Here is a 120,337-nt window from a genome sequence, read left to right on the forward strand (position 1 = left end):
AGATGGTGACTGCAGCCATGAAATTAAAAGACGCTTACTCCTTGAAAGGAAAGTTATGACCAACCTAGATAGCATATTCAAAAGCAGAGACATTACTTTGCCAACAAAGGTCCGTCTAGTCAAGGCTATGGTTTTTCCAGTGGTCATGTATGGATGTGAGAATTGGACTGTGAAGAAGGCTGAGCGCCAAAGAATTGATGCTTTTGAACTGTGGTGTTGGAGAAGACTCTTGAGAGTCCCTTGGACTGCAAAGAGATCCAACAAATCCATTCTGAAGGAGATCAGCCCTCGGATTTCTTTGGAAGGAATGATGCTAAAGCTGAAACTCCAGTGTTTTGGCCACCTCATGCGAAGAGTTGACTCATTGGAAAAGACTCTGATGCTGGGAGGGATTGGGGGCAGGAGGAGAAGGGGACAACAGAGGATGAGATGGCTGGTTGGCATCACCGACTCAATGGACGTGAGTCTGAGTGAACTCTGGGAGATGGTGATGGACAGGGAGGCCTGGCGTGCTGCAATTCATGGGGTCGGGAAGGGTCGTACACTACTGAGCGCCTGAACTGAACTGATCTGCTAGGGCAGTAGAGGAGATGTACTGGAAGATGGAAGGTGGATTTTCAGAAGTGAGACTGTTCATGGTTTTATTTGTTCCTGTTATGTCAGAGCAGTGTGACCTTTGAGAATGGGCCATGTACTTCTCCTGGGAAGAATGGTGTCTTCTTGATGAGGCTTAGAAACACCTGTACCTTGATGTCATTCTGGAAAAACTTACACTTGTGTATATGTTGCATACAATCTGCACACCTACCTCTGTCCTCTGAGCTGGGCTCTGCCTTTCTCCTTTTCCCCAAGGGCGGTTCCATCCTTCTCACATCTGGACCATGGGCACCACTTTCTTAAAGAGCTGACTTATGTACTGGGGTTAGTATGGCTATGGAGTTGCATCCCTACTGAGAGGGTAACAGGCAGCCAGGGAGCTCCAAATGGAGGAAATAGGCTGCAAGTGTCAGACATTTTTTATCTCTTTTAAGCGGCAGGAGGAAGCAAACCAGTGTTATATATTTTCCACTTCTCTATACAAATTTGAAAAAAGGTTTCTTAAAATTCTGTGTTGCCAGAATGACACCTGGTTCCACCTGAACTTAACTTTTCTCAAACCTTGAGCTAAGCAATGCACTTTTCTTATGGAAATGTTTGTCTTAAGCTCTGTTAATGTACTGTGTATTTACCCTAGACTCTGTCTTCAAGTCGGTTCCCCAAAGGCTCTGAACCGACTTGACAAAGCATCATGCTATACTCATACGTTGTTCTCCTAACCTATGTTAGTGAAACTTATATATGTATGGAAATCTGCCTTTCTTCAAGATTCATACCCATCGTTCTGTGGCCCGGGATGACTCACCTGGTGCCTGCATTATCTCAAAACTCATGTTATGGGTGAGGGGCCTGGTGGCATTCTCTGAGTTTTGAGACATTTCCTTTCTTTAGTTAGCAGGCTGCTAGTAACTATATAGATTAGATCAGATCTGGAAACTACAACAGAAGGGTAAGACCCGCTCTGGACAGGGGAATCCTGAAGATCACATAGCCCTGGGATTTCTTTGGAAGGAATGATGCTAAAGCTGAAACTCCAGTACTTTGGCCACCTCATGCGAAGAGTTGACTCATTGGAAAAGACTCTGATGCTGGGAGGGATTGGGGGCAGGAGGAGAAGGGGACAACAGAGGATGAGATGGCTGGATAGCATCACTAACTCGATGGACGTGAGTCTGGGTGAACTCCGGGAGTTGGTGATGGACAGGGAGTCCTGGCGTGCTGCGATTCATGGGGTCGCGGAAGCGACTGAACTGAACTGAACTGAAGAGAAAACATACTCTAATCTAATCACCCCTGCCTCCGGACAGGTCATAAATTCTTTCTGTATCTATGGGAGTGTAACCGCAGGCTTATGGATTATTAACTGTTTGAACACCTAACACTTGATAACACTTGAATAATGGGGTTATTGTGATTGTATTTATCCTTCCTTTGTTTTATGTAAGTTTCAAGGAAACTGGGGTGGTGTATTTGGTGGTGTGATCTTCTTTTCCTTGTTCTTAAGGATGGTCTTAGTCTCTCGAGGGTCAGCAGGGTCCCTCTGTGCAGTCCTCTCAGGGTTTTTGGGTCTGCGTGGTATGTTCTCTTCACTCTCGTATGATGGATGCAAGGGACAATACCTGCAACTTTAACTGCAGTAGGGGTAGTTAGAATAACATAAGGGTCCTTTCACCAAGGGGCTAGCAAATCATGTTTCCAATCTTTGGCCCATTCTTGATCACCAAGCGTAAATTCATGAATCTCTTCCTCAAGGGGGAACGGCACCCTTTCTTGTACAAACTTAGTTACTCGATTTATTACCTTACTCAGTTCCATCTGCTGTGAAATCCTATTCCCCCTTCAGATCAGATCAGTCACTCAGTCGTGTCTGACTCTTCGCGACCCCATGAATCGCAGCACGCCAGGCCTCCCTGTCCATCACCAACTCCCGGAGTTCACTCAGACTCACGTCCATCGAGTCAGTGATGCCATCCAGCCATCTCATCCTCTGTCATCCCCTTCTCCTCCTGCCCCCAATCCCTCCCAGCATCAGAGTCTTTTCCAATGAGTCAACTCTTCGCATGAGGTGGCCAAAACACTGGAGTTTCAGCTTTAGCATCATTCCTTCCAAAGAACACCCAGGACTGATCTCCTTCAGAATGGACTGGTTGGATCTCCTTGCAGTCCAAGGGACTCTCAAGAGTCTTCTCCAACACCACAGTTCAAAAGCATCAATTCTTTGGCGCTCAGCCTTCTTCACAGTCCAACTCTCACATCCATACATGACCACAGGAAAAACCATAGCCTTGACTAGACGGACCTTTGTTGGCAAAGTAATGTCTCTGCTTTTGAATATGCTATCTAGGTTGGTCATAATTTTCCTTCCAAGGAGTAAGCGTCTTTTAATTTCATGGCTGCAGTCACCATCTGTAGTGATTTTGGAGCCCCCAAAAATAAAGTCTGACACTGTTTCCACTGTTTCCCCATCTATTTCCCATGAAGTGATGGGACCAGATGCCATGATCTTCGTTTTCTGAATGTTGAGCTTTAAGCCAACTTTTTCAGTCTCCTCTTTCACTTTCATCAAGAGGCTTTTGAGTTCCTCTTCACTTTCTGCCATAAGGGTGGTATCATCTGCATATCTGAGGTTATTGATATTTCTCTCAGCAATCTTGATTCCAGCTTGTGTTTCTTCCAGCCCAGCGTTTCTCATGATGTACTCCGCATATAACTTAAATGAACAGGGTGACAATATACAGCCTTGACATACTCCTTTTCCTATTTGGAACCAGTCTGTTGTTCCATGTCCAGTTCTAACTGTTGCTTCCTGACATGCGTACAAATTTCTCAAGAGGCAGGTCAGGTGGTCTGGTATTCCCATCTCTTGAAGAATTTTCCACAGTTTATTGTGATCCACACAGTCAAAGGCTTTGGCATAGTCAATAAAGCAGAAATAGATGTTTTTCTGGAACTCTCTCGCTTTTTCCATGATCCAGCGGATGTTGGCAATTTGATCTCTGGTTCCTCTGCCTTTTCTAAAACCAGCTTGAACATCGGGAAGTTCACGGTTCACATATTGCAGAAGCCTGGCTTGGAGAATTTTGAGCATTACTTTACTAGCGTGTGAGATGAGTGCAATTGTGCGGTAGTTTGAGCATTCTTTGGCATTGCCTTTCTTTGGGATTGGAATGAAAACTAACCTTTTCCAGTCCTGTGGCCACTGCTGAGTTTTCCAAATTTGCTGGCATATTGAGTGCAGCACTTTCACAGCATCATCTTTCAGGATTTGGAATAGCTCAACTGGAATTCTGTCACCTCCACTAGCTTTGTTCATAGTGATGCTTTTTAAGGCCCACTTGACTTCCCATTCCAGGATGTCTGGCTCTAGGTCAGTGATCACACCATCGTGATTATCTGGGTTAGGGGCGGCGGCTGGGAGGATCAACCCCATGTCCAAGGAGCCGTGGCTTCGGGCACGCAGGAGGGCCTAGAGGAGCTATCCCACGTTGAAGGTCAGGAAGGGCGGTGGTGAGGAGATACCCCTCTTCCAAGGTAAGGAGCAATGGCTGTGCTTTGCTGGAGTAGCCGTGAAGAGATACCCCACGCCCAAGGTAAGAGAAACCCAAGTAAGATGGTAGGTGTTGCAAGAGGGCATCAGAGGGCAAACACACTGAAGCCATACTCACAGAAAACTAGTCAATCTGATCACACTAGGACCACAGCCTTGCCTGACTCAATGAAACTAAGCCATGCCCATGGGGCAACCCAAGATGGGCGGGTCATGGTGGAGAGATCTAACAGAATGTGGTCCACTGGAGAATGGAATGGCAAACCACTTCAGTATTCTTGCCTTGAGAACCCCATGAACAGTGTGAACCCCATGAACAGTATTCCCCCTTACCTGAGGCAAATTTGTTGACACCTGTTTTATTATGGGAGAGGGCCTCCCATACACAATTTCCTACGGAGAAGAGCCATGGGACTGTGGGGTCATCCCACTGAGTCTGAGCAGAGCCGTCAGAAGCAAGTCCACCCAGGAGCAGTCAGTCTCTATGATCCACTTGGAGAGTCTCTTTAATGTCCGGTTGGTTCATTCTACCATCTCAGAACTCTGGGCCTATAGACAGTGTGCAGTTTCCATTTGATGTTCAAAATTTTGCTTACTTGTTGTATTAAATCAGCTACAAAAGCCGGGTCATTGTCTGAACCAATGCTGGTAGGAAGTTCAAATCTGGAAACTATTTCCCTAAGCAGGCACCAGGCTACTTCTGATGCTCTTTCAGTCCAGGTAGGAAAAGCTTCTACCCATCCTGAGAACGTACAGACCATGACCAGCAGGTAATGGTAGTGTCGGTGAGGTTTCATCTCAGTGAAGTCCACTCCAGGTGTTCAAAGGACAGCGTGCCTTTCAGCTGAATCCCCGGAGGTTTCTGTCTGAATACCCGAGAGGCAGCGTTAACCTGTGAGCGGGCAGCATGGCCTAGGCGGGTCGCTTGGTGTATTTGGCTTACCAGAGTGGGTGCCAGCTCCTCCAGTACCAATAATTTGCCACTTGGCAATTCCCACCATCCCTTTTCAGCCTTGATGGCCCCTTCCGCTTTGGCTAACCTGACAGCCATTGTCCTTGTTTTATCAGGTGAGTGCCATCAGTATACAGGACCCAACTAGGGTGTGGAACCTTGTGTCCTTTAAAACGAACCCCAGATACCTGACCTCCTCCTTGCAGATCTGGGCCTTCTTCTTCGACACCCGGGAACCTGCTTCCATCAGCAGCTGGGGCAGTGCTTTTGTCCCTTCCCAGCAGTTTCCCTTGGTCTCGGCGGCCAGCAGCAGATCATCCCCGTATTGTAGGAGCCAACATCCATATTCTTCTGGATGGAATGAGTTCAGGTCAGAAGCCAAGGCTTCCCCAAAGATGGCTGGGGAGTTCTTAAACCCTTGTGGGGGAGTCCAGATGAGCTGTTGCTTGGTGCCCCCAACTGGATCTTCGCATTCAAAGGCAAAGAAGGGCTGTGACACTGGGGCGAGGCGTACGTAGAAGAAGGCATCCTTGAGATCTAGGCGAGTATAAACTTTAGTCCTCGGCGGGAGGAGGCTAAGTAAGGTATAGGGGTTTGGAACAGTGGGGTGTAAAGTCACAGTAGCCTGGTTGACTAGTCTGAAATCCTGTACAGGCCTATAGTCCTGTCCTCCTTCCTTTTTGACTGGCAGGATCAGCATATTCCAAGACGACTGGCTCTAATAGAATGCCTGCTTGTTTCAATCTATTGATGTGGGGCAGTATGCTGGCCCAGGCCTCTATCTGTATCGGGTTCTGGCATTTTCTGACCAGGATGGTGTCTGGTTTGATTTCTACTATCACTGGGGCTTGATGTTTAGCCAGCCTGGAGGGAGGAGGTGGGGATTGTCTTCCGCCCAGACCTCAGGGAATAATTGAATTAGCTCGCTCTCATGCTCTTCTGGCCCACCAGTTCTTCCTTCAGAGGCTCATGCAACCTCCACTTATCTTGGGGTGATATTGAGAGAGAGAGAGCAAATAAGTCACAGTGTCCATCCGGAAGGTGGGCCTCTCCTCAGGGGAGAAAGTCACTTGTGCTCCTAGTTCGGAGAGCAAGTCTCTTCCCAACAGGGGTACTGGGCACTCAGGACTTGGTGCCCCATCTGACATTTTCTGGGCTGGCAAAAAGATTTAGTCATGTCTTCTCCCGATACCCAGTTACAGCGGTAGTCTTTTTGGACAGTGGTGCCACAGGTTTTGTTACTATCGACAGTTCTGCTTCTGTATCCACCATGGAGTCAATGTTTCGGTCCCCCACTTTTAAGGTTACCATGGGTTCTCGGGGACCTGATATCTCTGAGCCCCGGCAGCCCTATTTAATTTCCAAGTCAGCAAGCCCCACCACTGCGGGAGCTTCCTCTTCCTTCCTTGCCTTAGAGCATTCATTCTTCCAGTAGCCAAAAGCTTGGCACCAGGCACACTGGTTTGGCTGTAACGGGACCCGAGACCTCCGTTGGGACCGGTTGAAGGACTGTCCTGTCCCTGGGGCAGATGAGGTTTTCTGGAGAGCCCGAGATAGACTTTCCCAGAGCAGCAGCTAGCACTGCAAATCTCTTGTCTGTTCTCTTTCGTTCCCTCCGGCTCTCTGGCAGAGCGCAGTCTCTGCTTAATTCCAACGTCTCCCTCCCCTTCTTGTCAGTACTCACCAGGAGAGGCGGGTATAGCTTGGGCGGTTTGGCTGGAGCCGGATCCTGGAAGTGTTGGCCAGAGGCTTCTGTCACCGGGATCGGAGCCTGCCGAGGTGGCGGCTCTACGACCTCGGGGAGAGCTGGCGGAGGAGCAGCGGCTGCTGCAGGACTTCACCTGGCCCTGGATGGGGCATTAAGGCGGCCTCCGGTCCTGGTGGAGCACTGGAAGGCAGGCGCATCATTATCCAGTATGGGGAAGGGGTCAGGTCGTCCCCGTCCAAATCCTGTAGAATTTCCTTTTTTATTATCAAGTTTTGTGCCATTAATATTTTTCCCTTTCCCTTCTGGATACAGAACCTTGTCCAAGTAGGAGGGCCTTGAGCTAACCCGAGCCGTGAGTCAATATATGGATGTTGATCCAAGTGTCCTGGCTGTCCTGTGACTACTGTATAGGCTGCTTCCACTATTTGTAAGTTCATGGTGTTCTCTGGTGGCCGTCCTACTCCCACAGGGGGCCATTCAACCCCACAGAGTATGTGGAGGTGGTTAGGCTTCATCTTCACCTCATAGTCTCCTCCAAATCCCTTCTTTAAATTTTTAATCATGCGCTCCAATACAGTTGCCTTAGATTCACTTCCTCCCATCCTGCTTACCTTCACAGACCTTCTTCTACTTTTCCTTTTCGTTCTGTCTACGAAGTTCTCAGTACCCTATGCACTTCCGATATTTCCACTCAATGACACTTAAATTGCCATTCTGCCTCCTTCCTAATTGGGGTGAGAAGGGCCTTACCTGCCAGATCCCAGAAGGAGAAGGGGGATAGGCATGCCTTCACATGCCGGTCAGGACAGCCGAACCAGAATACCACCACGTGATCCAAGACTGTTTCTCCCTTAAAGTCCGTTCTGCCTTGGTGGGCTTGATCAGGTGCGGATGTAAACACAGATGGGTTAAATATCCCATGTCCCAGGCCATCTCTGGGAAAGTCAATTCATACTCACTTATTTATCCCCCTCCTTCTAGCCTAACAATTCCAAGGGGATCAAGAATTTCACAGCAGACGGGACACGTCCTGGGGGAGGGCAGAATACGAGCATACAAGGACCAGTTTCCTATCCTAAAAATCCCCTGGCGATCGCTGGTAATAATTTTCCCTGAGACAGCGTGGACGCAACTCCTAGATGACCTTCACAAATTTCCTTCCTAAACCTAGCACGCTCGTCGACCTATGTACCAAGCGATCGCTGCTTCCTGCCTATTCCAGGCCCCTGTGGGTCCGTGCCCCTTCTAGTCCCGCCCAGGGGGGTGATCAGGCCCCCTCTTCCACCCTGCCAGGTGGGTTCCTCCTCACCTGGGCGCTCAGTTCCCTTGATGCCATTCACTACCTGCCAAAGAGAAGAAACGGGGCGTTGAAAGGCTGAATTCTTCTAGAGGGGCGAGGGGCCTTCCCTCCTCTAGGAGATTCAAGCCACAAAGCCTCAGGGTGGCCTCAAATGAGACCTGTCTCCTCAAAGTGAGGAGTTTCCCAGCCCATGCACCAAATGTTGTAGCCACGCATTCCGGGAAAGAAACTCACTCAGAAGGACAATGCAGATAGTGGAGTGCAGTTTATTACACCGGTGGGTCCATAGCAGACTCTCCTCTTAGCCAAGGACCCCGACCAGCATTTGCAAAAGTCTTTTATACCCCATGTGTTCGTGTCTGAACCCACCACTCCAAATTCCTTGAGACTCACATAAACCAAGGAAAATACAATCCCAATAACCCCATGATTCACGTGCTATGTGCTCATGTGCTCAAACAGTCAAACAGTTAGCCAATAATCAATAAACCTGAGGTTACACTCTGACAGATACAGAAAAATTTATGGCCTGTCTGGAGGAAGGGGTGATTAGTGCATGTTTTCTCTTAGGCGATGAGTAACCTAGATACGATCTTCAAGGTTCCCCTGTCTGGAGGGGGTCTTATCCTTCTGTTGTTGTTTCCTTAGGCACTAAACACAGAGTTCAGAGCCCATTGGAAAGGTGGCCGAGCGTGATCAGCATGAACAGGCCTAAGATGGAGTCCAGGCCCTGTGAATTCCTTCTTCATTAGTAGTTTGCATCCTGTCTTGTTTTCATGTTTACAGTGAACAGAATTTTTTTATTTTGTCAGTCATATTAAAGAACCAACTTTTGGGAGGCTTTGTTGATTTTTCTCTGTTGATTTTTAAGTATTTTTTTTCTTCTTCCTGTGGATTTAGTTTTCTCCTATTGTGATTTCATAAGGTAGAAGCACAGCTAATTGATTTTAGGTCTTTTCTGATATCTGCATTCAGTGCTATAAATTGCTAGAATGCTAGATTTCTAATTTAAAAAATAGATATGCAACAAGTGACTAAGGTTTACTGTATAGCACAGGGAACTATAGTCAATAGCTTGTAATAACTTATAATGGAAAACAATTGCAAAATAATGTATGTATAGATCTATAACTGAATCATCTTGCTGCATGCTTGAAACATTGTAAGTCAACTGTACTTACAATGTTTTTGGGAATTCACTGCTGGTCCAGTGGTTAAATTATATATATATTAAGAAAAAAGAAGAAAAAAATAGATAAATTGCCTTATCAACACTGCTGTCACTGTATTCACATATTTTGAAGTGTTGAAATACTTAAAAATTTATCTCAAAGTTTCTTCTTTGGGGAATTCCTCTTTGACTCATGTTTTATTTGAAAGTATATTGTTTAATTCTCAGTATTTTGGGATTTTTTCCAGCTATCTTTGTGTTACTGATTTCTAGTGTTAATTCCTCTGTGCTCTGAGAAAAGACATTCCATGATTTCTGTTGTTTCAAAGTTGTTAAAGTTACGTTTTCTGGGTTAGGATGTGGTCTGTCTTGTGAATGTTATATATGGCAGCATGAGAAGACTATGTGTTGTTTTTGGATGGAGTAAACTAGTAGTCTATAGGTGTCCATATATCCAGTTATATCAAACACAACTGAGCAACTGAACTGAAATCCACTATCATGTAACACTGCGGCTTCCTGGGTGATTTGAATACCTTATAATTTTTAAAACTCCTAATTGCTTTCTCTCTTCCTTTTTATTATTTTTCTCAATTGTCCCTCTGCTTCCACAGAGGATTGGTTCCAGGAGACCCTGCCTATACTGAAATCATTGGATGCTAAAGTCCCATAGTCAGCTCTCTGATTCTGAAGTTTTTGCATTTATGATTCTTCCAAGTATAGATCCTATAGTCATCTGTATTTATTGAAAAATATCCATGTTAAAAAAACCCCATGTATGAGTGGATCCAAGCAGTTCTAACCCAGTTAGATCCAGAATTAACTGTACTGTATGATTATTCTAGGAGAAGGCAATGGCGCCCCACTCCAGTATTCTTGCCTGGAAAATCCCATGGATGGAGGAGCCTGGTGGGCTGCAGTCCATGGGATCGATAAGAGTCGGACACGACTGAGCGACTTCACTTTCACTTTTCACTTTCATGCACTGGAGAAGGAAATGGCAACCCACTCCAGTGTTCTTGCCTGGAGAATCCCAGGGACGGGGGAGCCTGGTGGGCTGCGGTCTATGGGGTCGCACAGAGTCGGACATGACTGAAGCGACTTAGCAGCAGTAGCAGCATGATTATTCTAACATGTTGAATATTTAAAATAATATCAACAACACCAAACTTAGATACAGACAAACAATTGATGCTTGCCAAAGAGGGGGAAGGTCCATTTATAAAATAAGTGAAGGGTGTGAGAAATCATAGATTTCTACTTATAAGATGAATGAATTTTTTAATGTAATGCACAGCATGATGACTCATTAACAAAACTGTATCTTATATTTAATTAATTAATTATTTATTTAGATGAGTTGCTTGTGGGATCTAGTTCCCTGACAAAGGATCGAATCCTCATCCTCTGTAGTGTAAGTGTAGAGTCCTAACCACTGGACTGCCAGGAAAGTCCAAAAACCATACTGTATATTCAGAAGTTTCTAAGAGAGTGGTTCTTAAAAGTTGTCATCATGGGAAAAAAGTTGTAACTCTGGTAACTAAAGTTAATTTGTTAGTTAGTGCAGTGTATATGCCATGCTTAGTCCCTCAGTTGTGTCCAACTCTTTGTGACCCGAAGGACAGTAGCCTGCCAGGCTCCTCTGTCCATGGAATTCTCCAGGCAAGAATACTGGAGTAGGTAGCCATTCCCTTCTCCAGTAGATCTTCCTGACATAGGGGTTGAACCCAGGTCTCTTGCATTGCAGGCAGATTCTTTACCATCTGAGCCACCAGGGAAGCCAAGATCAAATCATGTTATACAGTTTGAAGATACACAGTGTTCCATTGCAGTTATATGTCAGTGAAATTTTTTAATTCTCTGAGGCTCTTACTTTCTCCATGAAACCCAGATTTTTAAAACAAAGTATTTATTTTTATTTATTTTGGCTGCACAGGGTCTTAGTTGAAATATGTGGGATCTAGTTCCCTGACCAGGCAGGGATTGACCCCAGGCCCCCTGCATTGGGAACATGGAGTCTTAGCCATTGGACCACCAGGGAAGTCTGAAACCCAGATTTTTAATTGATGTCATTTTTCATCTGTCTAAAGGATTTCCTCTACTATATTCCCACCATTTTTCTGTGTCTAAGAAAGTATTTCACCATCACTCTTAAAGATTAATGTTACGGATATTAAACTCTAGATTGGGGATGTCCACCCTCCCCAAACCGCATCATAATCACCACACCCACTGTACTTTAAATATTTTAACTCCATACCATTCTTATTTGCCTGATTTCTGAGGAGAATTCAAATGTCATTGTTTTTGTTGCTTCTCTAAAAGCCATTTATTCCTGTGGCTTCCTTGAGGATTCTTTTTTATTTCCTGCATTTGAATGTGATATACTTACCTGTAGTTTTTTTTATTTCAATCTGTCTGGTGGTTTGTGAGCTTTGTGGATCTATGGGTTGGTATCTAACATTAATTGGATTAAAATTTCTTCATCATTATTGCCTCAATAATTTCTTCTATTCTTTTTTCTTTTTCTCTTTGACATGTTTCCATATGTGTATGTTAAACCTTTTGCAGTTTTCCCACAGGTCTTGAATGTTCTGGTGTTCTTCAGTTTATTTTCTATCATTTTTTTGTTTGCTTTTTAGTTTTGGAAGTTTCTACTAAGAGAAAATCAAGCTTAAACATCCTTTTCTCGGTTGTGTTCAGCCTATGAATAATATGTGCATCACAGTCATTCTTCATTTCAGTTACAGTGTACTTGACTGTAGCTTTGTTTTTTGGTTCCTCTGTTAGAATTCTCACTTCTCAACTTACATTGTCCTTCTGGTATGGTATGCTGTTTTCTTTATTCTTTAGCAGAGGTTAATTAGCTTATTCATAATTATTTCATATTCCCAATGTGATCATCTTAACCTCCATGTGATATCTGATTCTGGTTATGAATCTTTATCTCTTCAAACTCTGTTTTGTGGGACACTGCAGATATTCAGTAGGCTCAATAGTTGCAAAAGTGTTAGATAAATTAGACTCTGTTAGTACAATTATTCGGAGAAGGCAATGGCAACCCACTCCAGTACTCTTGCCTGGAAAATCCCATGGATGGAGGAGCCTGGTAGGCTGCAGTCCATGGGGTCGCTAGGAGTCGGATACGACTGAGCGACTTCACTTTCACTTTACTTTCATGCATTGGAGAAGGAAATGGCAACCCACTCCAGTGTTCTTGCCTGGAGAATCCCAGGGATGGGGGAGCCTGGTGGGCTGCGGTCTCTGGGGTCGCACAGAGTTGGACACGACTGAAGCGACTTAGCAGCAGCAGCAGCAGTACAATTATTAATACGTTTTGGTGGAGATAGATTCCTAAAATTCCTAAATTCTATCCACTGTCCATCCCTTTCCCTGGATCCACTGGATTTTTTTAGTGTAATATTTAAATGCCATATATTGTGTTACTGAGTTCCTCTGGGCCAGTGTTACCATTCACCCATCTTGACTGAGTTAGAAGTTGTATAGTTTGTGTCCTGTGTAGTCTTTCAGCTTGCAATGGAGAGTCCTTGGGGCTTCATGGTATGGACATCATTCTGGTCTCAACATAAAGTGCTCAGAGGTACCCTGGGGAAATAAACGGCAGCTGGGTGAGGGCTTGATATCAGGTCTGTGTTCATACCAGAAAGAATGTCTTTCTTCCTTTGGACAAGTGTCATGGTGCCATCGTCAGTGGCTACAAATCATTTCTCTCATCTTTGTCTATTCTTGACCTTTTGTCAATTTGTCATTTCTACTACTTCCCAGTTTTCCCAGTTTCACTGCAGCCTACGATTCTTGCAGGTGCTTCCTCAATTTGACTCCAAGCCTATTTCCGAACATACTCTTGGGCAGTGGTTCTTTCACGTGTCCGACATGGATTTGTGATGTCATCCTTCCCTCCAAAAAAGTCAACAAGGACTTCTTTACCACTTCTTTGTTTTCAGGTTCTTGGCATGGAGTTCAGGATAAGGAGACACATTTTGAACAGAGCGAATTGCAGAAGGAGTCTCACAGATGAGGACATCCAGCACAGGTTTGTCTCCTGAGAAGGTCCAGCTCTGTAAGATGTGCATTCTAGTCTTGAGAGACATTTTGCATTTGGCTGAAGAACAAGGAACAAACAGCAGGCAGGAAACTGCTGTATGTGTATGTGGGTCATGTGGGAAATAATTCTGTTTCACCGCCAACATTCAGCAGCACCAGAAGCAGCCTGTTGGGGAGAAATCCTGCCAATATGGTATGGGCAGACCCACATTTAAATATATATATTTATTTATTTATTTGGCTGTGCTGGGTCTTAGTTATGACACTTCGTATCTTTTAGTTGAAGCACATTTTACCAAAGCTGGGAGCTCAGTAGCCATAGGAAAATCCACACTGCAGAAAAGCCCTATCAGTTCAAGGAATATGATAAATCTTTTACCAGTGAGTACTCTTTCATTGAACATCAGAGAACTCATACTGGAGAAAGGCCTTATGAGTGTAAAGTATGTGGGAAATCATACACTTTTCTGCCTGGTTTTCATTATCATCAGGGTATTTACAGGGGAGAAAGGCTATATAAGCCTGGAGAACTTAGGACATCCTTTACCAAATCCACCACCTCAGTTCCCATAGGAAAATCCATCTTGGATAAATTTACGAGTGCAGTGAATGTGGGAAATGTCTTATTGGTAGTTCAAATCTTCATTGTCATCAGAGAGTTCACACTGGAGAAAGACCTTATGAATGCAGTGAATGCAGGAAATCTTTTATTAGTAAATCCAGTCTCTTTGTTCATCAGAGATTTCACATTGGAGAAAGAACCTTATGAATATCCCAAATATGGCTGGCTGTGACTTTGAAGGAGTTTAAGGCTGTTCAGTTCAGTTCAGTCACTCAGTCGTGTTCTGCTCTTTGTGACCCCATGAATTGCAGCACGCCAGGCCTCCCTGTCCATCACCAACTCCTGGAGTCCACCCAAACCCACGTCCATGGAGTCAGTGATGCCATCCAACCATCTCATCCTCTGTCATTCCCTTCTCCTCCTGCCCTCAATCTTTCCCAGCATCAAGGTCTTTTCCAATGAGTCAGCTCTTCGCATCAGGTGGCCAAAATATTGGAATTTCAGCTTCAACATCAGTCCTTCCAATGAACACCCAGGACTGATGTCCTTTAGGATGGACTGGTTGTTAGAAGATGCAAAGAATCTCTGCATCAAATGGACCCTTTCTAGAGAGGAAGCACAGAGACATAGTATCATCTGTTTGTGATCTCGGCGATCTTGGCACAATGGATATGGACCTGGGATTCAGTGTTGCCTGGTTCAGGATTTGAGGAGTCTGGTCATTTCAGTCCTCTGCTGCCTCTCCCCACCGCTAAGTTTGGGGACTAAAAGAACACCTCCATCTTAACGCTTCAGCACTCCCACTCCCCACCGCATAAGCCCTGCCTGTACCATAGCCAAACCAATGCTGTGAGGGACTTACACAAGTGCTCACTACTGCCAGACCTTCATGAGAGTGGTCCCTCTACACTGCATGTATACACTGACTTCTACCCCTCAGCGCAAGGACTCTGTCTCCTGTGTCCTGACCATGAATTACACACATCTTCCTGCCTTACCACCAGGGACTCCAGCTTCATTTCCACCCATGCATGTCACCCTCCTGCTTGGGAAGTTCCTCACAGGGACAGCAGCACTAAGCCAGGCATTCCAGACTGGGTCATTGGTATCACCCCAGACTTCTTCACCACCATATGCAATGTTTGGTTTCTAAGGTCCTTTCCATCTTCATATACAGACTTCAGCATATTCCTAGTTGTTGCTGAGTAGTCTCTCAGTCATGTCCAACTCTTTGTGACCCATGGACTGCAGCACACCAGGCTTCCCTGTCCTCCACCATCTCCTTGAGCTTGCTCAAACTCATGTCCATTAAGTCGGTGATGCCATCCAATCATCTTGTCCTCTGTCATCCCCTTCTCCTCCTGCCTTCAATCTTTCCCAGCATCAGAGTCTTTTCTAATGATTTGGCTCTTCACATAAGGTGGCCAGAGTATTAGAACTTAAGGTTCAGCATCAGTCCTTCCAATGAATATTCAGGACTGATTCTTTTAAGATTGACTGGTTTGATTAGCATGTCCCTATTACTCCATTATTTAGTTGACCCACTGATGGTTCTAGTTAATGTGAGGGACAATGAAGGAATAAGAGCATCCACTGTGGTTCCCACATGGACTGGTTCCCAGGTTCTTCCTCCTGTCCTCGTTACTGATCTTCTCACTGCTCCTCCCATCCCCACACCCTTCCATAAATGTAAGAATGCAAGTCACCAAATGATTGTTAAGCAACAAGTACTTGCCTGCCCATTTTGGGACCCACACTAGACCAAGCTATCTTTTTTCTTTATTTTTAATATTTACTTTTAATTGGAGGATAATCGCTTTACAATGTTTTGCTCGTTCTGCCATATAACAATGTGAATCATCCACAAGTATAAATATGTCCCCTCCCTCTTGAATCTGCATTCCATCCGCACACCCAGTTCCACCCCTCTAAATTGTCACAAAGCACTGGGTTGAGCCCCCAGTTCTATACAGAACTTTCCCAATAGCTATCTGTTTTATGTATGGTAGAGGATGTTTCAGTCCTATTCGCTCCATTTTTCATACCCTCTCCTTCCTCCAGTGTTTCCATAAATTTCTGTCTGTGTCTCTATTCCTGTATATACATTAATATATGACATTAATGTATATGTATATGCATTAAAGTATTTACATGTATACATTATATGCATTAATATATGACATTTTTTTCCTGACTTCACTCTGTACAATGGGCTCTAGGTTCATCCACCTCACTAGAACTGACTTGAATTGATTCCTTATTACGGCTGAGTAATATTCCATTGTATACGTGTACCACAACTTCTTTATCCATTCATCTGTCAGTGGACATATAGTTTGCATCCATGTCCTAGCTATTGTAAATAGTATGCAATGAACACAGGGGTCCATGTTTCTGTTTGAATTATGGTTTTCTCAGGCTCTATGGTGGGAATATACATGGATATCACCATTATGCAGAACAGAATGGAGATTTCTTAAAAAGCTAACAACTACCATATGACCCAGAAATCCAGCCTATCTTAAACTCTAAGACTGAATGCATGCTGACACCTCCAATGAAGACTGTAAGATAGCAGTATGAAATCATTATGATTTTAATTGCATTTCTCAGGATTTCTGATGTTGAGTGTTGCTGGTTTTTAATGTCTCTTTTCCTGTGTGTCTTGTTTGGGTATCTTTCTGTTCCTATCTTTTTGCCTACTTTTATTTTGTGGGATTTCCCCATTTTCCCTTTTTGTGACAAATAGGCGAGCAGGGAAACAACAAAGATATCCGTGATATTTCACTTATTCTTCAATAATGTGAGTGTTTCCTGCATGGAATTTGAATTTGGAATACTGAGAGAACATGTTCTCATGTTTTCCTCAATTTCTTTACTACGCATAATGCAATAATCAAATACATTATATACATTTAAGATAAATGTATACTATTAACATAAGCTACCTCAATCTTAAGTGCATTCATTCAGTTACAAAGTAAATCCTTTTTTATATTATAGCATTTGCCAATTTCCATGAGTGTAAATACTTCCATAGCCAATGTCAGACTGCAAACATAATGTCACTGAACATGGAGTTGGGAAGCATTGCCAGTAGTGCACCACTGTATACTTTCCCCTCTTACAGGTTCAGTAGCCAAAAATAACTTTTAAGAATGCTACCATAGTTGAATGACCATATGGTGACAGGTTTTGCATATTTTAAAACTCGTTTTATGGTTGTGCAGTAGACTTAAATTTTACGTATTTAATAAGTAAATGTCAATATTCTGATACTTTGTGTATACCCCTCAAACCAGTTTCTACCTGCCATTTTAATTCATCCTCAACATTAAAATTACTGATGTAAGAGCACATTCCACTTTTTACAATATGTAATTTTATTTATTTGTGATGGTGCTGGGTCTTCATTGTTGCACAGGCTTCTTCTAGTTGTGGAGAGTGAGGGGTACTCTCTGGTTGTGGTGCACGGGCATCTCATTGCAGTGTGCTAGAGCAGGGCTCTAGGGCACTAGGGCTTCAAGAGTTTTTGCATATGTGCTTAGTAGTTTTGGGTCCCAGGCTCTAGACCATAGGCTCAATAGCTGTGACCTGTGGTATTTCCTGGACCAAGGATTGAACCCTTGTCTCCTGCATTGGCAGGTGCAGTCTTTACCACTGAGCCACGAGGGAAGCCCACTACTTTTGTGATGACTGTTTTCAAATGTTTATATAAATGGCATGACTACTGCATCCTACCCCTTTGTGAGATCATTTATCATATCATGTATTTTGTGTGTGTGTTTTGGTAACATCATGGCATCTGGATTGTGAGCAGTTCAAGAAACAGAATGTCCCAGTCCTAGGTTCTATGTGGTGGACTGGTTGGAGGCACAGTGGGACAGACAGAAAAGTTGCAGGAGCCTGAACCCTGTTTAGTAGGAGTTTGCTTGCTCACTCCTGGCCCTTGAGCCTGGCAGAGTGAGGTCTGCTTTATCAGCTGCTGGTTTCCAGGGAGCAGGTTCACATACACCCCAGCCAAGGAGAAGACATGCTCTGGCTCCACTGACTCCATGCCCCAACGTGTTGCTGGATCTGGTGCAGTCAAGACCAGGGTAAGGACTCGATTTTTGGGTGCAAAGGGCAGAGCCCAGGTTGGGCTGCGGTGGCGATTGTTGGCAGTTACTCCATGGGTGCATGAGGAGCAGCCCACATTTCTGACAGCTGCTGAGCCACAGTTTACCCACCCCAGCATACCTACAGAGAAACCACCCTGGCCCTGCCTCCTCCCTGTGGAACTGTGCCAGGCAGGGCTGGAGTGGCAGAAACTGGAGACACTGATCAGCTGTGAGAGACAAAGGGGTCTAGTCTTAAAGTCAGGATAACATATTAATAATCGTTCAGCCTGAATAGCAAATACAGAGCCCAGAGACAAGGACGAAGACATCACAAGGTCCAGGAGAGACACATCACCGTGGTCAGACACAGCAGGCAGGATGTGGCGGTAGGCTTTTTTTTTTTTTTACTGGGGAGGATAGGGAGGTTACTTGCTTTAGAGGGAATTGAGGTGAGGCTGGCTCGTCAGTTGACAGGGAAACCAGGAAAAAAGCAGGCCACTTACAGTCTCTGAGCAACTCAATGTGAAGTAGTTACTATCTAATGACAAAAACAAGGACTATCTGGGGCTAGAGCAAGAAGGTAGGTATTGATATATGAGGCTTTATTATTAAGTGAAAGTTCAGGCAGGCGAGTAGGGTATAGGTGAATCAGACTGGTGGGGCAGGGGATGTACAAAGAGGAAGAATACAGCCATTTTGGGTGTCCTGATTATCCATCATTGTTTCTCACTTAGTTGCACACCATCACTGACTATGCAGGCACGACAGCCTTTTCTGGGGGACGAAAATAAGTGTTTTCTCTCTTGTTCAGCTGTAGCAGGCCTGCCCAGTATCAACTTTCAACATTCCCAGTCAGAATCCTGTAGTCTTTTTTTTCTTTTCCCTGACCATAATTTACAGATGACTTGAGCACTTCAGGTTGCATGCATTTCAAGAGCAATAAGATAATGTTTTCTTACTTCCAGTTACCAATGGCTGTCAGCTACATTATCCCTACACTTCAGAGATCAGTATCATTAAAGACTTAAATTCTCTGAAGCACCCTCCCCCTATTTCGTCATCGACTCCCCATCTCTTTAATGAGGACGGAGGCCCCCGACACGTGATTTCCCAGCGCTCCTCGCGGTGCTGCTTGGCTTTCCTCCTCGCACTTCCAGTGTGGCGCCATGCCTTGAGGCCTTGGCACTACATTACCCAGAAGAACTTGCGCCAAGGTGAGGTAGCTGCTAAGTCGCTTCAGTCGTGTCCGACGCTGCGCGACTCCATAGACGGCAGCTCACCAGGCTCCCCTGTCCCTGGCATTCTCCAGGCAAGAACACTGGAGTGGGTTGAGCCCTTGAAAATTCAGAAGATGCGCGTTTCCTGGATCCGGCAGTGTGACTTCCGGCGCGTTTATTTCGACGTTGTGTTTGTTGTTGAGACCGTGGGGCTGGTGAAAAGCTCACGAGTGAGGAGTTTGCTGGGCAGTGAGGGGCCTTAGGCGGAAGCGGAGTCTTCGTGCACACTGCACAGGGTCTGTGCTTAGTGTCACCTGCGGCGAGTTATCGTGCGGAAACCGACCTGGTCGCTCTACTTTGGAGGCTCCGCTCCGCCCACAGGCTCGGATGGCGGCGGCTTCGCTGCCGGTGCCACCTCAGGTAAACGCTCTGCCCTGCGCCCTTTCCCGTCCAAATATGAATGCCCCGTGCGAGAGCGCCTGCTCAGGCCGCTGTATCTCAGGGCCCTCTCCCACGACAGGCGGCCTTCGGGGTGGTGTCCTTATTTCCGAGGACCTGTGTAATGTGTGAGTGAGGCTTTGAGATGCAACTGAAGAAGGAATGTTGGGGAACCTGAGGTCCGTCCAGCTTCTGTGAGGAACAACGTTTGCGGGCAGGCTTCACCTGGAGTGGCAGATGAGAGGTTGTCATTTCCTGCTTGGACCTTCTGGAAGCGGTGAAGAGTTTTGAGCACAGGACGGACGTCATCTGAATTGGGGTTTTTAAAATTAGGCTTCGAAACTGTTTAGTGAAAGAAAAGTCTGTTGGTTTGTGATGATTAATTTGAGGCAGAGGGAATTTCTGGCTTTTCCTTGCTCACAACTCATAAAGAGGTAGTACTAAGGACGGAGTCACGAAGGAGACCTTAGCCAGCCACCGTGCCATTACCAGGGCTCTGGTCCCAGGCAGAAGTCCTGGGAAAGTTTGAGCCCCTGGAACATCACCCAGGTCACCTTCCTCCGTGGTCTGCCCGTTCCCACAGATTCCCAGGTCTGCAGAAGCACTTTTGGTAAATGGAGGTTGTCCCTGTCCCTCGATTATTCTCAAGCCCATACACGCATTCTTTGTATTTGACAAGGGTCTTAAGGCTCCTCACCTGCCATTCACCTAGACCCTTGGTTTGGGAACCCTGGAGAACCCCATGTTCAGGGTCCTGAATGCAGGCTGGGGTCTGTTGAGGTGGTTCCTATTTTCCATCATCAATGGAAGGAAGTGTGGAACTGGTCACTTTTAATGTGAGGCTGAACTGGTTTAGGTAAGTGCAGGGTTTTGTTTTTGTTTTTTTTCTCCTGGTGGGAATAAACAGTAGGGAAGAGCCGGATTTTGGCTTCAAAGGACTACCTGTGTTTTCCGGAGCCAATGGGAAGGTCAGATCAAAGGAGGGAGGTTTTTTTTTTTACTCCAGGTTTCAGGAGGCCCCATCTGACTGGGCAGTGGGGGAGATGTGCGAAGAAGTTGGATGGTGGTTTTCTGGGAGTGAGTTCGTTCACTGTTTTATTTCTCCCTATTGTACCAGGGCAGTGTGACCTTTGAGGATGTGGCCGTGTACTTCTCCTGGAATGAATGGTGTCTTCTTGATGAGGTTCAAATACGCCTGTACCTTGATGTCATGCTGGAGAACTTCGCACTTGTGTGCATGCTGGGTAAGGCCTACACACCCACCTCGCTCCTCTGAGCTAGGCTCTGCCTTTTTCCTTTTCCCCTGGGGTAGGTATGTCCTTCTCACATACGGACCATGGGCGCTACTTTCTCAAAATGCTGAGTTATGTCTGGGGTTAGTATAGCTAGGAAGAGTGCAACCTCAGCGCCAGAACACCTGTATCCCCAAATTTGCAGCTGAGGAATCAGGGTCAGTAGTCTTTTCGTTTTTTTGTTTTTATAATTTTATTAAAATATTCTGTTCAGTTCTCAACTTTATGTTAATTTTGCTGCACAGCATAGCTACTAAGTTTTTTTAATACACACACATACACACAGATATATATATATATATTCCTTATTCATTTCCCTTACAATTTATCACAGGTACTGAATATAGTTTCCTGTACTATGACATCAAGACCTTGTTTATCCATGCTATGTTTACTAGTTTGCGTCTGCCAATCCTATACTCCCAATCCTTCCCTCACTTACCTCCCTCCCACTTGGCAGACACAAGTTTGTTCTCTGTTCCTGAGTCTGTTTCTGTTTTCTGTATGTTTATATGTAGATATGTAGTGTCATATTTCAGATTCCATAAAGAAGTGAAATCAAATGGTATTTGTCTTTCTCTTTCTGACTTACATCATTTGCAAATATTTTATCCCAGTTTTTAGGTTGTCTTTTTTGGTTGCTTTTATTTTGTTTTTAGAATTTTTTTTTTTTTTTTTTTTAATTTTTTGATTGCATTGGGTCTTTGTTGCTGGGAGGATTTTCTCTACTTGTGGTGAGCAAGGTTTACAGGTTGGTTCAGTACTTGTGGCCTGAGAGTTTAGTTGCCCTGTGGCATGTGGAATCTTCCCTGACCAGGGATCTTACCTGTATCCCCTGCAGGTAGGTTGTTACCCACTGGACTGCCAGGGAATTCTTGATATGGATTCTGTTTATTGATTTTTGAATGTTACATTATCCTTGTGTACCTTGCAATAATCCCAGTTGATCATGGTATGTAATTTTTTTTTTTTACAGTTTTTGATTCAATTTACTGATATTTCATAGCATGTAGATCTTTTAGTTGAGGCATGTGAACTCTTAGATGCAGCATGTGATATCTAGTTCCCCGACCAGGGATGGAATCTGGGCCCCTTGCTTTGAGAGTTAGGAGTCTTAGCCAATGGACCACCAAGGATGTCCCTTCTCTTTCATTTTTTTCCCCTTTTCTTTCATTTTTGATATTATTAATTTGTGTACTGCCTCATTTTCACAGACTGACTAGAATCCTTTTTATATTATTGGCCATTTTAAATAACAAGGTTTTTTGGAGCTTTGTTGATTTTTCTATATAGTAGTTTCATAAGGTAAAAGCACAGATAATTGATTTTAGGTCTCCTTTTGCAATATGTTCATTCAATGCTATAAATTGCCTTATAAACACTGCTTTCACTTATTTTGAAAAGTGTTGTGTTTATTTGAAAATACTTAAAAAAGTTTTCTTCAGTTCAGTTCAGTCGCTCAGTCATGTCCGACTCTTTGCGACCCCATGAATCACAGCACGCCAGGCCTCTCTGTCCATCACCAACTCCAGGAGTTTACCCAGACTCATGTCCATTGAGTCGGTGATACCATCTCATCCTCTGTCGTCCCCTTCTCATCCTGCCTTCAGTCTTTCCCAGCATCAGGGTCTATTCAAATGAGTCAACTCTTCACATCAGGTGGCCAAAGTATTGGAGTTTCACCTTCAATATGAGTCCTTCCAATGAACACACAGGACTGATCTCCTTTAGGATGGACTGGTTGGATCTCCTTGCAGTCCAAGGGACTCTCAAGAGTCTTCTCCAACACCACAGTTCAAAAGCATTAATTCTTCAGTGCTCAGCTTTCTTTATAGTCCAACTCTCTCATCCATACATGACTACTGGAAAAACCATAGCCTTGACTAGACGGACCTTTGTTGGCAAAGTAATGTCTCTGCTTTTTAATATGCTGTCTAGGTTGATCATAACTTCCCTTCCAAGAAGTAAGCGTCTTTTAATTTCATGGCTACAGTCACCATCTGCAGTGATTTTGGAAAAATAAAGTCAGCCACTGTTGCCACTGTTTCCCCATCTGTTTGCCATGAAGTGATGGGACCAGGTGCCATGATCTTAGTTATCTGAATGTTGAGCTTTAAGCCAACTTTTTCACTCTCCTCTTTCACTCTCATCAAGAGGCTCTTTAGTTCTTCTTCGCTTTCTGCCATATGGGTGGTGTCATCTGCATATCTGAGATTATAGATATTTCTCCTGGAAATCTTGATTCCAGCTTGTGCTTCTTCCAGCCCAGCATTTCTCATGATGTACTCTGCATATAAGTTAAATAAGCAGGGTGACAATATACAGCCTTGACGTACTCCTTTTCCTGTTTGGAACCAGTCTGTTGTTCCATGTCCAGTTCTAACTAAAAGTTTTCTTAAGATTTCTTTTTGGGGACTTCTTCTTTGACCCATGTTTTATTTGAAATGTATAGTTTAATTCTCAAAATTTGGGGATTTTTTTTTTCAGCTATCTTTGTGTTACATATTTTTTCTTTTTGAAAGTCGCTCAGTCATGTCCAACTCTTTGCAGCCCCATGGACTACACAGTCCATGGAATTCTCCAGGCCAGAATACTGGAGTGGGTAGCCTTTCCCTTTTCCAGTGGATCTTCCCAACTGTGTTACTGATTTTTGTTATAATTCCGCTGCGCTCTGAGAAAAGACATTGTATGATTTCAGTTGTTTCAAATTTGTTAAGGTGTGTTTTCTGACCTAGGATGTGGTCTATCTTGTGAATGTTGTATGTCAGCATGAATAGACTACTGTGCTGATTTTGGATGGAGTATACTAGTAGTCTTTAGGTGTCCTTACATCCAGTTGATTGATGATGGCACTTTTCAGTTGAACAGCATCTTTACAGATTTTCTGTTTGCTGAATCTGGTCATTTCTGGTAGAGCAGTTTTGAATGAAGTCTCCAACTATTATAGTCTTCAGCTATTATATCTGTTTCTACTTGTAGGTCTGTTTTGCCTCACGTTTAAATATTCTGTTGTTAGGCACATAAATGTTAAGGATTATTTTGAAATTTGAAAAATTGACCCCTTTATCATTGTGTAATTCTCTTTATCCCTGATGACTTTGTTTATGTTAAGTCAGCTTTGATATTAATATAGTAACTTTTTTTTTTTTTTTAATCTTTTCCTCTTTTTTTTTTGGCTGTGAGACATGTAGGATCTTAGTTCCATGGCCAGGGATTGAATTTACACTCCCTGCATTGGCAGTGCACTGTCTTAACCACTTGGCTGTGAGAGCCACATCCAGTCCTTGTGTCCTGGGCATAGTGAGACCAGCTGCTTCATCAGTTTAATCCCAGTTCATGTCCTGAACACGATTCCATGGACTGCCTCTTTCATGTATCAGATGTACAGTTGTAATGATGTTATTCCCTCCAATAAAGTCAAACTGTTTGTTTTCAGGTTCTTGTCATGGAGTCCAGCATGCAGAGACATGTTCTGAACAGAATGTATTTGCAGAGGGAGCATCACAGATTAGTACTCTCAGGGCAGAATTGTCTCCTGAGAATACCCAGCCCTGTAAGATATGTGTCCCAGTCTTGAGAGACATTTTACATTTAGCTGAAGAGCAAGGAACAAATAGGGAGCAGAAAGAATACACGTGTGGGACATGTGGGAAACAATTCTATTTTACTGCCAATGTTCAGCAGCACACTGGAGTGAAATTCTGCCAGTGTCATATGGGAAGATCTGCATATTTGAAAAGCTGTACGATCCATGCAGCAAGGAATGTGTCTACCAACATGGAGATTGGGAATGACTTCCTGGCCAACATGGGAATTCAGAAACAAGCCACTAATACCAGGATGCCACGAAACAACAGTAAGGAGTATGATGCTGTTTTTCACAGTGGAAAAAGTCATCAGAGCTGGGGAGAAGACAAGATAGTCTCCAACCCCACAGACATACTTGTTCAGGATGAAGAAGCCCTCACTGGTGAAGGATTTTGTGAGTTCAGCAAATTTAGGGAAGCCTGCATCCAAAGAAATAGCCTTATTCAGCACGAGGAAGTTCGTGCCAGAGAAAGGTCTTATGAATGCAGCCATTCTGGAAAATTTTTTGCCCACAAATCTGGCTTCTTTGCAGGTCAGAGATTTAACTCTGGAGGAACACTATATGCCTGTCCTGAATGTGGAAAGTCATTTAGCCAAAGGAGGTACCTCAGAATCCATAGAAAAATCCACACTGGAGAAAAGCCTTATAAATGTAAGGAATGTGGTAAATCTTTCATCCAAAAGGGGCGGTTAATTGACCATCAGAGAGTTCACACTGGCGAACGGCCTTATGAGTGCAGTGAATGTGGAAAGTCTTTTGTTGCTCTCCGTGGCCTCCAGTATCATCAGAGAGTTCACAGTGGTGAGAGGCCCTATGGGTGCAGTGAATGTGGGAAATCTTTTATCGCTAAATCTGACCTCCATTATCATCAGCGAGTTCATTCTGGAGAAAGGCCTTATGAATGCAGTGAATGTGGGAAATGTTACATTGATAAGAGAGGTCTTCAGTATCATCAGAGAGTTCACAGTGGAGAAAGGCCCTATGAGTGCAGTGAATGTGGGAAATGTTTTATTTTTTCAAGTGGTCTCCGGTACCATCAGAGAGTTCACAGCGGAGAAAGGCCCTATCAGTGCAGTGAATGTGGGAAATCTTTTATTGTTAAGAGAGGCCTCCAGAATCATCAGAGTGTTCACAGTGGAGAAAGACCTTATGAGTGCATTGAATGTGGAAAATGTTTTATTGACAGGTCACGTCTTCATCGGCATCAGAGGGTTCACAGTGGAGAAAAGCCTTATGAGTGCAGAGAATGTGGGAAATGTTTTACTGATAGGTCAGGCCTTCATCGTCATCAGAGAGTTCACACTTCTGAAAGGGCTTAAATGTTGGTAATCCTTTAGCCAGAGACAGTTTCCACATATCCCTAGGAAAATCCACACTGGAGAAAAGTGTTTCGAGTGCAATGAATATAATAAATCTTTTTTCCAAAACTGGAACATAATTGTACATTACAGAGTTCATGGTGGAGAAAGGCCTTACGCCTGCACCAAATGTTGGAAATTCTTTAGCTGAAGGAAGTACCTCAGTACCCATAGCAAAATCCATAGTGGAGAAAAGCCTTATCAGTACAAGAAATATGATAAATCTTTTACCTGTAAGTACTGTTTCATTGGACATCAGAGAATTCATACTTTGCTGCTGCTGCTGCTGCTAAGTCGCTTCAGTCGTGTCCGACTCTGTGCGACCCCACAGACGGCAGCTCACCAGGCTCCTCTGTCCCTGGGATTCTCCAGGCAAGAATACTGGAGTGGGTTGCCGTTTACTTCTCCAATGCATGAAAGTGAAAAGTGAAAGTGAAGTCGCTCAGGCGTGCCCGACTCTTAGCGACCCCACGGACTGCAGCCTACCAGGCTTCTCCATCCATGGGATTTTCCAGGCAAGAGTAATGGAGTGGGGTGCCATTGCCTTCTCCATTCATACTTTAGAAAGGCCTTATTAGTGTAATGTATGTGGTGAGTCTTATATATTCTGTCTGGCTTCCATTATCATCAGGGCAGTCACAGAAGAGAAACACTGTATATGTGCAGTGAATATAGGACATCCTTTAACCAAGCCCACCAACTGAGTTCCTTTAGGAAAATCCACACTAGAGAAAACCCTTCGGAGTGCAAGGAATGTGGTCAGTCATTTTCCTGAAAGTGCCACTTGATTAGCCATCAAGTAGCTCACACTAGAGAAAGGGCTTTATGGGTATCACAATACGGCTGGCAGTGAAATTGAGGGATTTGAGGTAGTAAGAAGGTGGGACGTACCTATGCCGCAAACGGACACTTTCTAGAGGAAACTGAAGCACAGAGATGCTGTATCATGTTTGTGATCTCTTTGCAATGGATACGGATCTGGGATTTAATTCCAGGTTACCTGTTTCAAGATTTAGGGAGTCTGGTCATTTTACCCCCTCCTGCTCCCTCCAGGTTTGGATACTGAGATAACACCTTGTCCGTCCTAACATTTCTGCACCCCTCATCCCCTGCCTGATGAGCCCTGCTTATACCCTAGCCTCACGCTGATTATCTTTTTTCTGAAAACCAACATTGATGACTTTCCTGTAGATTGTTCCATTTAGCTACTCAACCAAACCAGTGCTGTGATTCAGTTTTTATTATTGCTATTTGAGAAAGAAGGGGCGTCCATCTCAGAGAGGTAGAGGGCTTTTCATAAGGGCTCTCTCGTGAGAGTGGTTCCTCTTCACTGCACATATACGCTGGCGGCTTTGCTGCTGCTCAGAGCAGGGACTCTCCTGTGTTCCGACCACACCTGATGCCTGCATCACCACCAGGGGTTCCAGCTTCATTTCCACCTATGCGCAGTTCTTGCAAACACTCTCCCCTTGGGAAGTTCTTCACAGGACAGCAGCACTAAGCCAGAGACTCCAGCCCCGCTCGCTGGGTCACTGCATTTTACACTGGCATCACCACTTCAGGCTGTGCCTGTTGTCCCATTATGCAGTTGACCCACTCATGTTCTAGGCAGTGTGAGGAACACTGAAGAACTAAGTATCCTCTGTGGTCCTCACATAGCCTGGTCTCCAACGTTCTTCCTCTCAACCTCTGCGTGTCCTGCCACTGCTCCTCCTACCCCCACTCACTTTGAAAAATGCAAGTTGCCCAGTAATGATTGTTAATCAGTAAGAACTTGCCCCCCCCCCCCATCATTAGGAAGCAGAGTTGACGAACATTTCTAAAAAATATTTTTGTTTAGAAACTTTCTTTACAGTATGTTGGTTTCTTTCATACAGTGACATGAATCAGCCATAAGTATACATATGTATCCTTCCTCTTGACCACTCCCCCACTCCATCCTACCTCTCTAGGTTGTCAGAGAGCACTGAGTTGAGCTCCCTGTGTTGCACAGCAACTTCTCACTAGCTATTTTACACGTGGTAGTTGTATATTTCAATGATACTCTGAATTCCTCTCACCCTCTCCTTCACCTGCTGTGTCAATAAATCTCTTCTCTGTGTCTGTATTTCTGTTCTCTCCCTGCAAATAAGTTAATCAGTACCGTGTTTCTAGATTCCATATGTGTGCATAAGTAAACTATAATTTGTTGTCCTTTTTTGACTTTGTATAATGGGCTTTTAAGTTCATCCACCTCACTAGAACTGACACATTGATTACTTTTTATGGCTGCCTAATACTCTATACCGCAACTTCTTTATCCATTCATCTGACAGTGGGTATCTTGGTTCCTTCCATGTCCTAGCTATTTTAATATTGCTGCAGTGAACATTGGAACACATATGTTTTTGAATTATGGTTTTCTCAGGGTATATGGTGAGAGTGGAAATTGATATAAACATTATGGAGAACAGTATGTAGATTTCTTAAAAACTAGGAATAAAGCTACCATATGACCCAAAATTTGAACCTATGTTAAAATCTAAGACTGGATACATGCTGATACCTCCAATGATGACCATGTAACAGCAGTGTGAAATCATGATTTTAATTGCATTTGTCAGGATTCTTGAGGTTGAGTGTTGTTTCTTAATATCTCTTTACCTATGTGTCTTGTTTGGTTCTTATCTTTTGTCTTCTTTTATTTCCCCATTTTCTCTTTTTTTGATAAATAGGAGAGCAGGTAAACAAGAAAGACATCTGTGAGAGTTCACCCACTAGCCAGTAATGTCAATGACATCTGCACAGAATTTGGAATACTGAAAGAATATGTTCTCAGGTTTTCCTCAATTTCTTTAGTATGCATGATGTAATGACCAGATACATTATACACATTTAAGATAAATCTGAATTTTTAACATATGCTACTTCAGTCTTAAGTGCAGACATTAAGTTACAAAGTAAGTTAAGGCCTATTTTATAATGTTTGCCGATTTCTGTGGGTGTAAATACTCCCATAAACAGTGTCAGATTGCCAGCATAATGTCACTTAACCTGGAGTTGGGAACCTTTGCCAGTAGCCCACCATTGTGTAACTCCCCCTTTACAAGTTCAGTATTTCTACATATAATTTTAAGAATTTTACATTACTTGAATGCTTATAAAATGATAGGTTTTGGATATGTGTTTTAAACATTTCATGGATGTATAGTTGACTTAAAATAAATTTTACTTATTTAAAATGTGCGTTTTGATACTTATGTACACCCCTTGAAGCAGTGTCCTCCTACCATTTTTAATTCATCCTCAGCATTAAAATTACTGATGCAAGAGCATATTCTACTTTTTAAAATATATAATTGTATTTACCTACTTATTTTTGACTGTGCTAGATATTTATTCCTGTGCAGTCTTTTCTCTAGTTGCGGAGAGTGGTGGTTTCTCTTGTTGCACACTATGGGCTCCAGGTCATGGGCTTTGGTCATTGTTCCCAGGCTCTAGAGCGCAGGCTCACTAGTAGTGGTGCATGGGCTTAGTTGCTCTGGGGGTATGTGGGATCTTTCTAGACCAGGGATCAATCGAATCTGCGTCTCTTGCATTGGCAGGTGGGTTCTTTACCACTGAGCCTTGAGTGCAGCCTACCACTTTTGTGAGACTATTTTCAAATGTTTATATAAATGGAATGACTATTGGGTCCTTCCCCAATGTTATATCATCTATCTTACCATGCGCATTTTTTTGTGTTTTTGTAGCATCATGTACTTCTGTGTTTTTCAAATTTATAATCCCAGGTATGTCATTGAATACATAACTTCTTAGAATGCATTTGTAAACTAAGAGAGCCCTTATGTAACGCCAGTAACATTATTGCACATGAAAATATTCTAAATATTGCTGCATGTTAGCCCAACAGGGGACACAGTGTGACAGAGTTTGAATGCTGACCACCCTTCATTGCGGCCTGGATCTACAAACTCATGTACCACAGCACAAAGGGAAATGAGAAATAAGACCTTATTGGGAAAATACAGTGGGAATTGCAGACCCAGGGCCAGAGAAACACACAAACACTCCAGAGAGATGTTGGGACAGGCATGTGAGATGGATGCCCAAAGTTCTGGGCTTGTTACAATATGGATGAAAGATTGAGTTCAATGTTAAAGTAAAGACAGTTGAGAATTTATAGCCAAGAAGAAATGTTAGGGGACAGTGGATGGAAAAACACTGGCATGAAACACCATAAGGGCTGTTCTTTGCAAGCCAACTTGAGACTCTTGCCATAGAAATCAAATAGTAAGCATAGGAAATAGGTGTTTGATTAGATATCAATATGGGAGTTATACTTGCTAAGTTGTCTTTATCTCTTGTTAGGCTTCATCAAGCCTGTTAAATATCAACTTTCTGCATTCCCATTCAGGGTATTGTAGACTTTTTTCTTAAATGACTTCAACACTTCAAGCTGCATGCATTTCAAGAGCAATAGGATAATGTATGTTTACTTCCAGTTACCAACGGATGTAAAATAGGGTTGGCTTCAAGAAGTCTGAGATTAAGTCTATAATACTTCAGTGATCAGTAGCATTAAAGACTTAAAATGCTCTGAAGCACCCTATTTCCGTTCCCTCATGGGGCCCCCATCCTCTTTAGAATTGTGGAACCACTCTCCTCCACCTCAGGTGATTTCTCTGCGATCCTCTTGGTGCCAGGGGGGTGGGGGGGTGGGGGCTTTTTTTCTTGGGGCTTCCAGAGTGGGGCGCAATTGCTCAAGGCGTTGGCACTACATTACCCAGAAGATTTTGCGCTGAGGCCTTCAGCCAATGAAAATCCAAAGGCGATGCATTTCCTAGAGGCGGAACATCCGGTAGTGGGACTTCCGGTGTTTCGGTGGCTGACATTTTGGTCGCTACTGAGACTGTGGAGCTAGGCAGAAACTCCGGAGTGTGTTGTTGGAGAGGGAGATGAGGGGCTGAGGCGTAGTTGGAAGCTTTGTTCGTACCACGCAGGGTTGCAGACGTCGCCGTAGGCCGAGAATAACCGTGCCGAGTCCGACTCGGTTGTTCGAGTGTTGTCGCTCCGCCCACAGGCTACGATGGCGGCGGCTGCGCTGTCGGCCCCACATCAGGTAAACGCTTCGTGCTCCGGCTTCTCCCCTGCCCATTTCCTTACTGAAATACTGATGCCCAGAGTTAGAAGCCTGCTCAGGTCGCTTTATTTCAGGCCCCTGGTTCAGAACATGCAGGCCTTCCGAGGTGGTGTCTTTATTTCTGAAGACAAGTGTAATGTGTGGGTGAGGCTTGGATGCAGCTGAAGCAGGATCGTTGGGGGAATCTGTAGTCCATACTGTTTCTGTGAGGAGCTAAGTTTGAGGCCAGGCTGCAGCTCGAGTACTAGATGAGAAGTTGTATTGTACCTTTCTTCTTAGGGCCTTGGGAGCCGACACGATCTAGTCGAGCTTTTAAAAGTTCTCCAAAGACTGTTGAGTGGAAGAAAAGTCTGTAGCGGGTGATGAGTACTTTGAGCAGAGGGAAGTTGCGGCTTTTTCACGGTAGCATCTGGTAAACACGGAGGAGAGGTTAGCCAGTCAGCTGAGGCTCCCTGGCCCTGGTACCAGGCAGTGGCCCTGGCATGTCCTGAGTCCCTGGAGCACCGCCCTGGTCACTCTCCTCCGTGGCCTTCGTGTTCCCGCAGATTCCCAGGGCTGCAGAAGCACTTTTAGTAAATGGAAGTTGTTCCAGTCCCTCACTTGTTATCACTCCCAGGCGCTAATTCTCTGTATTTGAGTAAGGTCTTGGGGGCTCTTTACCTGCCATCCTACCAGTTTTTTGGTTTGGGGACCTTGGGAACCCCATGCCTGGGTTATTGAGTGCAGGCCTGTTCTATGGAGGAAGTATGGCACATTACTCCTGGAACCCGTGTCAGTCCATGGAAGTGCTTTGAGGTGAAGCTGAGCTGGTTTAGGTAAGTGCAGGTCTCCTTATTTTCTGGTGGGAATAAGCAGCAGGGAAGAGCAGGATTTCAGCTTCAGATGACTGCCTGTGTATTCTGGGGGCAATGGAAAGTTCAGATCAGAGGAGGGAGATTTGCTTCCCGTTGTTTCTAGGGGGTTACATCTTACTGGGCTGGGAGATATGTGGCAAAATAGATGGTGGCTTTTCAGGAGTGAGACTGTTCATGGTTTTATTTGTTCGTGTTATACCAGGGCAGTGTGACCTTTGAGGATGTGGCCATGTACTTCTCCTGGGAGGAATGGTGTCTTCTTGATGAGGCTCAGATACAGCTGTACCTGGATGTCATGCTGGAGAACTTTGCGCTTGTATGCATGCTGGGTAAGGCCTGCACACCCACCTCTATCCTCTGAGCCAGGCTCTCTTTCTCCTTTCCCCCAAGAACAGTTCTTTACTCCTCACATCACCGCTTTCTGCAAGTGCTGAGTTATGTGCTGTGGTTAGTGTGTCTATGGAGAGTGCATCCCTACTCCTTAGTGCCGAACACCTGTAGTCCCAGATTACAGCTGAGGATTCAGGGTCAGTGGTCTTTTTGTTTTGTATTTAATTTTATTGAGTTATTGTTGATTTACAATTTTGATTCCTGTTGTACATTAGATTCTGCTAGTTATCCATTTTAAATACAGCGGTACATGTCAGTCACAAACTCTCTAACCATCCGTGCCCTTCTCCTTTCCCTTCTGGCAACAGCAAGTTCATTGTCTAAATCCTTGAGTCTGGTTCTGTTTCCTAAATAAGTGTGTATGTATCAGTTTCTTGGTTTTTTTTTAAATTTCATTTAAGCGATATTATATTTATCTTTCTTGCCTGAGGTCCTTTCTCAGTGACCTGGTTTAAAGAAGCCCTTCCCCAACACATACACACATTAGGCACTCTCTGGGATGTTATCCTGTTCCTAAAAGCACCTTTGAGGTGTCCTGGTTTGTTTGCTTACATGTTTATGATCTACCAAGAGTGCTTTTATACCTGCTTCACAGCTGTGTTCACAGCCTGGGAAAGAGTGCCTACTGTATAGAAGGTGCTCAGTGTAATCCGGCACATTAACTGGTTGAATCATTCCAGTAAAGAGAAATATGATGTTTCTTCCCACAGAATACTTTGTTTTGGTTGGTTTGAATCTATTCTAGTTTTCCTAAGTTTTTATTTTGTAATGGGTTATAGCCGATTAACAATGTTTGATAGTTTCAGGTGAACAGGGAAAGGACTGGGCCATCCACGTACAGGTATCTGTTATCCCCCAAACTTCCCTCCCATCCGGGCTGCCTCATAACATTGAGCAGAGGTCCATGTGCTGTATAGTAGGCCCTCGTTGGTTATTCATTTTAAATACAGGAGTGTGCACATGTCCACCCCAAATGCCCTAACTATCCCTTCTTCTAGTCCTTCCTCCTGGCAGCCATTCGCTGACTCTCTTTCTGTTTTGCAACTTCATTTGTGTCGTTTCTTTTAGATTCTCCATATAAGGTGTGTCATAACTATTTCTCCTTCTCTTTCTGACTTAACTTCTCTCAGTATTGACAATCTCTAGGTCCATCCATGTTGTTGCAAATGGCATTATTTCATTTGTTTTAGTGGCTGAGAACTATTCCATGGTATATAAGCACCACATCTTCTTCATCTATTCATCTGTCGACAGACATTTAGGTTGCCTCCATTTCTTGGCTATTGTAAACATTACTGCAAGGAATATTGGGGTGCATGTATCCCAAACTATGTTTTTCTCTGTAGACATGCCCAGGAATGGGATGGGTGGATCATAAGGTAACTCTTATTTCAAGGAGCCTCTGTAGTGTTTTCCATAGTGGCTGTACCAATTTACGTTCTCACCCACAGTGTAAGAGGTTTCCTTTTTCTCTGCGTCCTCTCCCAAATTTGTTATTTGTAGACTTTAAAAAAATTAGTTAATGAATTTACTTATTTTAATTTTGGCCACCCTGGGTCTTCGTTGCTTTGCTGGGTCTTTTCTCTAGTTGTGGAGAGAGGGGTCTCCTCTCTAACTGCGGTGTCTTCTCTTGTTGCGGACCATGGGCTGTAGCCCCGCAGGCGTCAGTAGTTGTGGCTTGTGGGCTCTAGAGCACAGAGCTAGTAGTTGTGGTGCACAGGCCTAGTTGCTCCGTGGCACGTGGGATTTTCCTGGATCATGGATTGAACCAGTATCCCTTGTATTGCAAGGTGGATTCTTAACCACTGGACTATAAGGAAAAACCATATTTGTGGACATTTACTGATGGCCATTCTGTCCGGTATGATGTGGTACCTCATTGTATAATAGTTTTGGTTTGCATTTCTTTGATGATTAGTGATGATGGGTACCTTTTCATGTGCCTATTGGCCATCTGAATTTTTTTTTCTTTGGAGAAATGTCTAAAAAACCCAACCCAGAAGAAAGGTCTTTTGGGTTGTTTTTTTTTTTTGTTATCAATTGTACTCCTCTTTATATATTTTGGAAATTAAGCCCTTGTTACTCACATTATTTGCAGTAGTTTGTCTTTTTGTTTTGTTTATGGTTTACTTTGCTGTGCAAAAGCTTTTGTTTGATTTTGTTGTTGATCACTCAGTTCAGTTCAGTTCAGTTCAGTCGCTCAGTTGTGTCCGACTCTTTGCGACCCCATGAATCGCAGCACGCCAGGCCTCCCTGTCCATCACCAACTCCCGGAGTTCACTCAGACTCACGTCCATCGAGTCAGTGATGCCATCCAGCCATCTCATCCTCTGTCGTCCCCTTCTCCTCCTGCCCCCAATCCCTCCCAGCATCAGAGTCTTTTCCAGTGAGTCAACTCTTCGCATGAGGTGACTGGAGTTTCAGCTTTAGCATCATTCCTTCCAAAGAAATCCCAGGGCTGATCTTCAGAATGGACTGGTTGGATCTCCTTGCAGTCCAAGGGACTCTCAAGAGTCTTCTCCAACAGCACAGTTCAGAAGCATCAATTCTTCAGCGCTCAGCCTTCTTCACAGTCTAACTCTCACATCCATACATGACCACAGGAAAAACCATAGCCTTGACTAGATGGACCTTTGTTGATCATTCAGTCGTGTCCAATTGTTTGCGACCCCATGAACTGCATGCTAGGCTTCCCTGTCCTTCACCATCTCCTGGAGTTTGCTTATGTCCAGTGACTTAATGGTACCATCCAACCATCTCATCCTCTGTTACTCTCTTCTCCTCCTGCCCTCATTCTTTCTCAGGATCAGGGTCTTTTCCAGTGAGTTGGCTTTTCGCATCAGGTGGTGAGCGCATTGGAGCTTCAGCTTCAGCATCAGTCCTTCCAATGAATATTCAGGGTTGATTCCTTTTAGGATTGACTAGTTTGATCTTTTTGCTGTCTACGGGACTCTCAAGAGTCTTCTCCAGTGCCACAGTTTGAAAGCATCAAGTCTTAAGTGCTAAGCCTTCCTTATGGTCCAAGTCTCACATCCATACATGACTGTGGGAACATCCATACATGACTGTGTTTGATCAGGTCCCTTTTGTTTTTGCTGATATTTCTCTTGCCTTGAGAAACTGTCAAGGTCAGTAGTCTTCCATCAGCCTGATTTATTTCTCCTTGTTTGCCGTCTTTTTGGCCAAGTGACTTTCCAAGTGAATGGTACCGAAGTTTTACTCCATTCCTATACCTGACATTTTTTTGTGTGTGCCTGACTCTGCAACAGTGTTGTCACTGACATGGTTACTACTGAAACAGACCATGAGATGTTTCTGCAAGATCTTTTTTCAAGGTTCCAATTTCTTTATATCCATGCCAGCATCTGTTATTTTCTGTTCTTTTGTTTTGGTCTCCCCAAGGGGCATGCAGGGTGTTATTCCCCTGAGAAGTGATAGCCAGGGATTGAATATCTGCCACCTGTATTGGCAGTATGCACTCTTTTTTTTTTTTTTTTTTAATATTAGGGAATTGGAGGTGTGAGTGCAAGGTTTTTCTATTTGTGTTTTGTTTTTTATTTATAGTATTTATTCATTTGGCTGCCCTGGGTCTTAGTTGTGGCACTTCAGGTCGTCGCTCTTCAGTCTTCGTTGCAGCATGTGGCATCTTTAGTTACAGCACGTGAACTCTTAGTTGTGGCGTGTGGGATCTAGTTCCCTGACCTGGGATGGAACCCGGGGCCTCTGCACTGGGAGCCTGGAGTTTCAGCAACTGGACCACCAGGGAAGTCCTTGTTGTTTTCTTTTTTTTTAATCATTGCCGTCCTAATGGATGTGAAATGGTATATTTTCCCATTCTGGTTACATTCCCTCATGGTGTGCTTATTGGTCATTTGTATATCTTTAAAAAATATCTACCCAAGTCCTTTTTTAATTTGTTAATCTGGTTGGCTTTTTAGTTGTTGTTGAATTACAAATTTATCCATAGATTGTGAATATCAGTCCTTTACAATTTATTTATTGGGTTGCGCTGGGTCTTCGTTGCTGTGCACAGGCTTCTCTTTAGGGTGGCTTCTCTTTTGTCACGTGAAAGAGGCTCTCTCAGTCTCCAGTGCACAGGCCTCAGTGGTTGCAGCACCAGGGCGCCAGAGTTGCCGTGGGGGCTCTTGGATGTGTGGGCTTCAGTAGTTGTGGCACACAGGCTTATTTACTTACGTGTGGAATCTTCCCAGACCAAGGCGCGAACCTGTGTCCCCTGCATCGGCAGGTGGATTCTTATCCACGGTGCTATCAGAGAAGTCTGATATTAATCCGTTTTTGTATTTGTGTTTTGGAAATGCTTTCTCCCAACCTATGGTTTCTTTTTTACTGTGTTTATAGTGTCCTTTGATGTACAAAACTTTATTTTTTTCTCTTTTCCGCACAGCTTTCTTGAGGTACTATTGACACATGATACTGTATAAGTTAAAGGTTTGCAACCACAATTGTTCCTTTTTATGAGGCCCAGTTTGTCTTGTTTGTTTTTCCTACGAATTCGTAATCTTATCTCCTAAGTTTAGATCTTTGGTATGCTTTGAGTGAATTTTTGTGTATGGTGTTAGATAAGGTTTATTTTCATTGTTGTACATGTGGGTATCCAGTTTTCCTAGCATTGTTTGTTGAGAAGACTGTCTTTATTGAATGGTAATGGTCCTCTTGTTAGTAAGTATTGGATTTTGTATTTGAGGGTTGATGTTTAGACTCATTAGTCTCTGTTTTATTCCGTTAGAATATATATCTGTTTTTATGTCAGTAGCATACTGTTTTGCTTTCTCTAGCTTTGTAAGAATTTCAGATTCATGTGTTGTGGTCCTTAAACTTTGTTCTTTTTAAATAAAATGTTTATTTGTTTAGCTGTGTATTTATTTTGGCTGCGTTGGGTCTTAGTTGCATCATGTGGGATTTTTGCCTCATGTGGAATCTTTTGTTGCAGCATATGGGCTCTTTACTTGTGGATCACAGGTTCAGTAGTTGTGGCTTTTGGGCTTAGTTGTTCCAGGGCATGTGAAATCTTAGTCCCCCAGATAGGAATCTAATCCAAGTCCCCTGCATTGCCAGGAGGATTCTTAACCATTGAACCCCCAGCATTAACATCTGGAAGTTCACAGTTCACGCACTGTTGAAGCCTGGCTTAGAGAATTTTGAGCATTACTTGCTAGCGTGTGAGATGAGTGCATTTGTGTGGTAGTTTGAGCATTCTTTGGCATTGCCTTTCTTCGGGATTGGAATGAAAACTGATCTTTTCCAGTCCTGTGGCCACTGCTGAGTTTTCTAAATTTGTTGGCATATTGAATGCAGCACTTTCGCAGCATCATCTTTTATGATTTGAAATAGGTCAGCTAGAATTCTGTCGCCTCCACTAGCTTTGTTCGTAGTGATGCTTCCTAAGGCCCACTTGACTTCACATTCCAGGATGTCTGGTTCTAGGTGAGTGATCACACCATCATGGTTATCTGGGTCATGAAAATCTTTTTTGTACAGTTCTGTGTTTTCTTGCCACTTCTGTTTAATATCTTCTGCTGCTTTTAGGTTTATACCATTTCTGTCCTTTATTGAGCCCATCTTTGCATGAAATATTCCCTTGGTATCTTTAATTTTCTTGAAGAGATCTCTAGTCTTTCCCATTCTGTTGTTTTCCTCTATTTCTTTGCATTGATCACTGAGGAAGGCTTTCTTATCTCTCTGTGCTGTTCTTTGGAATGCTGCATTCAAATGGTTTTGTCTTTCCTTTTCTCCTTTGCCTTTAGCATCTCTTCTTTTTTCAGCTCTTTGTAAGGCCTCCTCAGACAACCATTTTGCTTTTGTACATTTCTTTTTCTTGGAGATGGTCTTGATCACTGCCTCCTGTACAGTGTCACAAACCTCTATCCATAGTTCTTCAGGCACTCTGTCTATCAGATCCAATCCCTTGAATCTATTTGTTACTTCCACTATATAATCATAAGGGATTTGATTTAGGTCATACCTGAATGGTCTAGTGGTTCATTTCCAAGGCAGACCATTCAATATCACAGTAATCCAAGCTTATGCCCCAATCAGTAATGCTGAAGAAGCTGAATTTGAATGGTTCCATGAAGACCTACAAGATCTTCTAGAACTAACACCCAAAAAAGGTGTCCTTTTCATTATAGGGGACTGGAATGCAAAAGTAGGAAGTCAAGAGATATCTGGAGTAACAGGCAAATTTGGCTTTGGAGTACAAAATGAAGCAGGGCAAAGGCTAACAGAGGTTTGCCAAGAGAACGCACTGGTCATAGCAAACACCCTGTTCCAACAATACAAGAGACGACTCTACACGTGGGCATCACCAGATGGTCAGTACTGAAATCAGATTGATTATATTTTCTGCAGCCAAAGATGGAGAAGCTCTATACAGCCAGCAAAAACAAGACCAGGAGCTGACTGTGGCTCAGGTCATGAACTCCTTATTGCCAAATTCAGACTGAAATTGCAGAAAGTAGGGAAAACCACTAGACCATTCAAGTATAACCTAAATCAGTTTATTTATATTCTCTTAATAACTTCCTGGGTATTTGATTGGGATTACATTGAATTGATCTGGAGAAGGAAATGGAAACCCACTCCAGTACCCTTGCCTGGAAAATCCCATGGACGCAGAAGCCTGGTAGGCTACAGTCTGTGGGGTCACAAAGAGTCGGACACGACTGAGTGACTTCACTTTCGCTTTCACTTTCACATTGAATTGATAGGTGAAGGTGGGCATAACTGACATCTTGACAAAAGTGGAATGTGAAATATCTTTGACACTTTTGGAATGTGAAATATCTTTCCATTTATTTAGTTCTTTGATTTCTTCATCAGAGTTTTTATCATTTCCCTCATGTAGATTTGTACGTGTCTTTTAGATTATAACTATTTCTTCCTTTCTCTCTCCATTCTTTCAAGGGGTGTTAATGTACATGGTATTGTGTTTTGGGGGGACTTCTCAGGTGGTGCTAGTGGTAAAGAACCTGCCTGCCAGTGCAGGAGATGTTAGAGATTCTGGGATAATCCCCTGGAGAAGGAAATGGCAACCCACTCCAGTATTGCCTGGAGAATCCCATGGGCAGACGAGCCTGGCAGTTTATGGCCCATAGGGTAACAAAGAAGTCAGATACGACTGAAGTAACTTAGCACATTGTGTTTTTAATTTCAAACTTCACTTGTTTATTGTTGATGTATAGGAAAGTAATAATTGACTTTTGTATACTATTCTTGTATCCTGAAACCTTGCTGTAATTGCTTTTGAATTCCAGGATTTGTGTGTGTGTGTATTTTGTTTTTATATAGCTGGTTATGCCATCTGAGAATGAAGGCAGTATTATTCTTTCACTCCCTATCAGTATAACTTTTATATAACTCTGTTTTCTCATTGCATTAGTATGACTTACAAAGTCATACTTGAATTCTTCATCTTAGTAGGAAGGTTTTTAGTTTTTGTCTAGGAAATATGATGATACCAGTAGGGTTTTATTTTGATTGTGAAGTTAAAGAATTTTTCTATTTTTAGATAGCTAGGAGAGGGAGATTTTGATCATGAATGGGTATTGGATTTGGCCAGATCCTTTGTTTTTTTGTGTTTTTTTTTTTTGCATCCCTTGATGAGATCCTGTATTGGTGGGTGCTTTTGTTTGTTTTTTGGACATGCCACAGCTTGCAGTGTCTTAGTTCCCTGACTGGGGATTGAACCCCAGCTGAAGCAGTGACAGTGCTGAGTCCTAAGCACTAGACTACTAGGGAATTCCTGCATGTTCATATTTAAAGTGGGGTTTTTGGAGGGAATATGTACTTGACTCCTCTTTCTGAATTCACTCTTGATAATATCTTTTTTCATTGGTGTATTGAGACTATCAATGTTTAATATAGTCATATAGTTAAATAAATATCTAATGAAGTTGTTACCATTTTCTACCATTGCCTTTCTTCTTTTTCCTATGTTTGTTGTCCAGTCTTTTTCATTTGTTAATGGAGAATTTTGCATGATTGCATCTTCTCTTCTCTGTTAGCGTATCATGCGTACTTTTTTCCTTTCATTTTTCTTTAATGTAATTGCGCTGGAGTTTGCACTATGTATTTACATCTGATTGTAGTCCACTTTCATATGACCCTGTATGGCTCCCTTGGTAGTTTGAATGCTTTATAGTTTTAAAAAATTCCTAATTGCTTTCTCTGCTCCATTTGATAATTGTTCTCATTTGTTTTAATGTTATGTAAACATACATATATGGGTGTTTTAAGAAAATGCGTAATGGGGTACACAGTTGCTGTTGTTCTTTAGAATACATATGTATGGGAAGCAGCTATATGAAAAGATGCTCAGTATCATAAATGGTTGGGAAAATGCAAATCAGAAGCACAATGAGATACCACCTCATACATGTTACAATGTCTGTTATAAAAAGGACAAAAAAATAAATGTTGGTAAACTGGTAGAGAAAACGGACGCCTTGTGCACTGTTGGTAAAAGCGAAAGTGTTAGTCACTCAGTCAGGTCTGACTCTGCGACACCATGGACTGTAGCCCTCCAGGCTCCTCTACCCATGGAATCCTCCAGGCCCGACTGCTGGAGTGGGCAGCCTTTCCCTTCTCCAGGGGCTCTTCCCAACCCTGGAGTTAAACCCGGGTCTCCTGCGTTGCAGGCAGATTCTTTACTTTCTGTGGGTAGGAATGTACTTTATTGCAACCACTGTAGTAAAGATTATGGAGACTGATTACAGAATTAAAAAAGGAACTTACATATCATCCATCAAGTCCACCTTTGTGTATTTATGCAGAGGGAGTAAAATCATCGTTTCAAAAAGGTATCTGTGCCTTATGTCTATTGTAGCTTATTTATAATATTCAAGAGATGGAAACAACCTAAGTGTCCATTGATAGATGAGTGGATGACAAAAATGAAATATATATGGGATATTATTCAGTATTATATAACCATAAAAAAGATGCCTGTACTGCCATTTGCAGTAGCATAAATTGACCTGGAGAGCATTATGCTAAGTGAAATAAATCAGGGAAAGACAAATCCAGTTGTCCCACTGTGTCCACTGAGGATTGGATCCAGGATCCTCTAAGTATACTGAAGTCTAGAGGCCCATAGTCAGTCCTCTGATTCTGAAGTTTTCCCATTTGTGGATTCATCCAACTACACAGAGCATATAATTCTGTGTGTATTTATTGAAAAGTGTTCCTGTAAAAGTGGACCCAAGCATTCAGAACTCAGGTTGTTCCACATTTACCTGTACTGGATGGTTATGCTTACATGTTGAATCTTTAAAACAATAACACCAACACCAAACAGATACAGACAAAGGATTAGTGACTGCTAGACCAGAGCAAGGTGGGCAGATAAAATGAATGAAAAATGTCAGAAGTTACACACTTCTAATTATGAGGTGAGTAAGTCCTGGGGATGTAAGGCATAGCATAGTGACTCTAATTAACATGACTGTGTTGAATATTTAGAAAGTTCCCAAAGAGGGCATCCCTGGTGGTCTCCTGGTTAAGAATCCACCTGGCAATGCAGGAGACGGGGGTTTGATCCCTGGTACAGCATTGCTGCACACGTGCTGTGGAGCAGCTAAGCCCGTGCGCAGCAACTACTGAGTCTGCCTGTTGCAACTGCTGAAGCACTCCTGCCTTAGACCTTGTGCTCTGCCACAGAAGTAACTATTGCAGTAAGAAGCCCATCCAACACAACTAGAGACTAGCCCCTGCTTGCCGAAACGAGAGAAAGCCGGAGACCAGCAACAACCACCAAGTGATCATAAAAGGGTAAATAAGTAAAAAGAAATATCAAAAGAGTAGATCTTAAAAGTGCTCATCACAAGAAAAAAAAATCACAGTCAGATTTTCTGAGGCTTGGAGATCTGCTTCCTTACAGTGTCACAGGTTGAGGAGATGTGTTCCTGGTAAAAGCCATTGACAGAGGAGTGAATTGTAGAAGACGCCTTTCTCCGTGGGCCACATCCAGTCCTTCTGTCCTGCGCTTGGTGAGAGCAGCTGCTTCTCAGTTTTATCCCAACTCCATTTCCTGAACACAGTCCTGTAGAGTGATTCTTTCATGTGTCAGATATAGAATTGTGATGGTGTTCCCTTCCTCCAGTAAAGTCAACGTGAACTTCACTGTCACTTCTTTGTTTTCAGGTACTTGGCGTGGAGTTCAGGATGAGGAGACACCTTCTGAACAGAGTGAATCTGTAGAAGGAGTGTCAGATTAGGACTCCCAGGGCAGGTTTGTCTCCTGAGAAGGTCCAGCTTTGTAAGATGTGCATCCCAGTTTTGAGAGACATTTTGCACTTGGCTGAAGAGCAAGGAACAAATAGTGGGCAGAAAGCATACACATGTGGGTCATGTGGGAAACAGTTCTGTTTCACTGCAGACATTCAGCAGCACCAGAAGCAGCACATTGGAGAGAACCCCTTATGCTGTATCATGGAGAGACCCTCATTTTTGAAGAACTGTACAGTTCTTGCATCAGGGAATCTCTCTACCTTCATGGAACTTGGGAATGAATTCATGGCAAATATGGGAGCTCAGCCACAGGCCACTAATACCAGGAAGAAACTGAACAATAGTAAGGAATGTGAAGCTATTTTTCACAGTGGGAAAAGTCATCAGAGCTGGGGAGAAGGCAAGATAGCCTCCAGCCACGCAGACATACTTGTTCAGGATGGGCGAGTCCTCACTAGTGAAGGGTTTTGTAAGTTCAATACATGTGAGAAAGGCAGCACCCAAAGAAATACCCTCATTCATCATCAGAAAGTTCATGCTAGAGAAAGGCGTTATGAATGCAGCCATTGTGGAAAATTATTTAGCCATAAATCCCGTTTCCTTGCACATCAGAGATTTAACTGTGGAGGGATGCTTTATGACTGCAGTGAATGTGGAAAATCCTTTAGCCAAAGGAAATACCTCATTGCCCAGAGAAAAATCCACACTGGAGAAAAGCCTTATGAGTGCGAGGAATGTAATAAATCTTTTATCCAAAAGTGGAACTTAATGGAACATCAGAGAGTTCACACTGGAGAAAAGCCTTATCAGTGCAACCAACGTGGAAAATTTTTTGCCCGCAAATCCGATTTCCTTGCACATGAAAGACTTCACACTGGAGAAAACCCTTATGAGTGCAGCAAATGTGGCAAAGCTCTTACTACTAGCTCTGGTCTATTATCATCTGAGAGTTCACACTGGAGAAAGGCCTTATGAGTGCAGTGAATGTGGAAAGTCATTCACTACTTGGTCCATCCTTTCTAATCATCGGAGAGTTCACAGTGGAGAAAGACCTTTCGAGTGCAGTTCCTGTGGGAAATTCTTTAACTGGAATGAACAGCTAAGTGTGCATATGAATGTTCACACTGGAGAAAAGCCTTATGAGTGCAATAAATGTGGGAAGTCTTTTACAAGTAGATCGAACCTTTGTAATCACTGGCGAGTTCACAATGAAGTAAGGGATTTTGAAGGCAGTGAATGTGGGGAATTCTTTCGCCAAAAGGCACGTCTCAATGCCCATAAGTTTCATGCTGGAGAACAGGCTTATGAGTGTAATAAATGTGAGAAATCTTTAACTGCTAGGCTGAACCACCAGTGTCCCCAGAGAGTTGACACTGGAGAAAAGCCTTTTAATTGCAATGAATGTGGAAAATGTTTTACTAGTAGCTCGAGTCTTTTTCGTCATCAGAGAGTTCACAGTGGAGAAAGGCCTTATGAATGCAGTGAATGGGGGAAATCTTTTATTGCTAGGTTGAGCCTTCGTGATCATCAGAGAGTTCACATGGGAGAAAGGCCCTATAAGTGCAGTGAATGTGGAAAATGTTTTACTAGTAGTTTGAGCCTTCTTCGTCATCAGAGTTCACAGTGGAGAAAGGCCTTATGAGTGCAGTGAATGTGGGAAATCTTTTGTTGCTGTGAATGGCCTCTGGTATCATCAGAGAGTTCACAGTGGAGAACAACCTTATGAGTGCAGTGAATGTGGGAAATCTTTTACTGCTGGGTGGAGCCTTCATGATCATCAGAGAGTTCACACTGGAGAAAGGCCTTATAAGTGCAGTCAATGTGGGAAGCATTTTATTAGTTGCTCGAGCCTTCTTCGTCATCACAGAGTTCACACTTAAGAAAGGCCTTATAAGTACAGTGAATGTGGCCAGTCTTTTACTAGTCAAACCAGTCTCTGTGATCATCACAAACTTCACACTGGAGAAAGGCCTTTTGTGTGCAGTGAATGTGGGAAAGCCTTTAAGCAAAGGCAGCTCCTCCGCACACATTGGAAAATCCACCCTGGAGAAGAGCCTTATGAGTGCAAGGAATGCAGTAAATCTTTCAACCGAAGTTGCTGCTTGATTAAACATCAGCGAGGTCACACTGAAGAAAGGGCTTTATAAATACTGCAAGTATGGCTGGCAATGATGTCAAAGAAATTTGAGGTGGTGACAGAGTGGGCAGAACCTATGAAGCAAATGGACCCTTTCCTAGAGCAGAAACTGAGGCACAGAGATGCCGTGTCATCTGTTTATGATCCCCGTTGAAGGGATAAGGATCTGAGATTGAATGCCACGTTGCCTGGTTCAGGCATTTGGAGAATCTGGTGACTTCATTCCTCCCCTGCTCTATGCATGCCCACCAGGTTTGAGGACTGAAAGAACACCTTGTCCATCCTGACACTTCTGCTCCCTCTGCCCCCACCCCATGAGCTGTGCTTACATCCCAACCCATGCTGATGGTCAGGATTATCTTTTCTTTGGAATCAGCATTGATTACTTTTCTGTGGATGACTCCATTTATCTACCCATCCAAACCAATGCTATGACTCAGTTTTTATCATTGTCCTTTGAGAAAGAAGAGCTGTCCAGCTCAGAGAGGCAGAGGGATTTCCACAGGAGCTCACTACTGCCACACCTTTCATGAGAGTGGTTACACTGCACATGTCCACTGGCTTTTCTTTTGCCGCTCAGAGCAGGGACTCCAGTTCCCATATCCTGACCATGAGCTCTGCATACCTGACAGCTCCATTACCACAAGGGGATGCAGCCTCATTTCCATGTGTGCACATCTCCCACTAACACCCTCCCACTTGGGAAGTTCTTCACAGAAGAGCAGTGCTAAGCTAGGGACTCTGGATCAACTCATTGGCATTTCCCCAGATCTGACACTGGCCTCACCGCTCTCTGCAGTGATTGGTTTCCCAGGTCCTGTTCATCATCTTTACATACCCACCTCAAGATGTCCCTGTTCCCATTACGTGGTTGACCTGCTCACTGTTTTGGGCAGTGTGAGGGACACTGAAGGCCTGAGAATGTCCAGTGTGGCCCTCACATGGTGTAGTCTCTAAAGCTCTTCTTCCTTTACCCCTTTACTCATCTCCTCACTTTTCCTTCTACCCTTCCAGAAACATGTTACCTAGCAAAATAATGATTATTTATTAGTGTGAGTTTGTCCTCACTTTCTGAGACCCACACTTGATCAACCTGGCTTTAAAACTAACAGGAATGCAAGGTGACCCCTCCCACGAAGACCAAAACCTCTGTATTAAAAAATTGTGATGATTTTAATTACATTTTTCTCAGATTATTTATTTACTTAACTGTGCCATGTGGCATGTGGGATCTTAGTTCCCCCAACCAGCAATCTAAATGTCTTGTGATGTGGACACGGGGAGTCCTAGCCACTGGACTGCTGGTGATTCTCTTTTTCAGGATTCTTGATGTTTTTGTTTTTCACATGTCTGTCTTTTACCTGTGTGTCTTGTTTCATTAGATTTCTATTCGTACTTTTGCCAACTTCTGTTTTGTGAGATTAGGCTATTTTCTCTTATTTTGACATTAGAAAAGCAAGGAAATAACGAAGACGTGTTAGATTTCACTCATTCATGAATGTGAGTGGCTTTTTTTCCTGCATGGAATTATAATTCAGAATACTGAAAGTTTGTGTTCTCTATTTTTATACAATGTATAATATAATGGCCTTATACATGATACATGTTTTGGATAAGTTTCTTTTATTAATATGTTACCTTCAGATATAATTACACAGTAAATCAATCCCTGTTTTGTAGTGCTTGCCAATTTCCCTGGTGAAAATATTCACACCATTACCAGTGTCAAATTGTGAACGTAATGTCACTGAAATGGAGTTGGGAAGCATTGCCTGTAACCCACCATTGTATGCTTTGCCCCTTACAGGCCCAGTAGCTGCAAAATGTTTTAGGAGTGTACCTAGTAAACCATAGTACAGTGATTACGAATACATTTTTCTAATTTGTTTGAAAAATCACTTACTGGTTGTATAGTTGACTTAAATTTTGTATATGTACATTTAAACATTTTTGTGTACATCCTTAAAATCAGTTTCCTTCTGCCATGTTAAATTCATCTTCAACATTATAATTACTGATAAAGGGCCTACTCTAGTAATCACTGTTTTCAAATATATATGTAAATGGAATGACTGTGTTGGAGCCTTCCTGTATATTATCATCATTTATCATAATTACACACATTTTTGTTGGTGTATCATGATTTACCTAGTCATTTTTAAGTTTTGTAATCGCAGGTTTCACATCTTTTCGCATCATACATAACTTCTTAGAATGCTTTTCAAAAATGAAACCTTTTCGTAATGCCAGCAATGTATTACACGAGAATGTATTCTAAGTACCAGTGTTTATCCGCACAACCTGGGGGCAGTGTAACAAAAGGTCGAATGCTCACACCTTCGATGCAGCCTGGATCTGCTAACTCATGTACCATAGCACAAAGGATGTGGGACAGAAGGGAGACCTTGCTGGGGAAATACAGTGGGACGTGCTGACCCCGCACAGCAGGTGTGGGTACAGAATTCACAAGCGGTGAATTTTTGGGCAGCCAGGCATGTGATACTGATGCTCAAAATTGTGGTGTGTGGACCAGACACAGTCACACTGTTCTCATAGATCCCTTATGATCAGGTAAGTGCAGACGGGATTAGAAAGACAATCTCCCACGTCACTTCAAGTTTGATGCACTGATTGTGTTCAGATTAGGGACTGAGTCACAATTGTGTTACCAGCTAGAGATTCACATCTGTGAGCAGCTTTGTTTAGCAGAGAACTTCGGTTTGGGTTTTTGAAGCTTTATGGGAGGTGTCGTCATTCCTTGAGCCCTTAGCACTTGGACTAAAGTTTGTCAAGGTTCAGTCCCCAGAAGATGTGGGTAAGTTCTTGCTGATTATCTTGCTAAATAGCAATCATTTGGTGATTTATATTTTTCTGGTGGGTAGGAGGAGCAGTGGGGTGATGGGTGAGGGGATTAGGAGGAAGAGCCTTGGAGACAGGGAGAGGTCCACTTTGGACATTCGTAGTCTTTCAAGTGGGGAGAAGACAGTGGCACCCCACTCCAGTGCTCTTGCCTGGAAAATCCCATGGACGGAGGAGCCTGGTAGGCTGCAGTCCATGGGGTTGCTGAGAGTCGGACACGACTGAGCGACTTCACTTTCACTTTTTACTTTCATGCATTGGAGGAGGAAATGGCAACCCACTCCAGTGTTCTTGCCTGGAGAATCCCAGGGACGGGGGAGCCTGATGGGCTGCCGTCTATGGGGTTGCACAGAGTCGGACACGACTGAAGCAACTTAGCAGCAGCAGCAGTCTTTCAAGGTCCCTCACAGTGCTCAGAATAGTGACCGGGACAGTTTGGGCAAGATGTATCCTGAATTGGGTTCATGAAAAAGATGGGCAGAAGCTTGGAAAGAAATCACTGCATACTGCATGTGGTGGAGGCCATTGTCACATCTGGGGTGACACTGAAGACCATGGGTGGCTTGCTGGTTTGGTGCCCCTGTCACTTTGCACAGCATCACAAAAGGGAACGTGTTTGCAAGGAGATATGAACCGGGGAAGGTGGAGCTGGAGGCCCAGTGAAGATGTAGACACCAGAGTAGGTAGTTCGTGGTTGTGACACAGTTGATGGTGTGCATATTAGGAAGTGCAGAAGAGAAGCCAGTGCATCTGTTTGGTGTAGTGTAAGCACTCGTCAAAGGCCTGGCAGCTGTGTGTCCTTGTGGAAGCTATTCAGCTGAGATGCAGACCCGTCCCTCCACAAATTTGAAGAATAATTACAGATTCTGAGCCCAGGGAAGTTTGCATAGATAAATGGGATCATTCACATTAAAATTATGAATGTTTGTTCCCACTGAAAAGAAAGGTGTGTCCATTAGCATGGGGCTGTGGTATGACTAGGGCTGTTGTGGGGAGGGAGACAGGGTGTCGGGACATGTATGTGGTGGTCTTTGAGTCTCCAGTTGGATAGGGTGGACATGGGGTACAGAGACAAGACTTCAGTAAATGTGAAGAAATTATGATCTAAAGATTGGAACAGTCACTAGCTGAGGCCAGGGCAAGAAGGTAGTCCTTGACTGATTAGGCCTTATGATAAAGATGAAAAGTCAGCCGCGTGAGTAGGTATAGTTGAATCGGACTGGTTGGGCAGGCGATGTTCAGCGAGCAAGAGCACAGCCATTCACTGTGGCCGGATTACACATCGGTGTTTCTCAGTGAGTTGGGCACAGACCCTGCCGGCAAGAGAGCCTTTTCTGGATGTACAAAAGCAGTGCTTTCCCTCTTGCTCACCTGCACTAGGCGTGCCCAGTGTCTCCCTTCCAGATACCCAGTCAGGGTGCTTTTTTTTTTTTTTTTTTTTAAGGCAAGGCTTTGTTGGGACTTAAGCTGCAGCACCAGAGAATAAAAACATGTAACAGGTTCCTTTGCTTGGTCTCAGAGGGGCCCTTTCTGACATTTTTATTGTCCTTGAGCAAAGCTTGCAAAATGAATTCAAACTTTTTTTTTCCTTCTTTTTTTTGACTGGGAGAAGGGGCTTGCTGCATCGTATTTCCTGGAATACCCATTGAACCCCGCCGCATGGCAGCCGCAAACATAGTAAATCCTAGTCACTGAACCACCAGGGAGTTCCCCCAAATAGCTACCACTTCAGGCTGTATGCATTTCAAGAGCAATTGTTCAGTCTCTAAGTGGTGTCAAAGTTTTTGACCCCATGGACTGCGGCATGCCAGGCTTTCCTGTCCTTCACCATCTCCTGGAGCTTGCTCGAACTCATGTCCATCAAGTCGGTGATGCTATCCAACCATCTCATCCTCTGTCATCTCCTGCTTTCAATCTTTCTCAGCATCAGGAATCTTTTCCAGTGAGTTGACTTTTCGCATAAGGTGGCCAAAGTATTGGAGCTTCAGCTTCAGTATCAGTCCTTCCAGTGAATACTCAGGGTTGATTTCAAGATCAATAGGATAATGTTTGTTTGCTTCCAATTGCCAGCGGCGGATGTCAGCTTGGGTTGGCTTTAAGGAATGAGGCCATGTGCAGACACTTCAGTGGTCAATAGCATTAAAGACAAATGGTCTTAAGCCCTTCCTCTGGTCCAGAATCTTCCACCCGCCTAAGAAGGATGAAGCCCTTCCCCCACACAGGCAGTTTCTCAGTGCTCCTCCCCTCAGCAGTTTAGCTCTTCTTGTTGGTCTTCTAGTGTGGGGTGCCATTTCTTGAGACCGTGACACTACATTTTCCAGAAGACCATGTGTTATGACAGCGTTCAACCAATGAAAATGCAGAGTCTGGACATTCCTTGGAGGCCAAGTATCCGCAGTAGACGTCTGGTCTCTTCTTGGCAGGCATTTTGATTGCTGTAGAGATTGTGGAACTGGTTGAAAGTCTTTGTGTCTCATGTTCGTGCATGTCTGCTGTAGAGTAAAGTGACTCCGTTACATGTATATATATTCTTTTTCTTTTCTTTTCCCTTATGGTGCATCAGAAGATACACAATATAGTTCTCTGTGCTATAGAGTAGGACCTTCTGCTTTATTCATCCCATATATACTAGTTTGCACTCCCAATCTTTCCCTTGCTCAGCTGCCTCCCACTTGGAAATCTAAGTCTGTTCTCTGTGTCTGTGAGTCTGTTTCTTAGATGTATTCATTTATATGATATTTTAGATTCCATATATAAATGAAACATGGTGTTTTTCTTTCTATTTCTGACTTGCTTTACTTAGGATGATGATGTCTTAAGTCCATGCATGTTGCAGCAAATGGCATTATGTAATTGTTTTTATGAACTCAATAATGTTCTATAGTATACATGTACCCTATTGTCTTTATGCCTTCATCTGTTAATGGATATTTAGGTTATTTCCATGTTTTGGCTTTGAAATTTTTTCTTCCTGTTTTTTCTGCAGTTTTATAATGTCTTTTGATGTACAAAAGTTTTTTAGTTTTTTCTTTTTTTCCTCCAACTTTCTTGAGGTTCAGTTGACACATTATATGATGTAATTTAAGGTATAAAGTGGTAATTGTCCTTTTTTTTTCAAGTCCAGTTTGTCTATTTTTTATTTTGTCGATTTTGCCTTTATTGTCATAGGCAAGAATTTGTCTGAATTCAACATTTTGAAAGTTTTCCCTTTTTTTTCCCATAAGAATTTTGTAATTTTAGCTCTTACATTTTAGTCTTTGATATATTTAGAATGCCTTTTTGTATATGGTATAAGACTCTTAACTTCATTCTTGTACATGTGGCTATCCAGTTTTTCCAACATTATTTGGTAAAAAGCCTCTCTTTATTGAATGGTAAGGGTCTTACTGTCAGTAATTATTGGATCATATATATGAGGGTTGATATTTACAATCTGAAGTCTCCATTCTATTTCACTGGAGTGGATATATGTCTTTATGCTATTAGCATGCTGTTTTGATTACTATAACTTTGTAATATGGTGTGAAATAAGCCTTAGGTGCCTTTCATGAATCCCACTTGGTCATGATGTATAATCATGTTTATATAGTTTTCAAATCAATTTACTGACGCTTTGTGGTTTGCATTTATGTTCATCAGAGATACTAGCGTATACTTTTTCTTTACGTTTTTGGTTTGGTATTAGAGTAATGTTGGCCTCACAGAATTAGATAGGAAGCAGTCTCTCTGCTGCTGTCTTCTGAAAGGAGTTGTAGAGAATTGTATCTTCCTGAAATGTTTGTCATATTTCACCAGTTAACCAATCTGGGCCAATTACATTCTGTTTTGGAAGGTTATTCCTTATTGATTCAGTTACATTAACAGATGTATACATATTTAGATTGTGAATTGTTGTGTGGGTTGTGATAGACTGTATATTTCAAAAAATTAATCTATTTCATTTAGATTATCACATTTATGGTCTTGGAAATGCCCATATATTTCATTATGCGTTTAATGTGCATTGTCTCTATAGTGGTTTTTCCTCTTTCTTTTTTTCATTCTTTCTTCTTTTTTTGGCTGTGCTTCGAGGCATGTGAAATCTTCATTTCCAAAGCAGGGATCAAACTGTCCCCTGCAGTGGAAGTACAGAGGCTTTACCACTGGAACACTGAGGAAGTCCTCTTTTATTTTTGATACTAATAATTTATGCCCTGTCTTGTTTTTGTGATTAACCTGACTAGAATCTTTTTATTTTATTGGTCATTTTAAGGAACCAACTTTGGCTTTGTTGATTTTTATCTTGATTTTTAAAAATTATTTTTTCCTTTGGATTTTATTTTCTCTTTTTCTAGTTTCCTAAAGTGATTGCTTTTAGATCTTAATTATTTCTAACATATACATTCAGTGCTATAAATTGCCCTATAACCACTGCTTTCACCATATGCATATTATTTTGAGAAGTGCTGTGTTTATTTCAAGATAATTAAAATCTTACCTTGAGATTTCTTCTTTGATCCATGTTTCTTTGGGTTGTTTAATTTCTTCTCATTGTGCGATTTGCCAGTTATCTTTCTGTAACTGGTTCTAGTGTAATTCCACCATACTCTGAGAACAGACATTTTCTGATTTCTGTTGTTTCAGACTTGTTAAGGTGTGTTTTTTTGGCCCATGGTGTGCTCGTCTTGTAAATTTTCCATGTCAGCTTAAGATTATTCTGCTGTTGGATGGAGTAGACCAGTAGTCTGTAGAAGTCCATATATCCAGTTGGCTGTGCTGGGTCTTCATTGCTGTGCAGGCTTTCCTCTAGTTGCAGCAGGAGGGGGTACTCTCTAGCTGTGATGCACGGACTTCTCATTGCGGTGGCTTTTCTTGTTCAGAGTACAGGCTCTCAAGTGTTCAGGCTTCAGGAGTTGTGGCTCCTAGGCTCTAGAACACAGGCTGTGTAGTTGTGGCACACGGACTTAGTTGCACTGTGGCACGTGGGATCTTCCCAGACCAGGGATTGAACCTGTGTCTCCTGCGTTGGCTGATGGATTCTTTACCACTGAGCCACCAGGGAAGCCTCTGGTAGATATTAATATAGTTAATAGTACTTTTTATTGTTTTGAGTTCTGTTAATCTCTATCGTTTTTCTTTAATGCATATTCAGGTTTTATTTAAAGTGCATTTTGTTGTTTTAAATTTCATTTACTTAAAGATTTATTTTGGCTGTTTGGTCTTCTTTGTGGTGTACAGGCTCTGGAGTGTGCAGAGTTAGTAGTTGCGGAATGTGGGCTTAGTTGCTCTGTGGCATGTGGGATTTTAGGTTCCTGACCATGGATTGAAACAGTGTCCCCTGAATTGCAACGCTGATTCTTTACCACTGGACCCCCAGGGGAGTCCTAAAGCGGGTTTCTTAGACAACATATGGTTGAGTCCTGTTTCTGAATCCACCCTGATAATCTCTCTTTTAATTTGTACACTGAGACTATCAATATTTAGTATATTGATAAATACTTAACGTGTTTGTTACCATTTTCTAAAATTGCCCTTGTTCTGCATTCCTGTGTTAGTCTACCACTCCTTCTTTTTTGGTGTTAATTGAGCATTTTGTATGATTTTATTATCTCTCCTTTGTTAGCTTACCAGCTATATTTGCTTCTCTCCATTTTTAAATTTAGTGGTTCTAAATTTGTGTTATGTATTAACAACTGATTTAAGATCACTTCCATATAATCCTATATGATTTCATGGGTAGTTTGAATAAATATATATTTGTGTCTTGTGGAATCTCAGTTCCCCTACCAGGGATTGAACCTGGGCTTCTGGCAGTGAAAAATGTGGGATTGTAACCACTGGGCCACCAGGGAATTCCTATGTAATTTAAAAATATCCTGAGGTGAGGTTCCATGGTTGCCTACTGGATAGGATTCCATTTTTTCGTTACTGTGGACCAGTTCACCCCAGCTGTTATCTGTTAGATATGAAAAGATATTTTTCGAAAGGAGACATGCTAATGGGAACCTTGTACATAAAAAAATGCTCAATATTACAAATGGTAGGGGAAATGCAAGTCAAAATGACAGATACTACATCATACGTTATAATGTCTGTTATGAAAAACACAAGAAATAATGTTGGTAAAGATGTGGTGAAAAGGAACCCCTTGTGCATTTCGTGTTGATCCTTTGTTAAAATTCCAATCTCTCTGCTTATATTTTCCTTCTAGTTTCAATGCTGTCTGCCCTATCCATTCGTAGACATTAATTAGCTTATTAATCATAATTGTTTAAAATTATCAACATGATCATTCCAGTATATCTGTAGTATTTGATTGTAGTTTTGAAGCTTTGTCTCTTCAAGCTCTGTTTTATGGGACACTGCAGAGCTTCAGTAGGCTCAATAGTTGCAAAAGAGTTATATCAGTTAGATTCTGCCAGAGCAGTTATGTTTATGTGGGGAGATGAAGTCTTAAAAAGTTTGTACTCCATCCACCATACATCCTTTCCTCTGGTTCCAATAGAGATTATTTATTCATTTACTCATTTTAACTTCTTATTTTATATTATAGTTTGGTTGATTTACAACGTTGTGTTAGTTTCAGGACTTTTTTTAGTATTTAAAGATTATTTAAATGTTTTATTTGTAGTATTTGATGTCATGTATTGGGTACTGAGTTCCTCTGAGCCACTGTTACTGTTCTTTTGTCCTAACTCTGTTAGGACTTGCATCATTTTGACTCTTGTAACTGGGAATGGAGAGTCCTTGGGCCTTATGGAATGGACATGACTCTGGTCTCTGCAAAAGAGCTTGGAGATTCTCTGGGCCCAGATGAATGTCAAGTGGGGAGGGACTTGTTATAGGTCTTTGTTCGTCATACCAGGAACATATGACTTCCATCCTTTGACTAGTGTTGTGGTGCTATTGCCAGTGGCTACAAATGACTTCTCTCATCTTTCTCTATTCTGGACATTCTGCCAACCTGTCATTTCTACTACTTTACATTCTTAGTCTGACTCCAGCCTAGGATTCATCTCCTACCACCTGTGTAAACCTCATGTGGTCTTCACATTGTTTTCCCTCTGTTACTTGGTGGCAAAATTGTTTATGTCCTCAAACATGCATGTATGCTTTACTGTTTGTTGAACTCCAGCTGCATGTTGCAGCCAGATTTTCAGTGGCATGGATGAACAGTATACTTCTCCACAGTGTCACAGGTCACCAGAGGATGTAGTCCTGGTAAACCCATTGAGAGAGGAGTGCCTTTCACCTTGGGTCACATCCAATCCTTGTGTCCTGGACATGGAGTGAGCACCTGCTTCCTCAGTTTGACCCCGGCTTCATATGCTGGACGTGATTCCATGGACCTGTGTACGCTTTCTGCTCCCAGCTTGTCCCCACTGCTTCTTTCATGTGGCAAATATTACAGTTGTCGTGATATCATTCCCTCCAATAAAGTCAACCAGAACTTCACCATCACTTGTTTGTTTTCAGGTTCTTGGCGTGGAGTCCAGGATAAAGAGACACCATCTGAAGAAATCAAACCTGCAGGGGTGTTACAGTTTCGCACTCCCAGGGCAGGTTTGTCTCCTGAGAAGACCCAACCCTGTGCGATGTGCATCCCAGTCTTGAGAGACATTTTGCACTTGGCTGAAGAGCAAGGAACAAATGGGGAGCAGAAAGCATACACATGTGCGGCCTGTGGGAAGGAGTTCTATTTCACTGCTAACATTCAGCAGCACCAGAAGCAGCACGTTAGAGAGAATCCTTTCCTATGTAATACTGAGCGACCCTCATTTTTAAAGACCTGCACAGTTCACTCAGCAGGGAATTTCTCTACCTACATGGAGATTGGGAATGACTTCATGGCCAGCATGGGAGTTCAGCCACAGGCCACTAATACTGGGAAGAAACTGAACAATAGTACCGAGTGTGAGGTTGTTTTTCACAGTGGAGAAAGTCATCACAGTTTGGGAGAAGGTAAGATAGTTTCCAGCCACACAGACATTCTTGTAGAGCATGAGAGAGTCCTCATTAGTGAGGCAGTTTGTGAGGTAAACAAATGTGAGAAAGCTGGCACCCAAAGAAGTAACCTCATTCAGCATGTGCAAGTTCACACTGGAGAAAAGTCTTACCAATGCAGCCGATGTGAAGAATTTTTTAGCCACAAATCCCAAATCCTTTCACATCAGAGCTTTAATTGTGGAGGAATGCTTTATGATTGCAGTGAATGTGGGAAATCCTTTAGCCGAAGGAAATACCTCATTTCCCATAGGAGAATCCACACTGGAGAAAAACCTTATGAGTGCAAGGAATGTAATAAATCCTTCAGACGAAAGGGGAACTTAATTGAACATCAGAGAGTTCACACTAGAGAAAAACCTTATCAGTGCAAACAGTGTGGAAAATTTTTTGCCCGCAAATCCATTTTCCTTGCACACGAAAGAATTCACACTGGAGAAAACCCTTATGAGTGCAACAAATGTGGGAAAGCTCTTACTACTATCTCTAGTTTCTATTATCATCTGAGAGTTCACACGGGAGAACGGCCTTATGAGTGCAATGAATGTGGGAAATCTTTCACTACTTTGTCAACTCTTTCTAATCATCAGAGAGTTCACAGTGGAGAAAGACCTTTTAAGTGTAGTGAATGTGAAAAATTCTTTAGCCGAAAGGAACATCTCAGTGCCCATATGAATGTTCACACTGGAGAAAAGCCTTATGAGTGCAATAAATGTGGGAAATCTTTTACGAGTAGGTCAAACCTTTGTAATCATTGGAGAGTTCACATTGGAGAAAGGCCTTTTAAGTGCAGTGAATGTGGGAAATGTTTTACTAGTAGCTCAAGCTTTCTTCGTCATCAGCGAGTTCACACTGGAGAAAGGCCTTACGAATGCAGTGAATGTGGAAAATCTTTTGTTGCTTCGAGTGGCCTCCGGTATCATCAGAGAGTTCACAATGGAGAAAGACCTTATGAGTGCAGTGAATGTGGGAAAAATTTTACTGCTAGGTCGACCCTTCGTGATCATCAAAGAGTTCACACTGGAGAAAAGCCTTATAAGTGCAGTGAATGTGGTAAGTATTTTACTAGTAGGTCGAGCCTTCTACGTCATCAGAGAGTTCACACAGAAGAAAGGCCTTATGAGTGCAGTCAATGTGGACGATCTTTTACTACTCAGACATACCTCTATGATCATCACAGAGTTCACATTGGAAAAGGCCTATGAGTGCAATGAATGTTGGGAAAACCTTTAAGAAAAGACAGTTCCTCCTCATCCATTGGAAAATCCACATTGGATAAAAGCCTTTTGAGTGCAAGGAATGTGTTAAATCTTTCATCTGTTGGTGCCAGTTGATTAAACAACAGAATTCACACTAGAGAAAGGGCTTTGTGAATATTGCAGATATTGCTGACAGTGATGTTGAAGAAGTTTGAGGTGGTAACAGAGCATGAAGAACCTGTGCAGCAAATGGACTCTTTCTGAAGAGTAAACTGAGGCACAGAGACTGTATCATCTGTTTGTGATCTCCTTGGAATGAATAGGCATCTGGGATTCAATGCCAGGTTGCCAGGTTTAGGATTTAGGGAATCTGATCACTTCTCTCCTGCTCCCCACCCTCTTCTGCCCCCCAACACACCAGGTTTGAAGACTGAAAGAACACTTTGTCCATTGTGACCCCCCACCCTAGGAGCCCAGCTTATACCCCAGCCTCATGCTGATTGGACAGGATTGTCTTCTCTGCCATCCAGCATTGATGCCTTACATGTGAATGACCACATTATCTACCCAACTAAACCAATGCTTTGGTTCAATAATTATTATTTCCATTTGTGAAAGAAGGGGTGTCTAGTTCAGAGATTTAGAGGGACTTACACAGGAGCTCACTACTGCCACACCTTTCATGAGAGTAGTTGCTCTACGCTGCAAATGCTTCTCTTCTGCCCCTTAGAGCAGGGACTCCATTTCCTGTGTCCTGACCATGAGCTACACAGACCTGAAGCCTGGATTAACCCCAGGGACTCCAGCTTCATTTCCACCCATGCACATCTTTCACTAACAACCTCCCACTTGGAAGTTTCTCAGGGACAGCGGCATTAAGCCAGGGACTCTGGACTGGCTCATTGGTATTGCCCTAGGTTTGGAACTGGCTCTACCACCATAAGCAGTGATTGGTTTCCAAGGTTCTGTCTACCTTCTTTATGTAGCCACCTCAAGATGTCCTTGTTGCCCTGTTATATGATTGACCACTCGTTGTTCTGGGCAGTGGGAAAGACACTGAAGGCCTGAGAATGTCCAGTGTGTTCCTCACATGGCGTGGTCTCCAAGATTCTTCTTCCTTTACCCCTTTACCCATATTCTCACTTTTCCTCCCACCCCTCCAGAAAAATGTAGCTCAGAAGAATAATGGTTGTTTATTAATATGAACTTGCCCTCCCTCCCTGATAGCCTAACTTAAAAACTAGCCCTGAATGCAGACTGACCTCTTCCATGAAGACTAAAACCTCTGTGTAAAAAAATCATTATGATTTTAGTTGCCTTTTTTCTCAGGACTTTTCTTCCCCTTCACTGTGCCATGTGGCTGTGGGATCTTAGTTTCCCTGTCCAGGAATCTAAAATGTGCCCTATGATATGGACATATGGAATCTTAGCCACTAGACTGCTGGGGAATTCCCTTTCACTGGATTCTTAATGTTAATTTTTGTTTTTCATGTGTCTGTTTTTCGCCTGTGTGTTCTATTTGGGAAAATTTCTATTCATATTTTGGCCTACTTTTGTTTTCTGAGATTTGTGTGTTCTCTTTTTTTGACAAGAAGGAAAGCAAAGAAACATCAAAGACATCTGTTAGATTTCACTCATTCAGCAATAATGTGTGTGACTTTTTTTCTGCATGGAATCGTAATTCATAGTACTGAAAGTATATGTTCTAAAAGTTTATACTATGGGTAATATAATGGCCACATGCATTATACATGTTTTCAATAAATCTGTTTTATTCACATTTGTTACCTTAGTCTTAAGGCCAGACATTTAATTGCACAGTAAATCAAGCCCTGTTTTGTAGTGTTTGCCAGTTTCTTTGGTGTTAATATTCCCATCCTTGCCAGTGTCGAATCGTGAACATAATGTCACTGAAATGGAGTTGAAAAGAATTGCCGGTCGCCCACCATGTATTCTTTTCCCCCCTTAAAGGTCCAGTATCTGGAAAATATTGTAGGAATGTAGCTAATAAATCATACTAGAATGATTATTGATAGATTTTGCTGAATTGTTTTAAAAATCATTTCATTTAAATCGAGTTCATTTAAATTTTATGTATTTAAGATGTACATTGGACATACTTGTGTACATCCTTCAAACCAGTTTCCTCTTGCCATTTTAAATTTACCTTCAACATTATCGTTACTGATGCAAGAGTATAGTCTACTTCAGTAATGACTATTTTCAAATATATATATATATAAATGGAATGACTGACGGACTCTTCCTGTATCTTATACCATTTATCATATTTATACACATGATCACTTTTTGTGTTTGTGTATCAGGATTTACCTAGTCGTTCTTAATTTTTATAATCTCAGGTATCATGTTTTTCAATACGTAACTTCTTGGAGTGCATTTCTAAAATGAAGCTTTTTCATAACTCCAGTAACTAACACAAGAAAGGATTCTAAATATCAGTGTATATCAGCACAGCCTGGGACACAGTGTGACAGAGTTTGAATGCTCACACCCTTTGACGCAGCCTTGATCTACAAACTCATGTAGCATAGAACGAAGGACGTATGACAGAAGTGAGACCTTGTTGGAGAAATACAGTGGGACATGCTGACCCTGCACAGCAGTTGTGGGTACAGAATTCACAAACACTCCAGGGAGATTTGGGGCCGGGCATGTGATACAGATGGCCCACGTTGTGGTGTGTGGGCCTCACACACTCTCACAGTTCTTGTGGATCCCGTGTAATAAGGTGAGTGCAGACAGGCTTGCAAAGAACAAGTTCTGACGTCACCACAAGTTTGATGGTGCACTGATCGTGTTCATTTGAGGGACTGGGTCACAAGTGTTATACAGGTGAAGATTCACACCTGTGAACAGCTTTGTTTCACGAGAACTTGGCGTTGGGTTTTACAGGCATTATGGGAGGTGTCATTCTTCAGCCCTTAGCATTTGGACTAAAGTTTGTCAAGGATGGGTCCCCAGAAGATGTTGGCACTTTCCTTCTGGTTATCTTGATAACTAATAATCATTTGGTGATTTACATTTTTCTGCTGGGTAGGAGGAGCAGTGGGGTGATGAGTGAAGTGGTTAGGAAGAACAGCTGGTGCAGAACAAGAAGACCTTAGGATTAAGAGGGAAGGCCAGTCCTGTGTGTAGGATATAGTTGATTAAGACTTGGGCCAGGGGATGTTCAGAGAGCTAAAGAACAGCTTATTTGGATGGCCTGATTATACATGGGTATTTTTCACCAAGTTGGGCACAGTCACAAACCACAGGCAAGAAAGCCTTTCTGGGGGAACCACAAGTAGTGCTCTGCCCCTTGTCTACCCGCTCAGGCCTGCTCAGTATCTCTTCTGTATTCAGGGTCCTGGCTTCCCCCCACCCCGCCCTCAGACTAGGAAGAAAACGAATAACAGGTTCCCGTGCTGGCTCTTTGAGGGGCCCTGTCTGACGTTTTTAGTGTCCCTGGCCAAAGGTTACGAAATGACTTTTTCCCCTGGCTGCACAAAGGCATTTACTAGATGTTATTTTTTGGACCAGCTCTTTAACCCAGACACATGGTGGGAAACACCAAGTCCTAATTACTGAACCACCAAGGAATTCCCCAAAATGGCTTTAACACTTCAGGCTGCATGCCTTTCAGAAGCATTAGGATAATATTCATTTGCTTCCAATTTCCACTGGATGTCAACTTGGGTTGACTTTTAGGTGTCTGAGACCATTTGCAAACACTTCAGTGATTGGTATCATTAAAGACAAATGTTCTTAAGCCCTTCCTCCTGCCCTGGATCCTCTGCCTGCCTAAGGATTGAGCACCTCTGTCACAACAGGTAGTTTTTCAGCTCTCCTACCTCAGTGGTTTTCCTTTTCATTCCTCCAGTGTTGTTGTTCAGTCACTCGGTCGTGTTCAAGTCTTTGCGACCCCATGGACTGCAGCACGCTAGGCTTCCTTGTCCTTCACCATCTGTCACATCCACTGAGTCGGTGATGCCATCCAACCATCTCATCCTCTCGTCCCCTTATCCTCCTGCCTTCAATCTTTCTCAGCATCAGGGTCTTTGTTAATTAGTCGATTCTTTGCATCAGGTGGCCAAAGTATTGGAGCTTCAGCATCAGTCCTTCTAATGAATATTTAGGATTGACTGGTTGGATCTCCTTGCGGTCCAAGGGACTCTCAAGAGTCTTCTCCAACACCACAGTTCAAAAGCATCAGTTCTTTGATGTTCAACCTTCTTTAGTGGTCCAACTCTCACATCCATACATGACTACTGGAAAAACCATAGCTTTGACTAAGTTTCTCCAAAGCATGTGGGATTAGTTCCCTGATCATGGATTGAACCAGTGTCCTCTGTATTGTAAGACAGATTCTTAACCACTGGGCCATCAGGTAAGTCCTAAAGTGGGTTTCTTGAAGACAACATACGGTTAAGTTCTGCTTCTGGATCCATTCTGAAATCTCTCTTTTAATTGATGTACTGAGACTATCCATGTTTAGTATATTGGTGTATACTTGGATTAATATTTAATACTGTATTGATAGTATACTTGGATTAATATCTAATATATTTCTTGCCATTTTCTAAAATTGCCCTTTGTTGAGGTCCTTTAATGGACTGGAACCTGGTGGTCCAGAGTCGACCGGTAAGAAAGTAAAGGAGAGAAAGAGGCTGCTATTCCTTGGTTTACGCAGAAAGCCAATAAAGCCCCTGCACAGGGCTTGCTCTGTTCACGAAGGCCTCAGGCACCCTCTCGATGGGGTGAAGGTGCAGAGCGCCTTCTCAAGAGGGTCTTAGAAGCCCGGGCAGTAAAGTGAACTCAGAGAGCCTCTGCGCTCCAGGGGATTAGCCTGAAAAAAGAGAGAGAGGGAGAGGGAGAGAGGGGGAGAAAGACACAGGGACCAGAGTTCTGATGGAGCAAAGGTGTTTTAATTAACATGGTGTGGATATATATACTATTTTACAAGGTAGTTATTCTCAGCAAAGATAAAGATTAAATTCCAGACTTACAAAAATAGGCGATCCATATTAAAGAGAGAGAGAGAGTTGTAAACAATCACTTTTACTGTATGGTTCACAAGAAGGAAGAGGGTACTTATCACCATATAGAAACACTAATGAAGGAAATGCCTGGATTCCTCAGCCCCCGGGAGAGGCTTGCCTCTCCTCTTAATTCCCGATTATTCAGGAATTATAAGGAACAGAGAATTCCTGACAGATCCGAAACAGCACACAGGAAGCCTCGTGTTAAATGCTTCCTGACAGTTCCCCCTATTTTATTATATTTGTAAAAAAGGTCTTGACCAAATGAGTTTTGTTAGTATTAACCAACCTTATAGAAAGGAGACGGTAAACAACAAATATAATTATCAAGATAATCACCAAAGTTACAGTTCCAGACCTGATACTGATAATTTGTTCAGCTAAAGTTTCCAAATTAGGGGAAGAGGGCAGATTTTTAGAAAAAGTTTTAAAGATTTTCTTTTGCAGTAATTGTACATTCAGAGAGGCATTATCATGTATATTTTGTAAATGAAATTTGATTTATTCCCAGTTACAGGCAGGTGCAGAGCACCTTCTCAAGAGGGTCTTAGAAGCCCGGGCAGGAAAGTGAACTCAGAGAGCCTCTGTGCTTCAGGGGGTCAGCCTGAAAAAGAGGGAGAAAGAAAGAAAGACACGGGGACCAGAGCTCTGATGGAGCAAAGGTGTTTTAACATGGTGTGGGCATATATACTGTCTTACAAGATAGTTATTCTCAGCAAAGATAAAGATTAAAATTCCAGACTTACAAAACATAGGCAATCCATATTAGAGAGAGAGTTGTAAACAATCACTTTTACTGTTTGGTTCACAAGAAGAAAGAGGGTACTTATCACCATAGTAGCTAGTAGCTCAGTCGTGTCCGACTCTTTGCGACCAGGCTCCTTCGTCCATGGGATTTTCCAGGCAAGAGTGCTGGAGTGGATTGCCATTTCCTTCTCCAGGGGATCTTCCCGACCCAGGAATCAAACCCGGGTCTCCCGCATTGCAGGCAGACGCTTTACCGTCTGAGCCACCAGGGAAGCCCCTACTTATCACCGTATAGAAACACTAATGAAGGAAATGCCTGGATTCCTCAGCCCCCGGGAGAGGCTTGCCTCTCCTGTTAATTCCTCAGGAATTAATAAGGAACAGAATTCCTGACAGATCCAAAGCAGCACACAGGAAGCCTCGTGTTCAGTGCTTCCTGACAGCACTTGTTCTGTTTTTTCGTTCTCATTTTCTGGCTGTGCTGGGTCTTGGCTGCTGCCTGGCCTGTCTGGTTGCAGAGAGAGCAGACTGCTCTCTAGTTGTGCGGGCTTCTCATTGCCGTGGCTTCCCTTGTGAAGCTTGGTTCTGTGGTGCGCTGACTTCAGTAGCTGCTGCCTTGGGGCTCTGAAGCACAGGCTCAGTGGTTGTGGTGCACGGACTTAGTTGCTCTGTGGCATGTGGGATCTTCTGGGATCAAGGATTGAACCCATGTCTCCTGCATTGACGGGCAGATTCTTTACCACTGAGCCACCAGGGAAAAAACCCTACCCTTATTCTCTGTTCCTTTGTTAATCTACCACTCTCTTTTTTGTGGTGTTAATCAAGCAGTTGTGTGATTTTATTTTCTCTCCTTTGTTAGCTCATCAGCTCTATTTGCTTCCATTTTTTAATTTAATTGTGCTAAAATTTGCATTATGTACTTATAAATGATATGAGTGCTTCCTTATGCTATATGGTTTCATGGGTAGTTTGAAAATATATATATTTCTATATAATGCACAGATACAATACATATATATACACGTATGACCCTGTGGTTTTTAATTGAAAATATTCATGTATAAGTGGACCCAAGTATTTTAGAACCCGTGTTCCAGGTTTACCTGTACTGAATGATTATGCTTACATGTTGAATCTTTAAACCAACACCACCACCACCAATCAGATACAGACAAAGGATTAGTGATTGCCAGATCAAGGTAAGGAGTGTAGATGAAATGAGTGAAGGATGTCAGAAGTTAAACACTTCTAGTTTATAAGGTAAATCCTGAGGGTGTAGTGCACAGCCTAGTGACTCTAGTTAACAAGACTCTGTTTTATATTTAGAAGTTTCCTGAGAGCATTCCTGGTGGTCTAGTTAAGAATCTGCCTGCCAACGCAGGAACAGGGGTTCGCTCCCTGGTGCAAGCAGATCCCATATGCTGTGGAGCAGCTAAGTTCATGCACTGCAACTGCGGAGTCTGCCTGTTGCAACTACTGAAGCATTCCTGCCTTAGAGCCTGTGCTCTGCAACAAGAAGACACTGCAGTAAGAAGCCCACACATTTCAACTAGAGAGTAGCCCCTGTCTGCTGAACCTAGAGAAAGCCTGAGATTGCAATGACGAACAAGAGAAGCCATAAATAAATAAAGAAAAGAAAAAAGAAATTGCCAAAGGAGTAGATCGTAAAAGTTCTCCTCACACACACACACACAAAATGCAGTCAGAGTTTCTGAGTTCTGGAAGTACACTTCCTTACCCTATCACAGGTCCAGGAAGTGTGTTCACCATTGACAGAGGAGTGAACTGTAGAAGCCGCCTTTCACCTCCAGCCACCTCCAGTCCTGTCCTGCGCTTGGTGAGATCAGATGCTTCTCAGTTTTACCGCAACTCATTTCCAGAACACAGTCCTGTGGAGTGGTTCTTTCACTTGTCAGAATTCATGGCTGAATCCAAGATTTTTAAAGTCTTCCCTGTTTTTCCCCCTAAGAATTGTGTAACTTCAGCTCTTACATTTTGACCTTTGATACATTTTGAATGCCTTTTTGTATGTGGTATTAGGTAGGACTCTAACTTCATTCTTGTACATGTGGCTATTCAGTTTTTACAACACTATTTGTTGATGAATCTATTGAATAGTAATGGTCAGTAATTATTGGATCATATATTATGAGGGTTGATCTTTATAATCTGAAGTCTATTTCACTGGAGTAGATATCTGTCTTTATGCTATTAGCATGCTGTTTTGGTTCCTATAACTTTTAATATGGTGTGAAATAAATGCTAGGTGCCTTTCATGAATCCCACATGGTCATGATATGTAATTCTGTTTGTATAATTTTTGAATCAGTTTACTGATGCTTTGTGATTTTGCCTTTATGTTCATGAGAGATATTGATGTATATTTTTTCTGCATGTTTTTGGTTTGGTATTAGAGTAATGTTGGCCTCACAGAATTAGTTAGGAAGCAGTCCTTCTGTTTCTGTCTTCTGAAAGGAATTGTAGAGAATTGTATATCTTCCTAAAATGTTTGTCATATTTCACCAGTTAACCAATCTGGGCAAGTTGCATTCTGTTTTGGAAGATTACTCCTTATTGATTCAGTTACTTTAACAGATGTATACCTATTTAGATTGTGTATTGTTGTGTGGGTTTTGGTAGACTGTATTTTTCAAAAAACTGGTCCATTTCATTTAGGTTATCACATTTATTGTCTTGGAGATGCCTGTATATTTCATTATACCATTTAATGTCCATTCCATGTGGTGGTTTTTCCTCTTTAATTCTTTCTCTTGGTCTCTCTTTTTTTTCTTTTGGCTGTACCTCCAGGCATGTGAGATGTTTGTTTCCAAACCAGGGATCAAACTGTCCCCAGTGGAAATACAGAGACTTTACCATTGGAACTGGGGAAGTCCTTTTTTATTTTTAATATTAGTAATTTATGTCTTGTCTTGTTTTTGTGATTACCCTAATGAGAATATTTTTTATTTTATTGGTCATTTTAAGGAACCAGTTTACTTTGTTTGTCTTTGTTATTTTTCTTTGTTGATTTATTAAATGATATCTTTTCTTCCTCCTTTGGATTTAATTTTCTCTTTTTTCTAGTTTTCTAAGGTGATTGCCTTTGGATTTTTTTTTAATATATGCATTCAGTACTATAAATTGCTGTATAACCATTGCTTTCACTGCATACACATATTTTGAGAAGTGTTGTGTTTGTTTCGAGATACTTAAAATTTTACCTTGAGATTTCTTGTTTGCTCCATGTTTTGTTTGGGTTGTTTGACTTTTCATTGTTCTGCGATTTTTTCAGCTATCTTTCTGTTACTGGTTCTAGTGTGATTCCACCGTGATCTGAGAACAGACATTGTCTGATTTTTGTTGTTTCAAATTTGTTAAGGTGTGTTTTTCTGGCCCAGCATGTGCTCTGTTTTATAAATTTTCCATGTCAGCTTAAGACTACTCTGCTGTTAGATGGACTAGACTTGTAGTCTGTAGGTGTCCAGATACCCAGTTAACTGTGCTGGGTCTTCATTGCTGTTCAGGCTTTTCTCTAGTTGCAGCGACTGGGGGCTACTCGCCAGTTATGGTACACAGACTTCTGGTTTGGTGGCTTTTTTTTTTGAGCACAGGCTCTCAAGCATTTGGTCTTTGGTAGTTGCGGCTCCTGGGCTCGAGAGCACAGTCAGGTAGTTGTGGCACATGGACTTAGTTGCCCTGTGGGCGTGCGGTCTTCCTGGACCCGGGACTGAACCTGTTTGTCCTACGGTGGCTCTTTACCACTGAGCCACCTGGGGAGCCTCCCGTTAGATGTGAATATAGTTACTAACATTTTTATTTTGAATTCTGTTAATAGCTCTCTAATGTTACATGCATGTTTTTATTTAAAGTGGGTTTTGTTGTTTTAAAATTTTATTTGTTTAAATATGTTTTTAGTCCATACTGGGTCTTCATTATGGTGCACAGGCTCTGGAGTGTGCAGAGTTGTTAATTGTGGCCTACAGGCTTAGTTGCTGTGGCATGTGGGTTCCTGACCATGGATTGAACCAGTGTCTCCTGTGTTGCACTTTGAATAGTTAACTGCTGGACCACCAGGGAAGTCCTGTAGTATGTTTCTCAGAGACAACATATCACTGAATCCTGTTTATGGATCCACCCTGATGATCTTTCTCTTAATTGGTACCCTGAGACTGTCGATGTTTAGTATATTGATATAGTTTGATAAATATCTAATGTATTTGTTATCATTTTATAAAATTATCCTTGTTCTTTGTTCCTGTGTTAGTCTACCGTTCTTTTTTTTTTTTTTTTTTTTTGTATTAATAGAGCATTTTGTATGATTTTGTTTTCTTTCCTTTCTTAACTTGCCACCATTTGCTTCTCTTCATTTTTTTATTTAGTTGTGCTAAAGTTTGTGTTATGTTTTCAGAATTGATTGAAGACCACTTCTATATAACATTGTATGACTTTATGGATAGTTTGATATATATAATATATATTTCCATCTTGTAATGTCTTAGTTCCCTGACTAGGGATCAGACCTGGGTCCCTGGCAGTAAAAGTGTGATGTCATAACTGCTGGCCCACCAAGGAATTCCTTAATAATTAAAAAAAAAATCATAACTGAAGTTCCATGGTTGCTTAGTTCAATAGGACTCTAGGCTTTCATTGCCATGGACCAGTTTGAACAAGGTATTATCTGTTAGATCTGAAAAGATATTTTTCTGAATGAGTCATGCAAATAGGAACCTTGTATATATAAAAAAAGTTCAGTATCACAAATGGTCAGAAAATGCCAATCAAAATGACAGTGAGATACCATGTCACACCTGTTCTAATGTCTGTTATGAAAAAGACAAGAAATAATGTTGGTTAAGATGTGGTGAAAAGAAACCCCTTGGGCACTCTTGGGAGGTGTGTACATTGTTGTCATCACTATGGAGTAGATCATGGAGAATCCTTACAACATTAAATAAGGAACTACAGTATGATCCAGCAATTCCAACTCTGTATTTATCCACAGGGAGTGAAATCACTGTATCAAAAAGGTATCTGTACCCCATGTTTATTGTTGCATTTTTAACACTATCCAAGTGATAGAAACAAGCTGAGTGTTCATTGATGGATGAATGGATAACAAATATCTGGAATATATGGAATATTATTCAGCCCTAAAAAAGAAGGCCATTTTGCCATTTGCAACATTTGTGTTTGCTTTACTATTTCTTGAACACCAGCTACCTGTTCCACCCAGATGTTCAGATATACAGGATGTATGGTATACTTCTGCACAGGTCACCAGAGGATGTGGTCCTGGTAAAAGCCATTGACAGAGGAGTGAATTATACAGCATGCCTTTCACCTTGGGTCACATCCAGTCATGTGTCGTATGCTTGGTGAGATCAGCTGCTTCCTCAATATGACTCCAACTTCATATCCTGAACACGATTCCGTGGACTTCTTCTTTCATGTACCAAATGTAAAATTGTGATGGTGTCATTCACTCCAATAAAGTCAACCGGATCTTTACCATCACTTGTTTGTTTCAGGTTCTTGGCATGGAGTCCAGGATGAAGAGACACCCTCTGAACAGAGCAAATCTGCAAGAGTGTCACAGTTTTGCACTCCCAGGACATGTTTGTCACCTGAGAAGACCCAACCTTGTAAGATGTGCATCCCAGTCTTGAGAGACATTTTGCACTTGGCTGAAGAACAAGGAACAAATGGGGAGCAGAAAGTATACACATGTGGGGCATGTGGGAAAGAATTCTATTTTACTGCAAACATTCAACAGCACCAGAAGCAGCACGTTAGAGAGAATCGTTTCCTATGTAATACTGAGAGACCCTCATTTTTGAAGACCTGCACAGTGCACCCAGCAGGGAATTTCTCTACCTACATGGAGATTGGGAATGACTTCATGGCCAGCATGGGAGTTCAGTCACAGGCCACTAATACTGGGAAGAAACTGAACAACAGTACCGAGTGTGAGGTTGTTTTTCACAGTGGAGAAAGTCATCACAGTTTGGGAGAAGGTAAGATAGTTTCCAGCCACACAGACATTCTTGTAGCGCATGAGAGAGTCCTCATTAGTGAGGCAGTTTGTGAGGTAAACAAATGTGAGAAAGCTGGCACCCAAAGAAGTAACCTCATTCAGCATGTGCAAGTTCACACTGGAGAAAAGTCTTATAAATGCAGCCAATGTGGAAAATTTTTTGCCTATAAATCCAGTTGCCTTGCACATCAGAGGGTTCACACTGGAGAACGGCCTTATGAGTGCCCTGAATGCGGGAAATCTCTTGCTAATAGGTCGACCCTCTCTTATCACCTGAGACTTCACACTGGAGAAAAGCCTTTTAAGTGCAGTGAATGTGGGAAATCTTTTCCTGCTAGGTCAAGCCTTTGTCATCATCAGAGAGTTCACACTGGAGAAAAGCCTTGTGACTGCAGTGAATGTGGTAAATTGTTCAGCCGGAATGAGCATCTCAGAGACCATAAGAACATTCACTCTGGAGAAAAGCCTTTTGGGTGCAATAAATGTGAGAAATCTTTCACTAGTAGCTCCAGTCTTCGTCATCATCAGAGAGTTCATGCTGAAGAAAGGTCTTATGAGTGCAATAAATGTTGGAAATCTTTTACCAGTAGGTCCGGCCTTCGTTATCATCAGAGAGTTCACACTGGAGAAAGGCCTTATGAGTGCAGTGAGTGTGCAAAATCATTCACAACTCAGTCAACCCTTTCTAATCATCAGAGAATTCACAGTGGAGAAAGACCTTTTAAGTGCAGTGCATGTGGCAAGTTTTTTAGCCAAAAGGTACATCTTAGTACCCATATGAATGTTCACACTGGAGAAAAGCCTTATGAGTGCAATAAATGTGGGAAATCTTTTACAAGTAGGTCAAAACTTTGTACTCATTGGAAAGTTCACATTGGAGAAAGGCCTTTTAAGTGCAGTGAATGTGGGAAATGTTTTACTAGTACCTCAAGCCTTCTTTGTCATCAGAGAGTTCACAATGGAGAAAACCCTTATGAGTGCAGTGAATGTGGAATATCTTTTGTTGGTTCAAGTAGCCTCCGGTATCATCAGAGAGTTCACAATGGAGAAAAACCTTATGAGTGCAGTGAATGTGGGAAAAATTTTACTGCTCGGTGGACCCTTCGTGATCATCAGAGAGTTCACACTGGAGAAAGGCCTTATAAGTGCAGTGAATGTGGGAAGTATTTTTCTAATAGCTCGAGCCTTCTTCGTCATCATAGAGTTCACACTGGAGAAAGACCTTATAAGTGCACTGAATGTGGCCGATCTTTTACTACTCAAACACATCTCTATGATCATCACAGGGTTCACACTGGAAAAGGCCTATGAGTGCAGTGAATGTGGGAAAACTGTTAAGCAAAACAGTGCTTCTTCATCCATTGGAAAGTTCATACTAGAGAAAAGTCTCGTAAGTGCCAGGAATATGTTAAATCTTTCATCTGAAGGTGCTACATGGTTAAATAACAGCGAGGTCACACTGGAGAAACAGCTTTATGAATATTGCAAATATTTCTGGCAGTGATGTTGAAGAAGTTTGAGGTAGTAACAGTGGGAAGAACCTCTGGAGGAAATGGACCCTTTTTAGAGAGGAAACTGAGGCACAGAGATGCTGGATCATCTGTTAGTGATCTCCTTAGGATGGATACGGATCTGGGATTCCATGCCAGGTTGAGTGATTCTTCCTTTAAGACTAAAACCTCTGCATAAAAAAAATCATCATTATTTAATTGCATTTTTCTCAGGATTTTTTTTTCTTGACTGTGCCACGTGCCTATGGAATCCCCCTGTCCAGAAATCTAAACTGTGCCCCATGATGTGGACGTGTGGAATCCTCACCACTAGACTGCTGGCAAATTCCCTACTCAGGATTCTTGATGTTCATTTTTTGTTTTTCATTTGTGTGTTTTTCACCTGTGTGTTCAGTTCGGTAAAATTTCAATTCATATTTTTGCCTATCTTTGTCTTCTGAGATTTGGCTATTTTCTCTTATTTGACAAGAAGGAAAGCAAAGAAACAACAAAGTTATCTGTTATATTTCACCAATAATATGAGTGACTTTTTTCCTGCATGGAATTCTTGTTCAGAGTATTGGGAGTTTGTATTCTCAATGTTTATACTATTTGTAGTGTAATTGCCACATACATCATATGTTTTTGATAAGTCTGCTTTATTAACATATGTTACCTATTCTTAAGTTCAGACATTTAATTACACTGTAATTAAATCAAGCCCTGTTTTGTAGTGTTTGCTAATTTCCCTGGTGTAAATGTTCATACCATTACCAGTGTCAAATTGTGAACATAATGTCACTGAAATGAAGTTGGGAAGCACTGCCAGTAGCTCACCATTGTATGGTTTTTTCCCCTTTACAGTCCCAGTAGCCACAAAATATTTTAGGAATGTAGCTAGTAAACCATAGTAAAATGATTATGGACAGTTTTTGCTAAATTGTTTTTTAAATAGTTTATTGAATGTATATTTGATTTAAGTTTTACATATTTAGAATGTACATTTAGACATACTTGTGTACATCCTTCAAACCAGTTTCCTTCTGCCATTTAAAATTTATCTTCAACATTGTAATCACTGGTTCAAGAGTATATTCTATTTTAGTAATCAGTGAGTCAATCAGTTCAGTTGCTCAGTCGTGTCCGACTCTTTGCGACCCCATGAACAGTGTCAGACTTTATTTTTTGGGGCTCCAAAATCACTGCAGATGGTGACTGCAGCCATGAAATTAAAAGACGCTTACTCCTTGGAAGGAAAGTTATGACCAACCTAGATAGCATATTCAAAAGCAGAGACATTACTTTGTCAACAAAGGTCCATCTAGTCAAGGCTATGGTTTTTCCAGTGGTCATGTATGGATGTGAGAGTTGGACTGTGAAGAAAGCTGAGCGCCGAAGAATTGATGCTTTTGAACTGTGGTGCTGGAGAAGACTCTTGAGAGTCCCTTGGACTGCAAGGAGATCCAACCAGTCCATTCTGAAGGAGATCAGTCTTGGGTGTCCTTTGGAAGGAATGATGCTAAAGCTGAAACTCCAGTACTTTGGCCACCTCATGTGAAGAGTTGACTCATTGGAAAAGACCCTGATGCTGGGAGGGATTGGGGGCAGGAGGACTAGGGGACAGCAGACGATGAGATGGCTAGATGGCACCACCGACTCGATGGATGTGAGTTTGAGTGAACTCCGGGAGTTGGTGATGGACAGGGAGGCCTGGTGTACTGCAGTTCATGGGGTCGCGAAGAGTTGGACGCGACTGAGCGACTGAACTGAACTGAACTGAACTGATCATGATTTACTTAGTCGTGTTTAAGCTTTATAATCGCAGGTATCATGTCTTTCAATTCATAACTTGTTAGAATGCATTTCTAAAATAAAAGAAGCCTTTTCGTAACTCCAGTAAGTAGCAGCAGCAGAATTTTAAACATCAGTGTATATCAGCACAACCTGGGGTACAGTGTGACTGAGTTGGAATGCTCGCACCCCTCGATGCAGCCTGGATCTGCTAACTCATGTGCCATAGCACAAAGGATGCGGGACAGAAGGGAGACCTTGGTGGGGAAATACAGTGGGACACGCTGACCCTGCACAGCAGGTGTGGGCACAGAATTAACAAGCACTCCAAGGAGATTTGGGGGCTAGCCATGTGATACAGATGCCCCACATTGTGGTGTGTGGGCCACACACACTCACACAGTTCTTGTGGATCCCGTGTGATAGATAAGGTGAGCGCAGACAGGCTTGCAAAGAACAAGCTCTCCCACATCGCTGCAATTTTGATGATGCACTGATGGTGTTTAGTTGAAGGACTGGGTCACAAGTGTTATACAGGTGAAGATTCACACCTGTGAGCAGCTTTGTTTCACAAGAACTTGGGGTTGGGTTTTACAGGCATTATGGGAGGTATCATTCTTCAGCCCTTAGCATTTGGACTAAAGTTTGTCAAGGATGGGTCCCCAGAAGATGTTGGCACTTTCCTGCTGGTTATATTCCTAATTAATCATTTGTAGAGTTATGTTTTTCTACTGGGTAGGAGGAGCAGTGGGGTGATGGGTGAGGGCATTAGGAAGAAGAGTTTTGGAGATAGGGAGAGAGCCACAGTGCTGACTCCTAGTCCTTCAGGGTCACTCAAAACACTCGGGATAGTCACCAGGAGAGTGGACACAGGCACATCTTGAATTAGGTTCATGAGAAAGATGGGCCGGACCTTGAGAACAAATCACGGCATATGGTTGTGGGCAGTGTCGTGTCTCCAGGGACACTGAAGACAGTGTGGGGCGAGCATGTTTGTTGCTGCTGTCCCTTTGAACAACTTCAGAAAAGGGAAGGTGTCTGCAATGAAATGCAAACTGGGTGCCGTGGAGCTGGAGTCCCTGGTGGAGATGCAGACAGCGGTGTGGGTAGTTCATGGCTGTGCCACAGCTGATGGAGTCCACGCAGGGAAGTGCAGAAGAGAAGCAGTACACCTGTGCAGTGTAGAGGACGCCCTCATCAGAGGCTGGCATCTGGGTGCCCTTGTGGGAACTCCTTAACCTAAGGTGCAGACCCCTCTCTCCACAAATTGGAAGAACAATAAATTCTGAGCACAGGGCAGTTCAGGTAGATGAATGGGGTCATTCACATGACAGCCATCAATATTTGTTCCCAGTGAAAAGAAAGGGATGTCCATCAGCATGGGGTTGTGGTATGACTAGGACTCCTTGGGGGAGGGAGACAGAGGGTGTCAGGATGCCCAAGATGTTCTTTGAGTTCCAGAGTGGATTGGATAGGACAAGGAGTGCAGTGATCAGATTTCCTATGGCCTGAACCGGGTAACCTGGCATGGATTCCCAGATTCTCTTCCATTGCTGGGGGATCACAAGTAGCAGACAGTCGCTCGCTGTGCCTGTTCCTCACTAGAAGTGGTCCGTTTCGTGCATGACTGACATTTGCATCCTACTACCTTACCACCTCACACTCCTCCAACCCCGTTCCTCTCTGTGACCTGTCTGTCTCCTCCATCTAACACCCTCACGACTCCCCTGGTGCTCCAGTGGTGGCGGCAAGCCTCCTTGACTGTTGGAGACACAGTGGGATAGGTTGGAGGAACCTGGACTCTGTTTAGTAGGAGTGAGTGTGTTCCCTCCTGGCCGGGAAGCCATGCAGAGTGAGGTCTGCTTCAGCAACTGCTGGTGTCCGATGAGCAGGCTCACTAGACCCCCAGCCATAGAGAAGTGCTCTCGCTCCGCAAATTCCATGACCCAGCATGTTGCTGCACCTGGGGCAGTCCCCACCCCAGCATACCTGCAGAGAGACCACCCTGGCCCCGCCTCCTCCCTGCCCAGTGGTGCCACAGCAGGGTGGGAGTGCGGAGGCTGGCAATGCTGATCAGCTCTGAGAGACCAGGTGGTCTAGTCCTAGGGGCAAGATAATATAATTGCGCATCCTAAAGACCAAAGAAGGGGCCTGGAGACATCAATGGTTGAATGATTTGGGGGTCTTAACTCAGCCAAAGCAAGGTCCAGGAGAGACAGCCCTGTGGTCCAGACACAGCAAGCAGGATGTGATAGCAGTGTTTTACCCCAGAGGAGATTACCGGGTTTAGAGAGGATTGTGACGCAACTGGTTCATGAGTTCGAGAAACCAGCAGAGGAGTATGCCGTTCACAGCCTCTTTGTCACACTGTCAACGTCAAGTTATTATCCAAAGATTAGAACAATCACAAACGGGCCATATCAAGAGGGTGGTCATTACTGATTAGGGCTTAGCATTGAGCGGGAAGGTCCTTCACGTGAGGAGGGACTAGTTGAATAAGACTAACTGGGCCGAGGGATGTTCAGAGAGCTCGTTTGGGTGGCCTGATTATACATCAGTGTTTCTTGTTTTCTTCAGATCAGTGAGAAAAACGAGCAACAGTTTCCCTCGCTTGCTCCCTGAGGGGACCTGTCGGACATTTTTAGTGTCCTGACCAAAGCTAACAAAATGACGTTCTCCCCCGGCGGCACAAAGGCTCTTGGTGGATCTTCGTTTGGACCAGCGGTTGAACCCAGACCCATGGCTGAGAACACACCTACTGCTAAACATTGAACCACCAGGGAATTCCGTAAAATAACAGTTAAGGCTGCATGGATTTCAACAGAAACAGGATAATGTTTATTTGCTTCCAGTTTCTGCTGGATGTCGGCTTGAGTTGGCTTTAAGGAGTCTGGTGTATGTATGCTAAGTCGCTTCAGTCCTGTCCGAATCTCTGTGACCCTGTGGACTGTAGCCCTCCAGGCTCCTCTGTCTATGGGATTCTCCAGACAAGAATACTGGAGTGGGGAGCCATTCCCTTCTCCAGGGTGTCTTCCGGACCCAGGGATCGAACCTGAGTCTCCTACGACTTCTGCATTTTTTAACCACTGAGCCACTGGGGAAGTAACCTGAGACCCTGTGGAAACACCTCAGTGATCAGAAGCACTCAAGACAAATTCTCTTAGGCCCTTCCTCCCTCATTGGATCCTCCGCCCACCTAAGAAGGATGAAACACCTCCCCACAACAGGTAGGATTTCGGCGATCCTCCCCTAGCGGTTTCGCTTTTCTTCCCAGTTTTCCTGTGTGTGGGGTGGGGGTGGGACTGGGGGGTGGGGGGGCAGGGTTCCCTTGCTTGAGGCCTCGGCCCTACATTACCCAGAAGACCTTGCGCTAAGGCTACGGTCATCCAATGAACGTGCAGAAGCGGGGCGTTCCCTGGAGATCGAACATCCGCTAGTGGGACTTCGGATGTATTCCCGGCGGACGTTTTGATTGCTGTAGAGTCTGTGGCCGGTCAGAAGTCCTGGTGTCTGGTGTTGGGAGCAAGGTGAAGGGCCAAGAAGGAAGCGGAGGCTCTGTGCTCACTGGACAGTAGCGGGTCTTAGGGTCTGGCACGCCGCCGGCTTCGGGGAATAACCCGGCGGAATCCAAATGAGTCCTTGAAACGTCTCCTGCTGCGCTGAGGGAACCAGCTGAGGTAAAGGCCGCGTGCTCCGGCTTCTTCCCTGGCCGATTCCCCACCCGAATATGAGCTCCCCGAGTGAGAGGCTGCTGGTCCAGTGCAGTGAGGCCTTCAGGAGCGGTGTCCCTATTTCTGATGACCAGTGTTATGAGGTGTGAGTGAGACTTGGAAATGCAACCGAAGTGGGAACATTGGGGAACCTGGAGTCCATCCTGTTTCTGTGGGGGACAAGGATTGAGGCCATGCTGCACCTGAAGTGGTAGATGAGAGTTGGTACGTTTTTTCTTAGGGCCCTGGCCGTGGTGGAGAGTTTTGAGCACCGGAAGGACACGGTCTGGGTCAGGCTTTTAAATATTCTCTGAAACCCGTTGACCGGAAGAACGGAGTGTAGGGAGAGATAAGGACTTTGAGGCGGAGCGAAGTCGTGGGTTTTCCTTGGGCACAGCTGTGAAACGGGGAATCACTGGGGACAATGTCACGGAGGAGACGTTAGCCAGCCACCTGGCTCTGGTACGGCCAGAGGGCCAGGGAACGCCTGAGCCGCTGGATCACCTCCAGGGTCACTTTCCTCCTTGGCGGGCCAGTTTCACAGATTGCTAGGGCTGCAGAGCACTTTTGGTAAATGGAGCTTTTCCCAGTCCCTCACTTACTCTAACCACCCCCCCCCCCTCCGCCCGCCACACACACACACACATTCTCTGCATTTGAGGTGCATTTAAGGGGCTCTTCACCTGCTATTCTGCCACTCTTGGGTTTGGGGACTTTGGAGAACTATATTCTCGGGATCATGAGAGCAGACTGGTTCTCTGGAGACGGTGTGGAAGTTTCTTCTCGAATTGGTACCAGTACATGGAAGGGCTTTGAGGTGAGTCTGAGCTGGTTTAGGTCAATGCAGGTGTCATCGTTTTCTGGTGTGGGTGAACAACAGCAAGGAGCAGGATGTCAGCTTCAAATGACTGCCTGTGTTTTCTGAAGGTTCAGGTCAAAGGAGGAAGGTTCTTGCACCCAGGTCTTTGGATGCTCCATCTGACTGGGCAGTGGGGGAGATGTGTGGGAAGATGAATGGTGGGTTTTCAAGAATGAGACTGTTGATGGTTTTATTTGTCCATGTTATACCGGGGTAGGGTGACCTTTGTGGATGTGGCCGTGTACTTCTCCTGGGAGGAATGGTGTCTTCTTGATGAGGTTCAGATACACCTGTACCTTGATGTCATGCTGGAGAACTTTGCACTTGTGTGCATGCTGGGTAAGGCCTGCACACTCATCTCCCTCCTCTGAGCTAGGCTCTGCCTTTCTCCTTTTTCCCAGGGACAGCTCTGTCCTTGTGACAACTGGACAGTGGACTCTGTTTTCAATTTATTTCTTTATTTGGCGGCTTCTTCCTTGGGTCTTAGTTGTGGCAGGTGGTATATTTGTTGTTGCAAGGAGGTTCTTTCCTTGAGGCATGCAGTCTTCTAATTTCGGCGTGTTCGGACTCCAGAGCTCTCGGGCTTACTTGCCCTTCACTGTGGGAGCTAGTCCCCAGACCCGGAATTCAACCCATGTGCCCTGTGTGCAAGACGGATTCGGACTGCTGGACCTCCAGGGAGTCCCCGCTACTTTCTTGCTAAATTGTTGGTTATGTGTTGAGATTATTATGGCAGAGGCAGAGTACATCCCAACACTGGTGGCTCCAAAGTTGCTGCTAAGGATTCAAGGTCAGTGGTCTTTGTTATTTTTAAGTTGATTGCAATATTGTGTTCAATACAATCTTTAATTTGTGTTAAATTCTCCTGTACAGGGAAGTGGCTCAGTTACACATACATACATACATATATATGTATTCTTTTTCCTTTCCCTTATGGTATATCACAAGATATTGATTACAGTTCCTGTGTTATAGAGTAGGACCTTGTGCTCTATCCATCCTGTATGTACTACTTGGCATCTGCTAATCTCGAACTCCCAATACTTCCCTCACCCACCTGCCTCCTGCTTGGAAATCACAAGTCTGTTCTCTATGTCTGTAAGTCTGTTTCCTAGATGTGTTCCTTTGTCATATTTTAGAGTCCACATATAAATGATACCATTTGGTATTTTTGTTTTTACTTCTTACTCATTTCACTTTTAGAATGATAATGTCTAGGTCCATGCATGATGCTGCAAATGCCATTATTTCTTTTTTATGGCTCAGTAATACTACATTGTGTGTATGTACCACATTTTTATCCATTTATCTTAAGTTATTTCCATGTCTTACCTCAGGTTATTTCCGTGTCTTAGGATATTTAGGTTATTTCCATGTCTTGGCTAATGTGAATAGGGCTGCTATGAACATTTGGATGAATGTATCTTTTCAAATTATAGTTTGTTTTGGGTATATTACCAGAAGTGGAATTGCTAGATTATATGACAACTAGTGTGTTTTTTGAGGAACCTCCATACATTTTTCCATAATGGCTGCATTAATTTACATTCCTACAAACAGTGTAAGAGACTTCCCTTTTCTCCACACCATCATCAACATTTGTTAATTGTAGACTTTTTAATTTTAGCCATTCTGACAGTTTTTCGGTGGTACCTAGTTGTAGTTTTGATTTGCATTTCACTGAGAATTAGCAATGATCGAGCGTCATTTCATGTCTGTATTGGCCATCTGTGTGTGTTCTTTGGACAAAAGCCTGTTTCGGTCTTCTGCCCTTTTTCCCAGTGCGTTGGTTGTTTTTTGTCACTGAGTTGTGTTGCTGTTTATATACCTTGGAAATGAAGCCCTTATCAATTGCATCATTCCCAGGTATTTGCTTCCAGTTAGTATGTGCTCTTCATTTTGTTTTGGGTGTCCTTTGTTGTGCAGATAAATGCTTGTAAGTTTGATTAGGTCCCATTTGTTTAGTTTTGCCTTTATTTCTGTTTCCTTGGGAGACTGTCAGGCTTAGTAGTTTTGCTGTCCAACTGATCGATCCCTCCTTGCTTCCCCTCTCCTTGTTTGAGTATCTGTTTAAATGCGTGGTGTGCATGTTTTGCTCCATTCCTGTACCTGACATGTTTTTGTTGCTGACTAAACAACACACTGTGGTCACTGACGTGGTCAGTACTGAAACAGACCTTGAGATGTTTATGCAAAACTTTCTCAAGGTTCTGATTTCTCTATATCTGCACTGGCATTTGCTATTTTGTGTAACTTTTTTTATTTTTTTCCCCTAACAGTGTGTTTACTGGCCATTTGTTTATCTTTAGAAAAATATCTATTCAACTCCTTTTTCCTTTTCTTAATCAGGGTTTTTTTGTTTTTTGTTTTTTTTTTTAAATTTTGGTTGTTGTAGACTACTATTCTTGGAGAAGGCAATGGCACCCCACTCCAGTACTCTTGCCTGGAAAATCCCATGGGCGGAGGAGCCTGATAGGCTGCAGTCCATGGGGTCGCTAAGAGTAAGACATGACTGAGCGACTTCACTTTCACTTTTCACTTTCATGCATTGGAGAAGGAAATGGCAACCCACTCCAGTGTTCTTGCCTGGAGAATCCCAGGGACTGGAGCCTGGTGGGCTGCCGTCTATGGCGTCGCATAGAGTTGGACACGACTGAAGCGACTTAGCAGCAGCAGACTGCTGTTCTACAACATGTGTTCTACAACATGCATTCTTTTGGTATACATGTTTTTGAAATGTTTTCTCCCGATTTTTTCTGTGATGTTTATAGTGTCTGTTAATGTACAAGTTTTTCAGTTTTTTTGTTTTTGTTCCAGCTTTCTTGAGGTACAGTTGACACATTATGTAATATAAGTTGGGCTGTCCTGGTGGCTCAGTGGTAAAGTGGAGAAGGAAATGTCAACCCACTCTAGTATTCTTGCCTGGAGAATCCCGTGGACAAAGGAGCCTGGTGGGCTACAGTCCATGGGATCGCAAAAAGTTGGACACGACTGAGCAACTAACACACACAAACACACACACAATAGTAAATAATCCTCCTGCAATGCAGGAGCCACAGGAGACATATACCTGAGTCAGAAAGATCCCCTGGAGGAGGGCATAGCAACCCAATCTGGTATTCTTTCCTGAAGAATTTCATGGACAGAGGAGCTTGGCAGGCTACAGTCCATAGGGTCACATGGAGTCAGACATGACTGAAGCGACTTGGCACACAGGCACGTGATACAAGTTAACATATAAAATGGAAATTATTCACTGCTTTAAAGCCCAGCTTGACTACTTTTTCTTTTGTTGATTTTGCCTTTATTGTCATAGGCAAGGAATCATGGCTGAATCCAACATTTTGAAACTTTTCCCTTTTTTTGTCCCACCTCAGAATTTTGTAATTTTAGCGACCTCATGAACTGTCACCTGCCAGGCTCCTCTGTCCATGGAATTCTCCAGACCAGACTGGAGTGGGTAGCCAGCCATTCCCTTCTCTAGGGGATCTTCCCAGCCCAGGTATCAAACCCAGTTCTTACCGACTGAGCCACCAGGGAAGCCCAAGAATACTGGAGTGGGTAGTCTATCCCTTCTCCAGGGGATCTTCCCGACCTAGGAGTCGAACCAGGGTCTCCTACATTATGGGCAGATTCTTTACCAACTGAGCTACCAGGGAAGCCCGTATGGTATTAAGTAAGACACTAACTTCATTCTTGTACACGTGGGTATCCAGTTTTAACAACTCTATTTGTTGAAAAGAAAGTGAAAGTGAAGTCGCTCAGTCGTGTCCTACTCTTTTCGACCCCAAGGACTGTAGCCTACCAGGCTTCTCTGTCCATGGGATTTTCCAGGCAAGAATACTGGAGTGGGTTGCCATTTCCTTCTCCAGGAGATCTTCCCGACCCAGGGATTGAACCCGGGTCTCCCTCATTGTAGGCAGACTCTTTACTGTCTGAGCCATCAGGGAAGTACCTAACAACCTATTTGTTGAAAAAACTGTCCTCATTGAATGGTGTTGGTCTTGTCAGTAATTATTGGATCACACGTTATGAGGGTTGATATATAGGATTTCAAGTCTCTGTTGTGTTTCACTGGAGTATATATCTGTCTTTATGTTATTAGTGTGCTGTAGTTAGCGTAATAATGTATGAAATACGTCTTACATACCATTCCTTAACCCCACTTGGTCATGATGTATAATTCTTTTTATGTAGTTTTTGAGTCAATTCAGTGATACTTTGTATTTTTGCATCTGTGTTCGTGAGAGATATTGGTGTATACTTTATTCTTCGTGTCTTTGGTTTGGTGTTAATGTTGACCTCACAGAATTAGTTAGGAGCAGTCCTTTTGTTTCTGTCTTCTGAAAGCCATTGTAGAGAATTGTGTATCTTCCTGAAGTGTTTGTCGTATTTCATCAGTTAACCAATCTGGGCCAGTGGAATTCTGTTTTGGAAGGTTATTCCTTATTGATTCAGCTACTTTAACGGATGTATACATATTTAGAATATACGTACTTCTGTGGGTTTTGATAGACTGTATTTTTCAAGAAACTGACCATTTCATTTAGGTTATCACATTTATGATCTTGGAGATTCCCGTTTATTTCATTATTATCCTTTAATGTCCATTTTAAGGAACCAGCTTTGACTTTGTTGGTTTTTCTTTGTCGATTTTTAAAGTTATTTCTTTTCTTCTTCCTTTGGATTTAATTTTCTCCTTTTCTAGTTTCCTAAGATGATTGCTATTAGACCTTTTTTCTTTTCTAATACATGCATTCGATGCTATATATTGCCCTAAAACACTGCCTTCACTGCATACACATATTTCAAGAAGTGTGTTTATTTCAAAATACTTAAAAATTAACCTTGATGTTTCTTCTTTGACCCATGTTTTATTTTGATTAATTTCTCAGTACTGTGTGATTTTCCAACTATCTTTTTGTTATTGGTTCTAGTGTAATTTCACTATGCTCTGAGAACAGACATTGTATGATTTCTGTTGTTTGAAATTTACTAGGGTGTGTTTTCTGGCCTGTGATGTGCTCTGTCTTGTGAATATTTCATGTCAGATTGAGCTTCCCTGGTGGCTCAGAGGTTAAAGCATCTGCCTGGAATTCAGGAGACCTGGGTTCGATCCCTGGGTCAGGAAGATCCCCTGGAGAAGGAAATGGCAACCCTCTCCAGTACTCTTGCCTGGAGAATCCCATGGAGGGAGGAGCCTTGTAGGCTACCGTCCATGGGGTCGCAAAGAGTCGGACACGACTGAGCGACTTCACTTTCTTTCACTTAAGACTATTCTGCTCTTAGATGGAGTAGACTGGTAGTCTATAGAAGTCCATATATCCTGTCAATTGATGCTTTGCAGAAGTTGACTCCTTTGTCATTGTGTCATTTTCTTTATTCATGATAGCCTTGCTTAGGTGAAATCTGGTTGGCTATTTGTTTATTTTGCTGGGTCTTTACTGATGTACATACGTCACTCTAGTTGCGGCAAGTGGAGTTACTCTAGTTGAGGTGCTTGGGCTTCTCACTGTGGTGGCGTCTCTTGTCGAGGAGCACAGGCTTTAGAACATTTGTGCTTCAGTAGGTGCAGCTCCTGGGCTCTAGAGCACAGGCTCACTAGTTGTGACTCACAGGCTTAGTTGCCTCACCCCATGTGGCAGCTTCCCAGACCAAAGATTGAACCCAAGTCTTCTGCATTGGCAGGCGGAATCTTTACCCCTGAGCCACTGGGGAAGCCCTGCCCTTGTTCTTTGTTCATTTGTTACTCTACCACTCTTTCTTTCTGTGGTGTTAATTGAGCATTTTGTATGATTTTATTTTCTCACCTTTATTAGCTTATCAGCCCTATTTGCTTCTTCTTTTTTTAATTTAGTTATGATAAAATTTGATTATATGTTTAGAAATGATTTAAGACTCCTCCCATATAATGCTATATGGCTTCGTGAGTAGTTTATGTATATATACATATATATTATATATATGTATATATACATAATTTCCCCCCCGCTCTGTCAGTTTTGCGGGATCTTAGTCCCTGACCAGGCATTGAACCTGGGTCCCTGGCAGTGAAAAGTGCAGGGTCCTGGCCCTGAAACACCAGGGAATTCCTACCTCATAATTTTTAAATATCCTTACTGAAGTTCTGTGGTTGCCTAGTGGATAGGATTCTGGGCTTTCACTGCTATGGACCAGTTCAAACAAGCTAGTATCTGTTAGAGCTGAGAAGACATTTCTCCAAATAAGACATGCAAATGAAAACCTTGTACATAAAAAAAGCTCAATGTCACTAATGGCCTGGAAAATGCAAAATTAAAATGGCATTGAGATACCACCTCACACCTGTTATAATGTCTGTTAGGAAAAGACAAGAAATAATGCTGAGGAAGATGTGACCTAAGGGGGCATCTTGTGCACACTTGGGGTAAATGTACGCTGTTGCAGACACTGTAGAATAGAGCATGGAGAATCCCTACAATATTAACTAAGGAACTACAGTATGATCCAGCAATTCCAACTCTGTGTATTTATCCAGAGGGAGTGAAATCATCCTATCAAAAAGGTACCTGTGCTCCACGTTTGTTGTGGCATTACTTTACCCTACCCAAGAGATGGAAACGAAGGCAGTCTTGCCATTTGCAACCACATAGAAGGGCCTTGAGGGCATAATGCTGAGTGAAATAGGTCAGAGAAAGACAAATACAGTTCTTCCTGTTTCCTCAGAGCTTTGGTCCCAGCATACACGCTTACACTGATATCTGCGAATGCTGAAATTCTGTAGTCACACCACTGATTCTGAAATTTTCACACTTGTAGATTCATCTAACTACAGATAGTGTAATGCCGTGTAAATTTATTGAAAAACAGCCATGTACGAGGGGACCCAGTCTTTTGTAATCCATGTTCTTCTGTGTTTATCTGTAGTATGCGATTATATATATACAATGAATCTTTAAAACAATAACACCAAACTCTGATATAGACAAAGGATTAGCGGTTGCCAGAATGAGGAAGTTAGGGTAGGTGAAATGTCTGAAGGGTGTTGGAAGTTACAGACTTCTACTTTTAAAGTGTATAAATCCTGAGGATGTAATGTACAGCATAGTGGTTGTAGTTAACTAGATTGCAGTTAGGACGTGTATCATTTGTAACCCATGTTGTTATTCAACTGGGAATGAGAGTCCTTTGGGCTTCACAGGATGAACATGACTCTAGTCTCAGCAAAAGAGCTTGGAGATTCTCTGACCAAGATGAATGGCAAGTGGGAAAGGGCTTGATATCAGGTCTGTGTTCAAGTCATACCAGGAAGATATGACTTCCATCCTTTGACTAGTGTTGTAGTGGCTACAAATGACTTCTCTTGTCTTTCTCTATTCCTGACATTCTGCCAACTTGTCGTTTATGCTACTTCCCATTTTTAGTCTGACTCTAGCCTGGGTTTCATTGTCTCTCTCCTCTATAAACCACTTATCTCATGTGGGCTTCACACTTGTTTTCCTTGTGGTACTTATTGACAAAATTTTTTATGTCCTTAAACATGCATGTATGCTTTACTGTTTCTTGAACACCAGCCACTTGTTGCAGCCAGATTTTCTGGGGCACTCATGTTCAGTATACTTCTGCACAGTGTCCCCAGCCAGTGGCAGATATGGTCTTGGAAAAAGCCATTAACAGAGGAGTGAATTGTAGAGCATGCCTTTCACCTTGGGTCACATCTAGTCCTTACGTCCTGTGCTTGATGAGAACAGCTGCTTTCTCAATTTGACTCCAATTTCATGTCCTGAACATGATTGTGTGGACTGCTTCTTTCATGTGGCAGATGTACAAGTGTGATGGTGTCATTCCCTTCAGGGCTTCCCTGATGGCTCAGATGGTAAAGCGTCTGCCTGCAATGCAGGAGACCTGGGTTTGATCCCTGGGTCAGGAAGATCCCCTGGAGAAGGAAATGGCAACCCACTCCAGCAATCTTGCCTGGAAAATCCCATGGTCAGAGTAGCCTGATAGGTTACAGTCCGTGGGGTTGCAAAGAATCAGACAGACTACAAGACTTCCCTTCATTCCCTTCAAGAAAGTTAACCAGAACTTCACCATCACTTGTTTGTTTTCAGGTTCTTGGCGTGGAGTCCAGAATGAAAAGACACCTTCTGAACAGAGCGAATCTGCAGAAGGAGTCTCACAGATTAGGACCCCAAGGGCCATTTTGTCCCCTGAAAAGGCCCAGCCCTGTAAGATATCTGTCCCAGTCTTGAGAGGCATTTTGCATTTGGCTGAAGAGGAAGGAACAAATAGGACGCAGAAAGCCTACTCATGTAGGGCATGTGGGAAAGAATTCTATTTTCCTGCAAACATTCAACAGCACCAGAAGCAATACATTAGAGAAACCCTTTCAGTATGATATGGTGAGATCCTCATTTTTGAAAAGCTGGACAATCCATGCAGCATGGAATCTCTCTACCAACATGGAGATTGTGAATGACTTCAAGGCCAACGTGGTAAGGTTTAACATGGTTAAGCCACAGGCCAGTAATACCAGGAAGAAACTGAACAACAGTAAGGAGTGTGAAGCTATTTTTCACAGTGACAAAAGCGATCAGAACTGGGGAGAAGGCAAGATGGCTTGCAACCACACAGACATACTTGTTCAGGATGAGAGTATTCTCACTACTGAAGAGTCCTGTGAGTCCAACAAAGTTAGGAATGCCGGCACCCAAAGAAATGGTGTTACTCAGCACCAGAAAGTTCACACTGGGGAAGGGCCTTTTGAATGCAGCCACTGTGGAAAATATTTTACCCTCAAGTCCGGTTTCCCTGCATATCAGAGATTTAACTGGAGGAACGTTTTATGATTGTACTGAATGTGGGAAATCCTTTAGCCGAAGGAAATACCTCGTTGCCCGTAGAAAAATCCACACTGGAGAAAAGCCTTTTGCGTGCAAGGAATGTGATAAATCTTTTACCCGAAAGGGCAAATTAATTGAACATCAGAGAGTTCACACTGGAGAAAAGCCTTATCAGTGCAACCAATGTGGAAAGTTTCTTGTCAGCAAATCTAGTTTGTCTGTACATCAGAGAGTTCATAGTGGGGAAAGGCCTTATAAATGCAATGAATGTGGGAAATCTTTTATTACTAGGTCTGCCCTCTATTCTCACCTGAAAGTTCACACTGGAGAAAGGTCTTTTGAGTGCACTGAATGTGGGAAATCTTTTACCAGTAAGTGGATCCTTTGTAATCATCAGAGAATACACAGTGGAAAAAGACCTTTGGAGTGCAGTGAATGTGGGAAATTCTTTAGCCGAAACGAACAACTCAGTGCCCATAGGAATGTTCACAGTGGAGAAAATCCATATGACTGTAGTAAATGTGGGAAATCTTTTCCTGCTACGTCAAGCCTTCGTCATCATCAGAGAGTTCACGTTGGAGAAAAGCCTTCTGAGTGCAGTGAATGTGGAAAATCCTTTAATGATAGGTCAGGCCTTCGTCATCATCAGAGAGATCACACTATTGAAAGGACTTTTGCATGAAGTAAATCTGGGTAATCCTTTAGCCAGAGACATTTTCTGCATATCCACAGGAAAATCCTCACTGGAGAAAAGCCTTTGAGTGGAGGAATGTGATAAATCTTTCACCGACAAATTCCACTTGTTTCAACATCTGAAAGTTTCATGCTGTATGGGGCCTTGTGAGTATATCAAATATATATGGTACTGACATGGGCAGAGTTTGAGGTGGTAACAGCGTGGGAAGTTCTTGTGCAGTCACTATGCAGCAAATGGCCCCTTTCTAGGGAGGAAACTGAGCATAGAAATTATGTGTCATCTATTTGTGATTTCCCAGCAATGGACATGGATATGGATTCAGTGCCAGGCTGCCTTGTTCAGGACATGGGCAGTCTGTTCACCTCAGTCCTCTTCCACCTACCCTGTCGATTTTGAGGACTAAAAGAATACCTTATCCATCCTCATACTTCTGCCCTGCTCCAGCCCCACCAGAATATCTCTGCTCATACCCCAGTCCCATTCTGATGAACAGTAGTTTCCTTTCTGTGGCATTCAACATTACTGCCGTTTGAGGTGTCTAGCTTAGAGAGGTAAAGGGACTTCCATAACAGCCCACTATTGCCAGACCATTCATATGTGTGGTTCTTCTATACTGCATACGTCCACTAGCTTCTCTGTCCCTAGGAGCAGGGACGGTCCACGCCCGACACGTGCATCTTTACCAGGGCTCCAAGCTCTACCTCTCCCAGTGTGTATCTCCTTCCTGCAAACATCCTCCTGGTTGGTAAATTCTTAGGAACAGCAGCACTAAACCAGGCAGCTTGGAAAGGATCATTGACCTTGTTTCCCCATCACGTGGTTTACCTGCTCACCATTCTGGACAGTGTGAGGGACACTGAATGACTAAGAATGTCTTCTGTGGCCCTCACAAGGCCTGGTCTCCAAGGCTCCTCTTCCTAACCCCTTTACCCATCACCTCACTGCTCTTCCCACCCCTCCAGAAAAATGTAACTCACTAAAATGGTGATTGTTAATTAGCAAGAACTTGCCCTCCCCCATCTTGGAACCCACACTTGACCTACCTATCTTAAAAACTAAGACTGAATGCAGGCCAAACCCTCCAATGAAGACTGTAAAACCTCACTTAGAATTAGAATTTAAATCTAATTTCCTTCAGAATTATTAATGTTGAGCTTCCCCCACCCCCATGTGTCTATTTTTCACCTGTATCTCTTGCTTGGTTAAATTTCTGTTCTTTTGTGTACTTTATTTTGTATGATTTGGCCATTTTCTCTTTCCTTAACAAATATGGGATTGGGGAAACAAAGACTTTTGTGACATTTCATTCATTCACCAATAATGTGAATGACTTCTGCATGGAATTGTAATTTAGAGTACTAAAAGAGTGTTTTCTTCATTTTTTTTTTTAACTATGCGTAATACAATGGCCCCATACATTATAAAGGGTTTAAATAAATCTGCCTTGTTAACATATGAGATAGGTTTTACGTATTTGTTTAAAAAAATCATTTAATGAATGCGGAGTTCTTGCAATAAACTGCACGTAATTTACAATGTACATTTTAACTTTGTGATACTTGTGTATACCTCTGAAAATGGTTTCCTCCTGCCAGTTTTAATTCATTCTCAACATTAACGTTACTGATACAAGAGCATATTCTACTTTTGTAATGACTGTTTTCAAATGTATATATAAATGGAATAACAGTTGGATCCTACCCGTCTTACCTCAGTTTATTATATCTAAATTTTGAGACACAGAATTGGCAGGCCTGCTTCTGACCCCGTGATAGGTATGTGGGTAGTTGAATTTTTCATGGCCTTCTTTTCCTTCAGCCTGCCAAGATTAGATGAGACTTTATAGGAAGACTTGTCGGGTGGTCATGTGTATTTGTAGCATCTGTAGCTGTAGGTGTTTGAGTCGCCTATGCAACATTAGTTGTTCTTCGAATAGAAATTCAAAACATGCTCTTGAACATCACTTGATGAAAATTAAGCCCTTTTCCAAGGAAGTTTATAGCTATCAAAAAGTATTTACCCACTACTTTGAATGTTTATTTCAAACCAGTTACTGTAATAGTTGATATATTTGGATTTAAATATATCTTGTTATTTTTGTGGATTTCTTTTCCTACCCCTTGTTATTTATCTTCTCATTAAAACAATTTTAAATTTTATTAGTTGTTTCAAGTTCAGTTTGTTTATTAAACTAAAAAAATTAACACATTATAGCACAGTTATAAATATTTCTAGACATTACAAGGAGTATCAAGTATTGATTCATTTGTTCCATAGGAATATGTGTTCTTCCAGCTCTGCATAAGAATTCTCTCATTCTAAATCTCTAAGCAAATATTGTTCATACTTTACACAGTTAATGACATGTGTGTCAAGATTCAGATGTATTTCTCAAATCATCATTCCTTTCTATCATCAGTGATTCTTTAACTGGAATTATAGTCCCTTTTCCACTGTCTTTAAGTAGAACCTTAGCTTCCCTTTATATGTGTTAATTTTGTATTAATTTTCTCACTTCCAATCATTTTGTTGCATCCATTTTTGAATGACAAGTTTGTTGACATGGTTGCTGTATATAGAAATTATTGTTTGTGATTTTCTTTTCTGCTGTAGGCATAGTTCCATTGTGTCCCATTCCGTAACTATCTATAGGAAGGGATGGCAAGAAATAACATCATTTTGTTTACATACTTGTCTCAGCGTAGATTAAGAACAGAGGGGCTACCATTTAACTTGAGACCTAATAAGTGGAGGTGGTTTACAGTTGTCCCAGTAAAGAGGGCTGAAAGTACTGAATGTGTAGGTGAAATAATAAATGAGTGGTGATCAAAGTGAGGGATTGTAGTAGAAACTGGGTAAGTGCTTTCCAATCCAGTTTTCTCTTTTTCTGAATACCCAGCTTCCCTTTTGCTTGAGTTGAATGGTATAAATGTGTTTTACACAAAAGAAAATGGGCAGAAATGATTGTGAAGTTGCGTCAGAACATGGTTAGGTCTGAAAATTAAACTAAAATTAAACTAAAAGTTAAATTAAATTAAAATTAAACAGAAAGGCATATAAATGTTACTGAATTTTTACGTGTACATCAGCGCCTTCACATGAGAATGAAAACCTGAAGAACTGACAAGAGTGTCAAGGTTTGTTTTATACATTTAGACCAAAAAAATTAACTGTTTTAAAAATGACAAAAACTAGGGGTTTTGGCTATAGGTAGTAAATTGGTGCAGAGAAGACAATGGCACCCCACTCCAGTACTCTTGCCTGGAAAATCCCATGGGCGGAGGAGCCTGGTAGGCTGCAGTCCATGGGGTCGCTAAGAGTCGGACATGACTGAGCGACTTCGCTTTCCCTTTTCACTTTCATGCATTGGAGAAAGAAATGGCAACCCACTCCAGTGTTCTTGCCGGGAGAATCCCAGGGACAGGGGAGCCTGGTGGGCGGCCGTCTATGGGGTCGCACAGAGTCGGACACGACTGAAGCGACTTAGCAGCAGCAGCAGTAAATTGGTGAAAAAGTAACAAGGTATGTTAATACAGTTTTCTCCAGTGTGAATTCTCTGTCTCTAGTGGTTAGAATGTACCCACTGGTACAGAGAAGGACCTTTCACCTGGGAGATTTGTCTACTTTCAGGGAAGCAAGATGTGGGGGTGATGGGAGGAAGGAATAGGGGTAAGTCAGAGTGAACTTCCCTAATTCACTGGTCTTTTTCACCTCTTTGAGGTGTGCCAAGGGGCCAATTTTTCAGGTACTGTGTCCTGAATTCAACAAGGTCAACAAGAAAAAGGCTTAGGAAAGACACCCCACCCCCTACAATACACACACCTACCCAGGCAGCACACAGCCTGTCCTCCTGTGAGTTGATTCTTCCAGGGAAGTGCAGCGATCCCACCAGTCACACTGTAAGGGGTTGTGACCCCCTCTACTCTCTTCCCTGGTGGCTCAGAGGTTAAAGGGTCTGCCTCCAATGCGGGAGACCCAGGTTCGATCCCTGGGTCGGGAAGACCCCCTGGAGAAGGAAATGGTAACCCACTCCAGTATTCTTGCCTGGAGAAGCCCGTGGACAGAGGAGCCTGGTAGGCCACAGTCCATAGGGTCGCAAAGAGTCAAACACGACTGAGCGACTTCACCTCACCTCACCTCTACTCTCTTACAAGTGATTTTCTTTCTTTCCCCTCTATATTTTGGCCCTGATGTGGGATCTTAGTCCCCTCACCAGGGATTGAACCTATGCCCTCTGCAGTGGAGGTGTGGAGTCTTAACCACTGGACCACCAGGGAAGTCCCCCAAGTGATTTTCATCTGTTCACTTCTGTAACTGTTGACTGTTGGTTTCCAACAGCTCTTCGCCTTCTTGGGTTTCCCCACTTCTTGGGTTGCTTTTTCAGACACCCCTGAATTGGAGAAGACCTGGACAGGGGTTTGGGGTCACCGTGGGCCTCTTGGTTCCTGTCTGGGCTTTTCAGGTAGACCAGAGCCCAAGGATTGTAGGGGGAACCCTACAAGGGTTAGTCCACTGAAACTCTTCCTGCTCCCCTCTTCCACATGGAGCTTGATGAGGACTTTTCCTCCCTGGCCCCCCTCCCCTCTCAGAGCGGATGATGAGAAAGGAGGTGAGCCAGGTGGGGTACAGAGTCTGGAATGGGGCCACCACAGACTCCCGGAGACATCTGGAGTTGGCGGTGTCCCAGGAGGGCTATTTAGGAAGGACCCCTAGACTGAGAACCCTCCCTCATCCCATAGGCGGTATCCCCCACCCTCACTCAGGCCGTGGAATAGTGACTGGATCCTAGACACAAAATTCAGAGTGTTTGCCCTAAGCTGAGCCCTGCATTTTCACCACTGTGGCCCTGGCTCCCGCCCAAGTGTGCACCCCCAGGTCACAGCATTGCATGCACCCCTCCAATCGGGTCCAGAGGCTGCACCAAGAAGAGCAAGAAAGAAAAGGAGCTTTGCCCACTTTCGAGGGGCTCAGTTCTCCCTGGGACTTCCCCGCTTCCAGAGTCCCAGTATGGGGAGCCAGCCTCAGGGCTGTGCCCTCTGCACTCTAGCATCCTCTGGAAGGTCCCCCAGGATAGGAAGCCACCTAATCAGGTGGCCCTGATCTCCCTGGATTCCTGGGGACACCATGGCCTTGAACCATGCCCCTCTCCCCTCTCCTCACCTTTAGGCACTTGATCTCTGTCCTGAGGCAGAGACAGCTTGGAGAAGGACAGAAAGGGGCCTGACTTGCACAGAGAGTTCCCTGGGGACCTGCAGGCAGCTTCTTTGCCCTGGAGGAGGGACCCTGCAGGGACCGAGGTGCCAGTGGTGGCCCAGAGCCAGACCGTGTGGAGCATACAGACAAGGGACAATAAGCAGGCCCTAAAGGAAGAAGGCAGCTTGATAAATGAAGTACATAGATGTCTTACACACACGCATACGCATACATATCTGTATACCAAGTATGACTCTACTTTTATGAGAAAAAAAAAAAACTTGTATCTGAATATGTATGTCTAGTTGAGGGGTGCAGCCCTGTGCAGAAAGTAAAACATACCATGCTGCAGGAACCCTCCTGCTCTGTTGGTGGCAATGTACATTGGTATAACCATAATGAGGAACAGCATGGGGGTCTTTAAAGAACCACGTTTACAACCACCCTATGACCCACTAACCCCAATCCTCAGCATGTATTACAGAGAAAACCACAATTCGAAAAGATACTTGCACCCCATTCCCATTGTTCATTACAGAGCTATTTACAATAGCCAGGACATGGGAGCAACCTAACTGTCCATCGACAGAAGAGTAGATAAAGAACATGTGGTGTACATACAATGGAATACTACTCAGCCATTGAGAATAATGAAATAATGCCCTTGGCAGCATTATGCGTTGTCATATTGAGTGAAGTAAGTCAGAGAAAGACAAGTATATGATACCAATTATATGTGAGGCCTTGGTACAGATGAACTTATTTACAAAGCAGAAATAGTCATGATGTAGAAAACATGTTTATGGTTACCAGGGTGGGAAGCAGGGGAGAAACTGGGAGATTGGGATTAACATATACACAGTATTAAATATAAAATAGATAGCTAATAAGAACTCATTGTGTAGCACAGGGAACTTTATTCAGTATTCTGTAATAACCTGTATGAAAATATAAAAAGTGTATATATGTATAACTTATAAATCAACTATACTCCAATAAAAATTTAAAAACAAAAAAATACACCATGGTGCAAGCTTTGTGTTTTTCTTTTTAAGATTTATGTATTAATTTTTTGGCTGGTCCTTGTTGTTGCACATGGTCTTTCTCTAGGAGAAGAGCAGGGTCTACTCTTCATTGCAGTGTGAGGGCTTCTCATGGTGGCTCTCTTGTTGCCAAGCACAGGCTGTAGGGCTCAAGGGCTTCAGTACTTGTGGGTTGCAGTCTGTAGAGTGTGGGCATGTAGCATCTTCTCAGACCAGGGATCAAATGAGTGTTCCATGTATTGCAAGGTGGATTCTTTGTTTTGTTTTGTTTTGTTTTCAAATAAAATATTTTATTCAAGTTACCAAATTTGAGGAGTTATGTTGGGCTTGAAGAAAAAGGCCAAGTTAAAAAATGGAAATAAACTTTTCATTTGGTGGAAGCTGAAACCCATGTATACATTCTAATCAAAGATTTGTCTCATTTTGCATTTTTTAAGTTTTTAGAGTCTACCAGGTCAAACCCTTTGCTGCCTTCGTGGCTTTTACTTTGCTTTTTCCCTTCTTTCTCTCTCGCTTTGCTTTCAGCCTTTTCCTTTGCCTCTGGTTCATCCATATGGGGTACTGCCCATGCTGGTCTAGAAGAGTCTTTTTGTTTCTCTTAATATCAGTCTCCATTTTCATGTCATCTGTTTCATCCTTCACCACACACTGCGTTTTCTCTTGACAATGTTTGGGTTCCACCATAGTTGCTATCTCTTGAACGTCTTTCATTAAAACATCACCATCTATTTTAAGAATACTTTTAAGTCTGCTGAGCTCCTTTGGGGCATTCTTTTTTCTCTTTTCAGCACGCATCTTCCTTTTCACTTACTCCATAAACTTTTAGCCATATTTTACCTGCGAAAACCCAGGAATTCAAATAACGCACGATGCTCAAGCCGCCTGAATTCCTGCAAGGTGGATTCTTAACCACTGGGCCATCAGGAATGCCCCAAACTTTGTTTTTGTTCCTGAGACTTTTCACTTTCTTTTTCACAAGTTTGTATATTGAGGTACACCTTTATTAACAGTCACCATTTTCATATTTCATTCATTTGAAATTGCAGTGTATATTGAAGAATAGGGCTTCCCTGGTGGCCCAGACTGTAAAGAATCTGCCTACCAATGGAGAAGACCCGGGTTTGATCCCTGGGTTGGGAAGATCTCCTGGAGAAGGGAGTAGCAACTCACTCCGGTATTCTTTCCTGGAAAATTCCATGGGCAGAGGAGCCTGGCAGGCTACAGTTCATAGGGTTGCAAAGAGTCAGACACGACTGAAGCAACTGAGTGCACACACAGATTGAAAAACCTTACAGTTGCCCAGCTTCAAGACCAAAGAGCCCAGAGACAACAGTGGTTTAATGGACAGGGGATCTTACCCAAAGCAAGGTCCTGAAGAGATACACCTACCATGGTCCACAGACAGCAGGCAGGATGTGGCAGCAGTCTTTTTTTTTTTTTTAACTGGGAATGAGAGGGAGGTTACCTGCTTTAGGGGGGATTGACGTGAGGTTGACTCATTGGTTCCTCAGTTTGACTCCGACTCCATATCCTGAACACAATTCTATGGACTGCTTCTTTCATGTGTCATGTACAATTGTGTGTCATTCCCTCCAATAAAGTGAACAAGAACTTCACCATCACTTCTGTGTTTTCAGGTTTTTGGTGTGGAACCCAGGATGGAGATATACCTTCTGAACAGAGCGAATCTGCAGAAGGAGAGTCACAAATTAGCACTCCCAGGGTAGGTTCATCTTCTGAGAATGTCCAGTCCTGTAAGATATGTACCCCAGTTTTGAGAGACATTTCACATTTGACTGAAGAGCAAAGAAATATTAATAAAAGTGGACAGAAAGCATACACATGTGGGACATGTGGGAAACAATTCTTTTTCACTGCAAATATTCAACAGCACCAGATGCAGCACATTGAACAGAAATCCTTCCAGTTTGGTATGGGGAGCCCCACATTTTTGAAGAGCTGCATGATGCATGGAAGAGAAAATCTCTCTCCCAAAATGGAGATAGCGAACAACTTTGTGGCCAGCATGGAACTTCAGCAACAGGACACTAGTACCAGGGAGAAACAAAACAACAATAAGGAGTGTGAAGCTGTTTTTCACAGTGGAAAAGTCATCAGAGCTGGAAAGAACGCAAGATAGTCTCCAGCCACATAGACATACTTGTTGAGGATGAGGGAGTCCTCACTAGTGAAGGGTTTTGTGAGTTCAGCAAACATAGGAAAGCCAGCACCCAAAAACTTAACCTTATTCACCAGAAAGTTCACACTGAGGAAGGGCCTTATGAATGCAGCCAATGTGGAAAATTTTTTAGCCACAGATTCCGTTTCCTTGCCCATCAGAGAGTTCGCTGTGTAGCAAGGCTTTATGACTGCAATGAATGTGGGAAATCCTTTAGCCGAAGGAAGAACCTCACTGCCCATAGGAAAATCCACAGTGGTGAAAATGCTTATGAATGCAAGCAATATAATAAATCTTTCACCCAAAAGTTCAACTTAATTGAACATCAGAGAGTTCACACTGGAGAAAAACCTTATCAATGCAGCCAATGTGGAAAATCTTTTGCCCATAAATCCAGTTGTCTTGCACATCAAAGAGTTCACACTGGAGAAAGGCCTTATGAGTGCAGTGAATGTGGGAAATCTCTTACTAATAGGTCATCCCTCTCTTATCATCTGAGACTTCACACTGGAGAAAAGCCATATGAGTGCAATGAATGTGGGAAATGTTTTACTACTAGATCTATGCTTTGTAATCATCAGAGAGTACACAGTGGAGAAAGACCTTTTGAATGCAGCGAATGTGGGAAATTCTTTAGTCGAAATGAGCAACTCAGTGACCATAAGAATGTTCACACTGGAGAAAAGCCTTATGAGTGCAATAAATGTGAGAAACCTTTTACTAGTAGCTCCAGTCTTCGACATCATCAGAGAGTTCACACTGGAGAAAAGTCTTATGAGTGCAATAAATGTTGGAAATCTTTTACTGGTAGCTCCAGCCTTCGTTATCATCGGAGAGTTCACACTGGAGAAAGGCCTTACAAGTGCAGTGAATGTGGCAAATCTTTTGCTGCTAGGACTGGGCTCCGTCATCATGAGAGAGTTCACAGTGGAGAAAGGCCTTATGAGTGCTGTCAGTGTGGGAAATTATTTTCTGGTATTTCCAGCCTTCATTATCATTGCAGAGTTCACAGTGGAGAAAAGACCTTATGAGTGCAGTGAATGTGGGAAATCTTTTATTGATAAGTCAAGCCTTCGTCGTCATCAGAGAGTTCATATTGGAGAAAGATCTCTTTGAGTGCAGTGAATTTGGGGAATCATTTACTCAAATACAGCTCCATATCCATAGGAAAATTCACATTGCAGAAAAACTTTATGAGAGCCGCTGCTGCTAAGTCGCTTCAGTCGTTTCCGACTCTGTGCGACCCCATAGATGGCAGCCCACCAGGCTCCCCTGTCCCTGGGATTCTCCAGGTAAGAACACTGGAGTGGGTTGCCAGTTCCTTTTCCAATGCATGAAAGTGAAAAGTGAAAGTGAAGTCGCTCAGTCGGGTCCGACTGTTTGCGACCCCATGGACTGCAGCCTACCAGGCTCCTCCGTCCATGTGATTTTCGAGGCAAGAGTACTGGAGTGGGGTGCCATTGCCTTCTCCAGTAAGAGAGCTAGGATTGTGATAAGGCTTATCCAAAGGTGCCACTTGAGTAAATACCAGAGAGTTCACATGGGAGAAAGGGCCTTGTGAATATAGCAGATGTGGACAGCAGTGATGGAGGAGTTTGAGGTGGTAACAGTGGGAAAAACTGATGTAGTTACTGTGCATCAAATGGATCCTCTTTTGTGGAAACTGAGACAAAGAGAGGATGCATCGTTTGCGTGTGATCTCCCAGCAATGAACGGGGATCTGGGGTTCAGCGTCAGGTTGCCTGGTTCAGGGTTTGAAGAGTCTGGTCACTTCACTCCTTACCCCGCGCCCAGCCCCACCCTCAGGTTTGGGGACTAAAGAACACCTTGATTATCCTCATATATCTTCCCTCCTTAATCCTCCTGCCCCATGAGTCCTGCTCATACCCCAGCCCCATACTGATGGACAGGAGTATCTTTTTCTCTGGCGTCCAACATTGATGCCTTTCACCTAAATGACATTTATCTACCCAACAAAACTAACGCTGTGATTCTATTATTATTTGCCATTTGTGAAAGAAGGGGTGTCCAGCTTAGGCAGAGGAACTTCCACAAGAGCTCACTACTGCCAGACCTTTCATGAGAGCAGTTCCTCTACACTGCACATGTCAACTGGCATCTCTTCTGCCCCTCAGAGCAGGGCCTCCATTTGCTGTAAACTACTCACATGAACTCCCCACACCTGACATCTTTATTTCCACCAGGGCCCCCCAGTGCACATCTTCCTATAAACACTCCTGTTTGGGAAGTTCTTCACTGGGACAGCAGCACTAAGGCAGGCCCTCCCTGTCATGTGTGTCAACCCAGCCTTGGCACTGCTTTCACCGCCATATGCAGTGATTGGTTTCAGATATCCTGTTTATCTTTTCATATCCTCACATCAGGTGTCCGTGTTGCCCTGTTATGCAGTTGACCCACTCACTGTTCTGGGAATTGTGAGGGACTCTGACAGACTAATTGTGGCCCTCACATGGCCTGGTGCACAAGGCTCTTCCTAACCCCTTTACTCCTTGTCTCACTGCTTTCTACCACCACTTCCTGAAAAATGTTAAGTCACCAGCTAATGATTGTTAATTAACAAGAATTTACCCACCTCTCTTTGGGACCTACACTTCAGCAGCCTAGCTTAAAAACTAAGACTGAATGCATGCAGACACCTCCAATGAAGACTGTAAAACCCACTGTGAAATCATTTTAATTGCATTTCTCTTTTTTAGTTTTTTTTTTTCTTTAATAGAAAATTATTTAATTAGTATACATGTGTTCCCCATCCTGAACCCTCTTGCGGAGAAGGCGATGGCACCCCATTCCAGTACTCTTGCCTGGAAAATCCCATGGATGGAGGAGCCTGGTGGGCTGCAGTCCATGGGGTCATGAAGAGTCAGACACGACTGAGCAACTTCACTTTCACTTTTCACTTTCATGCATTGGAGAAGGAAATGGCAACCCACCCCAGTGTTCTGGCCTGGAGAATCCCAGGGATGGGGGAGCCTGGTGGGCTGCCATCTATGGGTCGCACAGAGTCGGACACGACTGAAGCGACTTAGCAGCAGCAGCAGCAGGATTCTTGATTTGAGTTTTGTTTCTTTTTCATGTGTCTATTTCTTTTTTTCTTAACTTATGCATCTTGTTTGGATGAATTTCTATTTGTATATTTTGTCTTCCTTTATTTTGTTAGATTTGGGTATTTTTTTCTCATGACAAGTAGGAGATCAGCCAAACATCAAAGACATATGTGAGATTTCACCCATTCACCAATGGTGACCGAAGTCAGTGACTTCTTTTCTCAATGTAATTGTAATCTGGAATACTGAAAGAATATGTTCTATATTTTTTCTCAGTTTTATACTTTGCATAGTGCAATGGCCATATACATTATACACGTTTAGGATAAATCTGAATTATTAACATATGCTACCTCAGTCTTAAGTCCAGACTTTCAGTTACATAGTAGATTAGTCTCTGCTTTGTAGTGCCTGCCAATATCTGTGGTGTAAATATTCCCACCATAGCCAAAGTCAAGTTGCCAACATAATGTCACTGGAATTGGGAAACATTGTCAATAGCCCACCATTGTCTTCTTTATTTACCATTACAGATATAGTAGCCACAGATAATTTTAAGAATGTAGTTCATAAACCATAGCAGAATGATTATAAAAAGAAAAGTTTTGTATATTTGATTTTAAAATGGTGTCATGGATGTGGAGTTGACTTACAATAAATTGCATGTATTTAAAGTGTACAACATTTTTTTTGTATTTGTGTGATGTATAATTCTAGATATGTCATTAAATAACTTCTTAGAATACATTTTTCATTAAAAAAATTTTTTTTGGCTGTAGTTGGTCTTTTTTGCTGCTCATGGGCTTTTTTTTTTTTTAAACAGGTTTTAAATTTTATTTTATTTTTAAACTTTACAATATTGTATTAGTTTTGCCTAATATCGAAATGAATCCGCCACAGGTATACCCGCGTTCCCCATCCTGAATCCTCCTCCCTCCTCCCTCCCCTACCCTCCCTCTAGGTCATCCCAGTGCACCAGCCCCAAGCATCCAGTGCCGTGCATCGAACCTGGACTGGCGACTCGTTTCATACATGATATTATACGTGTTTCAATGCTATTCTCCCAAATCTCCCCACCCTCTCCCTCTCCCACAGAGTCCATAAGACTGATCTATACATCGGTGTCTTTTGCAATCTCGTACACAGGGTTATTGTTACCATCTTTCTAAATTCCATATATATGCGTTAGTATACTGTATTGGTGTTTTTCTTTCTGGCTTACTTCACTCTGTATAATAGGTTCCAGTTTCATCCATCTCATTAGAACTGATTCAAATGTATTCTTTTTAATGGCTGAGTAATACTCCATTGTGTATATGTACCACAGCTTTCTTATCCATTCATCTGCTGATGGGCATCTAGGTTGCTTCCATGTCCTGGCTATTATAAACAGTGCTGCAATGAACATTGGGGTACACGTGTCTCTTTCCCTTCTGGTTTCTGCACAACAAAGGAAACTATTAGCAAGGTGAAAAGACAGCCTTCAGAATGGGAGAAAATAATAGCAAATGAAGCAACGGACAAACAACTAATCTCAAAAATATACAAGCAACTCCTACAGCTCAACTCCAGAAAAATAAATGACCCAATCAAAAAATGGGCCAAAGAACTAAATAGACATTTCTCCAAAGAAGACATACAGATGGCTAACAAACACATGAAAAGATACTCAACATCACTCATTATCAGAGAAATGCAGATCAAAACCACTATGAGGTACCATTTCACGCCAGTCAGAATGGCTGCAATCCAAAAGTCTACAAGCAATAAGTGCTGGAGAGGGTGTGGAGAAAAGGGAACTCTCTTACACTGTTGGTGGGAATGCAAACTAGTACAGCCACTATGGAGAACAGTGTGGAGATTCCTTAAAAAACTGGAAATAGAACTGCCTTATGATCCAGCAATCCCACTGCTGGGCATACACACTGAGGAAACCAGAAGGGAAAGAGACACGAGTACCCCAATGTTCATCGCAGCACTCTTTATCATGGGCTTTTTTAAGTTGTGGCACAGAGAGCAGACTCTCTAGCAGAAGTGCTTGTGCTTCTCCTTTTGGAGGCTTCTCTTGTGGAGCACAGGCTCTAGGCACGTGGGCTTCAGGGATTGCTGCAGATAGGCTCAGTAGTTGCATCCCTCTGGCTCTAGAGCGCTGCTGGATCAGTAGTTGTGGTGCAAGGGCTTAGTTTCGTCCCAGACTAGGGATGCAACCTGTGTCTCTTGCAGTGCAAAGAGGTTTGGTAACCACAGGAAGAGCCTTTTCTAGGGGAACGTTTCCCTCTTGTGCAGTTGCTTCAGGCCTGTGCAAAATCGCCACATTCCCAGTGAGGGTTCTGACTTACTTTGGTCCCTGACCAAAACTGACAAAATGACTTTAAGTCTCCATTTCAGAAGAAGTGGGATAATGTTATTTGTTTCCTGCCACCAGTGGATTTACACGTAGGTTGGCTTCAAGGCGTCTGAGATCATGTCCAAAGTCTTCAATAAGTAACGTTAGAGTCTTCAGTCAGTTCAGTCGCTCAGTCGTATCTGAATCTTTGCGACCCCATGAACTGCAGCACGCCAGGCCTCCCTGTCCATCACCAACTCCCGGAGTTCACTGAGACTCACGTCCATCGAGTCGGTGATGCCATCCAGCCATCTCATCCTCTGTCGTCCCCTTCTCCTCCTGCCCCCAATCCCTCCCAGCATCAGAGTCTTCCAATGAGTCAACTCTCGCATGAGGTGGCCAAAGTACTGGAGTTTCAGCTTTAGCATCATTCTTTCCAAAGAAATCCCAGGGCTGACCTCCTTCAGAATGGACTGGTCGGATCTCCTTGCAGTCCAAGGGACTCTCAAGAGTCTTCTCCAACACCACAGTTCAAAAGCATCAATTCTTTGGCACTCAGCCTTCTTCACAGTCCAACTCTCACATCCATACATGACCACTGGAAAACACAGATTCTTAGATTCTTAAGTGTTCTGAATACGCCTTGTCCCCGTGGGTCCCCGCCCCCCTGAGAAGGCTAGAGTCCCTCCCCAGCACTAAGGTAGTTTCCCAGTGCTCCTGGGGGTGCTGCTTAGCTTTTTCGCAGTTGCTTCTTGTGTGGGGCATCCTTCCTTGAGACTTTTGCACTTCATTTTCCAGAAGGATTTCTGATCAAGGGCAGAGATGTTCACCCACTGAAAATTGAGTCAGGGGTTTTTCCCTGATTGCAAACCCTCTGGAGAGGGAATTCCGGTTTCTAAGTAGCGGCCGTTTTGGTTACGGTGAGGTTTGTGGAGCTGGTCGGAAGGTCTGGCTTGTGGTGTTGGGTGCGGGCTTGCGGGACAAGAGGAGGGTCTTTCTCTCTGGGGGTCAGGGATACCGCCGCCTGCGGGGAGTTTCCGTGCAGAGTGAGACCTGGTAGCTCGGCCGTCACCGCCTCACTCCGCCCAGAAGTTACGATGGCGGCGCCCGCGCTGAGGGACCCGTCGCCTCAGGTAAGCGAGGCGTGCTCCGGGGTCTCCCCTGCCTGTTTCCACAGAGTTAAGAATGCCAGGGGTGAGAGGCGCCTGTGCACGTCACTCTACCCCCAGACCCTTGGCCCGGTGAGACCTTCAGGGGTCGTTTCTCTTTTTCCATGTGAGTGAGGCTTGGAGATGCAACTGAAGCTGAACCATTCAGGGAACCGGAGTCCAGCTTATTTCTGCCAGGAAGAAAGCTTGAGGCCAGGCCGCACCTGGAGGGGTGGGTGAGAGGTTGTACCTTCCTTCTTATGGCGCTGGGAGGTGGAGGGTTTGAGCACAGGATGGACGTCACCTGAATTAGGCTTTTAAAAACACTCCATGGCAGAAGCCAGCAGGATGTTGAAGCAATTATCCTCCCATTAAAAGTAAATTTAAAAAGTACTCCAGAGCTTGTTCAGTGGAAGCACGGACTTCAGGGGATGATGAGGTCACTGAGGCAGAGGGAAGACGTGACTGTTCCTGTCACTACTCGTAATAGATAGACAGAACTGGGAACAGAGGCACAGAGGAGTGGCTTGCCAGTCCGCCCGAGGTTCCCTGGCTTCTGGTACCTGGCAGAGGTCCAGTTGTGAGAAGAACTGAGCTGTCCTCAGGGAAAAGGAGAGGAGCCTGGCTCAGAGGATAGGGGCGGGCGGGCAGGCCTTATCCAGCGTGCGGGAAAGTGCGTGAGGCTCTGACACACTGCCATGGTCGCTGCCCTCCGCAGCCTGCCTTTTCTTACACATTCGAGGCTGAAGAAGCACTTTGGGCGAGTGGAGGTCGTTCCAATCCCTCACTTATTCTCACCCTCATGCACACATTCTCTGTTTTTGAGGAGGGTCTTGGGGCTCTTCACCTGACATTCTCCCAACCCTTTGTTTTTGGGACCCAGGAGAACCCCATACTCAGGGACCTGAGCGCAAGTCAGGTTCTCAGAAGGGGGTTCCCATTTCCTTCCACCCATGGTCTTGGATCCCATACCAGTATGTGGATGTTCTGTAAGGTGAGGACTAGCTGGTTTAGGTTAAGTGCAGGTATCCTTCCTTTTCAGTGGGAATAAAGAGCAGGGAAGAGCAGGATTTAGGCTTAAATGACTGCCTGTGTATCTTGGAAGCAATGAGAGGTTCACATCAGAAAACAGAAGCTTTCCCAAAAGACATAGGCTGGCTGAGCAGATGAAAACATGTGCATGTATGCACTTCCACGTAACCACATCACTCTGCTTCAGTTCAGTGCAGTTGCTCAGTTGTGTCCAGCTCTTTGCAATCCCATGGACCTCAGCACACCAGGCCTCCCTGTTCATCACCAACTGCTGGAGTTTACTCAAACTCATGTCCATTGAGTCGGTGATGTCATCCAACCATCTCATCCTCTGTCAGCCCCTTCTCCCACCTTCAATCTTTCCCAGCATCCGGGTCTTTTCCAGTGAGTCAGTTTTTCGCATCAGGTGGCCAAAGTTTTGGAGTTTCAGCTTCAGCATCAGTCCTTCCAATGAACATTCAGGACTGATTTCCTTTAGGATTGACTGGTTGGATCTCCCTGCTGTTACTCTGCTTGAACTACCCACCCCCCCAATTGTATGTAATTATTTTATATTGTTGGGTTAATCAGGTTAGGCTTGTCATTGTCTTTTATTTTTGTCTATTGATTATGAAAACTGATAAACATCTATTTTACTGTTGTGGGAGAAGAAAAGGTTTTCTTCCCAGGTCTAAGGTGGCTCCACCTGATTGGGCAGTAGTGCAGATGTGTGGCAGGTTAGATGGTGGGTTCTTAGGAGTGAGACTGTTCATGGTTTTATTCATCCCTGTTCTACCAGGGCAGTGTGACCTCTGAGGATGTGGCTGTGTACTTCTCCCAGGAGGAATGATGTCTTCTTGAAAAGGCTCAGAAACACCTGTACCTTGATGTCATGCTAGAGAACTTTACACTTGTATGCATGCTGGGTAAGACCCTCACACCCAACCCTATCCTCTTAGCTAGGCTCTGCCTTTCTCCTTTTCCCCAAGGGCAGCTGTGTCCTCCTCACGTGTGGACTATGGGCACTACTTTCTTAAATTCCTTGGTCATGTGCCGCAGTCACTACGGTTAGGCAGAGTGCATCCCTACTCCTCAGTGCCATGACACCTGAAGCCCCAAAGTCTTGCAGGGAACCATTCAGTTTCAGTAGTCTTACAACCCCAAGGCCCTTTCCCAAGATTCCAATGTCTCTGTATCCACGGTGGCACCTGTCAAGCACTGCAGTCAGCAGTGAGTAAAATTCCTATTGCTCCGCACCTTTCCCAGCATTTGGTGTTGTGAATGTTTGGATTTTGGCCATTCTTACCAGTATGTAACAGTGTGTATTTTTTCAGTTGAATTTGCATTTCCTTGCTTCTTTGTATATTTAGTTATTTTTCATCTGTATATCTTCTTTTAACGTAGTGTCTGTTAAGGGAGTTTTCTCATTTAGTATTTGGGTTTTTGTTTTCTTAGTAAATTTTAAGTGTGTGTTTTTTTAACATTTATGTCCATTTTGAGTTAATTTTGTTGTGAAGGGTATAAGGTTTGTGTCTAGGTTGATTTTTTGACATGTGATGTTTAGTTGTCCTAGTACCACTTATTACAAAAACTTCCTTTTTCTCCATTATATTGTGCTTGCTCATCTGTCAAAGGTCAGTTGAGTGTATTTTGGGTTTATTTCTGGGCTCTCAATACAGTTCATTAATCAATTTCTCTATCCTGTAAACAATCCCATATTGGCTTGATTACTTTAGATACTAAGTCTTGAAGTTGAGTGGGATCAGTCTGCCAGCCTTGTTCTTCAGTAGTGTGCTGTTTATTCTGGGACTTTTGTGTCTCTGTATAAACTTTGGGATCAATTTATTTAAATCCACAAAATAACTTGCTGGGATTTTGATTTTGATTGCATTGAATTTATAGATGAAGTTGGGCAGAACTGACATCTTGATAGTGGGTCTTCCTATTTATGAACATAAAATATCTATTTATTTAGTTCTTTGATTTCTTTATTAGTGTTTGTTTTTTGTCCACACTGCTCAGCTTGAGGGATTTTAGTTCCCTGACCTGGTATCCAACCCAGGCCAACTACTTCAGTGAAAGCATGGAGTGGTAACCACGAACCACCAAGGAATTTCTGATTTCTTTATCAGAGTTTTATTGTTTCCCCTCATGTATATCTTGTCGTGCATATCTTGGTAGATTTATAACTTAGTATTTCTCTCCCCCCCCCCCCTTTGACAGGGTGCTATGTACATGGTTTTTAATTTCAAATTCATTTGTTCATTGATGGTATTGACATGATTGGTTTTTGTATATTAACCTTGTATCCTGACACCTTGCTATAAATTGCTTCTTTGGTCCAGGATTTTTTTTTTAATCTACTTTTTTGTTTTTTTATGTAACTAGTCATGTCATCTGAGAATGAAGAGACATTTATTCCTTCCTGATCAGTATAACCTTCTCTCATTGCCTTTGTTTTGACTTCCAGTATAAAATTGAAAGGGAGTTGTAAAAGGGAACATCCTTGCCTTCTTCATTGTAGAGGGAGAGTTTCTAGTTTTTCTCTTGTAATTGTGATAGCAGGTAGAGGATGTTATTTAGATCATCAGTTTGAATATATTTTTCTGTTTTTAGGTTATTATGAGATTTTTATCATGAATGACTGTTGTATTTTGTCAGAATAGGTGAGATGATGAGTTTTTGTTTGTTTGTTTTTTCATTTATTTCACTGCACTGGGTCTTAGTTGTGGTATGTGGGATCTTTAGTTGCAGCTTCAAACTTAGTTGAGGCTTGTTGGATTTAGTTCCTGGACCAGAGATTGCACCCAAGGCCCCTGCCTGGGAGTATGGAGTCTTAGCTACTGGGCCACCAGGGAAGTCCCCAAGAGTTGGTTTTTAACCTGCTGATGACATGGATTATATTAATTAGTTTTTAAATGTTAAATCAGCATTGCATTCCTTGGATCCTTTTCAGGTGGTCACAGCGTATAATTCTTTTCCAACAGTTTTTGAAACAGTTTACTGGTAACTATGTTGGGATTGTTGCAACTATGTTCTTGAGAGGTATTGATCAATAGTTTTCTTGTAATGTCTTTGTTTTGGTATTTTCTCATGAAATTGGTGTGGAACTATTTCCGGGTTTTTGTTTTCTGAAAACAATTAGAGAATTGAATAATCTCTTTTTTAATGTTTGTCAGATTTGACTAGTGAAGCAATCCGGGCAAATGGCATTCCCAGAAGATTTGGAAGTGTATTCATCATTGAGTCAGTTTCTTTAATAGAGGTAGACTCATTCAAACCATCTATTCTTGGTAACTTTGCTTACATGAACTCTGTTTTGATACTAATACAGTTATTATTTTTGACTGTTCAGTATGTGGGACTGTGGGACTCAGTATGCAGGAATTTGATGTGGGGTCAAACACATGTTCCCTGCAATGGGGGCGGGCTGTCTTAACCACTGGACCACCAGGGAAGTCCCTACTATTAATCTGTACGCCTGTTTGTGGCATTTAAAGTGGGTTTCTTGGAGACAGCGTATAACTGAGTCCTGTTTTTTGATCCAGTCTGATAATCTTTCTTTTAATTGGTGCATTGAGCCTATCAATGTTTAATATATTGATATAATTGGATAAACATCTAACATATTTGTTACCATTTTCTTTTCATTGCCCTTGTTCTTCCTATTTAATCTTCCAGTCTGCTTTTTGTAGTTTTAATGAAGCATTTTGTATGATCCTTTCTCTCTCCTTTGTTAGCATATCAGCTATCCTTGTTCCTTTTCATTTTTAATGTATTTGCACTAGAGTTTCCAATATTTATTTAAAACTAATTCAAGTCCACTTTCAGGTGACACTTTATGGCTTCATGGGTAGTTTAAATAGCTTATAATTTTAAAAAATACTAATTGTTTTCTCTCCATTATATTGTTGTTCTCATTTGTTTCAGTTTTATATAAACATACATATATGAGTGTGTTTGAAAATGCATGATGGAGTACATTGTTGCTGGGTTTTTGTTTTGTTTTTGTTTGTATAAACTGTTATCTGTTAAATTGGAATACACAGCTTTTTGGAATAGATACAAAAATGGGAATCTTCTGCATGAAAAGATGCTCAGTATCAATAATGGTCGTGGAAATGCAAGTCAATATCACAATGAGATACCACCTCACACCTGTTATTATATCTGTTATGAAAAAGACAAGAAATACATATTGGTGAAGATGTGGAAAAACGGGACCCCTTGTGCACTGGTGGTGGGACTGTATATTGTTGCAGCCCCTGTGGAAAGGAGCATGAAGAATCCTTATAAAACTAAAAACAGTACTATCATATAATCAGCAGTTCCATCACTGTGTATTTATCCAAAGGGATTGAAATCATCATCATCTCAAAAAGATGTACCCCATGTTTACTGCTGCATTATTTATAATCTCCAAGACTTAGAAACAACCTACATGTCCATTGATAGATGACTGGATGACAATCGTGTCATATATATGGAATACTATTCAGTTTTATTCAACCATAAAAATAGAAGGAAAATTTCCCATTTACAACAATGTGACTGGATTTTGAGGGCAGTGTGCTAAAGTGAAATAAGTCAGAGAGAGAAAGACAAATCCAGTGGTCAATCCTCAGTTTCCACAGAGGATTGGCTCCAGGATCCCATGCATATGCTGAAATCTGTGGATGCTTAGGTCCTTTCTGAAGTTTCCCAGTTGTGGATTCATTCAACTAAAGATCATTTAGTGTTCTATTTACTGAAAAATATCCCTGTATGAGTGAATCCAAGCAGTTCTAACCATGGTGTTCAAGAATCATAAAAAATTGTAAAAAAAAAGTAAAATAAAAATCGTAAAAAATCGTAAAATAAATAAAATAAAAAAATCAACACCACCACCAAACTCAGATGCAGACAACAGATTAGTGATTGCCAGAAGAGAAGATAGGTAGATAAAATGAGTGAAGGATATCAGAAGTTACAGACTTCTAGTTGAAAGATGATTAAGACTTGTGGATGTAATTCACAGCTTAATGACTTTAGTTAACAAAACTGAATTGTATATTTAGAAGTTTCTAAGTAGAAGTTGGCTAGGCTGTGGAAGATTTGGAACCCTTGTGGTATTGCTGGTGGAAATGTAAAATGGTGGAGCTGCTATGGAAAATGGTATGACAAAATCTTAAAAAATTAAACATAGATTTAACATATAACTCAGCAATTTCACTTTTAAGCATATACTCCAAACATTTTAAAGCAAGGACATGAAGATACATTAGTACAGCCATGTTCATGGCAGCGTTATTCACCATAGCCACAGGTCAAAACAACCCAAATGTCCATCAACCACTGAATGGATAAACAGGTGTTGTATACATACACTGGAATATTATTCAACTTTAAAAAGGAAGGAAATTTTGATACCTGCCACAACATGGGTGAATCCTGTGAACAACATAAATGTACTCTATACTTTTAAAGAATGTACTTAGAGATGGCTAAAGCAGCAAATTTATGGATGTTTTTAAAAAATAGTAAGTTCAGTTGGTTCAGTTCAGTCGCTCAGTCGTGTCCGACTCTTTGCAACCCCATGAATCGCAGCACACCAGGCCTCCCTGTTCATCACCAACTCCCGGAGTTCACTCAGACTCACATCCATCGAGTCAGTGATGCCATCCAGCCATCTCATCCTCTGTCGTCCCCTTCTCCTCCTGCCCCCAATCCCTCCCAGAATCAGAGTCTTTTCCAATGAGTCAACTCTTCGCGTGAGGTGGCCAAAGCACTGGAGTTTCAGCTTTAGCATCAGTCCTTCCAAAGAAATCCCAGGGCTGATCTCCTTCAGAATGGACTGGTTGGATCTCCTTGCAGTCCAAGGGACTCTCAAGAGTCTTCTCCAACACCACACTTCAAAAGCATCAATTCTTTGGCGCTCAGCCTTCTTCACTGTTTATCACACCCATACATGACCACTGGAAAAACAATAGCCTTGACTAGCCAGAGCTTTCTTGGCAAAGTAATGTCTCTGCTTTTTAATATGCTATCTAGGTTGGATATAACTTTCCTTCCAAGGAGTAAGCGTCTTTTAATTTCATGGCTGTAGTCACCATCTGCAGTGATTTTGGAGTCCCAAAAGATAAAGTCTGACACTGTTTCCACTGTTTCCCCATCTATTTCCCATGAAGTGATGGGACCAGATGCCATGATCTTCATTTTCTGAATGTTGAGCTGTAAGCCAACTTTTTCACTCTCCACTTTCACTTTCATCAAGAGGCTTTTTAGTTCCTCTTCACTTTCTGCCATAACGGTGGGGTCATCTGAATATCTGAGGTTATTGATATTTCCCCCGGCAATCTTGATTCCAGCTTGTGTTTCTTCCAGTCCAGCGTTTCTCATGATGTACTCTGCATATAAATTAAATAAGCAGGATGACAATATACAGCCTTGACGTACTCCCTTTCCTATTTGGAACCAGTCTGTTGTTCCATGTCCAGTTCTAATTGTTGCTTCCTGACCTGCATACAGATTTCTCAAGAGGCAGGTCAGGTGTTCTGGTATTCCCATCTCTTTCAGAATTTTCCACAGTTTATTGTGTTCCACACAGTCAAAGGCTTTGGCATAGTCAATAAAGCAGAAATAGATGTTTTTCTGGAACTCTCTTGCTTTTTCCATGATCCAGTGGATGTTGGCAATTTGGTCTCTGGTTCCTCTGCCTTTTCTAAAACCAGCTTGAACATCAGGAAGTTCACGGTTCGCATATTGCTGAAGCTTGCCTGGAGAATTTTGAGCATTACTTTACTAGCGTGTGAGATGAGTGCAATTGTGCAGTAGTTTGAGCATTCTTTGGCATTGCCTTTCTTTGGGATTGGAATGGAAACGGACTTTTTCCAGTCCTGTGGCCACTGCTGAGTTTTCCAAATTTGCTGGCAAATTGAGTGCAGCACTTTCACAGCATCATCTTTCAGGATTTGAATAGCAAAAGTAGTAAAGCTGAGCTAATTCTGCCCACAGGATCAACACTTCAGGAAACGATACTGGTGTAAATAAAGTGATGAGTTTTTTAAAATTTGGTTGCTTCTTACCTGCCTTTTAAGCATTTAAGAAAATGTGATATTTAATAAAAATGCCTGGTCCTTTGCATATCTACCAGTTTTGCATCTGCAGAGTCAAGCAACCATGGATCAAAAATATTAAAAAATCCCAGAAAGTTCCAGAAAGCAAGACTGGTATCCTCTATGGATTTTGGAACCAATTTCAATCAATTATTAAGTGCCTGGGTAGCCTTAAGTCCATCCATTTATAAATTTGAAATTTCCTGAGAAAGCTGAGACCCCTCTGTTCATGATTGGGTCCAGGCTGCTGCACGAGCCTGGCTGGCCTTTCCCCTGTTTACAGGGAGTGTATGTGAGTCTGCTGAGACTTTAAAAAGGAGCATCTACATTTTCCACCAATATTTCCATTCCAGCCATGGCTCTTTACTTCCTCCCGCTTTCCCCTCTGGCAGATTCTTCTTGTACCAAACAGAGTACTCCTCCCCACTACACGCTCAATTTAGTTCTGCCCTTCAGCACATCCCTCTTCAGGATTCATCTGACAGTAAAACCTGCTCTCGTGATCTGAGCACAAGGCTTGATTCTGGTCCAGGCCTCAGGGTCCCTCCTCAAACTCCAGACCTGGAATCCAGTTGCTTATGTGCCACCTCCACTTTGGGGCATCTCAAAATCCCCGTATCCAAAATCCAACTGATAATCTGCCCTGAATCCTGTTTCTCCCACCAAATTCCCCATCTCCATTCTCCTAGATGTTTGGGCAAAAAATCTGAGTGGTTATTTACTTCGATCATTAAGATCCATCAAGAACCTGCATTAATCTCCAGGCTACCGCCACTTCTAGAACTGTCCACCGCCAGAACTGTCCTCCTGTGCCTCCTCACTGGTTTTCCCCCCTCCACTTTCATCATGCCTTGTCCCACCCAGTCTGCTCGCCCTGAGCAACATCTCAAATACTTTGAAAACCACGGCTCAGAGTCCCTGCTCTCTTCCAACGTCCATGATTCCCAGGAGCCCCCGACTGAAGACCCAGCTGCTTGGACTGCCCAAGTGTGCATCCTTTCACACTGCTTCCTGCGGACACGAGAGGGAACCCAGGTTTCCAGAATGGTCTTGACTGGGGTGTGCCTCCAAGGCTTTGAATATGTGTGTCCGTCTGCCTGTAACACTCTTCCACATTTCATCATTCCCTGTCAGAACTGGGGACCCTATGTCTATAACTGCCCCGCTGTTCTGGAAATAGGAGCATGCACTGCTATAGCCAGAGCTGGAGACCCTTCGTTTTTAAGTAGGGTTAAGGTTGAGAGTCTGGAGAACCGACATTCACCTGGGCCTGGGCCTTCAGCGTGGCCATGGGAAGGTGTGGGCGGAGCAGTGCCAGGGCTACGCGGGAGATGAGAGGTAGCCCTGAGCAGGACACGGTGGAGACACTACGGCAGCGCCCACACTGAATGTCAGACCCACCACTGTGCAGTGGGGACCTCGAACCTCCGATCCAGCGAATGGTATCAAAAACAGTCGTAATAACCGCTATGTGCCAGATGCCGGAAGTCCCACCCCGACACGTTGCACGCTCTCGGAGCGACTCTTCTGGTTGTTAGCTCATCCCCTAACAGTAGGTCTGTGACCTACTGAACCCGTCATTCTGGGAAATGTTTCCATCTTGGCGGCATCTGCAGGGATGGTTGGCCCATTCTGATATCCGGAAATTAGCTAAGTGGTATTGTGGGCAGGCAAGGATGAAATACATTAAAGATAAGAGCAAAGCCTATGGTTAATGGAGTAAAAGAAGAGGCCTTAAACTCAGGATTCTCAACATAAAAGCGGAGACATGATTACAGTCAAAATGTTAAAAGAGCGCTGGCACAGTGCTTAGTTTTTGTTCTATTACATGTTTTGTCTATATGACTACCTCTGTGAAAATCTTGGAGAGAACTTTTAACTGCACTGAATCTTAGTTGTGTCATGTGGGATCTAGGTCTAGAATTGGAAACCGGTCCCCTGCAGTGGAAGCACAGTGGCCTAACCACTAGTCAGCCAGGGAAGTCCCAGTGCCATTCTAAATATTAGTGGAGATTAATGATTTCTCCAGGGGGCACCTGACTCAGATCAACCAACCCCTTTACTTCTTGGGCAGAGGAATCCTCAGCTCCCAGTGCCTTCTCCTGCCAGCCCCTCCATTTACACCACAATTTCTTGCCCTGTATCTCTGACCATGACCACTTCCCCTTGCTGCTGCTACTGCTAAGTCACTTCAGTCGTGTCTGACTGTGTGCGACCCCGTGGACGGTAGCCCACCAGGCTCCCCCGTCCCTGGGATTCTCCAGGCAAGAACACTGGAGTGCGTTGCCAGTTCCTTCTCCAATGCATGAAAGTGAAAAGTGAAAGTGAAGTCGCCCAGTTGGGTCTGACTGTTTGCGACCCCATGGACTGCAGCCTACCAGGCTCCTCTGTCCATGGGAGTTTCCAGGCAAGAGTACTGGAGTGGGTCGCCATTGCCTTCTCCCTTCTTCCCCTTAGTTACACGCAAATATCAAGAATCTTTACATGAACTTTACTAAATCATCATCTTTCACCCTCCCACAACACCACTGCTAGGCCCACAAACTTCCCCTGAGACATAAAACAAGACTAATTGTAGATCTCACAATTTTAATGTACTTTACAACTCTACCAAGATAATATCACTGATCCCCCAAATTACAGATGTTTTCTTGGCTAATGCCATAAAAAAACAGCACACCTAATTATGGGCCGACCTGTAAAAACTCCTTTTATCTGGACTTAGGGTCCTTCTCTGGACTTCCCTGGTGGCTCAGATGGTAAAGCGTCTGTCTACAATGAGGGAGACCAGGGTTTGAGCCCTGGGTTGGGAAGATCCCCTGGAGAAGGAAATGGCAACCCACTCCAGTACTATTGCCTGGAAAATCCCATGGACAGAGGAGCCTGCTAGGCTACAGTCTATGGGGTCACAAAGAGTCAGACATGACTGAGTGACTCACTGACTCTCTAATGGGTACTTTCTTAGATTCTGTATCTGTCAGTTTGGCAGAGACTAATCACAGGGCCAACCTCAGAGCTAGAGTTGTGTTCCTATTGCAAATAGCCTCCCTGGAGCACACCATTCAAGTGTAGATTCAGGGCTCTGCCACCTGCCACTTACACACAAGGGAATGTTTCTCCTGTCCTAAATCAACCCAGGGCCAGGAACTAGATGACTAGGGAAAGGGCTATTTACCCTAAAACCTGTGGAAATCATTCAAACCAGCCAAGCTTAAGCTTTTCACCCAGCCCTGCCTTGCCTTGCCTGCAGAAACCCCAACAAAGCCTGTGTTCTAGGAATTCCCAGTCTTTCCCCTGTTTCTCCCTCCCAATTACCCTGGTCACCAAATATGGGGATATGTTATTAGAAACGGAATGGACCAAATGAATAGAAATGATGGGCCAAACTTAATGTGTTATGGACACAATATTAGTAATTGCACAAGTGTCAAGAATGCGTGAATTCTTCAAACTTTCTGAAAACTGCATAAACTGATACAAAGGAGGATTAAGTATGTCGATGTTAATGGGATTTGTGAGAAAGCTTATATTTAAAAAAACTATTAGCCTAATTTAAGACAGTAAAGATTCCTATTGCAAGCCAATTGACAAGAGGTGGACTCTCTTCTGAGTTATCAATACAAGGTTCAAGAAAGTTGTATTAAAAATAAAAGAATGAAAAAATATAGAAGAATGGTTAACATAAAAACAAAAATCGGTATCATTTTTTTCAGGTTAACATTTAATAGAGATTACTGTTTATAACTGACTGGAAAAGGAAAGGGGGCTACAGAGGATGATTGTTGGATGGCATCACCGACTCAATGGACATGAGTTTCGACAGACTCTGGGAGATAGTGAAGGACAGGGAGGCTTGGCATGCTGCAGTCCATGGGGTTGCAAAGAGTCAGACATGACTAAGTAACTGAACATCATTGTTTATAAATTTGACCTATGACATGCAAATTAACAATTCCTGTATAAGACACTCTGGAGAAGGAAATGGCAATCCACTCCAGTATTCTTGCCTGGAGAATTCCATGGACAGAGGAGCCTGGCGGGCTACAGTTCAATGGGGTTGCAAAAGAGTGGGACACAACTGAGTGACTAACACACACACACAAAGACACTACTGCACAGCCCACTGGCAGTGCCCGCCAGGCCTGCTCTAGGACATGACTTCTCCTGCTTCTGTTCTTCACTTACTCCATATCCTGTGCTTGAGGAGAGCATGTGAAATGCTGCTCTGATACTCCAGTGAGTGTTTGTCTTTATACTGGTGCCCTTGCCTACTGCATATATCGCTTACATCAGCAATCAAACGGGCTCTGCAGGGCTGGAAAAACCATGCGTTCAGGAGGCCTGTGCAGTTGGTAACAGACCAGTTACATGCCTTATGAAGGTAGTCGGGAGACAGATCTGTAGGTTTGCTTCTCCACACTCTGATACTGTGAGCTAATGGGAATAAGGTCTAGGGGGTCTTAGTGTGCTAATGGGCTTCCCAGGTGGCTCAGTGGGTAAAGAAACTGCCTACAATGCAGGGGACCCCAGAGACATTGGTTCGATTCCTTGGTTGGGAAGATCCCCTGGAGGAGGGCATGGCAACCCACTCCAGTATTCTTGTCTGGAGAATCACATGGACAGAGGAGCCTGGCTGGCTACAGTCCATAGGTTGCAAAGAGTTGGACACGACTGAAGTGACTGAGCACAGCATATTGCTTTTAAATGTTAAAAAAGTACTATAAAATAAATGATAGTTTTCTCACAAACTTTAAAATAAACAAAGGAAATCATTGAACATGTGTATATTAACTTTATAAAACAACAGTAAAATAGATTTGATAATTTTGGAATTAAGTAAGATTAAAGACTCATAATTTTGGTATGTAATAAATGCTATTGGCAGTTGAATGTAGATATTTACACATGTATGTACATTATATCTAGACTTCATTAAAATTGCTGGGATTTCCAATTACAAAAGATTGAGTAAGACTTTAAAAAATAGAGCACGCTCAATTATCCAGAGATAAAGACCTTTTAAAAAAATAAGCTATTAGTATTTAAAGTCAGAATATTTTGAAATTATTTGAGTGAAAACAGCTGATAAAAATAAGTTTTAATTATTTAAATACTTAATGTTGGCCATTAGAAACGGATAATATATTTCCTTTTAGGGTTAATTAATACCCAACACTTAAGAGGTCCCCAAAATATTCACAAATGTTGAGATAAATATTTGAATGCCACTGAGAACAGACTCATAGAACAACAAGCACATTAGCAAACAGTGTTTTCCTTGCCATACAGGCAAAGCAGAACTGAGAGATACGCGTGTCCTTGATAATGAGCACAAAGGGGCTGAATGCTGGAAAACATGTGGCCAAAAGGACAGAGGTGTTCACCATCCACTGCCCTGGGTTTGCAACTAGAGTCATCCAAATTGTCAAAATGATGTAGACTGTATAGAATGTAACAAAGGAGCTTACCAGGACCAGGACAGTGCGTGTGGCTCTGCCCTCACAGGAAGGTCTGGGGGAGACTCGGTGGCTGCAAATGCGTTGGATTCGCCGTTTGTGTCTGCCCAGGAAAAGAACTATAGAGCTACTGGCCCAGACCATAAAACCTAAACTCAGAATATCAAGGAAAAAGTACATGACTGTGTATAGTGAGCCCAGAGAACCCTCTGTCATATACCAAGAACAGTACCCGTAATTATTTCTCGTACTGAAGTTCTTCTCATTCAGTGGACCCTTTACTATGATAAGAATACAAGAATTTATCAAGATATGCCCAATCCAGCAGAGGAAACAGCAGAAGGCAATGAATCTTAGAGCTCTCATCTGGAGTTCCATCCACCTCCAGATACTGGGCTTGAGCTTAAGGGCCTGGAAGCCATTGAAGAGGCAGGTGGTGCTAAAGGAAACTCCCGTGGCTACTCTGTGGAAATAGAAGACAAGTTTACATCCAGTGTCATCCAGGAAATACCTCCATCCGAAAGCTGCCAGTGTCTGTGGTATGCCTTTAGAGAAAAGAACTGTGGCATTGGCGATGACCAGTTGCATGAGGATTGGGTCTATGGGCCTCAAATTATGTCCAGTGAGCAAAGTGAAGTTATAAAGACAAAAGAGGGAGATGTTTCCCATGAGGCCAATTCCTGTCTGAATGAGGAATATAGTCCCCATTTCCAAGCTGGCAGAAAACATCACATCAGTGCCTAGAGGGCGCTGGTTTTACTGAAGTTAGAGGAATGAAGAGTGAAAAGGATGAAAAGAAGTGTGTCATAATCACCATGTCCCTCAATTTTCAATATTAAGCCTGCATCTCATATAATCTCACGTTAAGTGGGCACTTAGAATTTTTGCTCATGTGTGCAAAGGCAATGGAAATGAAGACTACGATCATGAAGTCATCTGCTGATGAGTGGAAGTGGCCAAACGCACAACAGGAAACTCTGAGGCTGCAGAGATGTGTGAGGGAGTTATCTGCGCACTGATACAGATCTTCCGCCACAATACACTCTGAGAAGAAAAATGTAAGATATAAAACACGTGTATGTTTCCAATTTTTTCTTTTTAAGAAAGTAGAGGAATATGAATCGAGGCAAAGATTTCACAGGATAGAAGGATAAACTAGGCTTCATGAAGTAGTTTTACACATATAAATATGTCACATAATTGTTGAAAAATATTAATCAAAATTAGATATCAAGATTCAAATAAAAATTTTTCCCTGGTTGTCCATCAACATGATGTTCTATGTGTACTTGTAAAAAACATCAGAAGTTACACAGAGGCATATATGAAAATAAAAGTATCTATAAGGTATATTAAACATTTGTGCATACTCACATTTTGCCAGTTATTTGGCATTAATTATTAGAAACACATGCAAAGTGTATTAATATAATTGGCAAATAAGACTTTCATCATAAGGCAAAAGAATATACAAATATTTTAAATGAAAACTCAAAATTCTACACATTTTCAAAGAAATAAGGCATGTATTAATAGTACATAATTTTAAGACATGTTCCAACCACCCCCCTCCCCAACTGAGTCTGTCTAGACACTGAACAAGTCTATGGTTAGCAAATGTAAGCTTTTGAATGGATAAACAAGGTCCTACTGTATAGCAAAAAGAACTATATTCAGTATCCTATGATAAATCATAATGGAAAAGAATAAATAAATAAATATATATATTTGCAGTACAGCAGTGATTAGCATTGTAAATCAACTATACTTCAACTTTAAAAAAGTCTATGGTAACAACCATCTAAAATACCAAGATTATGATATCTAAAGCCGTTTCTTGCTAATAGTGAAATATCTTGGAGATACATAATGCTTCTGGTGTGGGGCAGAAAACACCCAACCTGTCCCTATAACGTCTTGTCAAACACAATAGTTAGCCATATGTTTCTTTAAATCATTGTCCCTGACACTGGAGATGAAATGAACCTTACTTTTCTCTAAATAAAAGTTAACTTTCATCCAAGAACAGAACTTTAAAGGCATATTAAGACAGATTGCATTTAACCCAACATACTCTCTCCCCCGACCCCAAAACAAAACACAGACACCAGATGTCAGCTCAGCTGCTGGGAGCTCATCTCTATCTTATTTTTGGCCGTTTGCCTGTAGCATGAAACCTTGACAGTGAAAACTGTGTTGAGTCAGAGACAAAGGAGAAAGAGAGATGTCAGGCGGTCTCAACACAGGTGAATGAGGGTAGCACTATGCTGAGGGTATCCTGAAAAAACCCTGTCCTGCCTGCTGTATAGCACAGGGAACTCAGTGTTCTGTAATAAATGAAATGGGGAAGAATGTGAAAAGTCTATGTATATGTATAACCGAATCACTTTGCCGTACACTTGAAACTAACACACTGTAAATTAACTATACTTCAATATGAAATAAAAACATTTAAAAATCTGTCCTGAGTGTGTATGCATTACGGGTGTGTGTATACTTTTATATTCCAACCCCCTGAAACAGAATTTTTTTTCCATATGGACGACTGAATTTTCTAATGAAGCTGGTCTCAAAATCTGACACTTACCTGAAACACATTGCTACTTACCTGACTGGTATTTCCCATCAGCACAGTAGGTGCCTGGGCAGCAGCTGTGCAGGTGTGAAAAGGGGCATCTCAACTCTGAAATAAGGCTTTGTGTTTCTATGACCTCATCTCCTTGTTGGGAAGTGATTATCATGCCACCTGTAATAGCGGTGACAAGGTCTGCAAAGGGAATGGTGAGTCTCTGTGAAAACCATCTGTGAAGTGTGCACATAAGCAAAGCGATTAAGGTGAGAGAGGCATCTAACAGAAATGGCAGAAACAGAGGAGTGAAACCACTTGTTCAAAATGAACAATAATCCCAGTGGAAGTTAAATGGAGGACATCAAGGTCCCGTAAGTGGGAGAAGTTGTACACATGGCTGTGTGAAATTTGTAGTCCCTGTTTTAGTCTTGTCTTCAAAATACAATTGTTGTTTTTATGCCTGAGACTCTAGGGTAGTCAAAATGAAGGGAAGACAGAGAGTGGTTCTAACAGACAGGAATATTACAGAGACACCGAGTGCTTCAAGAAACATTCATTCTATAGCTTATGTGGGTCACACCCATTCCTGGGGTGCAGAGGATAGGTCAGCACACAAACCATTACAATGATTTTGCCACCTTGAAATTTTTATCCTGGTTGAGGGAAACAGACCATAAGTGAGGCACTCAAGTTATTACGCTGTACATTATTATATGCTGATGGGTTGTATGCAAAAGAGAAAAGGACAGGAGCATAGTAAAACACAAGAATAGGCGTGGGTCACAAAACTGAAACGGATGTTTGTAGTAGGACTCAGACTGATGATGCTATTTTAGAAAATGCTTTAGTAATGGAAGTCAACCCGAAATATTCATTGGAATGACTGATGCTGAAATTGAAGCTCCAATACTTTGGCCACCTGATGTGAAGAGCCAACTCACTGGAAAAGACCCTGATGCTGGGAAAGATTGAAGGCAGGAGGAGAAGGTGGTGACAGAGGATGAGAGGGTTGGATGGCATCACCGACTCAATGGACATGAGTTTGAGTAAACTCCGGGAGATGGTGAAGGACAGGGGGGCCTGGCGTGCTGCAGTCCACGGGGTCGCAAAGAGTTGGACACAGATGAGTGACAGAGCAAGATGAGAAAAAACAGGGTAGCTTCTTCCTTTGCCGTTCTCTCTCTGTACATATGTGCATGTACTCAGTCGCTTCAGTCATGCCCAACTCTGCAACCCTATGGACTGTAGCCTGCCAGGCTTCTCTGTCCATGGGATTCTCCAGGCAAGAATACTGGAGCAGCTTGCCATGCTCTCCTCCAGGGGATATTCCCGACCCAGGGATGGAATCTGCATCTCCTGCATTGCAGCTAGATTCTTTACCTACTGCTGAACCACTGGCGAACCCTCTATGTGACACAGGGATAATTCTTTCATCCCTGAACTTGGGTGAAATATTTTAATAATGGACCTTTATTTTTGATGTCTGTGGTAGGGTTTTGTTCTTAATACTTTTTAGAAGTTTAAGGAAGTTTCCTTCTAATTCTAGTTTGTTTTAAAAATTTCAAGAAAGGTTGAAATTGCATAAGTATTTAATTCACTTAGGTTGATTATATAAAAGATCTCATTTCTTACTAAGCAGTGAAACACATGAAACAATTTTTCCATTTAAAAAATTTTGACACAATTTCCAACTTACAGGAAAGCCACAAGAATTTTAAAAATATATACTTGTGAACACTTTTTCCAAATTTAATAATTATCTTTTGCTGCATTTACTTCTTTTTTCTTTCACCAAACACACATCGTATATGTATATGTTTATATATACATATATATATCTTCTGAACAACTAGCATATAATTTAAATTTTTCCTATATACCAATGAGTACTTCAGTGCATAATTCCTTTAGACTTAGAGAACTTCTTATACATAATCAGAGTTTTGTAATAAAATCAGGAATTTCAATATTGACACAATACTATTATTTAAACAACATACATATTACATTATCATTTGTTCCAATATTCCTCTTCATATTTTTCTTTCTGTAGGACCAAATGAAATTAATGCATTACATTTAGTTTCCATGTTTCTTTATAAAAGTCCTTTCACAAAACAGTTCCTCAGCCTTCAACTGAGTTCTTTGGACCTGTCGTTTTTTACGTGACAGGCCCACTAGTTTGAAACTTTCCCCTCTATTTCTCTAATGTTTTCAACTTATCTGAATAAGTTTCTAGATATTTTGCAGGGAAAATGTCTCTCACAGTTTTGTATAGGAGAAAGATGTTCGTATTTTTCAAAACTGATTATTTTTGTCACTTAAATTTTGTCAGGCTTCTAGACTTTAAACATAATACTTTCCCCATTATATTTAATAATTAATTAGGAGATATTTTGAAAACATATAAATATCCTGATCAATGACAATTTTCTATCACTAGTTTTAAAAACAACTGAGTACTTTCTAACTCTCAGTCTATATATTTTACCTGACCCTAACTGACCTCCCATTTCCTCTACTAATCATTCATAAAGTTTCATCCATTTATTCACAGACACATGAATTTGTGGATTCTTAAATATTTAATTTTTTTTCTCATTGCTCCTTTAGGACAATTTCTTATTGTCCAGTCAGTACAGTGCAGTCACTCAGTCATGTCTAACTCTTTGCAACCCCGTGGACTGCAGCACACCAGTCCTCCCTGTCCATCATCAACTCTTGGGAGTTTACTCAAACTCATATCCATTGAGTCGGTGATGCCATCTAACCATCTCATCCTGTCGTCCCCTTCTCCTCCTGCCTTCAGTCTTCCCCAGCATCAGGGTCTTTTCCAATGATTCAGCTCTTCACATCAGAAGAGCTTCACATCAACTCCAATATTTGGCCAAAATATTGCAGTTTCAGCTTTAGCATCAGTCCTTCCAATGAACATTCAGGACTGATTTCCTTTAGGATGGACTGGTTGGATCTCCTTGGAGTCCAAGGGACTCTCAAGAGTCTTCTCCAATGCCACAGTTCAGAAGCATCCATTCTTCGGCGCTCAGCTTTCTTTATAGTCCAACTCTCACATCCATACGTGACTATGGAAAAAGCGTAGCCCTGACTAGATGCGCCTTTGTTGGCAATGTCTCTGCTTTTGAATATGCTGTCTAGGCTGGTCATAACTTTTCTTCCAAGGAGCAAACATCTTTTAATTTCATGGCTGCACTCACCATCTGCAGTGATTTTGGAGGCCCCCAAAATAAAGTCTCTCACTGTTTCCATTGCTTCCCCATCTATTTGCCATGAAATGATGGTACCAGATGCCATGATCTTAGTTTTCTGAATGTTGAGTTTTAAGCCAACTTTTTCCACTCTCCTCTTTCCCTTT

The 120,337-nt window shown here is 42.7% G+C and overlaps 4 protein-coding genes, 1 long non-coding RNA gene and 1 pseudogene across 8 annotated transcripts; 4 read left to right on the forward strand and 2 right to left on the reverse strand.

Annotated features, from left to right (window-relative positions):
• The first annotated feature begins 19,156 nt into the window (after positions 1–19,156).
• LOC113875918 (zinc finger protein 211-like) lies at positions 19,157–29,139 on the forward strand. Its single transcript, XM_027514622.1, has 3 exons — positions 19,157–19,639; positions 20,775–20,901; positions 24,386–29,139. Exons 1-3 carry the CDS (start codon positions 19,607–19,609, stop codon positions 25,855–25,857), a joined length of 1,632 nt encoding a protein of 543 aa, XP_027370423.1. The 5' UTR covers positions 19,157–19,606; the 3' UTR covers positions 25,858–29,139.
• Positions 29,140–30,706: 1,567 nt separating this feature from the next.
• On the forward strand, positions 30,707–70,438 carry LOC113875917 (zinc finger protein OZF-like). 4 transcript variants are annotated; one of them, XM_027514621.1, is made up of 3 exons: positions 30,719–30,997; positions 32,075–32,201; positions 42,424–46,896. In XM_027514621.1, the coding sequence occupies exons 1-3, from the start codon at positions 30,965–30,967 to the stop codon at positions 42,495–42,497; spliced, it is 234 nt and encodes a 77-aa protein (XP_027370422.1). In that variant the 5' UTR covers positions 30,719–30,964; the 3' UTR covers positions 42,498–46,896. The 4 variants fall into 4 exon arrangements, with proteins under 4 accessions (XP_027370420.1, XP_027370422.1, XP_027370418.1 ...); XM_027514617.1 differs by lacking the exon at positions 42,424–46,896 and adding an exon at positions 54,962–58,717 and having other exon boundaries at positions 30,729–30,997; XM_027514619.1 differs by lacking the exons at positions 32,075–32,201; positions 42,424–46,896 and adding an exon at positions 68,006–70,438 and having other exon boundaries at positions 30,707–30,997.
• Positions 70,439–75,109: 4,671 nt separating this feature from the next.
• On the forward strand, positions 75,110–88,039 carry LOC113875921. Its single transcript, XR_003506356.1, has 2 exons — positions 75,110–77,151; positions 84,452–88,039. It is a non-coding gene; the product is annotated as an uncharacterized LOC113875921 (long non-coding RNA).
• A 4,331-nt stretch (positions 88,040–92,370) lies between these two features.
• Positions 92,371–93,148, reverse strand: LOC113875920 (annotated as a pseudogene).
• Positions 93,149–94,204: 1,056 nt separating this feature from the next.
• On the forward strand, positions 94,205–95,558 carry LOC113875919 (zinc finger protein 239-like; the record flags this gene model as incomplete). The annotated part of the gene is made up of 1 exon (XM_027514623.1): positions 94,205–95,558. A coding segment is annotated over one exon (1,122 nt), but the record flags the coding sequence as incomplete, so codon positions are not given.
• An 18,089-nt stretch (positions 95,559–113,647) lies between these two features.
• Positions 113,648–116,094, reverse strand: LOC113875922 (vomeronasal type-1 receptor 1). The gene has a single exon (XM_027514624.1). The coding sequence runs from the start codon at positions 115,122–115,124 to the stop codon at positions 114,180–114,182; it is 945 nt and encodes a 314-aa protein (XP_027370425.1). The 5' UTR covers positions 115,125–116,094; the 3' UTR covers positions 113,648–114,179.
• Between the last annotated feature and the right edge of the window lie 4,243 nt (positions 116,095–120,337).

The sequence above is a fragment of the Bos indicus x Bos taurus genome, chromosome 18, assembly GCF_003369695.1.
Source record: "Bos indicus x Bos taurus breed Angus x Brahman F1 hybrid chromosome 18, Bos_hybrid_MaternalHap_v2.0, whole genome shotgun sequence".
NCBI classification, from domain to species: domain Eukaryota; kingdom Metazoa; phylum Chordata; class Mammalia; order Artiodactyla; family Bovidae; genus Bos; species Bos indicus x Bos taurus.

Coding starts and splice junctions, on each gene's coding strand:
- LOC113875918 (XM_027514622.1), top strand. CDS start 19,607: ATGGCGGCGGCTTCGCTGCCGGTGCCACCTCAG. Junction 19,640..20,774: donor CGCTGCCGGTGCCACCTCAG/GTAAACGCTCTG, acceptor CTATTGTACCAG/GGCAGTGTGACCTTTGAGGA. Junction 20,902..24,385: donor CGCACTTGTGTGCATGCTGG/GTAAGGCCTACA, acceptor GTTTGTTTTCAG/GTTCTTGTCATGGAGTCCAG.
- LOC113875917 (XM_027514617.1), top strand. CDS start 30,965: ATGGCGGCGGCTGCGCTGTCGGCCCCACATCAG. Junction 30,998..32,074: donor CGCTGTCGGCCCCACATCAG/GTAAACGCTTCG, acceptor GTGTTATACCAG/GGCAGTGTGACCTTTGAGGA. Junction 32,202..54,961: donor TGCGCTTGTATGCATGCTGG/GTAAGGCCTGCA, acceptor GTTTGTTTTCAG/GTTCTTGGCGTGGAGTCCAG.
- LOC113875922 (XM_027514624.1), bottom strand. CDS start 115,124: ATGTTTTCTGCCAGCTTGGAAATGGGGACTATATTCCTCATTCAGACA.